The sequence below is a fragment of the Carettochelys insculpta genome, chromosome 7 (assembly GCF_033958435.1).
Source record: "Carettochelys insculpta isolate YL-2023 chromosome 7, ASM3395843v1, whole genome shotgun sequence".
NCBI lineage: Eukaryota > Metazoa > Chordata > Testudines > Carettochelyidae > Carettochelys > Carettochelys insculpta.
In genome coordinates, this window is record NC_134143.1 from 30,365,992 (window position 1) to 30,482,239 (window position 116,248).

Genomic DNA, 116,248 nt, shown 5'->3' on the forward strand with positions numbered 1-116,248 from the left:
CTTGTTCTTAGGCAACTTTAGAACAAAAAAAAAAAGGCAATAGTGTGCAAGCATACAAGAAAAGCTTTGTGACATCAGTGGAAACTTTTATTTTAGCTACATCTCCATATATTATTTTAATCATATTGCTGCACAAATATGTAATATTGTAAAATCAACAGGCCTAACTCAGGGACTGGAATGCTGCTAGCTATGAAGATCCAAGCCTGTGTTTGTTGTCAAGTCCCTGAAGTATTTGGAAGAGACCTGAGATGCAGACATTCCTCTCAAACAATGAACAATCCAGATGAAACACAATATATAGTGGCCATGTGAAAGATGCTGAGGAATCATGGCTTAAAGAAATACTAAGGAGATTAGATATGTTTGTATGCAAAAGTATATAAATGTAAGTACTGTGCTGAAATCTTGAATGTATATATGTGTAATAAGAGCAAGTGGTAAAGTCTGCGTAAGGACCAGTACATGTATTGCCTAATGGCTTTTTCATTAAACATTCGTAAGTATTACAGATGCTGTTTACAATGTTTTGTGTTGATAAACTGTTTATGTGCCAAGAAACCTTATGTGCCTCTTGCAGAAGTTGACTGAGACCTATTAATTAACAACCAAAGTCATGGTTTTACATCCAATAGCCCTCATAAGACATTCAGGAAAGTCTTAGACACACAACTCTGACCTGCACTTTAGCAGAATTAGCTTGAGGTGTAGGAAAAGGGAAATAAAGTTTAACATAATATGGCACCCACCAGGCATAGGTGTGTTTCAGAACTTGCTAAAAGATGTTGAAAGTTAGGGGTGAAATCAGAATGTTGTCATTTTATGGGGTTGAAGTCCCTATTCCCTACTCACAATTTTTGTGTATATGTTCACTTGTTTGTGGAGGAGGCATGAAACCTGTCAGCATGGAGCAGGAAAAAGCTTGGGGTTAGTGAGTTGCATATATCAGCAAGCCTGAGACTTATTTTGCAGATAAAGTTAGTCAAAACCCACCTTCTTCTTCAAGCCTTCTGTACAATATGAGCCCTGTGGACACTAGAGGTGGGTGTATGACCTATTGTGCAAGAGTGAAGCTTTGAATCAGCAAGTGGCATGTCCCAGGTCCTTCAGAATGGTCTGTCGGAGCATTTGGCACAAATGGACAGTCAAATCCCAGCTCCTTATTCAAGTCCTGTGTACAATATGGAAGAAGCATAGAGGTGTAACAGATGGCAGTGAACCGCTCAAGAACAGAGTTTTAAGGGAGCTGCACAGGAGCAAGTTCCAGCTCCTGCAAAACAATCTGTTGTGCAGGAAGATTCCACTTGGGGTGCCACAAAACTTGTTTTTTTCATGCATATTCTCTTAAAAGCAACCTCCTTGTTCAAACTCTGTGCAAAATATGGAAGTGGGTGGGACTATGACGTGGCAACATATTGAACAGGAGTGTAGCAGTGAGTCAGTGATTGCAACCCCCCAGTTCCTTCAGAAGTCTTTGACAGTGATGGGGCTGTGTCACTTGGGGTGATCCAAAATTTCATTTGACATGTACAGTCAGTCAAAACCCAGCTCATTTGGATAAGTAATTAGTAGTTTAATTTTTATTATCAACATATTTGATATTTCTGAAAAGCTAATTTTACATTGATATATTTTTAAATCATTTGGCCCTTTAAATAATGAGCAGATACCACCTATAAGGAACCAGGCTCAGCTTTCACATATGTTACAGATTACCAATCAATGAGAATCAATTTTTTAAGGAAAGTAACTGAAAATATAGGTACAAAATTTGATTAAAATCCAAGTTTTAAGCTAAAGCTGTAAAGATGGCACTTATGGAGCAATAATGATGACCTCCAGTGGTGAACACTTGCTTCTTCTCATGGCTGTTACATCCCAGTGGAGTGATTCTCCCTTATTGTTGTCAGATGGCTTGTGAAAAAGAAATGTGGAGTTAGGAGAGAGAATTAGAAAAGTTTATGCTAAAAACAATTATTAGTATTAAATTCTGTAACTGTATCCTAAGGTATTTAAATTAGAGGTCTGCCGAGTTCACATTACATAGTAAACTCTTGACATACATGGCTTCAAGTTGTGCGTAACTCACTTTAACGTGAGTTAAGCATAACTTGGCACTGTGCTGCAGCCCTGTCTCTCTGCTTTCTCCCAGCTGCATGGCTGTCAACCTGACAGCCGGGCTGCTGGGGGAAGGCAGGGGGAAGGCTTTTAGCTTGCATGGCTGCCTACAACTGTGGGCAGCTAGGTGAGCTAAAAGCCCGTTTCCCCTGCCTTCTCTAAGCTGTGCAGCTGTCAACAGAGGGGTCTCCCTCCAAGGGTGCTATAGGGGCCATTGCTCTGTAGGGCCTGGGTGGGGGGGCACACACTAGTCAGGGTCTCCATCCACAGGGTGCTGGTGCCATGTCTGGCCCCACATGTTCTAGGAGCCCCAGGCTCCATGGCCACTGCACACAAACACTTCTGGGGCAGGGACAGGCTCATGGGCAGAGGGGTGAGGGGAGGGAGCTGCATTGTGTCACCCTCCACCAGCACTGCCTTGGGCTCAGCAGGGGCCCATGAGAACGAGGAGGAGACGGAGGCTGTGCCATGGGGAATAGTGCTGTCCATTGCATGTGGTAGTTAGAAACCCCTAGGTCTGCCTCTGGGCTTCTCTTCTTCCTGCTGCATAGTGTGATCTTTTCTGGTTGGAGAAAGGGGCTGGAGCAGCCACCCAGGCTGAGCAGAGCTCCTCTCCATTCCAGCCTAGCTGAGAGGAGTTGGGGGGGCGCAGGGTGGGTCACCCTGCCCTGCTTTCCAGTCAAGAGTAGCCCAAAGTACAGACAGCAGGAAACTGATGGAGCACCTGAAAATTTGATGTCCCAAAGTTTTGAGTGCTCCATGCAGCTGTCTATTTCACCTAGGGCTAGGAATGACCCTGCTGGGGACTGACTGGCTAAAAAGGAGTTGTTCAGAAAAAGATGTGGGTATTATAGTAGATGAGAAACTGGGTATGAGTTAACAGTGTCAGGAAGGCTAGTAGCATATCGGGCTGCCTAAGGGCAGTGCTAGCAGATTGACACAAGCCATCATTCCCCTCTATTTAGCACCGCTGGGGCTAAATCGGGAACTGCATCCAGTTTGGACCTCCCACTACTGAAAGGATGTGCACAAAGCGGACTGAGTGTTACAGGGGGCAATGGCAATGATGAGATGGGTGAGGCACGTGATTTGTAAGGGCAGCGTGCTTAGCCTGCACAAGACCCGGGGCACTGCCACTCCTGGCAACACCAACACAGCCAGCCCCTCTGGCCTGCCAGGGTGCGCGGGGAAGGTGAGCACGATGACGGCAGCGGAAAGGGCTCTGCCCTGTGGGGAGGCGGCCGAAGGACCCGGACTCCCTCCGGCCTGGAAAAGTAAAGGTGTCGTCACACGCTCAGCGCTGTAGCCGCGGTGCACACCAGCCTCGTCGTCCCCATGGCGCCGTGTTCTCTGTGTGACGCCAGTTGCAGGCGAGAGAAGTGGGCGTGGCGCGAGGCCGCGGGAGGGTCTGTCCGCGTGCCCGCGACCGCAGATCCGTTAAGCCGGCCCCGCCCCTTCCTGTACCTCTGGTGTCGGCCGGCGTGGGGGGTTCCCGGGTGGAGTTCGTTCTCCTCACGCCCACCCCGTCTCCGCGCGGAGCAGCTGGGGAAATGCCCGAAGCCATCCGGCACCGAGCCAGCAGCGGCTCCGAGAGCCCCCCGGAGAACAGCCGCGCCCGGGCGAGCAGCGGGAGGCGACACGAGGTTGTCAGGCTGCGTGCGGCAGGGACGTAGCTGCCCCTCGGGGCGGGTGGCCCCGGCGCCGGCATGTGCCGACAACCGGCTTCCCTGAGACTGCTTCTGTGGCCGGGATCAGGGGTTGTGTGCGTGGGATGTCCAGTCGTGCCCTCGTGGGCGCCTCGCCGCGGGGGCGTCGGTTGGGCGTTGGGCAGCGTTCCCTCTAGAGCCCGCTAGTGCCGGTTAGTCTGTGCGTGCCCCGCTCGCCGGGCCCTGTCCCCTGTAGCTTTCCCCCAAACGGTGCTGGCGTGTCTCCCTTGGGGCTGTCCCGAGTGCTTCTAGCCTTTGTGCCGTACCAGATAACGTTCCTATCTGGGCGTGCGGGGGTGGGGGCGGGACTCGCATTACACAGCGGTCCTCAGAAGCACCAGGAGAGCGGAGCTACAGAAACTGGTGATCTGCCCGTTCGGTGCAGAAACCTGTCGTGTGTTTGCTGTGAATCCTGTAGTGTGCTTTTTATGACAGACTCTCCTGAGGTTTCTTGAGTTTTATTTTGGTATCTTTCACTGCTGGAAATAATACACCAAACTCACGGGTTCTGTGAGCACAGCAAAGTATACATTCACCATTTTTAAAAAGGCTGAAGCTTTTTATAGTATTTGTTATCAGTCATCTGCAAAAAAGAGGGAAGAAACATTTTAGGATTAAAATGATCTTTCTTTAATAGGTTGCAAACTAGTTTTTAAAAAAAGTCATGTGTACTGTGTTTTGAGTGCCACATGAATGGAAAATTGAAATTCTTTGCAAATAAAATCTGAAATATGCATGATAAGATTTTCCCCTACAACCTAAATGAGTCAGTTTCTTACATGTCTTTATGCAAAAGCTGCTTCTGATTTTAAAAAATGCAAAAACAAATGTTCTCAGATGGACAGAACAACTATTTTCTTTCATTTTTGGAACAACTGCTTGTTTATAGACTTTCTGAAAGCCTTGGGAGGATATGAAATTCTGTAGTTTTGTTTTAATTGTGGTTTCTTTGTCTGTTTCTTAATAGAAAGATACAAAAGGGAGGCGGTATAAACACCATGATAAGTGCAAGAAGAGAAAATCCCAAACAGAAGAAAATGGGCTGTCTGAAGATGACCTTGAACTTCCCGAACTCAAAAAGATGAAAGAGTGTGTGTCTGTGAATGGACATACTGAGGAAAGAAGTCCAGAGTCCAAGAAGAAATTCTTCTGCCTAAGTAATGGAAATACCCCCACAAAAATACAGTGTAGTTTCAGTGAAGCATCAAGTGGAGAGTGTGACAGCAAACAAGAGCAGGTGCAATCGATACTGGGTTTTGCTCCAGTTATATTTAGCTCCTCTATTATAAAGTGACTGAGTTTGGAAGAAATTTTCTCTAATCAATGGAGTTATTTGTCAACATTTGTTTTTTTGTAACCAGTGTAAACGATAGTTAGCTTTCATTTGTATTACAGCATGGACAGCTGCAAGACTTGAAGTATGAAAGCTCAAGTTTTGTATTTTATCATTGGTCAGACGATCTATTGGTTTAAAATTACAAAGTAACACTAAATATACAGCATGGAATATGGCAGGACTTAGTTTACTGTTAATGATGTACTAATATAGCTTAATAACTGATGCAGTTGTCTGCTATGGGTAATAACTGCAGTGTGAGAGTGCTTTAATAGTCTGTATTAATCACTATACATGGATGCAGTTGTCAGGAGGTTATTTTAATTGATCTACCTTGAATAGAATTACAAATCATTTCATCTTTCTGTCTTAATTTTCTGAAATGTTCATAATGCTCATGTGAAAAAAGTTTTTTTTTTTTCCCCCTGACAGTTACTGAATGCAGAGCAGAAGGAAGGTGCCTTCTCCAATTTTTGTATTTCCAAAGGGACTACTGAGTTGCTTCAAGGTAACCTTCTCAGCATAATAAGTTAATAGCAAAATTGACAATACAGAAATCTCTTTAATTCTCTTCTTATTGATTGTGAGGGGGGCAGAAAATGATAATAAGTGAGAAATCTGATATTCTTTACTCTCGTGTGTGCAAATAAAGTTGAAGTTTTCTGGTCTGGGACTTTCTGGTCCAGCAGCTGGGAGCTTGCACTGGGCATTGATCTCTGGCAAACTTCTCAATGGGTCCCAAGAGTGTCAGACCAGGGGTGTACAGCACTAGTTGTCACACTTCTGGTAGTCCCCAAATGGTACAGTATCCACATATATTATCCTTATCAGCCCAGGTTTTATGCTATAATTGTAACTCACATAACTTCCGATGGCAAGATATTTTGGCTTAAAAGTGTTTGTTTTTTATTCCATTTACAGAGTAAGAATTACACTGAAATTGAGATAAAAGTTCTTACCACAAGTACTACTGAACAAAATTCTAACATGATATGTGTATGTAATATCATAACAGGAGCTTGGTATTTTACAACAAGTAATTTGTGAACTACTTTTTAAATCTAACAGTACTCAAGAGACTGAAGGAATTGGTCGATGGTACTTGGTAATTTTTCTCCTATTAGCTCATTGGACCTCTTAACAGAGCCTTGTTCAAATGTCTCGTAGCTCGAGGTGTAACATACCTGTTTCCTGTGCAAGTGAAGACCTACAAGCATGTATATGATGGCAAAGATGTTATAGCTCAAGCTCAAACTGGAACTGGAAAAACATTTTCTTTTGCCATTCCCTTGATTGAGAAACTTCAGGGAGACCAGCAGGAGAGGAAAAGAGGTCGCACACCAGAAGTAACTAAATTGTACATTACCTAATGAATTCTGATGATACATTTACTGTATTTTTGTCATGGTGGTTTTGGATTTTCTTACCCTGGGGATCCCTTTTCATAGAGGATGTGGCATGCAGATTTCTGCTGTAGGTGTGCATGTACCTGAGGTCCAGTCTCTTGAATAGCATTTTGTGCTGGGGCCACGTACATGCCACTTTAGCTCCTCACACTGGAGCATAAAGGGTGGAGTGGCTGTGACCAGCCTTTGGTTCTTCATGTGACTGCATGTGGGCATTCTTCTCCTTAGTATTTACTTACCTCGAGTACAGTTGTCACAGTGCTTCCCTTCTGATGCCATATGCCATTATGTGCAAGTGACTCAGAGGCAGCTTTGCTCTTTACACCTGAATTCTCCTTTTAACCACCCGTGGCAGTTGATAAGAGTCCAAACTTCTTGCTTCAGCAAGTTCTTTCAGCATCTAATTGTGTACAAATTTTGTTTTAGTTTTTTGGTTCCCCAGTTTTGGGATTCCATTTGTTGGCATTGAGAAATGCCTTAGTGACTGGGCTTCAATCCCTATTTTTTTTTTCCCTAAACTGATGCATGTGTGACCTGTGTTCTAGTTGTTTAGAGGTGCAAGGGTGAGTCTCACATTTAGTGACCAATATAAGATTTGTAATGACTTCAAGGTGTGGACCAAGAAAGAAAGATCAAGCTGAAGTTTGTTTTGGTAGAGATGACTTTCAGAGCCTTCTTGGAGAGAGTGTTCAGCACGTGAGCTTCTGTGAGAAATACACCTCTGACACTGGCTGATTTCTAGCACTGCTCATTTTCTCTGCTTCACAGAAGGAATCATCAGAGCCAAAAGGAGAGGGACAACAAGCTTTTCTACTTTTTATATTCCCAGATGGTTTCTTAATTTTGCATAAACTAGTCACTGAATGAAACTAGCTGAATGTACTGAAGTGAAGATGATGATGTTCTTTGTCCCTGCAGAAGTCAAAATCTGATTCATTGCCTTAACTGATTGTAATTCCAGGTGTTTAGTAAGTGATTTCTATCAGTTTAGTGGTTTGACTTTAAAAATTCAGCTGCAAATATTTACTGCTTGAATATTTTAAGATCAAATATTTTAATGTATTATGTTTAAGTCTTAACAGTGGTTGTTGTGTTGTAGCTTCCTATATGAAGTGGAGGTCTCTTTTACAAACATATAAAATCACTGAGACATTTCTCAATGCCAGCAAATGGAACCCCAAAATTGGGGAACCAAGAAACTTTGTGATTTGGTGAGGTCATAGGAATCTTGAACTGTGCTTAAATGCCATTACTTTAAACCTGAAATACTTGAACATACAGACCTAAATGGAAAAATTCTGAGGCTTCTTGGCAGACTCAAAGTGAAGGAGAATCTATTTTTAACTCTTTGTTCTTCTGTGTAGGTGTTAGTTCTTACTCCAACTAGAGAGTTGGCAAATCAGGTAGCCAGGGACTTTAAGGATATCACAAAGAAACTTACAGTGGCTTGTTTTTATGGAGGAACTGCATACAATGGGCAAAGTAAGTAAGACTTTTGTCTAATGATTAATGCGGTTCATTGGTAACATTTGAAACACTTATCTCTTTCCAAATAAATAATTTTAATGAGAAACTAAGATACCTACTTTGTGTCCTGTGCTAGCAAAACAAGAGGATCCTTACGGAAGGCAGCTGTGTGCCTTCCTATTTCTGGGGTTGTGGACATCTTCCACGTAGACTTGTGTGCTTGAGAGAAAAGGAGGACATGGCTTGCTATGTGTATATGGAAACATTGTGTTTAGTCCATTTCTTGTAAATAACTTCTGTCTTACAAATATTGGCAAAGGAAATCTAGAAGTGGAATCCTATATTCCTCTAGTACTTGAGGGAAGTTGGTGAAGTGACTTTGACAGCAGCATGAAGAAATTTTCAGAGGAAACACTAACATTTTTAAATCAACTTTTTTGTCCCAGTTTTGAATGAGTGAGCTTTTGAAAACCGATGGCTTGATGGTTTAGCTTTCCCAAGCATAATTTCATTGTCTGTTTAGAATATACATCGTTCGGGAAGAGCCAGCTGTTTCTTAAATGTGTAAAATAGTAATTCACCACTGAACTCTTGCTGCCTTTTTTATTCTTAGAAAAAGTTTGACAATGCTGAATGTTGTTCCTGTCTATGTCAATTTTCTTTCATTCCATTTCTTTTATTTGTGAAATGAACTTAGACGTAAGATTCAGTAATTCTCAGCTGCATATGTTTTTCTGATCTCTGTTCAGCTAGAACACTTATCAGTGAAGTATTGCCAGTATGGTGAAAGCGATACTGTGTTTGTAAACCCCTGCCATTTCTAAAGTCCTGTGCTTTTACATATATCTTTCAGTTGATCTAATCCGAAGTGGCATTGACATTTTGGTTGGGACCCCAGGGCGAATCAGAGACCACCTTCAGAATGGCAAGCTGGATCTGTCCAAACTCAAGCATGTTGTTCTGGATGAAGTTGACCAGATGTTGGACATGGGCTTTGCTGAACAAGTGGAAGACATTTTACGAGTTGCGTACAAGAAGGGTAAATTCAGAATTTGCGTGATAGTAAGGAATATAATTAATCCACTAAAATCTAGGAGATAGCATTTGGTGTTTTAAAACATTTAAGTCATTACCTCATGACAAGATTAGTGGCAGTGAAAGATAAATGAATGCTATGTAGGTGTACTGTGGATTTCTCTAAATGTATAGTGTACATGGGGGAAATCATTCACAGAATCTTCAGAACCTGTAAAGGCTCCATAACCTTTCCAAAGTGGAGTGCTGAAATTTGACCTTTTGGCCTTTACGGTCCAAGTGCCAATAATACTTTTTCATCATTAATAGTCCTACTTACAACAGGTTCATTAATAAATTAAGATGCAGAGCTTTACCGTTTAGGTGATGGTTGGTAGAATTAGCTGGTCTTTTGTGAATCTACAAGTGGCATGGCTTTGAGCAAGTTCCTGGCTGCACAGGGGAGGAAGGGTGCAGCTAAGCTCCCACCTCACATGCCTATGAAAATCAGCTCATGTGCCGCTCCTGGCACGCATGCTGGGGGTTGCTAACACCTGACCTATAAGATGCCACTTTCTAGGCAAGACTCAAATGTATTTGCCAACGGCAGATAGGTAACTTTATCCATAGATTGATGTGAAAGTTGGTACTCCAAAGCAGTGTCAGTGGAACTCCCGACTTCTAATTTTCACAATATTTTAATGGGGTCTGGTCCTCTCATCATACTTATATTTAGTCCTGAAGATAAACTCATCTTTTTCAAAGCAGGTTTTTTTTCCCCTCTGTGTGTGTAATAGAGCTGGAATTAGGATTGCTAGAATGTTTGTTTGAAATGGCTCAAGAGTATGAATGCAAGCATCAAGGGATACTTACAAACTAGAACACAGCTGTTTAAATCTAAACAGATTCCTCTAAACTTAATATCTGTTTTAACAGTGCTAGCATACAGGTGAGGCACACTGATTGCCAGCTGTGTGTTTCTCAGTGTTCAGTGAACCCTTGGCATGAACAGGTACCTGGTCTGCTAACATGACCAAATGTGACTTTTGTGGGGATGTCAGAGCAGCTTTCTGAATGGTGCTAAAGTCAGTTTTGTTTTTAACGTAAGAAAGGGCATAATGTGTCAAATCAAAGACTCTTCTAGCCCAATGTTGTGACTTCGACAGTGGCCAATTCCAGATGCCTTGCATAGAGGGAATGAACAAAACAAATAATTATCATGTGATCCATCCTGTCACATATTCCTGGCTTCTGGCAAACAGAGGCTCAGGACAGCATCTGTGCCCATCCAGGCTAATAGCTGTTGGTGGACATGTGCTCCATTAACTTATTTGATACTTTTTTTGAATGCTGCTATCCTCTTGGCCTTCACATCATCCTCTGACAAAGAGTTCCATGGGTTGACTGTTCATGAAAATACTTCCTTTTGATTGTCTTTAAATTGCTGCCTATTAATTTCATGTAGTGACCCCACCCAATACATTTACTTTCTCCGTACCAGATAAAATTTTACAGACCTTTATTATATCCTCCCGTAGTCATCTTTTCTCCAAGATTAAAAGTACCAGTATTAATCTCTCCTCATATAGAAACCGTTCCATAACCCTAATAGTTTTTGTTGCTGTTGTCTGAACCTTTCAGTTAAAATATTTTGATTTCCATTTAACTTAAAATATCTATAATTAGCACTTGTTTTAAGAGTTGGTCTGGTTGGCTGGTTAATCATGATCCCTATAAATATATAGTGTTTATTTCCCTTCTTGAACAGGGAGGTGGCACACTTAAGAAAATGGAGGCAAAACATATTTTGTTGCTCGAAAGACAGACAGTCATCTACTTTGCTGACATGGATCAGGGTTAATATCTGAGGCTATGCCTAGATTAGAGGGATTTGTTGGCAAAACAGCCATTTTGTTGACAGAACCTGTGGAACGTCCAGATTCCCAAGGGTATTCTGTTGATAGTAAGTTTACAGAATGCAGTGCTTCTGTTGCCAGCTGTATCCTGCTCACTATGAGGAAGAATGCTGCTGTTGACAGAGATCTTTCAATAAAACTCTGGTCTGGATGTTCTGGAGGCCCTTCTGTTGGCAGAAAATTCTTCTGGGACTCTGCACAGCCCTGTCTGCTCTGCTTCTGGGTGGCCATTTTGCCAATAGAATGGTCAGGCAGTCCAGCTGTTCTGTTTGAACAGCAGATCACTCTTTTGATCTGCTTTTGTGGTCTGGCTGTGATCTGTCGACAGGGTTTTGTCACAAGATAGCATCTGATACAAACTTCTGCTGACATTACTGTAATCTAGACAGCCTGAGGGAGGGAGTTTCAACTGCCAGATGACTAGAGTTAACTCAAATGGGAGCACATCTGCAGAATAGTTGGAAAAGAGTATAGCAGCTTAGAGTACCACTCATCATGAAGGCACAACAAATAGAATGTCATCCATATTTTATATATCTGAGGCTATCGCAACAGTACATGGGGTAAACTTGGCCAGAACCACCATGCCATTGGATTTTACATACCAAGATCATGAAACAGTTTGTTGTGTTCTTAAGATTCTGAAGACAATCCCCAGACACTGTTGTTTTCTGCAACTTGTCCACATTGGGTGTATGATGTCGCTAAGAAATACATGAAATCCAGATATGAACAAGTTGACCTTATTGGGAAGAGGACTCAGAAAGCTGCTGTGACAGTAGAAGTAAGTAATTGTCTAATACGTCGCATTTTTATTCTCCCTTGTTCCATATTATGTGTACTGTATGGTATGAATTTTAAAATGTATCACAACTATCTTTCTTACCAGTGTAACTTGGAAAGATAGTTGAAGCATAATTTTTTTGATACCGAACTTGTTACAGCCATACAAATATTTTTGTGGATTTGGAATTTTTCTCCTGAAATTCCTTTAGTCACCAGCTAAGTTAGTTATTGAACACCACTCTCTATATTGTTACCTTGGTTATTTCTGGTCTTAGCACATACCTTTTACTTCTAAAGGCCCCTGCCCGCCTCCTGATGTAATAAGCAAATTTTAAGAACAAAAATATTTAAATTAGGAATTATCTAGTCTGCTGGCTGGATGTATCTACTTCAAACACTGCAGCCTGTTGAAGACACTCTTTGATATACATTCAAATACTGCAGTGATGGACACAGTATAAATACTTAAATAGCTAAGCTGCATATGTAGAATGTTCTTTGCTTGACAAAGTAGACACTTCCATTTAGATGGTTTATCCTAACACATGTTTTTGGCTGTTCAGTAGGGTACTATCTGATTGCTTCAGCAGGACCAAACAATGCCAAAATCAATTCACAAAACTTTGACTAAATACTTAGTTTTAATGTATTATTTTCAGTTAACGTTCCATAAAGCTCTAGTGAATATATTTATGGGGGGAGGAATTCTGTACACCTGAGTTTACTTTGTGTATGGGAAAACTTGTCTGCAGCATATCTAATTTTTTATTCTACAGCTACCTGTTTTTATGCAGTTTTAGTCTAATCATAGTAAGCAAAAAAGATCCATGCACTGGGTTACATTGATGTGTTTTAATAGTGTGTGTATCTAATTCTGTCTGTCCCTAACACATTCAAGGAAGAATCACATCTTTGTAGTTACTTTGGTGTCTACATTTTCAGATATACTAAATCTTTTTTTAAACTTGAATTTAAGGTGTTTTTTATGCTGGCTAACTGGTAGAAAATTTCTTCAACAGCATTTGGCTATAGAGTGTCACTGGTCTCAGAGGGCAGCAGTTATTGGAAATGTCATTCAGGTTTACAGTGGAAGTCATGGACGGACCATAGTCTTTTGCGAGACCAAAAAGGAGGCAAATGAACTCGCTCTGAATGCTTCTATTAAACAGGTATGCCATGATACTTACCTTGCAAGATAGTCTATTTACCAACATGGGGCTGGCATCAGACACTTGCTATCTAAATCTGCAAGAGTTTAACTTTCTTTCTTTGATGACGACAAAGCAAACTTGGGCAGAAAGTAGCTGAATTATTGTGGAATTTTGGAATTTTGATACAACAAAGATCAGCCCAGAACCTGCAACGTTGTAGACTTAAATGTTTGATTCTTTTAGCAGAGCTCTAACTTCTGCATGGAATGAAAAAGGACTTTTTTTTAAGACTTTTTATCATTCTGAAATATTCTTCAGAGTCTTACAGCTGAAGCTCTTACAAATTAAATCACTGTCCTTTAGAGCAGTGGTTTTCAATCTGTACTGTGAATTGTCCAAGTGTGCCATGAAATTTCATCAGTTTCCCCTCACTGTGGTTCTTTGCAGAGCCACCAGAGGGGGCAATTGATAACTCTTGGCTTCTGGGGCTCAAGCAGCAAGGCTGTTTGAGTCCCAGCTGGCACGGGGCTCATTAATTTCACCCCTGCGGTGGCTCTTTGCGGACCACATGTGAGGGGAAATGCCAACCTCACAGAACTCCATTTGTTTCAGAGGCAGCTGAAATGCCGTTTCGTGGACCAGATGAGCTGGTGGGGAGCCTGCCCCCATTCCCTGCTGTGGCAAAGGGGAAGGAGGGAGAGTGGGAGTGTGTTGGAGCTGGGACGTGATTTAAACGCCACATCCTGGCTCCAGTGGGCTGATGGGTAGGGGAGCCTGTTTTCAGTTGTTACTTGTTTTACTCATTATCCCTAGCAAGGTGTTGAGCAAATTTTGAAAATGTGTCTGTGCTCACTGTGTAAGATGGTGTATTGTGTGGTGGATTTGAAACGTTAATGCATTTGATCCTTGTTAGCTTGTTGTGTGCCCTACAATGTTGCAACCCTCTCTCTAGTAAGACCAACTATAGTGAATGTAAGTAAATGCGATGTTTATGAGCAATCAGTTGAGCTGAAAAAAGTGGGCGTGCCCTGGAACTGTTTCTCATTGAAGTGTGCTGTGTTACTGAGAATTTGGGAACCGCTGCCCTGGAGTGTAGTGTCTAATCTTCAGAATTTGCATATGTCTGTTGTGCTGATGCGTGTGCATGTCCTGTGTGCTAGTGCTGAAGTGTCATCTTTAGATGTAACCATGGGAGTGGCATCACCCCCAACTGAACTTCTCATACTCCAAAGTGAATGTATAAAGAGACTTGACTTGCCTTTCTTTCAGTTTCTTCTTAACATTTTGTGGTGAGAGCATTTGTGTCTCTCGTGAACAAAATCTTTTATAGCTTGTGGTTTACCTTTTTTATCAGCTGATAGTTAAAATCTTTATTTGGCTGTATTGGGGGGCGGGAAAAAAAACCATAAACAATTTTATTTACCATCAGCAGGGCATCCTGGCCCTACCTGATGCTGAGGGAGCACGTGCTAAGGTTCCCAAATTTTAAACCTTGTCTAGGCCACAGTCACAAGTAGTTAGGTGAGCCACATTAGAGAGGAAAACACTGTTTTAAAGATCAGGACAAAGACACTAATGCAGGAGCAACTCCATTATAATTTGAAGGGGGCTGCCTTTAGACCAGCATTGGAACCCTATTTATCATCTAGTGAAGTTATTCTGTTCTCCCTTGCAGTGCTTGTGTTTGTCCTGCTGACAAGAGCACTAGTAGGTCATGGGTAGGTCTACATTATGGGAGAAATTCTATTTGCATAACTAACATAAACATAACTTAGATGTGCTTACTGTGAGGTCCATATGGTGCTGGGTGTACACGAGAAACTCTTTGGTCAATTCCTCATATTCATCTTACTCTGGTAGAGTGCTAGAGTCAGCATCCACATGATCAGAGGTTAATTTAGTGTGTCTTCATTAGACCCACTAAACAACCCAAATTGGATTGAACACCTTAGTGTTAGTCCATCCAGTAGTGGAGACAAGCACCCTATCTCTGGTGCTGTCATCTTTTCAGGTCCAAGATTTCTTGGCCTCAGAAACAAAAGAAGATTGCATGGGGCTTTAAAGCCCCATGCATGAGATTCCCCTGCACAAGTATGTTCTGGTACTAATGGTGTAGTATGTTCCCCACTGCCTGATACTGGCTTGTACAAAGACACCTACACTGTCATTTTTGGTGTTCTCTTTGAGACCACTGAGACTGATTACTTCCACTGAAACAAAGTAGTCATTCATGTTTGCAGTAGAACATCAGCTGTGTCTGTACAGACTAAACCAGACATTAATGCTGTAGCCAGAGACTTATGCCTGTCTGCCTTGAAGCAACAGCGAATGCAGGGCCAAGTTCTCTGTTCAGGGCTAATGCGGTCGCCAAGACCCTTTGTACTGGAATACTCTGTGTTGTAGCCACCACCTTCAGACTTGGTATTTGTTTCTTTTCTCTTCCTGGTTTGGTGCCACCTCCTCCCTATAATGTATTTTTTCAGTATCTAGGATCCTGTCTAGGAAAGTTATATGGTGTCCTCGATGCATGTATAAACTGAGGTCACAGAAGAGTCTTTCCTGTGGCATGCACATTGCCTCTTAGAATTCTCACATTCTTAAAGTGTTGGTAGGCTTTCTGACTATCTACGCAGAGTTCAGATCTTTCCTCCTGATCTCATTCCTGCACTCACTGGTGAGGGTTCAAGGAGACTTGAACTACAGATTGGGACATTTGGTCCAGGCATGCTTGTACTGGTGCTGTACTGGTCCCTTCAACAGCCCTCATTGGTTGCCTTAGGGGATGCTTCCAGCATCTAGATCTGCATCACCTATGCCTCATGTGGGCAGATTCTTCTGCTTCCCTCACAAAGGAGGAAATCTTCTCCTACCAGTACTAAGACCCCTTATGTGATTTGATATTGATTAGTCTTTGTATGTTCAAGCTAGGACTTTTCTCACCTTGTTGCAGAGATGCAGTGTGCATCAGAACTATGGGATTAACCTTGGGAGTAATCTCCATTGCCTCTCCTGTAGACATCCTCCACCTCATCTGATGAGGCTCTGACCATCATTCCTGCTGTGAGTAAGACATATATAAGGGGCTTCTCAAGAGAGTGCCAGCTTTGATGGGCATCCAAGTTGAGCTAGTGGAGGAGAATGGAGATCAGCTTGTGGGTATTCTCTATTGCACTGTGGCAGGAAAGGCAACCCTGCCTATCAATGAGGCCATTATATAGGCAGCTGAAACATTCTGGCAAACCTTCCTCCATTCCATATGTGCCCCCAAACAAATGGAATGTAAATGCCAGGTTTCATTCCAGTAGTTTGAATAGTTTTTTTTATTCTGACCATGATGAAGTGAGTCATTAGGGCTAGGCTAAGGCCATTCCCCTGAAGATACAGTTCGGTTAAGTCACTCTTCTAATGAGACGACCAGCTCCATTGCCTGGGATTACACTTGGAAGTCATGAAAGGTACTATGGACATATGCAAGCACTTGAATGATAAGTTACTTTGAGATGTAGCGCACATTCGTGACACAACCCACCCTTCTTCCCTGCATTGGAGGGGAAGACACAGGTGCCAAAAAGCTCAAACTTTTTGGCAGGAAAAACTTATCCTTTGGCAAATGTACAACTCTATTACTGGTTAAACTGTTTCTCTTCCTGTTAATTTTCCTGTGTTAGTATTTGACCAGTGTGCTAGTAGGCTTCTACTATAAGATGTACAATTGTCATCTGGGGACACAGGTGTCTCCCACCTCTTGTTTGAATGATTCCTGTCTTCACTGGGAGACATGCTTTTGATAAAGTCTTACACCCACGATTTCCAGTGTATATGTGCATATTTCTTTATATGTTGTTGGCACAGATTTTTCAAACATCGATGACCAGCATGATACAGGCTTTCAGTACAAATCTTACTTGGCAGTTTTTGGTGCATTAGAATATCAATATCAGACCCAGGCTTCCATATAATCCTTCTGCATCTCTGTACCAGTGGGTGCATCTGGTGGTTATTTCTGTGATCCACCTTCCCATAGGCAGGGTGAGTAAAGCTAGTCTTACTGTCACAGCTAGACTTCTGAAAAGTCCAGATGGGCAGTTCTCAAATTTTAGCAATGCAAGGGCCCCCCTTTTGTTTTAAAAGGTATTTTGATTCAAAACTCCCAGCCAGCTTCTGATTCTCCCCCGCCAAGTTTCTTGACCCCATCCTCACCCCATCACTGTCCCTCCTTTTCGAGGCCTTTTTCTGGCCCTTTCACTGACTGTAACTGATTCCCTGCTTCTGCCCTGCACTCCCAGCTCTTACAGTGTGCCACTGAACAGCTGTGTTATGGCATGCAAAATGCACTGGGAGGGAGGGGAAGGAGTTGATCAGTGGGACCAGCAGCCTCAGACACAACTCATGGGCACCCAGGAGTCCATGAATCCTAGATTGAGAACTGCTTGCCTAGGTTGTTTCCACCTGCGATGGACCCAACTTTGAGATTTCAGCTTAGTGTTTGTTCTGCTCTGTTGGGCGCTCCTTTTGAAATTTTACAATTTGTTTGCTTCTGCACCTGTTAAATAATTTTTTTTAGTAGCCATTGTTTCCACTAGGAGAATGGGACAGTAGTGCATTGGTTGATCTACCACATGCCTCTTCTACAAGCATAACATTCATCTTAGACCACATTTACATTTCTCTTGGAAGTAGTATACCTGAACTGAAGGATGCTCAGTGTCCGTAATCTGGACACACCCCTGGTTAGGACCCTTGCAAGGGGAGAGGGAGTGGCTCTGCATGCTGCTACTTTCTTCTCCTCCCCCAGTTTTTGGAGGCTTTTCCTGACGTCACTCCCACAGCAGCAGGAGGTAATGGGTAGGAATGTGTGTGCGCAGAGTCATGCGTGATCCTGGGAGCAGAGCACCAGATAGATGCACCCTCATTCTCTCCCAGATCCCACCTCAGTGTCCTCCATGGTCTGAAAAATTTCTTAATCCGGTATACCCTATTTCCCATGATTGCTGGATTAGAGAGGTTCAGGTATATCTGACTTGAGTTCAGGTGTATAGCTGTCAGCTTCCCAAAGCCCACATACTCAAGGATGAGTGAAGGTTTCAGGTCCTGGATGTTTGTCAAGATGTGGCTTTTCACTTGGGCAGGACAAAAGTCCTTTCGAGTTTTTTCCCAAATCTTTGGCTGCGTCTACGCTGCAAACTTACTTCGAAGTCCCTATTCCTTTCCTGGGAATGGAGTAGTGACTTACTTCAAAGTTAATTGTGTGTAGATGCTCTACGCTCCTTACTTAGAAGTAAGGAATCTGCCAAGGAGGCAGCTCCCCTGGAGGACAGAGACAGGCTGGCTAGGCCAGGCAGGGCTCTGTAGTCCCTGCCAGCCGCCACCTCACAGGAACCAGCTCCCTGGCAACCCCAGGCAGGTAGCTGAGAGTGTGCCACAAGCAGGGGGACCACTAGCCCCTGACTGCACAGCCCCTTCTTGAAGCCTCAGCTGCCACCCACACCCCCAGGTGGCCATGGCATCCCTCCAAAGCGCCCTGAGCGCGCGGAGCTCACCAGAGAGTCCCCTGAGGGATCTCTGCAGCTGGTGAAGTGACATCCGAAGAGGGGTGCCTTATGGAGTGGTGTGGAAGTGCAAGACCTCCTTGATTCCCCCATAGATGGGGGGGATCACCTCCTGGGGGAACCCTGTGTGGACTGGAGAGGGTGTCTGGGTTAAGGTCAAGGAGATCCAGCAGCTATACTGCCAGGCAAGAGATGCCCTCAGCCGCTCAGGGGCACGGCCCACCCGTTGCCCTCATTATGAGCAGCTCCATTGGTTACTGGGGCCCAAGGAGGTCCAGCCCTGCCCTCCAGTATGTGGTAGACACTGCTGCAGCACCACTGGAGATGGAGAAAGAGCCAGAGGTAGCAACTGCTGAGGAGCCAGCACCCTCGGGAGACACCATTCCCCACCGAAGACACCAGGGGGCTGGGCTGGGGAGTGATGTTGAGGGTTCCAACACTGGGACCCTTGTCATCGCTCTCCCTTCTGAGCCGTCAAGCCAGGACCCGCCAGCTGGGTGTTCCTCGAGGGTTTGGAGGTACCTGCAGGTAGGCACTGAGTGTTCAGAATGCTCTGGGGCCCAGGGAGGGAAAGCCTGCTCCTGGCATGGGTGGCAGGGGGCCACGTGCCTGATGGATGCACATTGCCCATAGCCCTGCCTAGCTCTGTAGGGTGTCCCCCCCTGAAGGGTGTTGAGGGGTGCAGCAAATCCAGCCCCAGCTGTACTGGGTGGGGCCCCTGGACCACCAGGCAATGTTAGGGGAGAGTGGGAGCTCAGAGCCACAGGTCAGGATGCACGACTGAGGAGCTGTTCCCCAGTCCCCTTTTGTCTCCACAGCCCTGCCAGCCAGGAGCCAACTCAGGGCCGACCACGACCAGCCCTCAGGCAGCGAAGTCCAGGAGGCTGGCACCCCACCTTGGGCTGCCTCCCACTGGAGTCACCACCAGCCTGGACACCAGTGTCACAGTGGGGAGGAGAAGGCAGCCGCGCTGATAGCTGTGATGTGGGACTGGCTGGCAAGGGAGCGGGAGGTTTGGTTGTGGGTGGCCGACTGCCTGGAGACCCTTATCTGGGCTGTTGCGCACCCCCCGGCCCCCAGCAACCTCCACTGCAGACACCAACTTCCAGGCCTTGCCACCTACTGCCTGCCTGGCACTAGTGGAGTGGCTGGTGGCCAGTGTGACAGAGGACGAGCTGACCCCTCTCCTCCCCACTGGCTCCGATGTTGTCACACCCCTTCCACACACCTACCCCCCTGTAGTTCCAGCCCTATCCCTGCCCTCCAGGGTTCCTTTGACCTGGGGTGTCTGGGGCTCTTGCACCTGTCATGGCACCTGGCCTGCCTGGCGGATGAGTGAGCCCCTCCGCCGCCATCCCAGCACCCTGTCCCAGTTCAGTCCCCCATCCCAATGCCACCCCAGGATCCCTGTTGTACATAGTTCCCTCATGTAAATTGTTTCCCATGATGACATGTTCATATGTTTTAAAAGTTTACTTTGTACAAAGAGAATCTGTCTGCTTGCACCCTGAACCCCATGTCCCTCTTGTGCGGTCAGGAGAGGGGTTTGCAGTGGGGAGGGTTATTATGGGCCCCAGTCGAAGGTCTCCCTCACACACACCCCATCCCTTTCCACCTTAGAGTCTGGGACACTGGGCAGCTGTTCATACCCAGCTGCAGTCTTAGCAGCCTAGGCCTGGACAAAGGGCTCCTGTTTACTCTCCACGATATTGTGGAGGATGCAGTGGGCCACAGCCACTGCCAGCATGCTCAGGATGCTGACCTGCAGCCTCATGAGGAGGCCTCTAAAATTGCCCCTTCAGCTGCCTGAACACCCACTTCAGGGCACTCCCTGCATGGTTCAGTCATGTGTTGAACCGGTCCTGGGATGAGTTAGTGTGTCTGGTGCAGGGCCTCATGAGCCATGAGTGCAAGGGATACACAATGTCAGCCACGATGCTGGGGGGCATGGTGAGGCCTCGCACCATGAGCTGCGTGGGGGGAGGTAGGTCCCCTCATGCTTTCTGTGGCTGAGACATGAGTTCCTGAGCACCTGGGCATCATGGGCCTTGCCAGACCATCCTATGTAGATAACCGTGAACAGACAGTTAGCATCCACGAGGGACTGGATGACCACATAATGCTAATCCTTTCTTTCTAGGATGGCCCCAGTGCTATGTTCCAGGGCACGTATTAAAATGTGTGAGCCGTCCAGCACTCAGTAGTAGGTGGGAACTCCAAGTCTGGGAAGCTGGCTGGGGTGATGTCCAGGTCTCCAATCGTGACCACCCACTGAAGGACAGGGGTGTTGACTGACTGCCTTGATGACCAGAATGGAGTGCAAGAGGGATGTGTCCATGAGAGTGTGGCCCAATGGTCCTTGGCCTTGTGCAGGGCTCCCCCCACCATGGTGAAGGGTCACCCCTTGCTGGGTGCCCCTCCATGGGGGAATACGTGTCCCTGTCCTGGCTTACCTCTGTTAGGAGTGCCCCTCTGGTGGCCTTGCCCACCCTGAACTGATGTCTGTTGGAGCGAGAGCTGTCCAGGGTGGCAGGTTTGCAGAAGGCAATGGCTACCCTCTTACACAGGGGTACTGTGGGCTGTGTCCTGGTGTCACAGTGCTGGAGGGCTGGGGCAAGCCAGTGGCACAGTTCCTTCAATGTCTGCTGGGTTGTCCGGAGGGCTATGCAGCTAGCCCTGCAGAGCTGCCAGTGAGCCAGCCACAATCTGCAAGAGATCCCCCTCAGGGAGCTGCTGGGATCCCATGCTGGACCCCACAGTGGCTCAGCTGTGTGCAAAAGGCGTGCTATGCTGTGCAGCCTGGCAGCACTGAGCAAGGGAGGGAGCCCTTTAAGAGGTTGGCTGGCTGGTAGCCCGGAAGGGCTTGTTGGCCATGTGACCCCTGCCTGCATCATACCATCCTGGCCCTATACTTCGAAGTAGGGGCTATTGTGTGTAGATGTTTTACTTCAGAGTTTGGGGGGACCCTACTTTGAAATAAGGGAGGGTGCTTTTTGTGTGTAAACGCTCTACTTTGAAGATGCTTACTTCAAAGTTATTTTGTAGTGTAGATACAGCCTTTATTTCTTTTGCAATGTATGAAAGTCAACCAGCTGCATTTTGGTGTTATGATGTTAGAGGGAGCCTTCTGATAAATGCATGGCATGCTCAACCAGAGCACATTTTGGCCTTGGCAGAATTTGTGCCACACATCTTGATTATGGACATGGGATGGCAAAGATGATGCAACAGTAGGTAAAGTGGTCATTCGGTTGGGACTCTTCTAATGAGATTCAAGCTCCATTGCCTGGGATAACACTTGGAAGTCACAAAAAGATGTAGTGGATATATGCAAGCACTGGAATTAAAAGTTACTTTGTTTTGAAATGTCACATATATTCATTATACGACCAACCCTTCTTCCCTGCAGTAGATTCCACCAGTGGCTTTCAATGCGAAGAAACTAAAGTAGTAGGGTAGTTCTGCAGGTTTCATTCTGAAGCTTCTTCCGGATTTGAGAAGCCTGGCTGTGGGCAGGGCTGCCTTTGTGCAGATGAGTGAGGAAAACTCTGAAACTAGAGCATGGGCCATTCACATACATGTCTCCAACACATTTTGAAGAACGGTTACAAGAAGATGAGTAACCTCTAATCATAACTACTGTTTTAAAAAAAAAAAAACAGAAGTAACCCCTAGCGCCTGACATGTCTTACAAGAGGTGCATTCTAGCCAGTCACTGAAACCAGTATTTTGTGCTAGCGTAATAGTGCAGTAATGGCACTATGACCTGGCCATCAAAATAACTCCCGTGACTACAAATCACCTTCCAAAGATACATCAGCACCTCATTTTTTGTCACAAAATAAGTTAATGTGGGTTTTTATGTTGTTTACTAACTTTTATGAGGAATTTGAAATGATGTTAAGGTTTTATGTGTGTGGGGTGGAAAGGGGGTGTTCTGTGACTTTCTAGTGTGGCAGGGTAGTGGTCTTCAGCTCTTATTTCTGAGACTTATGCCACGGTGCTTGCTAAACCTATAGATAAATGAAGATTTTAGTATCGATACTAGCATTCGAGATGTGGGAGATAATGTCAGAGTGATTTGCTGATGCACTAGTGATCAGTGAGTGCTGGTGTTGCAGTAAATCCTTTGCACATCTCCACTCTGCATGGTGTTGATTTAATATCTGATTTGAGCAGCTGCATTACAACAGGAACAGAAAGCATTATACTTAGAGGGGAGCTGAGAAGCTTTTGCTTGCTACAGCTGTGTTCAGGATTGTTTTTTCTCCTGCACTCGTAGATGACCTCATTAATACCTAACCTTGACATAGAGCCTTTTCCTGTATTACTGTTGCTGTTAGTGATTATCACCTGTTGCATGTGAAATGCAGAACTCTAATCTTGGCAAGTAAGAGAAATTATTTTTACCTGTTTTTGTTTTAGTATCTTAGTAGATCAGTTTGCTGGCTGAATATATACCCATACCCTCTACAAAGCCTCTACTATATAAAATGTAAGAATTTAAAACAACTTAGGTCCTATAGCTCTCCTGAGTCCTTATCCAATTTGTGGTTTATAATCCTTCTATGTTTGTGTGAAGGACAAAAGGAAAACTGAGCCTATGTCTACACTTAAGAATGCTAAAGTAGCACAGCATTGGAGCTGTCATTGTAGGGCTCTAGTGTGTATACTTAACTATGGTGATGAGTGTTCTTCTGTCATTGTAGTGAATCTTTCGTCCCAAGAGGTGTTAGCTAGTCTGATGGAAGTATTCTTCCATTGACCTACTGCTGTCTACATGGGGACTTAATTAAGTTGACTGTTACTGAGCTGTGTGTAACTGGATCACTGTTTTCTGGTGTAAACCAGTCCTGACTAAACAAAATGCCATCAAGTGCACAAAATAAAGAAAACACTTTTTCTAGTTATTCAGTTATTGTAATATTGGGCGTTTTGAAATAAAAGATAAACCTGCAAGCAGATGTGTGGGTGTCTAAAAGTTAACTATTTTTAAACTTTTAATATTAAAAGAACCCTTTTTTTCTTTAGGAGTTATTTTTGCATTTTCAAAGAGAGCATAGGGTATGCATCTTTCTAGAATGAGAAAGTGGCACAATAGAATTAATAGCGTAACATCAGAGGTGGTTTTCATGTTTTATTTTGGGAATTCTACAGTCTGGTAGGGCACTGGACTGGAAGTTGGGATGCAGTTCTATATTTAATCTGTCACCAACTCTGGCAAGATACCCATTGCTTCCATTTTTTTCAGTGTGTAAAATGGGAATAATGCTTTCCTGCCTTTTTGTAAAGCATTTTGAGCTATAAGGGTTAAAAATTAAATATTGGCATAATTTTTTGTCATGAAAATTAAATAATTTCAATTCTCTTATATCCTTTTATAGCATGGTGCCTTTTTATGCAGTGTTATAATCTTGTTTTTCAGGATTGCCAGTCACTGCATGGTGACATTCCTCAGAAACAAAGGGAGATAACATTGAAAGGTTTTAGAAATGGTGTGTTTAAAGTTCTGGTTGCAACTAATGTAGCTGCCCGTGGTCTAGATATCCCAGAAGTTGATCTGGTTGTACAAAGTTCACCACCAAAGGTAGGAGATAGGTACATTGCATCTTTGATAATATTTATAGTTGCCCTGCATTTGTTTTCATGTGATAAAGTAGCATTGAAGTGTGGTATTCCTCATACAGTGAGTTGTTATAGTTATGTTTTAAGAGAGCTTATAATAACCAGGGGTAGTCTTCAACCATATACTAGTTAGGGTGTATTAATTGAAGAGTCCATGGTATCTTTTAGGTGTGTTTCTTTTTAAAATGCCTTCTGATGAACTCTGGCAAAGCTTTAGCTCTGCTTTATGTATTAATTATTGATCAAAGTTGACTAAAATCCTACTCTCCAAAGAAGTGTATAGGGTAACTCTGAAAAATATTTGGGGAGTCAGTAGAATGAAATGGCTGGCAAGAGCAACATAATTGGGTGGGAAGAAGAGTAATGGAGGGAGAAAGGTCTTGATGAAGTTAGAATACACACAAGACCTAGGTTTATTCAACTTAGCTGCGACATGATTTCTCATCCTGTACACTGTAGGAAGTTTGAAATGTATGGCATTTAGCTATATGAGGAGGTGTTCAAGAGCAGATTGAAGCCTTTGCTTGAATTCCTCCTCTTCATAACAGCACAATCAGGGTACATAGTTGACCTAGACTTGTAACTTGAGCTCTAAGCAATATTTAACCAATGTTTTGGGGGATTTTTTGACTTATTTTTTTAAAACAAATTTAGTCTATCAGATACCATTTATTAGAGTACATTAGTATTCAGACATTACAGTGAATAGCTTCTGTGGGTTTTAGGTAGTCACTAAATTGACTACGAAAGTAATAAAGGTATTTATCTTGAAGGATGTGGAGTCATATATTCACCGTTCTGGGCGCACAGGACGAGCTGGACGAACTGGGATGTGTATCTGTTTTTATCAGCAAAAAGAAGAAAGTCACCTAAGACATGTGGAACAAAAAGCAGTAGAGTATCTTTTTAGTCATATACACTTAAAGTATGTATTGTGTAGGATAGCTCAAAATCCTGTGATCCATACAGTCTACTATATATTTGAGAGAGTCTGTCTGTTCAAAAACTCCTCCTAAACAGTAAGAGCTAGGACCATCAAATTTGGTATACAGCTTCCTCTAATAACTTTAAAGCAAAATAAGGCTTTGGTTTTTCCAGGAAAATGGAATGTATCTGGAATGGAATTGCGTCACATAAAACCACAGGGGGAAAAAAAGACAATCACCAAGCCAGTGAAGGGGACCATCTGGGGCATGTTCTCCCATCTCCCAATGCCCTTTAAAGAAGGGTGTGGGTGTGTGTGTGAGCAGGGTGGGTGGGGGTGACTGCAAATCCCCCTACCCTTTGTAGTTTCTATGGGAACATTGCTGGCTGCTCCCCTTCATTACGGAGCGAGGGGAAAGTTCATAGGAAATATAGGAAATGCTGGCTGCATTTCTTATCTGGCTGGGCAGTTGAAACTGGACCTGTCCCAGCTGGGGAACATTCCCCAGTTGTGCATGCTGGGCCTGCAGGGGCTATGGAGGAATGCCTCTCACCTGGCCCCAAGCTGACTCTGGGGGAGAGTATCGGAGGGGTAGCCATGTTAGTCTGGATCTGTAGCAGCAACGAAGGGTCCTGTGGCACCTTATAGACTAACAGAAAATTTCAGAGCATGAGCTTTCGTGAGTTAACTCACTTCTTCAGATGCTGGGGGAGAGGCTCTCACCACAGCAGCTTGGGGCCAGGAGATAAGCGCCTCATTATAGCCCCCGCAGGTAACTTAGTCACCTCCATGTGTAATTGATTTATGCTGTTCCATGCATGGTATCTTTATTGGATAATAAACATTTAAATGTTATGCTTATGTTTCATAAGACTGAGCACTTTATGGCTACATTGCAAAAAAAAAAAAAAAAGTGCGTTTTTTAATTCAGGTTATCTGGCCCGAGTTAGCAAGCTTGAGGTTTAAATAGTAGTGAAAGCTCAACAACTTGTCTTTAAATTCAGGCAGGAGGTTGGGTTCAAGTCTATATAGGAGCCTGGGTTTAAACTCAGACTGCCATCCAAGTTAAATGCCAACTTGTTGTGTCATCTTTGAAATTTAAATCCAAGTTTGACTAGCCTGAGTTTGCCTATCTAAGTCAAGAACCAACTTTTTTTTTTTAAAAGAGCAGACTTGTCTACTGAGTTAAGGATGAAATTCCTTGACTTAAAGGCTGTTTAACGCTTTAATTTACACTTTTGTTTAGAACTTCTGTTTTGATTTATGGGGAAATCACTTCAGGCAGATTTTCAAATAGACAAAGCAAGTATTCCGAGATGGAAATGGAAGATTTTGGATATCAGTTGACTGGTAAAGAAGTTTATTTTTGTGTCAGTGCAAGAGCACTTGGTATTGCTTTTGGTTTTTGCATGCTGACGATGAGGTGCTTACAGGTTCTGTCCGCTGTTTAATGAAGGTGATATATGGTTAAGACTGAAACTTTTTAAAAGAAATCTAGAATATAGTGTTAATAGCTATTCTGTTGACTCTTAAAATGGTGTATAATGTAATTTTTCCTTTAATTTTAAGTAAACAGAGCATGTGATTAAATCATCCTAACAGTGATGGACTTGAGAATTTTTTATATGTCGGTAGCATGGGATAAAATTACGGTATTCCTTTCAAGGGAGGGTGCCTGGTCAGTTTAGAGCCAACAAACACATTTTTAAAAAGCTTCCAGTAGAAATAGTATACTTTTGTTGTATATTTTACTAGTATACTTTGCAAGTAACTCCTTTGTATAGTTACTTCATCCAAACCTTGCAACGTGAATGAAATATCTCAAACTGCTTGTTGGGGGATTGCGGGGGAGTCCAATAGACTAGCCAATTCTTATGGATAAACTAAGTGAAATTGGAAGAAAAAAATTCTGTAACTGGTGGAAAAATAATTAAAATATACATTTGGTTAATCTAAAGTGTTACTAGTTATGATAGGGCATTCTGTCTCTCTAAATGAGTATTAACTGGACAGTGTCCCCTTAATGAGATACTAAGCATGTTTTGTCTAAGGAATTAATATAGGAAAATTAAGATCAGGCTAACCTTTGTCAGAGTGCTTTATAGACAATATGCACAATATGTGGGGGTTTTTCGGCTATAGGCATAGGAAATTTAAGGGTAAATGCTGTTGAACTGACTTTCAGCATTAAGTGGACATTTGGTCTTAATTGCAGGGGATTGCCTTTAAGCGTGTAGGTGTTCCTACTGCCACAGATATAATAAAGGCTTCAAGCAAAGATGCTGTCAGGTATGTTCAGTGACCCTTTATCTTTGTCCTCATCATTCTAATTTGTAATGACTCTTTGCTTTGTCTCTTGCCATGCATTTGTCTGAGATGCCCATGAAATAAACCGTTCACTGATATCAGTTGATCAAGTTTAGGCCTCTTTCAATTTCTCTTCTGTTCCAGATTCCACTGTCTCAATTTGCCTTTTGAAAAGTAATGTTCTTTCTTCTAAATACATAGATGTTTGGATTCTGTTCCACAAACTGCTGTTGACTATTTCAAAGAGTCAGCTCAGCGGCTAATAGAGGAGAAGGGGGCAGTTGAAGCCCTGGCTGCAGCATTAGCCCATATTTCTGGGGCTACTTCCATTGAACAGCGTTCCTTGCTCAACTCGGATGTGGTAAGAATATTTGGCTTTTTTTTTTTTTTTTTTTTTTTTTTTTTTTTTTTTGAAAGCTTGAATTGTAAACATCTGAAAGTGAGCTGCTTTGATCTAATGTCCGTGGGGAAATGAGGCCTTTTAGAAGGGGACATTTAGTGGGGATTGTATTGACTTTCCTAATGGGTGGATCATCTTCTACTACTTCAATTCTGTTAGGGTGTCCTTGAGCCTGAGAGAGATTCATTTAGTTTATTTTTAGTTCAATATACAAACATATTACTGTTGCAGGTCTTTGTAAATAATCTTTTTCAGTTTTCTTGCATTCAGCAGCCTCTCTGCAATTGCATCTGGCAATGGAAACTTTATGGAAGTGACAATGAAGCTGGAAGTGTTGGTGTACTGATGGACCAAAATGTTGTCTATCTGCTAACTAACATCTTCAAATATGCATATTTGCCATCTAATAACCTCTTTAAAATTCTGAATATGCATATTTATCAGATGCACGTTGACCTGCATTCAAGGAATGTACTGAAGTTATTACTTTTCATTGTGAGCATGTGTTGCTTTTTATCCTTTTAGGGATTTGTAACAATGATATTGGAATGCTCAGAAGAGATAAACAACATAAGCTATGCCTGGCGAGGACTAAGAGAACAGCTGGGTGATGAAATTGACAAAGTCAACAGAATGTGTTTTCTCAAGGGAAAAAGAGTAAGAATTATTAATTTTTACAGTTCTGCTTATTGTTTTCTTTAACTTATCACTATCACTTCTCAAAAGACAGAGGAGACTTACTATCTGTACCTGTTGAGGGCTGTGTGATGTCTTCAGTTACAAAGATCTCTTGAAATTGTCACTTGATGTTCTGAGAAATCACTGAGACCAGAGGCCTGGTCTTCAGAGTACTCTACCATCCTGTCCTGTTGAGCCAGGCTGTCTGGCCCCCTCCAGCAGTGACACAGAGATGGGGGAGGTCACAGCATCAGCAGAGTAATACAGACACTGAGAGCAGGTTAGCTCTGGGAAGGCTGAGGTGCACAATCCCACTGGGCCCAGAATCCTGGATGAAATCCATCTTATCTGTATAAAGTTTTATACAGAGCAAGCTTATAAAATGTTCTCCACTTTTATCAGTGAAAGAAATGTGCACAGCTGTTTGCCCCCAGGTAACATTTATTTATCCTGGGTTTATTAATAAGCAACAGTTATTTTATTAAGTATTAGAGGATTTAGCCAGCATAGCTCAGGTCCATCTTGGAGGCATAGGGGTGCAGGAGTTGGGCAGGGGGCTGGGAGGTGTACGTGGTAGGGCAGGTGGATGAGGGACTTGGGAGGAGGTGAGAGGCATGTGTGGGGTTCGGGGTTCAGGTTGGGGAGATCATGCTTGGCAGTTGGGGCTTACTGGGGCCACCCAGGGTGACAATGATGGTGCTGCTCTGGTGGTGGCTCTTTCTGGGGATCTGGGCTGCACTGCCCTTGGTGGATCCTTTTGGGTTGGGAGTTGGGTTTCCTCACCCCACCTGGCAGCTCCTTATGGAGGAGGGGGAGTGGATGGAGTTGGGCCGCCCGGCAGTGCCCCCTCCCTTTACTTGGCCAGTGGCTGAGTGGGAGGGTCTTGGGGGTAGTGGGACCACTTACCTGGGCCAGCAATATAGAGGGCTTCAGCCCCAGCTGGCCACTCTCTTCCTGGTGTGGCTGCCCTCTGTGGTCACTCTGCAGTATAATTTCTCCACGCTTGCAGCACCCAGTGGCCATCCCACAGTATACCTGTCCCTCCTATCAGGCCCCTCCCTTTCCATGTTATGGAAAATAATTGAATGTGAGGCACATCCCATTGCCTGGCACAACCAAATCCTGACCTTGCTTTAAGTTAGAATAAGTAGAAGCTGCATATCAGATTTGGTGGCCTTAACTCTACTGTTTAGGAGGCATTCTTGAATGGACTCTGATGGATGGACTCAGATGGACACATGATCTGTCTATATTAAAAAGTAGGATTTAAGTGGTCATAAGAATAGTAGACAGAAAAAATGTAGGTTACTAAACAAAATAACACACACAAGCTGAGCCTTAATACATGAGGAAGCTTGTAATATGCACTATCTTGCCATCAGTAGTTCTAATAATTGGGTCTTACCTTAGGGTAAAGGGGAGTAAAGCAGTTGCCTTGGGCCAGGTGCTCCCACCTGCCACGCCCCACTGTCAGCATGTCACCTTGGACTCTGCAAACACTTTGGCTGGGCCTGCTAACAATCACTTTCCCAAAGGCTGAAAAGCCTTCCAGCTGGGGCTTGAATTTTCCCTCTGCTCAGTCTTGGATGTTTCCAGAAATCATCTTGGGTGGTAAGTAGGGATTTCTTGACCTCTGGCAGTAGCCCTTATTGTTAGATTAAATTTTATATAGATTCTGCTCAAAGTGGAAGTCCTTTTGTGTTCAGTTTATGAAGGTGAGCGAGTACAAGGATCAGGATGGATTCCAACATCAAGTGACATGGTCATATGTCTCTGTAGTGCCCAGAGTCCAGGAGCCTGTAGCAACATTGCACTTCTGTAGGAAGATTGTCCCCACCAGCAAGTGTGTCCTGCTAATGGGCTGTTAGCTCTGTGTTTGGTTTCTCCACTGTTGTTCCTGATGGGCTGGTAATAGGCTTTACCCAACATGAACAGATTGATAATAAATCTACAGTCAGTATTACTAATTTCAGATACAGAAATGGTACATGCACACAAATAGGATATGCACGTTCAATAGAAAATGAGTTTTCCAATGATGCCTTACAAAAATTACTTTGTCTGAAGCATTTTTCAGTTATGCATACTCAAAAGCATAATTTCATAAAGCATAGGGAAGGCCCCATCACAGCCTGATTGTCAAGTTACCTTTTACTGTGGCTGAGGAGGAGCTGGAAATAGTAAATTAGGTCTAATAAAGCAGCAATTTATGGCCAAAAGGGTCGCTGTGGCGGCACATGATACGGTGATCTGAAAGACTGAGGGCGGGGCTTAATTTGATTTTTAATGAAAATATCCAAACAGGTAAACCATTAAAAGTAGTGGATACTGGCAGTGTGCTTGGTTCTTATAATAAGTGTGGAGCAGATGGTTTATGAATGGACACTATCCATTTTGATAACACACATCTGACAATCTTTTTTTAAAAGTAACACCGAACATTGAAATACAAGAGAAATTTTGAATCTCTTTACATGTACTTGACAATGCTGTAGAGCAAGTAGGTGTTCTTACCATTTCACCTTTGTCATCAATTTTCCCTATTTGTATGGTCACATAGCAATGAGAGGGGGAAACGCTTTTTAAAAAAAAATTCTAATGCCAGAAGCTATCTGACTCAAGTAGGTTAGAAACAACCTTTGTAAACTGATTTCTATTTGAAGATTGACTTCCAGGAAGAATAAAATTATAGACCAAATCCCTATATTCTTTCAGTTTCATAAGCCTTTCTTGGTTTAACTTGATCCTTTCATTCAGACTTCAGAATAAAGTTGTGTGATTATGCATTGGCATTTAGAAACTGTTTTATAAAGAAAATGTTCTCTCTCAACTGACTGTTACGAAGTGGGAAATCAATATTTTTTTCCTTCAAAAATATAACTTTCAGAAGGCAGGGCTTGTACATATTTGCTGAATTTCATACATAGTTCATCAATTATTCTTTCTTGGTAAGCATTTCCAGTTCTAAAAGTCTTTTCAGAATACTGATAGCAATAGACATTTCTACTGTCAGTTCTAAACTGGATCACTCTAGTTCAGTGGTCCACAAACTTCTCAGGGTCATGCCTCTTTCTGTCTGTGCCATCCCCTCAGTCAGGACAAGAGCAGGGCTGCAACTCTGGAGTAAAGGGGGAAAAGAGATGGATGACCATGGACAAGTATAAGGGGGCAGGACTGAGGCTGGAGCCACATGTAGGGATTGGGTTGAGAACCAGGGCCCTGGTTGGTGGAAGTGGGGTTGGGAGCCAGGCTTGGTAGCAATTCCTGCCCTTTGTGAGCTTTAGCGTGTGTCCTCTTGTGCCTCATGAATGGTCCTCTGCAGTTTGGGGACTTCTGTTATTGTATGAATAGTTATGATAGCATTTTTTTCTCATTTTTAAATACTCTTCCTGGTTTGTGGATTGGCTTCAAAGCTTTGTTTAGATTAGAACTGTGTGGGGCCACATTATACACAGGCTTCCTTCTATAGCTGGTGACCTACTGGTTGGGATCCTTTCTTTTTCTGAGTGAACTAACAAGCATTTCATGATGTTGACATTCTGTATTTAATCACCAATTAACTTTTCCATATGCTTAGATCAAATGTTCCTTGTTAGAAAGAATTCATAGTTTGAGCCACATGAGATGGACAATAATTTAGGAAAGGTACAATAATATTACTGGTGAGAAGTAAGAAACAGTGGATGGAAAGAAGTGGTTCTGTAGAAAAGACTGTCATCTTGAGAGGAAGTAATGATATAAAAGCAGGTGTACTGAACTGCTTGATATCTGTGAAAGTTTCAAATCTTGCATGAAAGGCAATATAGGTATGCAAAAGCTTGTTACTCCACATGGCAGTGGTTTTTCCTCCAAAGGTAAAATGGCTTTAGCTCTCAAATATGAAAAGCTGAATTTGACCACAGAAAGCAAAAGTTTCATTAAACTATATGTCTATTTAGGTGATGCATTAACAAATATTTTAGTGTTGTCTGAAACTATGAATTATAAAGCCTAGAATTTCTCGTATTCACTTATACATTTTTTTTAAAGGGTGTGTGTTTTGATATTCCTGCAGTGGACCTCAGACAAATACAGGTATTCTCTTTATTTCAGTAGATCTTAATTTATGGTAGGGGTTTGAAAACACATTTGAAGTGTGAACCATCTTATAAACCATAGGCTCTCAATCTTTTTCTTTCTGAGGCCTCCCTCCAGACATGCTATAAAACCTCCAGAGGTCAGTGTGGGCTTGGGGAAGGGATGGCAAGGAGAGGTCCTAGGGCACAGGTATAGTTTGACTTCTATTGAGGTGGGGGGTGGGGTGGAAATCAGTAGGGTTTCAGCCAGCTCTCAACACAGCAGAGTCCACAGAGGGAGTGCTACCTCAACAGGCCATGTGGGGGAACTCAATAAAAAACCCTCAAAGGTTGGGGGGAGATGTAATTGAAAAACTTTGAAAACCATTTTTGGTGTGAGGAGGGGGATAGCTGAGGGCTTTGTGCAGGCAGTGGGGTAGCAGCTTAGGATGAAGGGAGAAGGATAGCTAGAGGCAGTGCAGTGAGAGGGCTCCCCTGCAGTAACTGCTCCCTGAGGGCTCTGCTACCTGGGCAATTCTAATCAACTGTATGAGAAGTCAGAAGAACAACTGCAATCCTGGACTTTAACAATAAATGGGATGACGACATGGTTGCCCACTCCAGGGCACCACAAGTTACTGCCAGTCATGAACTGCCTGGTACTTGACCTATGACTTGGCCAGAAGGTAGTGCCTGAGGAGAAGCTCACGGGGCTGCTGAAGCCATCCCCGTGGCTGCCCTACACTGGGTAAGGAACTGAAGTTTGGAGGGGTAAGACCCTCAGGCATGTCCCTTCACTCTGCCTATAGGCTCAAGGCTTATGTCTGTGGGGATCACTGGGGATTGGATTCCCAGCTTCAGCTTGGGGCAGCATCAGAGCTTCCCCCCCCCCCCCCGCATTTTCAGTTTTAGATGGGGGCATTAGGGCTTCTGTCCCACACTGGTGCTAGTTTTAAATAATGGGGTGCCAAGCTGCTGATGGTTTCAGGGTTGGGCAGGGGGAGTGCCAGGCTGACAGCACTAGGCTACCCTTCCCCATCACTGCAGGGAAACTTAACTCCCTAGCCAGAACCAGTTCTCACCCCAAATCAGATGGATCTTTCTTCAGTTTTCCTCCATTTTAAAGCGTGTTCTCATCACCTCAACTTATATTAATTTCTTCCCCATTTCTACTTTATTGATCCACAGTGTTTTTCTCAAACAAAAATGGAGTTCTCGCAATCCTTCCAGATCAAATTCTTAGTCAATTTTTCCCTTATTTCAACTCATTTATCTTGCTTTTCTACAAGAACAAATTCCTGATAATCAAATCTACTGTAATTATTGCTCTTATTGCCAGATAGTCCATTTTTAGGGCTCCCCCTCCAGCCGTTTCTTGCCCCATGCAGAGATCACCCAGTCTCCCTACCTTGTTTCAGGGATTGCACTCCAATCCTGTCCTGCTCCCAACCCGAACATTAGCTCAGAGTCCTAAAATGGTGATTGGTCCTGCTCCAGAGGTGGGTCTTGGAATGTTGGTGTCTCTTCCCAATCAGTTTTAGCCTCTTCCCCTCTAACTGAGAAATGAAATGCTGCCCATACTTTTGAGGCTGCTCCCTGACAGTTTAGTGGTAGCTTCTGCTTCATGCTAAGGCATCCATTCCTGACTGGGTCACCACTCATGGCAGTAGTAGTAGCAGCATCACATAGCAGTAGTAGTAGCAGCATCACATAGTTCCTGACATCTAACTAGTAGTGGTCTGAAGTGCTGAAACAGAACCCTCTCTTATGTAGGACACATGTAGCTATCTATAGGTACACTTTCATTTTTAGAATCCTGAGACGTACAAGTTTGCAATTTAACTCTTAACTGTTTCTTTTATAAAATCTGGAATCGGATATTTCCTATGGTCCATATTTTATTTTTAAATACTAGTTAGTAAATACAAAGGAGTTTTTCCTTGCTTGTTCTCATTTTGCAGTTGTGCAATTTTAGAAACATAAAATATATTTGTCTTGCAAGGTTTGTCTCTGTCGAGCTCTGAAATATGTATTAGAATTTTATGCATGTAACTTTGTTTTTACCAGGAAAAATGGCAGGATTCAAAACACTGGCGTCTGACTATGGCAACTCAATTACCTGAGGTAGCAGACACCCCACAAGAAAGAGGCAGAGGCTTCTCTGACTCCAGGAATGGGAGGCGAGCTGGAAACTTTAATAGAAATAGACATAGATTCAGAAATAGAGGCCAGAAACGAAGCTTTGACTGAGCATTTGATTGCTATCTCTGACAATACAATTTGCAGAAATGGAACTAAATTATTTTTATCCACATTAAAAAGGTCATTTTATGTATGTCTGTGCCACTTGCAAAATATCATTCAAATTTTGTTTTTCCAATATTGATAGAGAAAGCTGGTCCTGTATACAGCCAATAGAATAATGGTTTAGTTTATGAAAAATTATGCCTTGTTATCTTTTTTCCACAGCTATGTCTAAAAATATTCATCAGTCTACTCCACAGAGCTTTGTTCCATGATGTGGCTTTTACAATCAGAATTCTGTTCTGGGCTTACTACATGTTCTATATCAAAATCTCTTTGAATTAGTCTTTGGAGGAGACTGCAACCTGTCCATTTTCCAAAATAATTAAAACACTATTTCTACATGTTTATTTGTACATAGTGAACTGATTCTTGGACTAATGGTATATGTTGTTCATTTTGACTGTGAGCAGGATGTAACCTTGATTGTCCCTTGACACATGCATTAGGATAGAATGCAATTATGTAACTATTTCCCTGGGGGGGGAGGGGGGGCCTGCCTGATTCGGTGTACAGGATCATTGTTCTGCTAGACATGAATGTTGCCCTGGTTAACTGGATTTTATTCTCTGCTATAGAATTCTTGTGTGATGGGCTTGGTATTTACCTTTTTGGTTGGTCACGAAGCCTACATCTACACTGCAAAATGATTTCAAAATAACAGCTGTCATCTATACTACACACGTTATTTTGAATTTTGAAATAGCAGGTACATTACTTTGAAATCTGTGAACCTCATTTTAGGAGTAATAACACCTATTTTGAAATAGTTATTTAGAAATAGGCACTGTTAAGAGACAGAGCTATTTTGAAATAAGCCATAATGGCATCCAATGGCACTGTTTTGAAATAGGCTCTATGTGCCCTGACATGCTATTTGAAAATAAATTTAGTGTATATATAGTTTGAGAAAAACGCTGCAGTGTAGACTTAATCAAAATGTGTTCCTCGCGTTCTGGCTTTGATGAAAGGTTTTGGGCTCGATTTGTTGAAGTGCTTAAGAGGTCAACTGTAACTGAACTGCTAAGAACTATTGTGGGTTTTTTTTTTCTCTAAAAAAGGACCTGGAATCTTAAGTTATCCAAATTTAGTGGACCTTGTTCTCTGATTCAGTCTCCTAGATGTAAATTGATGATACCTTCAATCACCTGCTTTCTCAGGTATGTTCTGAAGAGCAAATTAAGTCTGAAGTCCTTAGATACTAAACGAGCACTGGAGAAATGCCTCTGAAGAAACTAACTTGTATTTTAGTTCATGTATATGTCTAGTTCATGGTGTGTGTACATGTGCGCTAGGGCAGGGACAATGGAAAACTTACCCCGAGTTATAGCCCTGGGAGAATCTTCCTGACATCCATCTCATTTCCTTCACATCTGAGTAGAGTTTTGAACAGAATAGTTTCTGCCCTGTCATCCTGACCATATTACCTCCTTCCTTCATCCCTCCCCTCTTCCATTTCTCTCTCATCCAATACCAATTAACCTGGCCCACAACTTTTAAGGCCCATTGTAATGGAGTCCAACCCCTCTTTTTCCATTTGCATCCTGCTTCGTCAGTAATGCTATTATCTAGTGATGACTGATTCACCCAAAATGACTTCTGTGCTTCCTTTTACTTAAAGTACACTTTTCTTCAAGATTCACATCTCATGTGATATAGGAAACTGCCATGTGCACATGGTGAGGTAGAGGAGTTACCTGATATTTACTATCTCATATTTTGTGTAATGTGGTTTCCAATAGTACTGAGCGGAACTGCTGTGCATTCTGACAGGCAGAGTAGGACCTAGCCATGCTCCCTCCCCGCAAGAGCCTACACCTTCCTCACACAGCTCTCAATTGCCCTTTAGTTCAGGATTCTGTGATTCAGAGAGAAGCAGTGCTGGCTGCCAGTTAGGGGGCTTGGCAGATAGGGTGGGTATAATGGTCACAGTATAACTACACTAACGGAGCTAGCCATGTTAATCTGTATCTTAATAAAACAAAAAAGCAGTCATGTAGCATTTCATGATAAAAAAAAAAAAAAAATTAGGTGATCTTTTGAGGAGCAAACCCCCTTCAGAGCTCAAGATAGTACTGTAAATGTTGGTCTGAGCTGAGGCTTAAGTAAACCTCCCTTTGATTACACTGTGACCATGCTGATTTACAAGTGGACTTACAGTCTGGGGCAATTTTTCTTCTAATTTTCAATGTCCATGTGCAGCATAAATTTTATGTGCAGTTCGGTAGGTCTGGATATGCACCATCAGTAGCAAAGCATGCTGCTGGCCTGGTGGTACTCTGCTAATCATCTGTAGCAGATATGAATTGCTCAGTGATTTGAGCACTGGCCTGCTACTGGGAGTTCAATCCTTGAGGAGGTCAAAGGGTTGGGGGTAAATAAATGGGGGAAAAAAATTAGTCAGAGATGGTTCTTGATCCTGCCACAAGGGCAGGGGACTGGACTCAATGACCTCGCGGGGTCCCTTCCTGTTCTATGAGATGTGTATCTCCATAATCTTTCTTGCAAGACCACCTAAATGCTGAACTGAAATGGAATACTGATGCGAGTGGCCTGGAGGGTCTGAGCCTATGTTAGATGGGCCCTAAAATCTAAAGTCCCTTGCTTTCTTGTCTATATGCAGTCCTAGCTTGACTTATATCCAGACAGCTAGAGCTATCTCAGTTCAGGGGGTAACTCCTTTAGTCCTCTGTGCCAAGAATCTGCAATGTGGTCTATTGCAATGGTTATCACACCTCCCTGCAAGGTCTGCATTAACTCACTGTCTTCTGAACTCTGATTCACACACATACAATCAGGGAGAGTGGGGGGGTTGCAGTAAAGTGAGTTGATGCCTTTTACAAAGTGAGCTGCTTCCTGGTCCTGTGATACTGCCAAATTTTAATGACTTCATGATGACCTGGTGAGCCACTATACTGTCATCCTGGCCATGATTCAAATTAAGCTTATTATTACAGTAATGGACTGAATGGCTATTTGCAGAAGCAATGCAAAAATACTACACCTAGGTACCCCTGTGCTCCTTTGCGCAGCAAGGGTGATTGTACTAGTGTTCAGGTGCCCCTTCTTGTATTGCACCAACTGGAGTTCCACAGGTGAACTGAAATTTCAAGCTTCCACATATAGCCAAAAAGGTTATTTTAACTGGTAAATTACAGAGATTTGCTATGGTCATTTGCTGGGCTGCCTGTGGTGGGGTGCAGGGTCTAGGACAACTCCCCAACCCTGGCCCAGACCTTTATCCTGCTCCTATTTCACTCCTTCCCCCAAGCTGTGTATCCCAAGCAATGTGGGTTGACAGATCAGCCTGGGTCCTGGCCCAGCCCTGTGCTCACCAGGGGAGACAGGAAGCAGAGCAAGCCAGCCCATGCTGCTCAGCCAGCTCCAGCTGTTGCCTGAGGGAGGACGTGGGTCCATCTTTTCCCCCAAGTGATGGGGCCTGAGAGGCTAGACGTGGGCCTGAGCCGCGCAGCAGGAGACCCTACTCTTGCCAGGGGTGGCGGGGAGCAGAACAAGGTAGGTCCAGCTTCCTTTTCTCAGCTGACTCCCAGCTATGTCACGCGCAGAGCGGGTGCCGTTGCGCCGTTTCCTGTCCCCTGCTGCGCTGATCGCTTGTGGACAGACCGAAACAGCAGTGCAAGCTCCCGCTGAGGACGGCGGCAGGCCACAGAGGTTTTTTCCAGAACAGTAAGGGCGCGGCGCTCTGGTGTCATATTGGCACCGCCGCAGACGTGCGGGGATGGGGTCACCTTCACTCAGGGCTGTGCGCTGCAGCATGGCTAGAGGCTCAGCTAACCCTTGAGTGCGGGTGCACAGGTAGGCGGCCCGAGCCCCAGTAGTCAGCGGCTTACAGGCTGCGTCCCGGCCTGCCGAGCTAACAGCTTGCGTCCGAGAGGAGCAGGATAGGCTCGGCAGCGCAGGGAGAGACACACGTCCGGATCTGCTGCCGGAGGGGGCGGGCTCTCGGCCAGGGGGCGGGCGCCAAGACCAGAGCAGCGTTAGATGGGAGCCGCGTGTCGCACGCTGCTGTCTGGAGCCGGGTGGCCGGGCGCTGGGGTTGTGGGGCTCCCGGCCCTGCTCCCCCGGCTCGCGCGCCCCACGCCCGCTTCCGGGCTGGGGCTGCGGCTGCGGCTGCTACAGCCCAGGGCTGTGCCCTTCTCCCGCAGCCAGGGCTGGGGCCCGGCTTTCACTGTCTCGCCTCACTTCCTGTGCGCCGGCGCTGGGGCGGGGTTCGCTCCTTTCGCCACAGCCACCGATCAGCCCAGCTGCTCGGCGCCCGAGCTCCGCGGGACACAGCCGGAAGAAATGCCCGCAGCCGACCACCTGCCGGCTGGCAGCGAGCCCGAGACCCCCCTGGAAGGCGAGGCTGCCCGGGCAGGCAGGAGGAGGAAGCACAAGGTACCGCGGGGGGACAAACATGGAGGAAGAGACACCACTGCCCCGGGAAATCTGGGCCTGGCGGGAGCGGCCGGCAGCACGGGCCCGGTCCAGCTCCCCGCCAGCTGCAGGGAGAAGCGGGGCCGAAGGGGGCGTGGGCAGAGCCGTGCTGGGCCGCAGGCTGCTCGTGTTACCCGCTGCTTGGCCCGCGTGGCTGTGCCACGTGGGCGCCTCGCCTGCACTTAAAGGCTGTGGCCTTGGCCGCTCCGGATCGGAGACCCACGACCCGCTCGGTCGCAGCTGGACAGTCAGCGGCGCTCGCTAACTGGCCGCCTTCATGGCCTGCTGCGTTTGGGCTTCGGATGGCCTTGCAGTGACTGGAAGGGAGCGAGCCTGAGCTGTTGAGGCACCGAGCCTGTGTGTTCTGTAGCCGGCCGAGGTCCGGGGTCTGGCCTGGGCGCTGGAGCCCGAGGACATAAGAGTTTCCAGCCATTGATGGAGACTGCTAGGCTGTATGAGCACTGCACTGGAAGGTGGGAGTCCCGGGGTGGCTATATCTGCTTCTGCTGGCTCTGTGCTAAGTAGGATGCTAAGAGAAACAGTGTGGGCCTTGTTGCAATGGCTCCTAGCTAGCCACTTGAACTCAGAGGCAGGTGGCTGTGTGTGCTTGGACTGAGACTGCTGGCATAAGCCTTCACTTGCACCACAATGTGTGCTGCTGTTTTTGAAGCAGTAGTTTGAGCAGTGCCAGTGTGACTTTGTCTACTCATGCCACTACTCACCTCTCAGCTTCAGTGTAGACCTGCCACACCAGCTTTTCAATCATAATGCCTTCTAACCACATTATAGCACATGTGTATCTATCATCCCTTTCATCCCAAATGACTGTGGAATAGAGATCTCTAAATGTCAATGTCTGTAATCTTGGAATTTGGTTGAGTGTCTTGGTCTCATGGGTAGGATAGGATAGGATAGGATAGGATAGGGGATTAGATTGAGACCCGGGACAGAGTTCTATTTCTGAGAGTGTCCCTGGCCTGCTGCATGAAATTGGGTAAATCACTTCACTTCCTCTGTTTTCCCCCTCTTATTGTTGGTTCCTGATCCTCTTCAGAGGAAGCAGAGGATTCTACTCTCATCAAAATCCCTCAGTCACATCCCATTATAATTAAACTATCTCCTTACTGCCAGAGAACATGCAATCACAGATTATTTGAGATTGATACTAACTACTAGGGACTGAATATGCAAGGAACTAGATTGGTTTAAGGCTAGTAGTGGATGAATTATTGTCATATGCACATACCTGTTTATTAGCTAATGACTACCAGATGTTTGTTCAGAGGCAGAACTTCATAGTTTTTATTTTTTGTCCTTTTGGTTCAATGCTGCCTCTCTGAAGGATAAAAAGGAGAAGAAGTCTAAACCCCGTGGTAAATCTAAGCAGCTGAAATCCCAAAAAGAGGAAAATGAGCTATCTGCAGATGATCTTGGTGCTCCTAAGCCCAAAAAGAAGAAAAAGGCTACAGAAAACATGAATGGAGACATCAAAGAAAACAGCTCAGAGAACCAGGTGAAATCCTTCATGAGCAATGGAATTGTCCACTCAAAAGCTCAGTGTAATTCCACTGAAGCATCAAGTGCTGAGTATGACAGTGACCAAGAGCCAGTAAAGGTACACAATGAAACCCTTAATTTTACTTGTCTTAAAAATATAGTCAGTGAGTCTTGCTTGGTGGAAGTGCTCAGCACTGCTGTGAAAAATCTTGTCTCATCCTTGTCCTAACTAAGGATAATATACTCTTCACTCTACCTCTGAAGAGGCACAGCGTGGAATTCACAACCTAGGAGCAAGGGATGCTAAAGTGGCTTTAAGTTTAATCCACCTTTAAGCTTTATTTCTGGTCTGTTCTGGTGGGTGGAGCAGCCCCTGATGTGACTGAGGGTGGGTCTACACTGGCCACAGAAGATTGAACACAGGCGATAGATGTTGACCCTGGAACTCCTTGCGAGCCGCAAGGATTAAAGAATCTCAGTGGGAGGGGTGCTTTCATCACCATTCTGCAGTGAGGACAAGGACCAAAGTTGATGGCTGCAAAATCGATTTTAGGTGCGCAGTTGGCATACCTAAAATTGTGTAGCAGCCATTGACATTCCTGGTAAGTGTAGGTGTAGCCTTGGGCTGACTGACAACCTCTCTCCAGCTGACTGTAGGCAGCAGCTGTGCCAAAAATCTCTAGTGTTGTATGACACGCGTCTCATCCAGAAATCCTCTTTATTGGATAAGAGATGCTAATAGTGAATCTGTGCTTGTTTTTCTTGTATGTGGCAGAACAATTTTGTGGTGTTTTCCAGAGGTGAGTTAAAAATGAACTAGCAAAAGGAGTACAAATAGTCTTAAATGGACTCTCCTGTGAATGTCCAAGTGTGTACATGCAGTGTAACAGAAGCCTTAGGTGCAAGGGCCAATGGTTGTTGCCCTGCATTTATGAAGGTTGTAAGGTGACTTTGGGTACCTCCTTTATAGTCATATTTATAGGGGATCATGGCTGAGACTGTTCTGGAGAAGTTTTCTTTTTTTCCCCTTTTGGGTTAAAATATTGTGGAACTCAGTAGTGTAGTAAAACTGACTTTCTTAATGCCTAATGTTTTGTTTAATTTAAAAGGAGCTGACAGAAGAAGAGAAAGAAGGTGCCTTTTCCAATTTCGCTATCTCCAAAGACACAATTGAGCTTCTTAAAGGTAACTTCTACAACAGAAGAAATTTTCTAACAAACAGATGGTTCAGCACAGATCACAAATAACTGTTTAAATAATTTGTCCAAAGCAACTGTGTATTAGCAGAAGCACAAGCAGACATGGAAACTGAAAGTCCTGACTCATCCCATGGTAGCCACTGGGCACCTTTGTTTCCATTAATATGGGATTCACATTTATACAATTGGAAGTGTCGTTTCATCAAGACAGAATTACTTCCTCTTGGCTTCTAGTTATAAACTGGGAAGACAGTTGCTTTTCTCCCATGCCCTCATCATTGTAATGTGAGGTTGTCAGTTATGTTATTTACTGTATCTTCTGTATCTGTTTTTGCATCGTTTCCTGAATAGTTGGGTCTCATTTTATATCTGTATGTTGTTTCTTCATAGGATTATTACCTTAAATGATCTTTATTAAATCTGTTTTATAACTAGTCATCTATGTCAACTTTTAGATTACTTGGCAGTTTCAATTTTGCTCGTGTTTTGTGTTAGATTAGTATATTCTGGGAAATTAATCACTGTGGAGCTCATGTTACTCTGATCATTGATTATTTGTAGAGTTTAAAATGGATTCCTGTGGTGTTGAACTTTCTGAAGTCACAGCATTAATAATTTGTACATTCTGCTGGACAGCTTTTACCCACCCTTATGTTTTCCTCTTTGCATAGCATCTTTCAAACTTTTAATGTGATTCTGTCTTTAAAAACAAAACAAAAATTCCGTAACTTTGACCAATTTGAGTCAGTTATATTTGCTGTTACTGTTGTGTACCAGACATAGCAAAAAAAAAAAAAAAAGTTGTTTAGTTGGATATTAAATCTTGCCTATCAGAAAAAAATAAAGTATTGTTTTGCCAAGCATAAGTAGAAATGCATATGTACTCTTTGCATCCACTGTCAGGTGCAAGATGTGTCTCATGGATTTGGTTTGCTTTTCATTATCATACAAAATAGCTTTCAGACGTCTATTTCAGCCCATTGTGGATTCACAACGCCTTTTAATAAAACTACATTGAATTGTTTTGCAGCTCGAGGAGTAAATTACTTGTTTCCTGTGCAAGTGAAAACCTTCCAGCCCATATATGATGGCAAAGATGTGATAGCTCAGGCTCGAACTGGAACTGGGAAAACATTTTCTTTTGCTCTTCCTTTGATTGAAAAACTTCAGGTAGACGCTCTAGAGAGGAGGAGAGGCCGCGCGCCAAAGGTAACTTAGCCACTTGAGGGCTCACTGGCTCGAATTATGACGCTGTTTAAAAGTGATTTTATATCATTGTTTTTGTTGGTTCTTCGTATAGGTTGTACCTCGCTTATCTGGCATGCTCAGACCTCCAGACAAGAGAATTTGTGGGTGGAGGGAGGGGTCCAGGGCTTCTGCAAACCAAATAGTTCTGTGCTCAGGGGCTGCTGGAACTCCAGCCTTCAGCCTCCATCCCCTGGGACTTTGGCTTCAACCTAGGCTTCCATGGGCTGCAGTGGGGGTCTGGCTCCCAACCCGGTGCTGCTGCAGGGCTCATACTTCTGCACCATCTCATTACTCTCTTGTCTGGCACCATCTATGGTCCTGAAAACAAGAAAAAATTAGGAGCAGCAGTGTCGTATCAACTTTGCAGGCCAGCTTTTCTGATAGGGCAGAGAATTTGCTAGTAGTCACCAAGTGGCTGCATTTCTGACAGTTTTATCATTCTGTTCAGGTGCTAGTTCTTGCTCCAACGAGAGAGCTGGCAAACCAGGTAGCCAAGGACTTTAAGGATATCACAAAGAAACTGACAGTGGCTTGTTTTTATGGAGGAACTCCGTATAATGGACAGAGTAAGTACAAGTTTAGCAGTCTCTTTGATATCAGTTGATGTTTCATGTAAATCATCTAGGGCTAAAACTGGCTATTTTCCTTAAGGTTTCACTTCAATCAGAAATGGTGAAATTATTTTAAAAAGAAAAGGCAGTTAAAATTGGGTCCATCTCTACCAAAAGAATCCAAGGGGATTTCTGTCCAAATTATATAATTTTTCTTCAAAGATTATAACATTTGTTCTAAAAGTATTTGGCTGCGTCTACACTTGCCCCTTCCTTTCAAAAGGGGCATGTTAATGAGCAGGTTTGAAATATGCTAATGAGGTGCTGCAATGAATATGCAGCCCCTCATTAGCATAATGTCGGCCATAGTGATTTGAAAGTGCGGCTTTTTGAATTGTGCGCTGCCCATGGAGACGGGACCTTCCGAAAGGACCCCCCAGTTTTTGAAAGCCCTTCTTCCTATCTGGTGATCAGAAGAAAGGCTTTCGAAAACTGGGGGGTGGGGGCGTCCTTCGGAAGGTCCCGTCTTCCCGGGTGGTGTGCAGTTTGAAAAACTGCATTTTCGAATCACCGCGGTTGCCATTATGCTAATGAGGCACTGCATATTCATTGCAGTGCCTCATTAGCATCTTTCGAACCTGCTCAAGGGCATCATAGACACAGGGTTTGGGGGGAAAAAAAGAAGCCTTGTTCCTGAATGGATGAACACTGGGGCCAGATGCCTCTCCAAAGAAAGAGAGTGATGGTGTTTAGAGGGCAGTGAAACCGAACAACTTAAGCCATTTCTTGTCTATTAATTTGTGCTCGCCATCTTGTAATGTTGCTTTCAGCTTCAGAAGTTTGTGCCTCAGGCACTTAGTATGATTGGAGGGCATGTTCAGGAGCTCAGTCTTCAACTTGCTACCTAAGAGTGACAGCAGAAAGAGAAAACATGGATTGGATAGAGTTTTTTAATTAAAATGTGACAAAGTGGGAAGTGAGTTGGGAGAAGAGAAGCTGTTGTTACAAAATCCTGAGTGTGTTAAATGAAGGTTTTGGCACAGGACATTCTTGTTATACTATCGCTTTTGATTTTAAGGTAGCAGTTCTTATAGAAAACCATTGAACATCACCAAACTCCTTTTATTTGTTACCTAAAGTGATCTTATCCTATCTTCAAAGGTGAAGGGGCTATGGCCTTACATAAATGGTATTTAAATTAGAAGTGTTGCAGTTAGTTGACAGTAGTTTATCAGCACTAGAAATCTTGTGATCTTTAAGTATTCTTACATATATGCTGTTTTGCTGCCCTTTCTTCCAGTTGAGCATATTAAAAATGGCATTGACATCTTAGCTGGAACTCCAGGGAGAATCAAAGACCACCTTCAAAATGGCAAGCTGGACCTGTCTAGTGTGAAGCATGTTGTTTTGGATGAAGTTGATCAAATGTTGGACATGGGCTTTGCTGAACAAGTGGAGGAAATTCTAGCATTTGCATACAAAAAAGGTAAATCATATATTGTGGATATTGCGTTGTTTATAAAATAAAGTTTTCTGATACCATCTGCCACCCTCCCTCCCTCTAGAAACATATATGGATTATTTTGAAGGACATGGTGGTAGCTTCATCAGTTGAAATATTTGAAATTAACATGTGCAAAGTACTAAGAAATGAACATACTGCATTAAAATAAAGGTCCATCTAGCCTTTCCTGTCTTGCAGCAGTGGTCAGTGCCAGGCCTTCAGAGGGAATGAAGAGAGCAGGCATTTGCTGAGTGATCTAGTTTCTGTGATCCACTTTTTAGCTTCTGACAGTCAGACACTCTGAAAACCCAAAGCACAGGGTTGCGACCCTGATCATTTTGGTAAATAGCTGTTGATGGACTTATTCTCCATGAACTTATTTAATACTTTTTTCAGCCCAGTGTTACTTTTGGCCTTGACAAGTTCCACAAGCTGATTGTTGTATGAAGTAGTACTTCATTTTGTTTGTTTTGAACTTGCTGCTTATTATTTTCCTTGGGTGATCCCTCGTTCATGTGTTTGTGTGAATAGGTAAATAACACTTTCTCATTCACTTTCTCCACAATGTTTATGATTTTATAGGTCTCTGTTGTATAGTCCTTTAGTCTCTTTTTGAAGCTGAATAGTCCTATTCTTTTTCATCTCAACTCATAAGGCAGCTCTTCCATACTCTTACTTCTTTTTGTTGCCCTTTGTGCAACTTTTCCAATTCTTTTTTTTTTTTTTTTCTTTTAAATGGGGTAACCAGAAGTGCCCGTGGTAGCCAAGGTTTAGGCATGCCATAGATTGATACAGAGCATGATGGTATCATCTGGACTAATGGTTCCAAATATGTTTAGCTTTTTTGACTGATGCTGTACAGTGAGTGGATGTTTTCAGAGCACTATCCACAGTGACTCTGAAATCTTTCTTGAGTGGTGGTAATTAATTTAGACCCCTTATCTTGTTTGGATGGTTGAGATTGTTTTCCAGTGTGCACTATTTTATATTTATCAATATTGAATTCGTCTGTCATTTCGTTGCCTGTCATCCAGTTTTGTGAGACCCCCTTTGTAACTCTCACAATAGGTTTTGGACTTAACTGCGTGGAGTAATTTTGTATTGTCGGAACGCTTTTCCACCTTTGCACTTGCCCCTATCTCCAGATCATTTTGAGTACATTGTACAGTCCTAGTACAGATCAGTGTGAGACTTCACTATTTACCTCTCTCTATTCTGAAAACTGCATCTGACAAAGTGGGCTGCAATCCACAAATGCCCATGCCCAAATACTTTTGTTTGTCTTTAAGGTGCCACAGAATTGTTACTGTTTTTGCTGAAACAGAACTGCCCTTTTGTTTCCCGTCTTTTAACTGGTTACTGACCAGTGAGATCCCTTCCATCACACCCACCCACTGACCGCTTATCTTGCATAAGAGCCTTTGGTGAGGGACCTTATCAAAGTCTTTCTGAAAGTCTAAGTGTACTGTATGGATTGGATCACTCTTGTCCTCATGGTCATTGACACCCTCCTCAATTCTAGTAGATTGGGCAGGCTGACTTCCCTTTACAAAAGCCACATTGAGTCTTTTCCAACAACTCATGCCTATTTGTGAGGCTGATAATTCTGTTGTTTACGGTAATGTTACCCAGTTGTTTGGGTGGTACTGAAGTTAGGTTTAATAGCCCATAAATTACATATTGCCTCTGAAACGTTTTTTAAAAAATATTGTTGCATTAGGTTCTCCAGTCATCAGGTACAAAAGCTGATTCATGTGATAGGCTCATGTGATAGATTGTAGGAAACATGTCCTTTGAGAGAGAGTGGACTACCTAGAAGGACCTAAATCTTTTCCATTGCATTTTCCTGTCCAGTTATTCCTGAAGGGTTTGAAGATGTAGGTAGTACATTTTGCTGTGACAGCAACTGAATGTTAATTGTCTTACTTGGGATAGGGCATCAAGCCTTTGTGGCATTACAAGAGAGAACATGCTGAGCATCATACTAATAATAGTAAACTGCTAGTTCAGTTCTCTCTCGCATCTTGCTCTGATTCAGATAACTGGAAATTTTGCTGTTGAATTAAATGAGGAGTATTTTTGGTCCTGTTGATACATGAATCATTTTCCTCAGTTTTTTCGCAGCTGCTGCCGAGATGCCGAATGTGGCAAGCAACCACGAGATGAGGGTGCTGTGTGAGCAGCAAGAGCCGACTAAAAAAGCCGTGCTCTATCAGACCTAGGCTCTAACAATGGGTCTAGGTCTGTGGTGTAATGACCCCTTGCGGGTTTCCCTCTTTTAATAAAAAAAGTTTGCTTAAAAAATGAGACACAATAATGCCTGATTGAATTAAAAAGACCCAAGGGCAATTTAGCACAGTGGTCAGATTAAAAGAAACACAGGTGTCAGCAGTAGCTAATAAAGTTCCTTAGAGGGCATCCCCTGGTGTTAGATCCCTGCAGTTCCCTGTATGGCCCAGAGAAAATGGAGGCTGAGACTAGTTAGCTGTTGCAAAAAAAAAAAAAAAAAGTGGAAGTTTATTATAAGTGATCACTTAAAAAAACCCTTTTGGTTACAGTTAATCCAGTTAATTACGTGTACTTACATAAAAGATTAATCCAATTGCCATTCCCATGCCTTGCCCGCAAAAGTATTAAAGACTGACAGGGTGTTGTTAAACTGGACAACAATCCCTGCTGTCAGTTAAGTCCCCTGGGGGCGCTACTCCCCAGGAACCCAAAAATAAGACAGTATAATACTGTGTTCAGGTATAATACCCTTGCGGGCCCTGCTATCCCCTGCGTTTACCTAAAGTGGGGGCAGAGCTGCTGCTTCCTAGCACCCTGTATTTATAAGTGTTCGGCCCGGGGTTGCTAATGCCTGACATCAATAGTAACTTATAACGAATTTATAAGTATATATGATTGTACTAAGTTAACAGCAATAAAATGTCTTTAAGAGACACCAAACAATAAACTTAATAACAATAATAATAATAATACTATGCCTAATACTTAACAATAACAATATCAGTAACTGTGAATAGAAACAGAGAGAGAGAGAGAGTCAATGTTGGAAGGATCCAGCAGCTGGAGCAGCCTTTCTTTTGTAGCCTGAGCTCACAGCTGCTTAGCTGATGAGTTGTCCAGTCCGGTAAAGAAGTCTCTTTGGAGCGAGGGCCGGCCCCTGCCGGGGAGCGGTGTCAGGTGATGTGGTACACTGCCGTCACTACTGGGCTTCGCCACGATGTTATGGCTGCAAGCGGCAGGCAACGCCTGGTGCGGCAGTCCAGGTCCCCTTAGTGCCGCTTGTCTGTCCAGTGGCACGCTTTCCCTCGGGATGGTGCAAAGTGATTTTTCAGCTGCTTCACCCCGAGGGGCTAGCAAAAGGGACTGGTCCAAGTCATAAGACAAGGCCTTCCTGAAGGGCCTTGTCTGTGGTGATCAGCCATCTTTTATACACCCAGCTCATGAATTATTCATGAGTCTGGGGGCTGGGTGCGGACCTGACGGAGAACTACCCGTGACAGGTCTGGAGACGTCAGATTTTTCCAGAAGTCTTTTCCTGCCAAAGGTGACCCCCTCAGATTAAATGGATGGCTATGTATTGATTTTAAGTTAAAATCACTTTGAAGAAATTTCTGAGGTAAAACTTTGTGTTTTGTTAACGTATCAAGCATGACCCATCACCAAGGAGACCTTGCAATACACCAGAGGCTGGGGGCATCTCAAAAACCTGCCAGGGGGCTTCTCTGACAGGATTTCTTGACAAGTTTTAAATCATTATACTTTGGGTTATTGTAGCTGATTAGTATTAAAATAACATACTTCTGCATATTTTGGAAATTGTGCTTATTGGTTTGTTGGGTGGATGGATAGCTCAGTGGTTAGAGCATTGGCCTTGTAAACTTGGGGTTGTGAGCTCAATCTTTGAGTAGGCCTGGGACAGGTTAGATTTAAAAAAAAAAAAAATCTGTCAGGGATGGTGATGGGTCTTGCTGTGAGTGCAGGGGACTGGGCTCAATGAATTCTCAAGGTTCCTTTCAGTTCTGTGACATATATGTATATAACTAGTTGTTGTTATATGAATTTTGTAATGAAACATCAACTCTTCGGTTGTAAATACTACTTGGATTATTGATTGTGATGTGTTGTTTCAAAGATTCTGAAGACAACCCCCAAACGCTGCTGTTTTCTGCAACTTGTCCACATTGGGTGTATGATGTGGCTAAAAAATATATGAAATCCAGATATGAACAAATTGATCTTATTGGGAAGAAGACCAAAAAGACAGCTATGACTGTAGAGGTAAGTAGTTTTGTTACTGAGTAGTATAGGTGTTAGGGATACATAATAAGGATCATTTGGATTTGTGTTTCTGACCTTCTAGATTTAGGATTTTCTAGTAACTAAAGCTTAGTTTTCTTTTGGCAGTGATTAAAATTAACTTACCCACATAAAGCTTACTATAAATAAACAATTTTATATGGAAAATAGTGTTTTTGTTTCTTGGTTATTTCACATATTTTAAATTAAAATCTAAATATTTTAGAGGATTTGTAAGTCAAAATATTGTATTTGTTTAGAGAAGTTTAGCTGATATCCTACTGAATGACCGTAGATATAACATAGGCATATTTCTTACCCTAACAGCATTTGGCTATAGAGTGTCACTGGTCTCAGAGAGCAGCAGTTATTGGGGATGTTATTCAGGTCTACAGCGGCAGCCATGGACGGACCATCATCTTTTGTGAGACTAAAAAGGATGCAAATGAACTGGCCATGAATGCTTCTATTAAACAGGTAATGGTGACTGAAAAGATAGTGGACGTTTCAGAAGGCTGCAAGTTTCTCCTTGGCCCTAATGATGATTAACCTCTTTTTGGTTGCAAGGACCTTGGAGACAGGAACTTTATTTTTGTGTATTGTACAGTGCTTAATACATGGCTGTCACTTTAAAATGAGGAATAATAATAGAATACCCATAACTGTATGGTTAAAAATGAACAAGCTATATATGCTTATAACTTTAACGAGATTGTGGAGTCACACACAGAACACTTGTGATTTTTATGCTACTTCATCTTTGAGGCTGAATGAATGTGAAGTTTTGTGTTGTATTTAATAAATTCTGCTTTTGCATATTGCATTGAGAATTTCCATGGTGGATCTTGGCCTTTCCCCCATTAGACGCATTTGGACAACACCTTTTCCTGCACAGACCAGAGGCATTAATCAGACTTGTCAGTTGGGCTTGGCAATATCCCCAACAGCTTTGTGCCAAATTATTTCTTGCCTGCGGGGAGCTCTTCAGGGCAGGGAATTCTGTCTTGCTTCTGTTGTCATATTAGCTTTATATTTTACGTTTTTATATCTTCAGTGGAGTTACCCCTGAGTTACACCAAAGACAGTGCAATGATGATGAGGTGTCTTTTCTTCGTATCGGTTTATAAAACACGTGGTGGGGACTATATTTTTTTCTACTGTGACCAGTGTTTGGAGTTATGAGGAATCAGCAAATTGTGCCACAGTTGTCTTTGACATGATGGTGCCTGTATACTTCTATTGGATGAAGTCTTACTCATCTCTTTTTTTGACAGGATGCCCAGTCATTGCATGGTGACATTCCACAGAAACAGAGAGAGATCACATTAAAGGGTTTCAGAAATGGAGTATTTGAAGTTCTGGTTGCAACCAATGTAGCAGCCCGTGGTTTAGATATTCCTGAAGTTGACCTGGTCATACAGAGCTCACCCCCAAAAGTAAGAAAGTAGTATGTTTATTTTAGAAAAAAAATAGTAATTTTTTCCCACAACGGATCAGCGATGGCAGATGATTACCTGGTTCAAATTAATAAATCGCTGATTTAGTGGCTATGAATTTAAGATGTTACTGCTTTAGTAGAGGTTTTTCTTTAATTGCAGTGTGTAAATTTTCCTGTTGAGTATTTATAGTTTGATTAAATTTAAACATAGCTGTTTGCGTTTTTATTACAAGATTCTCTCAAGTCTTTTTTCAGTATTTCTATGTTTATTTTAAATTCCATCTGTTTTTCCAATGAAATTTCAGATTGCATGAAGCCTTTAGTAATCTAAGTGTGTGATACTTCCATCCTTTACCTGACTTTTCTGTTACTCTGGCCCTCCAAAGTTTTATTTCTTCTTTGTGTAGGTTGGGAGGGTTGCTTCATTTCCAAACAGACTTCCATGGTCATGCAACTTAAACTTACCTCTTGGAAACCTTTTATTTCACACAGACTATGTGCATTGAGTGACTCAACTTTGTTTTCCTATGCTGCCAGATTATCTGTGTTGGGTTTTATCATTGCTAGGCACTTCTATTTATTTGAATCTCTCTTCTTTTTTAGTTTACTGTATTTTTGGACAGTTAAACATATTATCATAATCCTCTAAAACAGCAGCAGTAAGGAAGCTGTGGCTCCTCAAAGTCTAGAATGTCTTTAAAATATTTAGATGTGTTATGAAAACTTCTAGGCCTTTTAATTTTAAAAAGTTTACATTTTAAATATGTTCATGTTAATTTTCATTTTTAAAGGATGTGGATTCATATATCCATCGGTCTGGGCGCACAGGAAGAGCTGGACGGACTGGAATTTGTATCTGTTTTTATCAACGAAAGGAAGAAGATCAATTAAGACATGTGGAACAAAAAGCGGTAACAGTTTAGCTTTCTTGGGGTTTGTTTTAGTGGGTTATTTAACATCTAAAAATGTAAAGTGCACATATATTCTTGGACACCTCACACTCATGGACTGTAAGGCCACACACTTCCAACTTGGTAACAGGCAGGGCCTAAAATGGTTTTTGAAGTTTTTACATATTGAGCTGTGTTGTTCCTTGCCAATTTTACTGTTCTTATCGTGTTAGGGAAACGTAACTTTGCCAGGGCTAGTTTATGTGAAACTTAAAACTAACATCAGTTGTTCTACAATCTTTGTGAACTATAAAAATCTGTCTTTAAAGGAAAGCTTGAAGTGGTGTTCTGAAAAACAATGTTAAGGCATTGAAGGGACTGAATCAGTATGTGCAGACCTTTTAAATTTAAAAATTAAAATGAAATACTTAAAAATCCTCTCATTTCACTTCGCCACCAAGGCTTGTGTTTATAGTTTTATAATCCCTGCAAAGATTAGATAGAAATTCTACTTTTTGCATTTCCTGTTGTGATTTAGAACATCATTAGCTGCTGAAAGCTAAACAGAGAATTTTGAACCCTAGCCTTTCTTTGGCATGTATTAAACTTTATCAGAACTTTACTTAGTTCAGAAGTGTTAAACGGAAAGAACTAAAATGCATATAACAGAAGCAAAAACCTTGAACTAAGCATTGTCTTGGTTTCCTGGCCTGATTCTGCCCCTCATGTTTTCAGTTTCCTTTGAGGATTAATACACTTGCACACAGTGTCAAGCCATTGATACTGCACAAACTGTTACAGTGACTTCTGGCTAAGTGACTTGTGTCTAAATTTCATACATCTTGTATTGTGAAGTTGGACTCTGATTAGAACTGGAAACGATTCATTCAAAGTCTTTGAAATTTGTGAACGGGACACAGGTATCCATGCATTAACAATTAAAAGAGCAATTTTAGAAGAGGAAATTTAAAGTTTTTTTTATATTTTTTTTAAATTATCATGGTTAAATAAAGATCGAACAGAGGATTTGCTGCTTAGTAAGGGAAGTAAGGGAATAGTGGCCTTAGAAACAGGACTTGATCAGAGTTTGGCTCTATTGAGTACTTGTAGGGAAAGACTTGAGCTGTAATTCACGTTCTTGTGTTTCTTTCAGGGCATTACATTTAAGCGTGTAGGGGTGCCTACAGCAACAGATATAATTAAAGCTTCCAGTAAAGATGCTATCAGGTATGTTCCATGTCTGTTGAGTTATAAGATGTCTTAAACATGTAGAAGAAAAATATTGGTGCCAGTAGAGATGTGAAGTTCAGTTTCATATTTAGTTACACATCTGTGTCTTTTATAAAAATCAATTGCTTAATGTTGGCATGCTGGCTGATTTTAGTAAGAGATTATCAGCAAGCCCTTAAACAGCAAAATGTCCTGTCTAAAATAATGTGTTAAAATAATTTTCATTTATAACCTTCTAAACCTAACTGTAGCTAAGAAAATTACTTCTGTACAGGGAAAATGGCTTATTTCTAGCAGTTGCCATTGATTTTTTTTTGAAGACTTGTTATCGTTTCTTCTAGTTTTTTCCATTCATGGACAGAATAAATTTTGTTGTTTGCACCAAGGCATGTGTTGATGTGCACCAATAGAAACACATGCTATCCACTGTGGGCGCTCTATTAATGAGATGGGTGGCACCTGAATCTCTCAGTGAATATTAAGTTACTATCATCAGTCTAACCGTAGTACTCTCTGATGGGTAGCTGTGTTAGTCTGTAGCTTAACCAAAAAAAGCAGTCCTGTAGCACCTTAAAGATTAACATTTGCATTTTCCTCACGCTTCCCTGCAGAGGCATGCACAGAAATAAAATTTTTGACCTTTTGGAGGGGGTGACACACTCTCTATGCACCTGCTAAGTCCAGAGGTTCTCACTCTCCCCCTTGAGCGCCACTGGGGATCGTCTTCTCCTCCCTCAACTGCCCGCTTTATTACCTGCCCCACTCCCAGAAACTCTGCTCATTGACCTACTGCTTTGGTTAGGAGGATTGTCACACCATATCATCTCACCCATCTGATTGGTGGAGGCCAAGAACAGGGTGAGGTGGGTGAGCTCTGAAGAACATGAGGTCTTGGAGGAGGCCATCTGGCTGCCCAGTGCTGCAGCTAGGAGTTCTGCCTGATTATGCACTATAAGTGGCTGTCTGGTACAACATAGGGGAGGGGGGAGATGTCCCTGCCCAGGGACTAGAGGAGCTCTCTTCCTTAGGGGCCAGAGGAGTTTTCCCAAGACAGCTCAGCATGGGCACAGACTGCACTAGTTATTAACTTCACATCCATTGTGCATACCCCTGCTTTGCTGTCTTGAAAGCTTTTTTCCCTTGAATCCTTCTGAGTTACGTGTTGATGCTTTCCATACATCACTTTCATACATGAGAAAGTTGTTTTACTTGTCAGTGTCAGATCTGACATTCATGAACACGTACGTATCTGATACTTGTACCTTTGGCCCCAAATCAGCCTTCAGTTGTGCATATACAAGCTGCTGAATTCAGTGACTGCTGCACCTAGGTAGCTGATGGTATCCCATATCCATCAATAACTCTGCATCTGTAGGACTGAAAAGCTAGCCAAACGGAAATGTAACATCTGACTGTTAATTAAACATTATCTTTAAAAAGGCATCTAAAAGAGATCAGTGAGCATTTTAAGAATTTCCTTGAATATAGTCCAATCGTATATATTTACTGTATACTAAGAATAAACTTTGGGCAAATATTTCTAAATATTAGACCAACAATCTGAAACTGGGGAGAGGTTTAATAATATAACTTGAGGCTTGATCTGAAGCGGGTTGTAATGACCCTGCCCTTCCCGTGTTGCAGTATGGGACTGGGTGTTCCAATACTGAAGAGGTTGAGAACTACTTTACCTACTGAGGTATTGGTTTTCACTGACATGTTGGAGGTTCAGGTTTAACCCCTTGCCCTCCCACTCCCAATTTCTCAGTGTGGTCAAGCAGACTGCTTTGAGAGTAGGAAGTGCCCTCATTAGCTCATCTGTGAAATTATGATGTGCTACAAAAGGGCATTGAGAGGTGCTAAACAGAGATCTGTTTGTTGCACTTGAAGGAAGGATGTTCACTACCGAACCTTCTGTGTGAAGCGCAAAAGGAGGGAATGGGCTTCCCTGGGAGTACAGAGCACCTTTGGGGCAAATGGCACTTTTTGCATGTTACAGCCTTCTCTTGGGTAGTAACAGAGAGAAAGCCATGCTAGTCTATATACTATCAAAACAAAAAAGCAGTCCAGTAGCTCTTGGGTAATTAGCTCCTTTTTTTCCCGAGTGATAGGTGGGTGTCAAACTAGAAAGCCCCTTAAGTTGATTGGATTATCAGAAAATGGAGACTTGCCTTGTCCAGAATATTAGGCCTCTCTGAAGGTACCCAAGAGGGGTGCACAAAAATTGAAACACCGACAATAACTAGCCACTTCTGAAATTCTTGGCGTTAACCTTTGAATTAGTCTTAACAGCTTTATGAAATTTCTCAGACACAATTGAGTTGTATAATGTCGTCTTTTGCTATATTGAGCAGTCAAATCTTTGCTTTAAATACAAAGGTTTTTGGATTCTGTTCCCCCTTCTGCCATCGACTATTTCAAACAATCAGCTCAGCAGCTAATAGAGGAAAAGGGGGCAGTGGAAGCCCTGGCTGCAGCATTAGCCCATATTTCTGGGGCTACTTCCATTGAACAACGTTCCTTGCTCAACTCGGATGCGGTAAATAATATTGAATTTCATTAACCAGTTCAAAGCATTGTATGAACTAACCCTCATATAACACCCCTGTGAGAGAAGTAATTAATCTATCCATCTTTGAGAGATTATGTATTAGATGGTAAGCAGAGTGGCAAATTTACTGAGAAAGCGTAACAAGGCCTGATGCCATTCAGTTCTTGGTGCCTGAAACTGGCTTCCAATTGGTTATCATATTCTGGCACTGCTTAGTTATAGAGGTTGCTGCTTCCCATTCTCCTTTACATGAGGTTCTCACATGTTGCAGCTACTGTGGACCTTAAATCAAACTCCGGTTCTTAACTAAAATCAGGGTCAATCTTCCAGGGTTCGATATGTGAAATCGAATTATCGGGGCTTGAGAGTTGACCATGGTACTACTTCTTATTGCGAGGAACAAGGGAGGTCGATGGGAGAAAGTCTCATGTTGACTTCCTATGTGAGGATGACCAGATAAGTCAATAATGTCAATTCCAGATGTGCAGTTGTTTTAGCTGGGATTGCCGATCTAGCATCAGCTTTCAGGTCTAGTGCAGACCTGTTCTTAAATGTTAAAGTAGTCCTAAAGATTTATACAGCAGTTCATATTGGACAGCTAGGACACTATCTGCCAGTCTTGTTCAGTCCTTCGTTGTAAACACATTTCACTGTTTCTTTTTAAAGGGCTATGTGACAATGATATTGCAATGTTCGATAGAGATGCATGGCATTGGCTATGCCTGGCGAGGCCTGAAAGAACAGCTTGGTGAAGAAATAGACAATAAAGTAACCAGAATGCATTTTCTCAAGGGAAAAACGGTGAGATGGTTTATCCTGTTTTTTGTATGTTTGGTTGATTTAGGGGATATCTTCTCATTTAATACACGTGTTTGTTTCTTCATTGGTATCTATGAGGAGAGTTGTTTTTCTACATTTTGCCTCTGTTGTAACCAGTGCTAAAATTCAGGAAATTCACTTCAGACAGGAGTCCATCACGTTAAACTAATGGGTTGAATTTTTTTTCTTTCATCAGTAAAACAGACAAGTAGTTCTTGTTGCCCATGCTGGTCTGTAAATACTTTTCATTCAGCTGTCCAGCATCTTGGCTCAGTTGGGTCTCTTGACAAAAAGAGTTGCATGACACAAAGTTTATGTCCTGTCTTGGAACAGACACATTGCTTCAGAGAAGTGGGGTTGCTTTCAGCATCAAGCATTTGATCCCTCATTTTGTGGCAAATGTAAAATTTTTATTTCCCACAGCATGTAAAAAGGCAGCCTTAAAATAGAGCAGGCACTCTGCTATAGTGTTACCTTCCTTCTTCCATGGAATAATAAACAGCGTTTGTCTGTTATCTGAAGTTAGTGTTCTAAAGTCTCTGGTTTTGGATATCTGGAGAGTAAAACAATGTTATCTCTGTTGTGTTTAGGGTGTGTGCTTCGATGTGCCTGCGGCTGAGCTAAGTAGTATAAAGGTATGTTCTTATTGCAGGAGGTCCTTTAGAATCCGTTTTAGGACATTTAAGCCAAATGCTGTAGCTGCTAGTTATGTGGTTATGCTATGGTCATATATGGCTTGCAATTTAATATAGAGTCCAAAACATTTGTGCATTTTGTGAATGGGCTGCCTGCGCATTATAAAATACTATTATGTGCAACTCTCACTAATTACTCACCCTTGATGCTTCTGACTTTTTATTTATCTGTCCATTGCTTTTGTCCTGTTTAGAAGATCCTGTGTTGTTTTCTACATTGTGTTTTGGCTCTTTGGTTGTTTCCGATCCCCTATCCCCTTCCTATAGAGGGCATCATTAATAGTACCTAATTTCTCTGCACTCTGTGGTTATTTGCTCGTTTATCCCATGACTGTGAATTGTAAGGGGTTTAAAAACAAATGTTGACCCTTATCGTTAAGATGGGTCTGCTGAGCTAGTTTGGTAAGGATGAGATTTGGTTTTAAATGTCTGCCTTAGAGTCTCCCATCTTAAGTTATTGCCCATTGCTTTTTGATATTCTTTAAAATAATTTTGGTTAATCCAGAATTAATGTTCTCACAGTTTTCCATGATTTCTGTGAATGCAGATTCAGCTGATACAGTTTCACAGTTTCTTTAACTGAATATATTATACTTGTTTGATCAGGAGCAATGGCAAGACTCAAGACGCTGGCAGCTGGCTGTAGCAACGGAGTTACCTGAGCTAGAAGAAACTATACGTGAACCAGGTCAACGTTTCTCTAACTTCAGGAATGGGTGGCAACGTGGTGGCTTTAACAAAAGTGAGAGATTCGAAAACAGAGGCCAGAAACGAAGTTTTCACAGAGCATTTTAGTAAATAATTCAGTTGATGTAGCTATGAGTTTACATCATGAATGCTTTATTGAAATTTAAATCTACTGAACTTTCCCTTTTTGTTACTTGGTAAACCAGTCACTCGTCTGTAAGTAACGATGGCAACAAAAGCTACTTGCTGAAGTGACATAAAATTCACTTTAAAAGATCTTTGTTTCTTCCACTGACTTCCCACTGGATGGACCTGTTTGAATGCATACTCACAAATATCAGCCAACCATTCACACTTAAATTAAGTCCTTTCCTGCCTATATGTATCAGGATTGACTGTCACTCTAAAAAACTGCCTTTCTGGGTATGTCTACAATGCAGCTGTGAATGAGTCTCCCTGTCTGTGTAGACTGACTTATATAAAAATAGCAGCATTGATATTCCAGAGCCCAAGCTGCAGCCCAAACCACAAAGTCCATATAAGTGTTCCCTTTAAGAGCATGCTGTAATATAGTGGGTGTACCAATAATGTTGAATCTGCTTTTGTACAGGCTGAACCTTTCTGGTCTGGCACGCTTTTGTCTGGTAACATCCGTAATCTGGCATGATTATAGCTAAATGGATGACCACTTAATCATGGGCATGGCCAAGTTTCACTCAGCCCCATAAAGTTTGTTTACAATCAGTGTCTTAATAATGCTAGAGGTCAGCTTTGCTGTTGCAGTTGCTTTTGAAGAGCAGATGGATTCTTGCTTTAGCATAGGAACAAATCTGGTTATTCTGCTCTGAAAAATTGCAAAGACCAGGTGCTCTTCCTGTTACATATCTAACTGCTTTTAAAGGCAATACTTGATCGACAGTACAGGATGAACCTCTCTAGTCAAGCATTTTTTTTCATCTGGCAACATCTGTGGTCAGATATTATTTTAATTAGCTGAATGGCAGTTTACCACGAGGGTGGACAAATTTCTCGTGGTCCCATAAAGTTTGTTTCCAGCCACCAGTCCTGGCTCTCAGTGTTCTGTGCTGTTGTTTAGCTGCTGTTATATTTAAAATACCCCTCTCCCGATACTTTGCCCACAGCAAGGTGTGGTGAAGTTGGAGACCAAATATAGGCTGTGTGGTTTCAATACTGGGAATTTTGAATTATGACAAAACAATACCCAACAGATATGCAGGAATTCATTACTAAATCATGAATGTCACAGTCCATCTTTCTAATTGAATCACTGCACCTAAGATTACTTTAATAAGCTGCTGAAGAAATGGAACATAAATCTCCCTTATCCAGACTCTGCCCTGTTGGGCATCAGGAATCCAGACAATCATTTTCCAAGAACTACTAGGCTGCTTTATGCATGGAAAGCTGGCCTCTCATTAGGGTAGTGCTTTTGAAATGCTGCTTCTGCTGCTGAAAAGAGCTCAGGAATTTGAGAAGACACAGAGTACTGTGAACAGCAGTGAATCAGGGCTGTCTGCATGTTGGAAATCCTCAGAACAGAAGATCTTTGATTTAAATTATCATCCCATTGCTGGTGGGTATCTGATGCACGGATCGTATATTGTTTGACGATTGTAACGTAACCAAATACATGTCTGGGAGTGTTAGGTGCCTTGCATGCACTTAAGATGGGGATAATAGCAATTAAAAATGGTTTGAAATACCAGGAATAGCAACTCTAGCAGGAGCTCCTATTGTGATCATTTGGTAGAAAAGGTTTCCTGTCCCAGATCCTGCTGAGTCTATTGCATCCTGCACAGCTCAGAGACTGATACAACCATCAGTGAAATGCTTGTTGCATTATGGAATGTAAACATATCTTCCAGACCCTCTGTATTTGGCATGTGTCCCATGTGCAGTTACTTGTAATCATCATCAATAACCGTGGGCTCAGCGCCCATTGGTGTCTGATGCCTCTCTCACTATTTCCTTCCATCTTTCCCTATCCAGTGCAGAGTGGCTTAGTTTCTGTAGACTAGCTCTGCACCAATCTACTACATCATCCATCCATTCTGTGTGGGGTCTGCCTCTCCTGTTTGAGCCATCCATTATGCCGAATACTAGGGTCTTGATTTTTCATTCATTCTGCAAATATGTCCAAATTGTTGTAGCTTCCATTTTATAACCTTCTGCAGCAGGTTCTCTTTCAGCTGTATCTTCCTATATAATTCTTCATTGGTGACCTTCTGCATCCATCCTATTCTCAGCATATATAACAGCTCCTTTTGAACGCCAATATTCTTCTTTTCAAATCTTTCGTTATCTCTCATGTCTCACATCCGTGCAACATGCTGCTGAATACACGTTTTCAAGACACCCAGCTTCGTTCTTAAGCTAATTGCTTTTCCAGATCTTATCCATCCCCTTCAAACTTGCTCTTGCTTTCGCTATTCTAGTCGCTATTTCCTTCTTACAGCCTAGATCATATGTTATGTTGCTTCCCAGAGTTACTTATAATACTCAAAGCCATTAAAAGGGCTTGGGTGGTGGCCAGTGACAAGCTCTTTATGCTGGGCCCAGTTGGAGATTCTCAGAGTATTTTAGCTGTAGAATTGACCCCTGACTTACGCAGAGATTGCATTTTTGCACAACCCAACATAAGTCAAATTTCACATAACTAAGGGGGAGCCAGGAAACTGACCAGTGCAGCAGCACTGGTCAGTTTCCTGTCTCCTCTGAGTGGTGGACTGCTGAGAGCTGCTGCCCTGGTCAGTTTTCCCTCACCTGTCAGAGGTTGCAGCTAGTGGCTGCCGCCCCAGCAGAAGCTGTGAAACCATGCCTGTTGGGGTGGCAGCCTGTCTCTTGCTGCCCCTGACAGGAGCATGGAGCTGGCTCCTCGCTGCTCGCCACAGAAGCTGGGAAACTGATCAGCGCTACTGCACTTGTCAGTTTTCCAGCTCCTCTGAGTGGCCGGCAGCCCAGAGTCAGGTGCCAGCTCCTCTCCCTCACTCATGTTGACCTGAGATTCGCGCAACTTGAATGTGTGTATCTCGGGGTTCTACTGTACAGTAGACCCTGACTTACGGATTCTGCGTAAGTCAAATTTTGCATAACTGGGAGAGCCAGGAAATTGACCAGTACAGCACCACTAGTTAGTTTCCTGTCTCTTGTGAGTGGCGGGCAGCCTCGAACCAGGCACCAGCTCCCTGCCACTCGGAGTCATGTTAATCCAAGATACGTGCAACTCGAGTGTACGTATCTGGGTGTTCTATTGTATTTAGCTTGAACTGTTCTTTGACTGCCTAATAATGGATTACATTGATCCTGTGCGTTTGACAAATTTTTAAATGTTTATATGTTGCCATATTTTTTTCATTTCATAAGAAATTTGTCCTGTATTCTTTCCTGGAATTTAAAGGGACTCAATGCTCCAAAAGGTGTCCTTATTGTAGAGGCAATGCAGAAGCAATGCTTTTCTAAGACACACATCTCATGACGCTGCTAAATTGGAAAATGACTGCATCTCATTCTAATCCCAAGGACTAGCTATGCTCTCCTATAAAGCACTGACAAAGTCTGAGTTAATTTTATATGATCATACAAATTTTTAATTTGTGAAGTCACCATAAATGAATCTGTACTAATTATTGCTAATATGAAGAGGCCTTCTGATGATCCTGAAACATTTCATAGGGTGTTTTTTTTTTTTTTTTTTAACTACATTGATAGACTGGAAACACGCCCCCCTTCCTCCAATCCCTGTTGGGATTGCTTGGGTTTTTAATTAAGGGCTTGATCTTTGTGTGGACAAAGCTTGCTCTATGGATTGTAAACCAACCTGGCTCTGAAATTGCACATTGAATAGCTGGTCTTACGCAGCTCATCCATCCAGGAAGCTGGGGTTGTTCATACTTTTGCCCAGTATGTACATCCTAGTCGTTTCTAGATTAATTTTTTTCCTCTCCAAGGACTTGGCTAATGCTGTAGCTTGATTCCTGCATGGATAAAATTACTCTCTTTGATCAGACCCCTGTAACTCTCTGCATATTAAAAGATCCATGTAAATAACATCCATCAATATGAATATTTAATTCTTTTTTTTAAGATCCCTTCTGTGTTACAACCATACACCTCAAAATACCAGTTTTGGGCTGTGCCTACACTAGCCCCAAACTTCGAAATGGCCATTCAAATGTCCATTTCGAAGTTTACTAATGAAGCGCTGAAATGCATATTCAGCACTTCATTAGCATGCGGGCGGCTGCGGTGCTTCGAAATTGACGTGGCTTGGTGCCGCGCAGCTCGTCCCAACGGGGCTCCTTTTCGAAAGGACCCCGCCTACTTCGAAGTCCCCTTATTCCCATCTGCTCACAGGACCAAGGCGACTTTGAAGTAGGCGGGGTCCTTTCGAAATGGAGCCCTGTTGGGACGGGCCGCATGGGGGCGAGCCGCGTCATTTTCGAAGTGCCATGGCTGCCCGCATGCTAATGAATCGCTGAATATGTATTTCAGCACTTCATTGGTAAACTTCGAAATGGCCATTTACATGGATTTACATGGCCATTTCGAAGTTTGGGGCTAGTATAGACATAGCCTTGATGTGTTAGAGAAGGTAGCAATAGACAATGCTCCTCTACTGCCATAGCTGACAACCTATTTTACCTGTTTGGTTACTGTTTTAGCCACATTCCTCAGCACCTGGGAATGCATCACATCTGACCAATGGATCTTGGAGATCATTTACAGTTGCTATTTCACCCACTTTACCTCCTCTTCCCACACCAGTCCCTGTCCCTCTTTAGAGACCTCATTAAAGTTTACTACAAGAAGTATATAATCTCATGGTATGAGCCACAGAACCAGTAACTCAATATCTACAAGGCACGCTTTTTCCTTGTGCTATTTCCTAATACCAGAGAGGAATGGGGTGGTTAGGGTTTAGAGACCTATTCTAGACCTCAAGTTTTTCAAAGCTCGAAATTTCAGAATGGTCACTGTAGCAATTATTACAGCTTGGAATAGGGAGACTGCTTTTTGGCCCCCAACTTTTAGGAAGCCTATTTTCATAGCTCAATCCTAGTGCCATACAGATGGTTTCTCATATTTACTCTAGGACAAGATCACTAGCCCTATGAAGTGTTTCCTTTCAGGCTATTACCAGCTCAGAGGGTGCTTGCCATGCTTCTGTCGGTACAGTAGTGGCCTCTTATGTGTGCTCCCAAGGCATCATGCTCTACCCTTAACCTGAATGATGACCACCTCAGAGACCACCCTTTCAGCAAGGCTGATGGGGTCACCAAAACTGCAGTAGACTTTTTTTTTTTTTTTACAGAACTGGGCCTACATATTAACTTGTCTGGATTCGTAGGGGCCAAACTCAATTATAGGCCAAAGCACTTCTACTCCCCACAGGTTCCTCTCATTGGTCACGCTCACAGAGTGTGAGCCAATGCCCAGGTGCCAGCTAAAGGTCTGGAGGGGCAAAGGGGTGATGCCACACCAGCAGCTACGCTAAGCAGCCAGGGCAGGCTGGGTTCTTTGGTTTGTGTTTCGTTCGGGTACAGCAGCAAGAGGAAAATTACACTTAGGCTTTAACAGTTACTTTTTATTTATACAAAGATAGAAACAATTTAACTAAGACAAATGATTAAAGTACAAGTTAGTGCTCGTGGTTTTTAAAGGGGAAACAACACAATTTAACTTAAGAAAAGTTTTAGACAAACTAGCTAGCTTAAACTAATACAATTAATGTGTACACAAGAAAGGCACGTTGCAGGTGTGATTTTCACCCCTGCCTCTTAGACCTGGTGGAACCAGAGTCTTTCCCTCAATTCCTATAGGAAAGAAGTGTAATACAGGTGTAATTCTTACCCCTGCCTCCTAGATCCGGTGTGACCCAGAATCTTTCTCTCAGTCCCTCGGGAAGAAGTAGATACGAACCAGGCATCCCCAGTCTCGGGAGTTAATTCCAGACCTGGCCAGCAGGTGTAGGTGATTGAAACTCAAAGGGGGGTGGGCTACCAAACCCCTTTTATACCCCTTTTGTCATGTAGGCTTCTTCCTGGTCTCAAGTGGCCAATCAGGAGGAATGTGTTTTGAACCCCAGGTTTCCCAGGGATGGTGCAAGGCTCAATTTGCACCTGTGAATTGGGGACAATTGGGCACCTTTGAAGGTGATGGGTTGAGATTCCCTGTTCTTCCTGGGGTAGTGATCAGGCGTGTCAATCACCGAGATCAGCCAGAAGGGCGGCCATTAGCTAGCCTGTTCATTGTCTGGTTTTTGTGTATAGTAGAGAGGCTGGGCAAGACAGCACACCTGTGTTCCCAGGACATCAAAGGCTACCTGTCTCCCTTGCTTGTTTCTCTCTCTGTCTCTCCCAGTGGCGGGGGGGAGAAGAAGAAAAGGCCAAATGTGGGGTTCATGTCTAGCTACACAGAGACAGTAAAACAGTCTCCAACTATTAGTCAGACTCTACCTATGAGTCTTGGAGAATATGTCAGCAAGCTCATTCTTCTTGGCAGTCACTCGATAGTGAGTAGAATGTCTTAATGTCACTCTCCTATTTGTGAGTCCATTGATGGCTGGTCAGCCCAATTCTGGAGCCACACATCTTACAAAAGGGGTAGCTGTTGGAGAGGTGCGGGGCAGTTTTTGATGCTCTTTCCTTCATCTCCTTGTTTGCACTGCAGTGGGACTTCTCAAAGTGTGCCTCTCCCTCATGCCATGCTTTGTATGTGGTGAAATGTGGTTTCGTTTGATCTACTGGCCAAAAGGAGACACTAGACAAGCTCCTGTTACTATCCACCATGGTTTAAATCTCCCTGAATTGGAGTCAAAATCCAGCAAATGTTTGCACACTTCTCCATCTTCTCACCACTGACACATCCATCATCTGAGGGACACATATGTAAATGACCTTACAACAAAATGCAAATAGTCACCCACAGAGGCATCCCTCAACATCAGGTTCCTTGCGCTCAGGGATGTCTGGGTCCATTTCCTCTCATTGGGCAAGGAACAGATAGTGAGTCCTACTGACAACATAGCTTGTATGTATCACACAAATCAAAAAGGAGAAGACAGGTGACACTCCTTTGTCACAAAGCATTGAAATTATGGATCTTAACATGCTTTAAAGTGCTACATGACTGCTTTTTTGTTTTGTTAAGATACAGACTAACAGGGGTACCTCTCTGTTACAAGTTGTTTACCTGGTGAATCTCCCACAACATGACACTAGCAGAGGCCTACCTTCTGAACACACACAATTTGATGGCTCTCAAGTCACAAGTTCCCATACAACCACAAGTGGAAGATAAACCTATCGGTGTTTCACAATCTGTTTTAAGGAGTGAGGGGACGCTGACCAAAGACCTGTTCTGCATTTACCTCCATGCAGTGTTGAAAATCCTGACTAAACCTCTCTTCACCACCCGTGCAGGGCTCTGGCTCCTGTTCAACCCCCTGGCCAGCTTACCACCCGAGCACAGCTCTGGCTCAACCCCCTGCTGCATGCACAGCTGAAACCCTCCAGCTCAACCCCCACCCTGGCCCAGTTCAAACAGCTGGTGCATGGTCCTGGCTCAACCCCCCCACTCTGCTTCAACTCCCCCTACACATGGCCCCAGCTCAAACACCCAACTTTGGTTCAACCCTCCCCTCCCCCATTTGGCTCTGGTTCAAATCCCCCATGGCCCAGCTCACCATTCCATGCCTCCCTGCAGCCCTAACCCACCCCAGCCTTAACTCTCCCTGCCCCCTTCCCAGGCCCCAACCCACCACTAGGCTTAACCCTCCCCAATTGCCCCCCTCACCTGAGGACTTACCTTTCTAAAGGAGCTCCAGGTGCTTCTCTGGCTGCAGAGCATGCGTTCCACTGGGGAAAAAAGCCATCCCTGACTTACGCAAAATTCCATGTATGTGAGGGTGTGTGGGAATGGAACCCTCTCATAAATGGGGGGGACTACTGTAATTCAAATCTAGATAGTAAATATAGCTTTAAATATTTCTCTTGCTTTTTAAAAATAGAACATACTTCAGATTTCTTATTTTATGTTGTTCAAGTCTGCTATTTGCAGTTAAAGTTGCTTGAGTCTATTCTGACATTGCTGGTTGTCTCTTGATATCAAAAAATAAAGACAAAAGCTTTAATTAAATAAATGTGCATTGTTGAACTGCAGATGTCACAACTAGGTCTATGAATCCTGGAATAAATTGGATTAAAGGGCCTGGGCTCTTGTGTTTCCTGTAGGGCCCTATGGGGTTTAAGAGAGAAATAAGAAGGCAGTGTTAATGGGTATGTCTTCTAGTCCACTTCCCTGAAACTTCAGCCAGCAAAGTAAAACACTCAATAGGGGGAAAAGGACACGGTCAATTAACAAATCATTCCTGGGACCTGAATGCAGTTAATGGCACCTGACAGTTTGTGCTCCTCCCAGTGCCGCTACCTCTCCCCCCGCCCCGTCCCCTTTTTCTCAAACAGGGGCTACGGAGAGATCCCCCAGGGCTACAGCGACTCATCTGTTTGCCTAGTTTTACAACTGCCTTCTGAGAAAGCCCTGGCAGAGTCGGTACCCACCAACCACTGGGGACACTGGCCGGTGTAGCCTGTGCTCCATGCCACACGCCATAAATATTGAGTCTGTTCTGGTATGGCTGTGGCCTGACGAAGTGGGTCTGTCCCACGAAAGCTCATTGCCTAACAAATTATTTTGTTAGTCTTTCAAGTGCTACTGCGCTGATTTTTTGTTGCCCGCGGACTGTTGACATGGGAGTGAGCGCTCCGCCCCCAGCACTGAGCCGAGGCCCGTTCTCACTCCTGTCTGATTTCGTAAGCAAGCAGCTTGTACGCCCGGCGGCACTGGAGGCTCAGCACAGGTACCTCAGCGGAGTCACTCGCCCGGAGCCCCCACAGTCCCCGGGACACACCGGCGCTGCGCAGACCCGGCGGCGCATTTCAAGGTACCCCTCGGGCGGACAGAGGCGGGGCGCGGGGAAAACCAGGCGAGGGGGCGCGGACAAAGCGCGCAGCCAACCAGGGCTTAAGGTCGGGCGCCAGGATAGAAGAAGGCAAATACTGTCACCGTCCTGATTGCTCAGCGAGTGTCACGTGGCCCCGCTGACGCGCGGAGTCCGAGCGGGCGGCGGAGGGCGGCGGCTGCGGGAGGCCTAGGCAAGATGGCGGCCCCCGCTGGCTGGGCCGCGCTCTGTGAGAAGTTCCGCAGCTCGCTGAGTCTCTCCAACGTGGAGTCCAAGAAGGACCCAGAGAACGAGCCCTACCGCTCCAAGTACAGCGCCCGGGAGCTGCTGGAGGAGATCAGGCAGCAGCTGGGCTCGGAGGAGGCGGGCGAGGGCGCCGCGGCCGGGGAGGAGGCGGCTCTGCGGACCGTGCGCCTGGCGGTGGTGGAGTACGAGCTGGGGGTGAACCACACCGAGACCGAGGAACTCTCCGCCGGCGAGGAGCATCTGCTGAAGTGCACCCGGCTGCTGGAGCGCCAGCGCCTGTCCCGGGATTGCGTCTCCCTCTACATTCAGGCCCAGGTAGAGAGCCGCTCGCCCGCCCAGCTGCTGCTGTGGAGACGCCCTGCGGGTGCGATTGGCCCTCGTAGCAGCCCGCTGCGCTGGGGTCAGCAAGGCTGCGGGGTTTGGGAGGTGATTTCTGGGGGATGTCTCCAGGCGCTTCTGAGCATCTTGATGGATAGCTCAGTGGGCTGAGTGCTGGCCTGCTATACCCAGGGTTGTGAGCTCAGTCCTTGAGGGGGCCATTTAGGGATGTGGTTGAAAAAAAAATGTCAAGGATGGTGATGGGTCCTGCTGTGAGTGCAGGGGACTGGAGTCCATGACCTCTGAAGGTCCTTCCACTTCTATAAGGTAGATAAGATATTTGGAGTCCAGTTGGGCAGATTCCCCATTTGCAGAGCTGCTCCTGCCCTTCACCTTCCTGGCAACACAAGCCTAGCCAGGGCTGGGCCCTTTTCGGTTGCTATGTATTGTTAGTGTGGTGTTAACAGTGTAAGTTGGAGTGAGCTACTTGCATGCTGCACTTTTAAAGCCATGCTAGCATTTAAACGGTGCATTCAAAATGTAAAGTTGCAGAATTGTAGTGAGTATTTCAGTGCAGTTAAAAAAACTACTTGTCCTGCTCTTCAACAGCTGGGTACTGTAATACCATAGGTATATTACCCTTTGCAAGTAGAGGTTTTTTCAGCTACCATGATTTTCTTACAATAACTTCAGTTTTTCTGTGTATAGTCACTTCAGAATAGTTATCAAATACATATCAGAGGAGTTCCAGTATTTACTCGGCTTTACTCTTTAGGATATCTTTGAGAGAGTTTGTGTGTCCACGAACAACTTCTAAACAGTCAGAGCTAGGACCACCAAATTCGGCATGTAGTTCCCTCTGATCATAACATAAAGCAAGGTGATGGTTTGGTTGTGTCAGGAGAATGGAATTGCTTCTCATAAAACCGTGCAGAAAAGAGAGAGAATCAGGGAGGTGAAGGCTAAAGCTTTCCCTCCATTCCTACAGGGACATTGGATGCTTGTAGTTTAGTGCATTGCTTCCCCTGGCTAGAGTGCAGGGGCTAGATGAGCTGCTCCTCCATGACTGCCCAAGCTCTGCGCCTTGTGGGACGGGTTGGGAGGCTGATGCATGCCCTCTCCATTTGTAGGGGAATGTTGCTGGCTGTTCCCCTTCATCAGGGAGTGAGGGGAAATTTGTTGTGTTCCTCACTCTGGCTGGGGAGTGCTGAGGGGAAGAACCTGGAGCTGCCCTTGTATAAGACATGTGCTCTTCCCTGGTTGAGCCCACAGGAGCTTCAGTGGCTGTGGAGAGGTTCTTCTCACCTGGCCCCAAGTTCATGCATTGAGAGAGCTGGGGTAGTCCTCTCTCCCCAGGGCAGCCTGCATACCGAACTCTTCATCCCTAGCAATGATCTAAATGAAGCATGTACATTTTCATTGTATTTGTCAGAAAATGAAAACTGAATTAAGGATATAAGAAATGTTGGGTAAGTCTTCTTATCTAGTATGTCATAAAAGAAACTGTAGCATACTTAGTTGTAAACATGATGATTATTCAGATGTCTTTAGAACAGAATGGTCTAACTGTAACAGGCAACCTGATAACAACTCTCTCCTAGGGAAGGCTTACAAAATTATTTTAATAGGGGATGGTAGACAGATGCTTCTTTCTAGTCAGAAATAAAATTACTTGCCCTATTCAAGCTGATTACCAGAAATTTTCAGGGTTACCTTTGTGTACGGTCATTGTCTTCCAATGTTACAGGTTTATTTCACAAACCGTTCAAAATTGGTCAGTGTCTCACTACTAACTAAAAAGGTTGCAACTGTACGTGATTACACCATGCCACGGTTCTTAAATTTTTATTACCTGTTAGGCCTGGGATTCAGCTCTACTTCATTGCCGATTTATTGTAAAGTGTTGCCTGTTTGTAACAGACAGCTGAGGCTTACCGGTTACAGTTAACTGGTAGAGCTGGAGCAGCATTGGGCAGAGGTTTGTTCAGCCCCTGCTGTGAGTGGGGCAGAGCACTCCAGTGTGGCCAGAGTGCTGGGTTGGGGGATTGGGTCTCTGGCAGGTGGGGCTAGAGCTGTCCCCCTCTGTAGTTGCCCTGGGGTGGGTGAGTGGGTGGGGAATGCCAGGGGAAGGTCCCCTCCATTCCGCAGACAAGGGCTGTTCTGGCTGGGCAAGAGCACCCTTGCCCAGGGTTCTGGAGGCTGAGCTGTTCCAGACCAATTGGATAGTTCCTGTGCCTGGAGTCCCTGCAAATGAAGGCTGCTTTGCCCAGGTTGGAGTGCACCCCACCCATGGAAGTGCTACTCAAGCCTGGCCGATGCAGCCCCAGGCCCTGGTGAGCACGGGAGCTCCAGCTTGGCTGGAGCAGCACGTATTCATGGCATGGGGGCAGCCTCCCTAGCTTGTGCCCCACCCCAGTTTTAATCAGTAAACCCGTTAACTAATTAAACAGGATTTTACATCTCTACTTGCTGCAGAGGCAAGCTGATAAAAATTCCTCTTTTATCCTTCTCCATCTCTTTAGTTACGTTAAGATTTGCCTTTTCAAATGAGCAGCTGCAGAAACTAAATTAGTGTGTGTCAAACTTGGAATGTTTACAAATAATGAAATTTGAATGATACACATGGAGAAGCTCTATGAAAGTGGAGAGCCTCCAGAAGCAATGTAAGAAATGTTACCCCATGTGAATTATCATGATTTAGATCTAAAATACCCAGCCCTTAATTTTCACACTAACTTTTCTTGACACTTTTGCGTATTAATGAAGATACTTATTTAAACATTTTTCTCTTTCCTAGCCCAAATACTCATCCTATTTTATCTGGGGTTGAAGTCATAATACTGAATTTATTTGCATATTGAATCAGAAATAGACTATGAAAGAGAGAACACCTGTTTAAAAACACACACCTGAAATAGTAGGGTATAGAAAATTACGTGTTTATGTATGAGTGAGTCTATATGTTTGCTATTTTGTGATAAGGCAGCTTCAAAGGAGTCAGAGTGAAAATTAGGGATCTTAAAATGGTTAACCATTCAGCATGAGGGTTGCCAGTGTGCTTGATGGTTGACCAGCCTGTGGGAACCCTGGCCACGGTGAGCCAGCTGGCAAGCCCGCAGTTAAAATGGTTAAATGAATAAACATTTCAGCCTCACAAGTGAAAATAGTGGACCAAGTGCTGCCTCTGAGGAAAAAAAATGAATGCAACTCCCATTGACTCAAATAAGCTGTTTGTGTTGGTATGAAATTTGGCTTTGTTTAGATAACTTTGCTGTTAGGATGGGAAATACAGGAAAATAACTATTTTATTCCTCTTTCTTTTTACATTTATAGAACAATCTGGGCATCCTGTGGTCTGAAAGAGGTGAAATTAAAACAGCACAGACTTACTTGGAATCTGCAGAGGCCTTGTATAATCAGTACATGAAAGAGGTACCGTTAATAGAGCTTATGTTACATGCATACTGCACTATTATTTATTTGTGTTATGGCAGCAACTAGAGAGGCCAGCCAGCACTCAGGATTATTCTGAATCCTGTAGACTAAAAGACGGTCCCTGTCCTGAAGACCGCACCAGGCAGAAGGACATCATTTTTGAGCCTTCACATACTGAGGAATTTCTTGTTAAGCACGCATAATTGTTTTCTTGAATAACATCTTGAGGAACCATGAATTTCTGAGCTTTCTGCTGGCAGTTACTGTGCTTCTGAAAAGTGACAATGTTTGTTGCTATCAGTTCGAGGAACTGAGATCTGTGATCTCATGATGCGGTTAATGCTGGTTTAGTAATCATCAAATTGACTTACTAACGTAAGTAAAATATTCGGTGCTGAAAAATTTTTTAGCCAGAATTAAAATCAGATAGAATCTGGTTTCCAATAACTTACACTGACATTACTGTAAAGCTATATGAGACTTAAGCTGTCTCTTTTAGTTAATGAGAAAAAAGGTTAATCTCAAATACTCTTGAATGGTTTGAATTGTGTTTGCTGTTACAGTTTATAAAGCTGCATGCACTTAGCTTCCTTTCAGAATACCTCTTGTGTGTCAGTCGTCTTCATGACTAGACTCCCTTATACGTATCAAACAACATTAAGTTGTTGACTCAATATGATCACAATTAGGCATGTTAATGTTTAACTTGTGAACCTCACCCTAAATGGATGAAGCTTACTGATTATGGTTAACTGGTGGGGGCTGCAGTAGTCCCCTGCCTGTGAGTTCCCACCACAGGTGTGGAATGCTCCAGCCTGGCTTGAGAAGCCCCAATTTGCAGCAGCCTAGAGAGTGCTGCAGGTGGAGACACTCCATCCAGGCCAGAGCAGCCCTGGTCCTGGATGTGCCCAGGGCAGGGACACTCCAGGCCAGATAGAGCTGCCCCTGTCTGTGGCAGCTCCAGGCACTCTGGAGGCAGAGACTCTTCAGCCCGGCCAAAGCAGCCTGGTGCCCAGGCATGTGTGCTGGAGTCCAGGTAGAGCAGTCCCTATCTATGGCCACCCCAGCTGCTGTCCACCCACTCCCTGTTTTATTGTTTAACCAGTTAAACCTAATATTTAACTGGTTAACTAATTAAATGGGATTTTACATCCCCAGTACAGTAAACTCTATTTTAACCAGCATTCTATCGTCCAGAACTTTCAAATAACCAGCATTTTAATCACAAGAAATTTGCTTACATTTTCCATAAGTACAATATAGTCATACCCCAAGATACACCCATTCCGGCTACAAGAATTCAGGTTTACGAGCAGCTTGATTTAAGGACCACTACGTCGCCTTACAAGGCATTTACTTGAGTTTACGAGTGCCTCAGCAGACACCCTGCAGCTGCAGAAAGTCAGCCCACCCTGGCCCCGTCCCAGCTGCTCACTCCTCGGGCAGCTAGGGGGCCGCCGCCACCCACCCTGCACAGCTGTGCCATGGGTGCCACTCACTGCCTGGCAGCGGTTTCCTGGAGCCCCCAGCCCAGCCTTTACCTGGGGCTGGGCTGGTGTCGGCCTCGGCACTGCAGCAGCCGGCGGCTGCTCCCAGGCGCTCCTGGGAGATGTGGCTGCTGGGCACACAGTCCATCCTGGCCCCGCCCCTGCCGCTCACTCCGTGGGCGGCTAGGGGGCCACTGCCACCTGCTCTGTGCAGCTGTGCCCTTTGCCAGGTAAGCCTAAGTGGATGTTAATTTTGGGGGTGAGGAACACACAAAATTTTTTCCCATTGAAATTAATGTTAATTACATTTTCGACTTAAAAGAATTCGCCCTAAGAGGAGTTTTTCAGGAACGAATTATGCTCATAAGGCGGGGGAAGACTGTATACTGAAAGGAAGTACAAATAAATACAGCAAGTACATTGTAAGTTTACAGTGTTCAATACTACTGTTGTTGGTACTACTCTGCATACCTTTTTGTTTCTTAATATCTAACCTTGTTTTTCTTTAGTGTTATGCATTGCTAGGTGTCCAGAATATTTAAATGTCCGGCTGCTTCCTGGGCCAGGGGCAGCCTATGAAAGAGTAGCAATGGGACAACAGACTCTTTGTTACTCTGCAGAGCTGTTTATATATTGTGATTTTGTAACAGACATCTTTCTGCATTGAAATTCCACACACTAGGAGATGGGAAAATTCCATCAGTTACAATTTGATGTTTATAAATTTTTGGCCCATGTCTTTGTGAGGACTGATGTCTTTAAAAAACACCCTCTAGTTAATACCTGGCGCTCATGTCTGGTATCATTGCTGAGGAGTTGACAACATGTATAAAGTGTGATCCTGGGGGGGGGTGTTTACGTTAATTCCATGGATCTCATCCAGTGTTTTCGTGAAAAGACTGAATTGAGATGGAAAGCTGGAATAATGGTTTGAGAATATTGTTTTATGGGTCTAGTTTTAGCATGCATTTAAAATCTGAGAAGGTCTGTACAGTTATATATTTGCAGCCTGATTAGTGGGATCTGAGGTTTGAATATTAAATGTAGCTTACAAAGAACTTTTTACAATAAAGTCTATTTACTTTTTTGCTGCTTTCAAGTTATAAAGAAGGTTTGAAAGCTTTAAAGTTTCTTGTGAAAGAATTTGGTTGATTCCATGTCTGGCTGCAGACAGCTTAAACTATTTTGGGCAAGTAAGACAAAAAGTCCAGGAATTGACAAGGACACCAAAGTCCTGGCAGGATTAAAAGGGACTCCTCAAGAGGACAATTAGTTACTCAGAGGGGTGAGACAGACTAAGGAAGATTGCTGGGATGTCTGAAAAAGCGAGGTGTGCCAAGGTTAATAAAGTGCTACAGGACTTCTTGGTATCACAGGATGGTAGGACTTTTTAAGTAAGGCTGTGTCTGTTTACAGATTTTTTGCACTCTTTCTCTGGTGATGTGAAACTGGTTGAAGAAAAGTGCTGGTTTGTGTTCTCTTGCACTTTCGCAGAGATCACAACACATTCACATTTGCAGCATTTCTGCTCTCAGTGATAGCAGCACACTGAGGGCAGATGTCCTTTTTGAGGGTAGGCCTTATGGGAAGGTGATTGCAGGGCATCCTGGGTCCATGCACAGCCTCCCCTCACCAAATGCTGTGATCTGCTCCAGTAGCTCAGCATCGCTTCAGGCAGAGAATTGTTTGGTCTGTAAAACAGACATTGTCACTTGACAAGAAAATAGAAAAGGGAGTTTCAAAGTTCCCAAGGCTTTACAGGGACAGGGGTGGATTTTGATTTGCCTGACATTAGAACAGCAGAGCTGCTGATCAGAGTGGTCACCTAGAAACTGGGGGATCTTCTGGAGTCTAAAAGCCATGTAAACGGGAAGAACATATCTTCCCTTTCACATCTTCACAAAAGTATCTTTAGTAAGAGTTGCATGCCTCTCATGGAGGTGATTTTCTGTTCACGGTGAAACTTCTGAGTTTAACCACAAAAAGTCATTGGCAAGTGTTAAACAGGCCTGTGGTGTTTTCCCCCTCCCACACCCCACAAAAAGGGAAATTTTGCTATTTAAATGGCAACAATAAACCTGCCTGAGGATAACACATGCTGAACTCATTTGTCTTAAAAATGTGTTGTTCCTACAACAAACTAAACAATGCTTTGGTTACTTATTTACATCCTGATCAGACTCCGAAAGAGAAGAACCACAGGTTGAGCTGCTTGGTTACCAAGGTTGATACTCCGGGTACTGTAGCCCAGGGCCTGGCTTATGAGCAGGTGAATCATTGAACTCCATCCAGGATAGGTGAAGGTGTGAAGCCTGAGATTTGAAGGATGCGTTCAGGGACTGGAAGGGGGAAGGAGACAGTGCAACTAATCCTGTAACTTTTTAAACTTCAGAAATGTTACTTGTGATCTCCTGGAGATTGCTGAAAAATTTGTTGGGAATCTCTGAGGGAATGTATATGAACTCTGTTCCTCAGCTGAATTGGTGGACATTTTTAGTATAAATGCTTTTTTATAAAAAAAAAAAAAAAAAAAAAAAAAAAGTTTTAATAATTTAACAAAAAAAAGCCTTAAACAAATCAACTCTAAAAATCCTTTCTTCCTTGGGTTGTTCAGCTTTTGCACTCTTAAGAAGAAATCACTTCATTAATTCTTCTGTCCCCATCTTTTTCAAGGCTAGACAGAACCCGAATGAAACCATGTAAACAACTTCCAGGGATGATCTAATAAAGAAGCATGTAAAGGCACAAGCCCTTCCCCCTCACATTTGTGGAGGGGGAAAGGTAGCTATATTACTACCGTTCCCAGTCCCTGCCCCACTTCTTAGGGATAAGTATCAGAGAAGTAGCAGAGTTAGTCTGTATCTTCAAAAACAACAAGAAGTCCTGTGGCACCTTGTAGAGTAGCAGGTATTTTGGAACATAAGCTTTCATGGGCAAAGACCCACTTTGTCAGATGCATGACGGATGCTACAAGATTTCTTAGGGATAGTTTCTCCGAACTAATGCTCTTTTCTCTGCAGGGGGAGCACCAGCTGTGGCAGGGAGGGAAGTGACGGGGTCTGCAGGCAGGGCAGTCTGGACCAGCCAGGCCTCCACCAGGTCCAGCAACTGGTTGACTTGGGTCAGCCACTGCTCAGAGGCCCGATCCCGGTGCCGCTGCTCCTCCTGCTGCAGCTTGGCAATGTCATTTTGCTGCTGGGAGTGTGTGGTGTCATGGGGACCAGTCTGACTGTTGCCGCCAAAAGGCCTGTATACCCATAGGATGTCTTTCTCTGGGCGGTGACGTCCCCTTTGGGTGCGGGCACAGCCTGCTGGTGGTGGACTGCCATCTCCCGTGGCGCTGCTCTGGGTTCCACTGGCTTTGGCTCCTCAGTGGGGGGCAGAAGGGGGCTGGCCTAGCCCTCGGACAGTGGTGCTGTTGTGGGAAAGGGAAAGAAGATGAGTCCTTCATGCAGAATGTCCCCTGAGCCCCGTGCCTGAGCTGTGGGACAGAGCTGTCCCAGATGCTTGTGTTCATGCCCCCTGCATGGTGTGCCCTGCCAAACAGGGAGCGGGTAGTGTCATGTGGACTGCCTTGACTGCTGCCCCCTGGAGCCTGACGGGTTGGCCATGGAGGGGTCCCAGCAGGGGTGGCAGGCAATCTGGGTGCACGCATGCCCTCCCCAGAGCCCCCTGCACACTCATGCAGCTCACACCACTGTTGCCTGGGGAGGATGCCGAACATTGCTTGCAGTCTGGCCATCGTCTGTGTGGCTGTCCTGATCCTAGCCTTGGAGGGGGCTGGATACCTTCCCCCAACTCCACCGGGACCCTGTGGGTTTTGCCTGCTGGATGTGGGCGGGATGCATTGCCATGGACGTGGGTGCACATGCCGAGCCCCCAGTGCATGTGCCTGCCCAAGACGTCCTGGCGAGCCCCATAGAACTCCACGCCTGCCTCCCTCACCCCCACTCAAGGGTGTGCTACCTATGGGGTATTCGCCAGATAGTACCGTGAAGAGCTCTGGAGATGTCCATGCTGAGGTGGTGGCGCTGCAGGGGTCTGACTCCAAGGCTATTGTGAGGGTGCCCTGGCTGGACTCAGGATCCTAGGGCGGGTCATGGGCTGGCTCCAGTGGGGTTCTGGGGGACCAGGGACACCATCTCCGTTGGGGGAGCCTGCTCCCTGGTGTTTACTGTGGTGTTGCTGGGGGCCTCGTCATTGCCCCCAAGGAGATGGTCCAGCTCCTGGTGGTAGGGGCAGCTGGCCATGCCTGCCCCTCACCTCCGCTGCATGTCCCAGGCATGCAGGTAGCCCTGGTAGAGCTCTTTCACCTTCACCTACGCATGCTGGGGGGTGTGGGCAGGGTGGCTGCACTCAGCCAGGGCTCCAGTGATGTGAGCATAACCTGGGGTGTTGTGGCTCTCGGATCCAACAGGACCGGCTCGTTGTCCTAGAGCACCAGCAGGTCCTAGCTCTCGGGATCAGACCAGGACAGGGCCTGGTTCTTGGGGCCTCGCAGTGCTTCAGGGAGAGCTCTCTCCTGTGGCCTGGGAGGGGCCAGGAGGGTCACAGGTGGCCTGAGGCATTTTTAAGGGCAGCTGGGAGTGGCTGCCAGCGTGTGCTGGTGGCTGCATGCAGCAGGGCTGGAGCCGTGTTTCCAGCTTCTTGCCCAGGGTTTCTGGGGCTGCCTGACCTTTAAAGTGCGGCTGTAGACTGAGGCCATAGAGCCACGCCTGCAGGGGGAAGGATGCCTCCTGGATCCAGCGGGCCAGTGCTATGGAGAATCCCTCTATTGACAGAGGAGGACCTGGAAGTGTCTACATGGCACTTCTATCAACAGTATACTGTTGACAGAGGCATTATACCTGAACAGGGAGAGGTACGATACGTTTTGGCAGATGTGCTGGGTTTTGTTGACAAGCTGTCAACAAAGTGCAGTTTGATGTAGACACGCCATGTTTTTTCCTGACAAAAGCCCAGTTTTGCTGAAAAAAGCCTTGTGTAGACAGCCATTAAATATGAATCCAGTGGAAATTCGAGTGACAATGTTATATTCTAAAAAACATACACTGTAGAAAAGCTGTTTTATAACATAGTATAAAAACTGAGGCATATTGTTGTTGGTTCCCTTAAAAATATGGACTAGATCACATTAGGTGTAACGTTCAGAAGTGCTACCGAAAATCAACAGTCTGTTGAATCTGGTATTGCAAAGCTTCAAATGCACACAGTTCTTCCAGTCTTGCATTTGTGAGTTTCACACTGCAGCCAGCAGAGGGAGCACAATGTCACCAACTATTGTAAGTTGTAGGCTGTGGATTGTATAATCAGATAATGCTGGTTCTGTTGCAGAATGGGAACCCGCCATTTGATCCCAATGAACATTTCATGGCTGAAGAAGAAAAACTTACAGATCAAGAGAGATCAAAAAGGTGGGTGCCAGCTAGTGAACACATTTGAAATGTAAATGTGTGGTGGCTGATTTTAAAAGTAAGAAATCTAAAGTAAGACCCAAATTGTCTTCCCAGATTTGAAAAAACCTATACCCATACATTATATTATCTGGCCCAAGTCTACCAACACCTGGAAATGATTGAGAAAGCTGCCCAGTATTGCCATACTACCCTTAAACGACAGCTCGAGTACAGTGGCTACTATCCAGTAGAATGGGCTCTAAATGCTGCTACTTTGTCACAATATTATCTCACTAAGGTAACCATTTAAATGTTTTTCTGTTCTGGTTATGACTTATTAACTTGCAGTTATACAAAGTAATTAAGAAGTTGTTCCAGTAGCTCACTGAGATATGGTGTCAACTAGATTTTAAAATGTCCTCCTTTAATCATACAAATAGTCCTCAGATGTCAAACATCTGTCTTAAAGAAGTGCAGTGTTTACATTTCCCAGGGCAGCATGTCACTGAAAGTGAGAAGAAGGGGTAAACTTAAACTGCAGTGGGCACAGTACAAATAATTGGTGTTGGTGTGTGATGTGAGGTTTTTTAACATGAAACGAAGGAAAATTATTATTTTTAAACTACCTACTATTGTTACTTATCTAGTGAAAGCAGGTAAACTCAGAGTTGAGTCTTGTACTACATCCTTTAATTATTCTTGGATATTTTAACATGTTCTTGAAATTTGTTAAAGATCGTGAGCACTAGAACAAATCACATAACGGGTGCTACATTAACTTCCAAAGTTTCTATATTGTCACTAAACAACTCACTGCTCTGTGAAGTACCTTTGACTTTTTTTGAGACCTTTCATACTCATGACTACTCAAATTCTCATGTATTCTGTAAAACTATTCAGAGAATTCTGCTGTACCACTTGGTTTAGACTAAAGAGTCAGTAGTAACTTGTCACCGCTGTACTTTTGGAGGAGATTAATTGGTGAAATTAACCATCAAGTACTATTCAGTGTATGAGTAAAGGAATCAAAATCCAACTCACAATACGTACTCAACTGATGTGCAGCTCAGGGTTGTATTACACCCCAGAATATGGTGTTTACCACAGACCACAGGAAATGACAGTAGCATAGGTCAGAACATCATGGAAAAAATTTATAAAGTTTGTGATTCAGTTCTTCTGTAAAAGACAGTGACTGCTGTTGTGGAGGTTGTTGGCTAAGATGCAGTATGTTGTGGGAGAGTGCTATATTCCATATTAGAAGTAAAAAATCACCTTTCCTTTCCACTTTTACAGTGTTACACATCTGTTTTCTAATGTGCAAAGGAAAATGTGCTTGGACATATGAATTCTTCAATTTCCCCACCTTCACGAGTCCTAACTTTACAACTTAGGAACTTACTTAAGTCAAAAATAGCAGCTCATTAGCTGTTTCTTACTTACAACTCAACTGCTGTTTTTGTCCCCCACAGCAATGTTTTATGGAGTCCCGACACTGTTTAGCAGCTGCCAATGTCATCTTTAGCCAAGCTGGTCAGGTTCCTTCTGCAGAGGACAGTAAGTTTATTTTGTTTTAATGGTAGTTAGCTTCAGTCAGGTAACTTTCAAATAAACACTTTTGGCATATCTGTTAAATATACGTATGTTCATCATTTGGGAGCTCTAATAGTATTTCCACTTCCCTTTATTAATCCTCTCACCTTCTCTATACCAGTAGTACTAATGTCAAACCAAGACTTTAAGTTGCGCGCACACAATTTTTTTTTAAGATTAAGTACATGTAAACACCCTGGAAAAAGCCCAGACGTTTGTTGCTGGTGTTTCAGGAATTTCAGCAGTGTGTCAGATGATACTTTAATGTTTTTATTTGTTTCATTTTGTTTGTAACATTGACAGATGTTAGAAGTTGACAGGAGAATGGAAGAAAAAACATATTGGGGCAATTCTAAATTACCATCTCCACCCAGGTGCTCACAGAAGTTTGGGGGATTTTCTGCCCTTAAAGTCCTGGCTCTCTCTCTCATTTATAATACAGTGTGTAATCTGTTTAGGGCAGTCACTAAATGAGAACTATTAGAACATTTTTTCTTGCATCAGTTTGAGAATAGGCATAAAGTGAAGACTTTAGCAGAAAAGCAGTTACATCATGCAAATTTTACATGTATCACTTGACATGGTGCAGTCTCATTAGATGCTACTTATGCTATTGTAGTCATAATCACTGACTTACTTGGTAGTGGTGTAATGAAGTAACATCTCTCATATCACCAAAATCAAGCGGAATAGAACATACCCTCCTAAAGAAGCAACCATTCTTCTGCAGGGCCTTGATCGTATGACTCTAACTGTGCTCCTTGAAACACCTACTTCTCATTACCTCCTGTAAAATGGTAAGCTTTGGTTTTGCACATCTGTAGCACAACCCTGTGTGATTCACAGTCTTGGACAATTGAAAGCTTTGCCTAAACAAGGTGTCAGACCTCTGTTTCCAGGTGAGTGTTAGCTGATAAGAATCAGGGGTGGCCAAAACTAATTGATCCTCTCAGCCCTCCAGGACGTTTTTCAGAAGTCCAAGAGCTGGGGTGCAGCTGCCAGAGCTCAAGGCTTCAGCCCTGCAGGGTGCCATTCCTGGCTGGGCAGAAACCAAAGGCAATGCAGTAGTCCCATTCAGTCACGTGGTGCCACCAGACCTCCTCCCTGCAGCTCATCTGCTGTAGCTGCTGAGCTGGGAGCTGTGGCCCTGGGGATAGACAGCTGGAACCTGCAGGGACAGCTGCTGCTTTTGCTACTACGTCTCCGGCTGGAGCTCAGGCAGGAGCCCTTCTCTGCAGTTCCCAGCTGTTTGCCGCTGTCTCTCCCTGTGGTACTAGTACCTGGGAGCTGCAGGGAAGGGCTGCTGGGAGGTGTCTGTGAGCAGCGTGGCTCAAGCTGTTGAGGTGGCCAAATCTTTAAATTTTGTCTCACGACACTCAGCAGGCACCAGTCTTCTCTGGCAGAAGCCCCAAACTCTCCTGCCCCTCCCCCATCCTCTTTGGTCTGGTAGAGCATGTGGGGGTTGTGCAAGCCACTCTTTACCTGTAAAAGAACCACTGTTTGGCCACCCTTGCTGTAGACTCATGGGAGATTGAGCTAGCATAATAAAGGGCTGCATTTTTGGATTCCTGCCCTTGCTGCAGTGAATGTTGGCTAGTTTTAAAGGGTACATGCTGTTTGGAACGGAGTCCCTTAAATACAGTTGGTGTTGCTCTTCCAGGAAAAGTTGAAGGAACACAACCAAGTTTCCTTTCACCCGAATTCAGGCAACTCTGTTGCACAGTATATAAGCATGATTTCTTACGACATTTTTTGGAAACTTGAAAATGGACGAAAATGTATGGCGTAACCCTTCATATGTTGTGTAGCTAGTTTAACTACGTTGTTGGGAGCAGAGTTTGATCAGGCTATGCAAGAAGCATTTTCAGTAAGGAAACCCAAAAGTTTACAAAGTACTGGGGTATATTAATCATACAGACCTGTCAAGACATCTTAGAATATAGATTAAATATTTGACAGCTGTGAATTTATGCTTCTAGATAGCACAGTCAAGTGACCGTGGCAATCTAGATCACTATGGTAACATTGGGGTCGGAAATGTGATATGCTTTCACCATGGAAACCACACAGACTTCAGCCAGCAGAAGCAACCAAAGCTGGGACTGCTGCACAGTGGTCGGGTAGGATAAAATGAGATCCAGCCAGAGCCAACTTTTCCTTCCAGAACCTTCCAGTACCCAGAACTGTGCTAGGAAGACCACGTACTTACAGTTTGGGACCTGCATTTTCCTATCATCCTGTAGGCTGCAGAGAGGAGACCCCCAGATTGTAGGAACAAAATTCTTTGGACATTGAGAACTTCTGCATTTGTGACTGGACTTTCTCTGCTCTATGCTGACTTGGCTGTTCCTCCCACTCTGGCTCTTTGCCTGCACTTCATTCCACAGTTACCATCTGACCTCCTTTTCCACTTTCTCTTGCTTACGCCCTCCAGCCTAACCTCCCCTCCTCTCCCCACCCCAAATAATGGGTTAAACTAACATGATGTTTGCTGCCATCATGCTGTTCGATCAGCCTGTGTGTTAGACACTGCCCCGATCCATCCTTAGGCTGTCTTGTCTCTTTGGATTACGTGCTCTTCAGAGGCTGTCTAATGTGTGTACAATATTATGCACAGTGGGAGCCCCTTTGTTGGTTGTCCCTTACATACTATTGTAATAAACATGTTACATAATGAAATGAGCTGTGATGGTCTCTACTTCAACCCAGGATTGAGAGTTGAAAGATGTGGGTCACGTTTCCAACTCTGCCACAATATTCCTGTCTGACTTTGAGCAAGTTACTTAACCTCTCTGTACATCAGTTTCTCATCTGTTGAATAGGAGCAATGATTTGCATGGAGGAGGAGGCCAATGACTTGATATCATTGGGTGGAATGTGCTATATAAGCACAACATGATTTTTGTTACACCATGCGGGTAATTCCTCCAGTTTGTTTCTTCTCCCCCTTATCTTAAGTTTTGTTTTCTTTGCCACTGCATTATGAAAATCATCATATGAAAAGTTCTGGGATCTGAAACCAGGGAATAAGCCCCATTCACTCAGACTTTCAAGTGAGGGACTTTATCAACCTGTGATGTGTCATGCTTCAAGACACAAAATGGCCACAATTGATCAAATCTCTCCTAGTGGAGAAAAAGCTAGATTGGTCAGTAAAGCTCTAGAGCAGTGGTCAGCAACACCTGCCATAGGTGCAAAGAGTGGCATGCAAACCGACTTTCATTAACATGAAAAACAGGAGCTCAGCCCTGTCGCTCCTCCCCAGTTCAGCTGGGAGGTTGCTCAAAGCCATGCCACCCGTGAATTAACAGAACAGCTAATGCTACCAACCACCACCTAAATGGTAAAGCTCTGCATCTTAATTTATTTATTAATGAAGCTGTTGTAAGTAGGACTATTAGTGACATTAAAAAGTATCACTGGCAAGTGATACACAGAGGATGAAAGGTCAAATTTTGGCACTCTGCCTCAGAAAGGTTGCTGACCCCAGCTATGGAGTTACTTCACCTGACTACTTGCTGATAAGCAGGGCCATTCCTAGGGCAGGTGCAGGACAGCCTCCTCTCCCTCCATCCTCAGTGCCTCAGGACAGCTCCAACCTACCTCTTGTCCACTCTCTCCCCAAGCTTCTCTCCTTGCCTGAAGTCTCATACTACAAGCAGTGTGAACTGGGGATTACTGGGTGGCCTGCCACATAATGTGATGGCAGCAGGAGTTGTTCCCCTTGCCTCACTCACTGTGGTGCTGGCAGCCTGCTCTGCTCCACCCTGCTGCCCTTTCCCAGCCCTCTGTGCTCCGCTTCACCATGGCATGGCAGCACCTGTGGCTGGGACGCTCTACTTCCTGCTATGAGGGTGAAGCAGACCACAGCTGTCTTGGAGAGGGCAATGGAGGCTGCTGCTGTTGTGCTGAGTTTGCTGGGGGAGGGGAGTGATGGTGACCCCTGCTGCTGTCCTGCGTGAAGCCCCCTCCACGTAATTCCCTGGACCCTGCCCATAGGGTGGTTGAGATGGCCTGTGGATGGGATGACTCTGCTGATAAGAATACGTACTTAAAGAAGGCACAAGGCATATCAACGGAACAGATCTAAATTCTGTTGTTTTGGCTTTATTTTGCTAGCCATCTGCTATGTACTGTGCCGGAATTTTTAAACTAATGAACAAATGACAGTCAGTTTGAGGCTATTTGATAATTTTCCTTTTCTACCCTACCCAACACCCTGCCCCCAACAAATTTTAATGTAAGTCCTGTGAAAGGTACCAACTTCATAACAGTGGAGACTGAGCATCCTTTGTGTATAGAGAATAAGAATGGTGGTAAAAAAAGTGCAAGCTTCCCCACACTGTCCCACCAAGTTGCCTTCTCTTCCCCTGGAGGTGGTAGGATAGTTCAGTTTTAACGTCCGTTTAACCTTTGGTGCCTCTGAGATGTCAACACTGTTGCCAAGTCTGATTGTGGTGGGAATTTGGGGAGAGAAGGGAGAACATAAGTGTTTGTGGGCTAGCAAGACTTCTTGTTCCTGTACTTTGGATTGACCACAGACTCTGCTTCCTCAATTTTAGTGTCTTTCTCTATAATTCTTCGTGCTGTTGCAAGAGTGGTGTCTTAATCATGCTAGAGACCAGCTTTGCTGTTAGCTGTTTTTGAAGGGCAGATGGGTTCTCGCTTTAGCACAGAAAACAAATCTAGTTACTCTAGTCTGGAAAAACTCCAGGACCAAATAATATTCCCATTACGTATCTGTAAGTGTTTTTAAAGACTATACTTGATCCACAGTACAGGATGAATCTCTCTACTCCAGCGCTCTTTGGTCTGGTAACATCCATGATTTTAATTAGCTGAATGTCAACTTATCGTGGGTGTGGAAAAGTTTCCCATGGTGCTGTGGAGTTTGTTTCCCGCCAACAGTCCTGGCTGTCAGTGTTCTGTGCTGTTATATAGCTGTAATTTACCCTTAAATGTCTTCTAAGAGCCCTCAGTGGAAGTGTTGATAATGCTGCCAGACAGTATTGACCTCCCTAGGTTCGGCAAATTCTCTGGTTCAGTACTAGTCAGGTCCTGAGGGTGCCGGACTAGAGAGGTTTGACCTCTAATTCATCTTCTGTGTCTGCTGGAGTTAGGAACTGTAATCTTTGAACTCCTAGCACTACCAGGGAAAGACAGAAGACTATCCTGATCAATGTAAATGATCAGGTTTCCTTTTAATGTGGCATTTTGAGCAGGAATACTTCTCTCAGCTGTTTGTGATGTATATTTATCAGATGAAGCAGAACAAGACCAACAGGACCTTCGACAGAGAAAAGCTGAAATTGCAAGATGTTGGATTAAGTACTGCTTGACACTTTTGCAGAGTGCTCGGAAATTACTCGAGGTAATCAAAAATTAGTTTCAAACAGTTGTAAACAGAATAAATGAAAACATTTTTAACAGGAAAATCTTCACAGCAAATCATTAAAGACAGACAGTTGCCCAATGACTAATGAAGAAACAACTGTTTGAACTTCAGGCTGTATATGTCCTGAAACTGCTAACCATTTAATAAAGCTGTTAAACTGTAAATAGGTGTGGAGACAGGATCAAAAACAAGCTGTTTGTGCCACCTTGCAGGTTGATTAATGGACCATAGGAGTTGTACAGATCTCACTGATCTTTACCCACAGTGTCCCATTCTTAGGCCGTAATTTAGCAGAACACTGTTGTATGTGTTCACGTGTGAGCATATGGGGTGATGTGGTCCTTATTCAGCATTCAAGCATCCACATAGCTTAGTTGACTTCCAGGGGGACTACACCTTGCCCATAAAGGAAGTGCTGAAGTGACTTGTTGGATTGAGACCCTAAAGGGCCCTCGTTCCATTGTCTGTCTGGATTAAAAATTCCAGTGAGGTGGAGACATACTTCTGAAATCTTTGTGTAAAATAAATCTTATGCACTACAGGGGTAAAATTATGATTTACATGTAGATTAGTGAACATAAATTTTAAATCTTGCTGTCAGTGGTGACTGCTGGGGAAAGACATGAGGGGGACATTGGTCACGTGACCATCCACCATGTGACTCCTCCCCTGCTCCCCATCACTCCATTTCACTTCTTCCCCCAAGCCTTCACCCAGAGTTGAGGAAGCCCAGGGGGCTAGCAGGAGTAACTCCTCTCTCCCCCACCTGCAGTTACCAGCAGTAGCATGAAGAAGTAGAGTGACCTGACCCATCCCCTGGCTCCCAGCAGTGTCACTCCGCTTCCCAACAGCAGTGAGTGTGAGGGCATTGATCCCTACTTCCACTGCAGGGCCCCCAACACGTAGGGCCTAGAATAGGTGGAGGGCTACTTCGCCCTTGCCACTCTCCAGCCACAGCTTTTGAGGGGTGAAACATGATTGTGTACCTCACCCCCACATTTTATCTCTGCTTGCTATTGCAAACGTCTGTTTGTGTTGATGACTGCAATGAAAAGCAGCTTCAGTGCATATTATATTTAGCCATGTGTGTTTTAAACTAACATCCTCTCATTTTAGGACAACATCGGTGAGCTGGATCCAGACAGACAATCAGAACTTAAAGCTCAAAGGAAGAAAGAAGAAGATGAAAAAGAGAAGGGCAGAAAGAAAGCTGTTGTCTTTGGAACCAGTGATCTTTGTGATGCTATATTAGCCACAGAAGAGAAAGTTAGTTGTATATGTCCTTTAGATTTTCAAGAAGCCAGAGAAGTCTTCCTAGTGGGTCAAAATTATGTTCACGAAGCAAAGGAATTCTTTCAGTTTGATGGCTATGTTACCGACCATATTGAAATTGTTCAGGACCACAGTGCTTTATTTAAGGTGCTTGCTTTCTTTGAAGAAGATTATGAGAGGCGCTGCAAGATGCACAAGCGTAGAATAGATATGCTGGAACCCATGTACATGGATTTGAATCCACAGTATTATCTGCTGATCAGTAGGCAGCTTCAGTTTGAATTAGCAGATACCTATTATGAGATGATGGATTTAAAGGTAGCTATCGGTAACAGGCTAGAGGAACTTGATTCTCATACTATAAAAAAAATCAATTCTTTGGCTCAGTCAGCAGTCAAGTACTATGAACTCTTTTTGGATTCTCTGAGGAATCCAGATAAGGTATTTCCTGAAAAATTCGAAGATGATGTTCTTCGCCCTGCAATGGTGGCCAAATTTCACATTGCACGGCTGTATGGCAAGCTTATTACTTCTGATGGCAGGAAACAATTGGAGAATATGCAGACTTCATTGGAATATTACACATTTCTGGTTGACTATTGTGAGAAGCATCCAGAAGCTGTCCAAGCCATAGAAACTGAATTAGAACTCAGTAAAGAAATGGTTGGTCTGCTTCCAACAAGAATGGAGAGGCTAAAAGCCAAGCTGTCTCCTTTCAGTTAAACCGTGTCATCAGAGTGGAAATGTGCAAAATTAAAATGATCTCTGTCAAACATTCTGTGGGACAGCTCCCATTCCTTGTTGTTGACCTTAGCATTCAGATATCTGCAGCTATAAAATCCAGCTGTGGAAGGCACTGTAGAACCTTTTTAAAACAGAGAACTGCCCTGTTTAGTTGTTCACCCTTGCAAATGGTGTAAACGCTAAGTGTAAAGTTTTTGTCCATTTGAAGATTTGTATAGCATGCTCTCTATGTAAATACAAATCCTTCCTGCCTTACTTTCTTCTTCTAATACATAACTCATTTTTTAAATGTAGTGTTGTACTTAATGTGTGTCTTTTTTTAAAGGTTCTTTTTTGGGTAGCTTCAGTGGTCCTAGAAACTTTCTAAGATTCTTGCTTTAGGCATGCTGCTAGAAGGATTTCAGTATTTCTAACCTATGCCCCTAATATTATCCATATGGAGAGGAGACTTACCATAATCGCATACTGTATTTATCTTTTGTGTTGTGAAGTGACTTCTGTTGCAATGAGACAACTATTAGCCCCTCAATAAATGGTCTTGCTTGACTAAACTCTTCTTCACTGATGACTTAATTTTCGTTTTAAGACCTGATTCACAATAGAATCCTGTCCTGCTTTTTGCAGAATTTAAGACATTTTAATTTTTTAACTAGTTTTAAAACTCTCCAGATCTGAAGAAGTGAGCTTGTCCCATGAAAGCTCATCACTTAATAAATCATTTTGTTAGTCATTAAAGTGCCATAAGACAGCTTTTTTATTTTGAGACAGAAAAATAGTCAATGCTACTGAGACACCTGGAAATTACAAAAGGGCAGAACTTAAACTTGATCATAATAAACAAAACAAAAAGCAGTCAAGTGGCACTTTAAAGACTAGCAAAACAGTTTATTAGGTGAGCAGTTTAATAAACAAGTGTGTGGAAGACACTCAGCTATGTGGATGGAATTACTTAGCCTCTACTGTTCTTTCTTGTTTACTCAGACTTGCTTGTGACATGAATATAGACCATCTACTGTTTCTGAAAGATACAGTCCTCACTGAATTCTTCTATTTATATTTCAGTGCTTGCTTAAACTAGTGGGGTTTTTTTTTTTTAATTATTTGGGGAATCGGTAACCTCATGGATTATGTGTGAAATTATGAACTCCATATGTATATTTACTTAGTTGAAATCTCCAGTTTCAAGGCTGGGGGACCTCCCTGCCTTGCTAAACACGGATGGTTCTCCCAAGAGAAGGGTGAGCTTTGAGGAGAGGAGTAATGCAATTAGGGTTGCTTTTTTTTCCCCCAACTGATTTGTACTCTTATGGTGGGATTTTGGGGGAAAGCGTGTTACAGGCTGGCTCTACACTAGGAGATAAAGTTGAATTTAAAGGTCTATGGTCAATTTTAAAAACTATACCCCAGCACTCAGTCAGTTCTAAGCAGCTGTAACACTGACTTCTGTACCACTGACTTCCCGACAAAGTTACTCAAAAGACTGAATTTGCAATGTTGAGCTAAAACAATGTAGATTAACCATGATTTAAAATTGGTTTTCTTCGCCCCGAAAACTGTCCCACAATGCCCTTCAAGGTTTCTTTTCCGGTCATCACCCAGCCCCCATTGCTCTCCAGGTGAGCCAGAAGCAGGTGACAGGAAGCAGAGGTTATCAGCCAGGGAATTTTGATTAGATTTCCTTTCCTCTCTGGCCAACATCATGAGCAGATGTGTGGATCACATCTCTGCAGTACATTGAGCACACCTGGTAGCCATGAGTTCTTAGGATCACAAAAGGGCCCCTACGTGGAGCCATCAGAACATCTTGGATCTCATTTCAGTGTGGTGGGGAAGAAGCTGTTGAGCCAGCTTAAATGCAGCAAAAGGAATGCTGATATTTATGCAAAAATATCTCAAGGCATGATTGAGAGAGGTTACAGTAGGGACATTCAGCAGTACCATGTGAAGGTCAAGGGGCTGTGTGAGAACTACCATAAATACCAGGTAGCCAACGGACAGTCTGGAGTATCACCCCAGAAATGATGACACTGTGATGAGCTGCAGGCTATTCTGGTAACAGATGTAACATCTTCTCCCACAAGTGGCATTGACACCTATGGTCATGGGAAGAATGCTGAAGTACATGCTGCTGAGGAAGTGGTGGCTGACAGTGGGGTGCAGTCCAGCTTAGAATTAGGCCCTGAAAGCCAGGAGCTTTTTGTTGAGATGGAGGCAGTAGATCCTGTGCCCATCTCCTTAACTTGGGGCAGCGTCAGAGTAACCCAGATGCTGGAGAGGGCATTTATAGTAAGTAGGCTTTTCTTCTACTCATAATATGTTGCAAGTGTGTTGTGGAGGGTGTATGCTCATCCCACAGTACACTTGTCTCCTTCCCCTCCCTTTGGAAAGCAACAACAAAAAGTCTTTGCACCCTTTTTTCATATCCACATAGGTGCCATTGCAAGGCTTGCATGGAACCCAGGCAGCTTAAAACTGTTGTGGCAAATGTTGTGAGCACCTCAGGCATTGTGCTGTGGCAAAGCACATAGCCTAAGCTGCTGTGAGAGCAATGAAGTCTCTGAGGATGACATGGACATATATGAATGTGAGACACTGGAGAGGAGGAATGGGGAGTTGCTGGCTGCACTTGATGCTTAGTACAGTGGAGCACCAGTTCTGGTGCCATGAAACAAGCTCAGACTGGTGGGAATGCATGTTCTGTAAGTATGGGAGGATCAGCAGTATCTACAAAATATTGCATGTGTACAGCCACTTCCATGGAACTTTGTGAATTGTTTTCCTCTGCCGTTGAAGCACTATAATACCAAAATGAGAGCTGCTCTGACAGTTCGGAAGTGAGTGGTGGTAGCTCTGTCAAAGCTTGCTCTGCCAGAAGTTACAGGTCACTGGGAAGTCAATTTGGAGTGGGCAGACCTACAGTGGGGACTGCTGTGATCCAGATAGCCAAGGCAATCAATACCCATCTGCTATGAAGGACAGTGAATATGGGAAATGTCCATGACATAGTGGGCAGCTTTTCCATGATAGGGTTCCTTAACTGTGGCAGGGCAACAGAAGGAAGACACATCCCTATCTTGGCACCCGACTACTTTGCCACAGAGTACATACACTGCAAGGGATACTTCTCCGTGGTATTGCAGGCATTGGTGGATCCCAAGGGTTGTTTGACTGACACGTGAGATGGTTGGAAAAGGTGCATTAGATGTATCTTTACTGTTTGGAAAGCTGCAGAATGGAACTTTCTTCCCAGACCAGAAAATCACAATTGAAGATGTGGAGCAGTTCAACTACAGGCTGAGCAAGTGCAGAACGGTGGTAGAATGTGCGTTTGGCCATTTAAAAGCCACGTTCAGGAGCCTCCTGACTTGGTTATACTTCAGCAAAGGCAACATTTCCCTGCTGGTTGCAGCCTGCTGTGTGCTTCATAATTGATGTGAGAATAAGGGAGAAAATTTCATGCCAGGCAAGAGGGCAGAGACAGATCAACTAGACAAAAAATTATGAGCAGCAGACTCCAGGACAACAGTGAGAGCACAACGAGGGACACTGCTAATCAGGGAGGCTTTGAAAAACAGCTTTATGAATGACCAGACAGCAACATAACAGTCATGTCTGTTACTCTGAAGGAGGCCCCTGCTGAATGATGTGTGTTGGCCTGAAAACCCTTTTCCCCCATGCAACACAAGCAACAAAGTCACTGATTTTTGTGAGCTTAATAATTTTCATTGAGGGGACACTAAAGGAGTTCATGGCAGAGGCTTTGGGGATAGGTTAGCAAGGGCATTTTGCCATCACTGGTGGGGGAATTTCAGCCTTCTGCTCTCAAAGCATCCTTGGGAGTGGAATGCAAAGCAGACCTTGGCTTTCCTCCACACATTCTCTGGTGCTAAGGAGGGAAGGTTAGGGAACATGGTGAGGAGGGCATGTGCTTCCTCATGGATTGCAGTGGGGATCTGTGCTCCTGTACCAGGAACCACAGGAGCTCCGTTTGCTGCCTCATCAGCTGCAACATATCTGTGTCACCAATTCACACTCTGTGCTCTCTCCTTACCTCACGATCCACTCCTCTTGTTCTTCGAGCCACGTCCCTGCAGGTGCTCCACTGTAGATGTTGGGCCCCGTCCCGGTGCCGCAGATTGGAGATTTTGATAGTGTAGTCAGGTGAACCGCAGATGCGCAGTTCGCATCTCACTCTGTTCGTGCCCTTTTAGTCACGTGCACGTCAGGCTCCAGCCAATTCCTCTCAGCTACCCTGGCCACAGATGGAGCTAATGGTTCTCCACTCAGAGTTATTTTCCTCTAAAATACTTGTTATATAATTCTACAGTTAGTTATAGGTTGTTAGTTTTCACTTAGTGTTAGGTAATTGCTTGTTTAAGTTTTTACTTTATTGTTACACCTCAGATCCCTGCTGTCCCTTTCAAATAGCAGGGTAGGTGATTCTGGTAAATCTGAGGCTTCTGGCACCGTCCCTTCTTGATCAAAAGTGACAATGGCACCAAAGAGTAAAAAGCTGGTGCCCACAGTGCCAACAGCATGGGGCCAATCAGAATCTAAAGTAACCTTGGCACCGACCACGGTAACCAACTCAACAGTACTTAATACTTCGGTACTAACATTGTTTGCACTGGCACCAATCATCTCAGCACTGCAGCCCTATACAGTACAGTGACCTATACAGCACCTGGGTCTCGGCACCAAGTGTGTCGGTTACCCCTTCAGCACCAAAGAAAGCAGCCTCCAAATCCAAAAGGCACTGCAGCCGTATGCTGGATTAACTGTCCCTTGTTCTGTCCAGCACCATGGTCACCTATTTTGTCCTTCAATGCTGCAGGACAGCCTGTTTCCCCACCCTTGCCTTATTTACAACCACCACCTCCCTTCCTGGAGGAACTGGAATGGGACTGTTGTCATTCCAGGCACATCTCTCTGTCACCTCCACCTTCATCCAGGACCTCACATGCTTCAATGTAAGAAGCAGCGTTTCACTCTCTGGATGGCCATAGAGCACTGGCTTTCTACGTAGACAGAACTAAGCTGTTCTGCAAAATGGACTGCCTGATAGTCTCAATTGTTGATCAGTCCAAAGGTGAAGCGTTATCTTCTCAGCGAATTTCAAAGCTCATTGCCTATTGTATTACATTGTGCTACTTGGAATGGCACATACCACTCCCAGTTCAACAAAAAAAGTGCATCAACAGCTTTCCTCAAAGATGTTTCCTTCAGAGACATTTGCTGAGCAGCCATGTGGACTTCTCATGATACTTTCTCAAAGCAGTACACAATTCAGTGCCGCTTAACCATGGACACATCACTAGCATCGACAGCAGTGTCATCTGCTTCTGAGGTGTAACTCTGGGACCTCCTGCCAATCTCCAAGGTACCGCTGTCCAGCCACTTACAGTGGCACACCCACAGGGACATCACTTGGCGCAGTAATGATTGTCTGAGATGTGTGTCCCTGTGGGTACTCCACCAGCTGCCCTCCTCTGTGCTCTGGAGTTTTTCTTTTATATCTTTCAGATTCCAGGGCGGATTCAAGAAACTGTCCGGAGCAGGACCAAGCACGTGACTGAAGAGTGAAAACAGAGTGAGATGCTAACTGTGCACGTGCAGGTCAGGTGACTACAGGTTTCAAAATCTCTGATCTGTGGCACTGGGACAGGGCCTGACGCCTACAGTGGAGCACCCATGTGAACACACGTCTTGAAGAACAATGGTTACTGCACCAAGGTGAGTAACTTCTCTTTTCTTCCTGATCAACTCACCTCTTCTCCAGTGTGGTTCTCTAACAACCGGGGTGGGGAGTGGGGGTTTGAGATGATGTCAAAGGGCCCACTGTAGAGCATGCTGCAACAAAACATAAGTGAGGTCCAGACATTAAGGGGATACATTTAACAGCACACAAAGGAATTTATAAATGAACTTCTGTGAAAAGACAATAGGGATGTGTTCCATGCAAGGACAAATTTTGCAGCAGGTACTACAGAGAGATCTTAAGGGGCCAGCTTGACTCAGTCCTTCCAGCCACAGACCTCACTGAAGGCAACATTCCCCTCATAGTGGCATCCAGCTGTGTGCTTCATAATTTATGTGTGAGCATGGGGGAAAATTTCATGCTAGGCTGGAGGGCAGAAGCAGGTCATCTGGCCAGAGGTCGAAGCTGGAGGGTTTCCAGTCCCCGAACAGCCCAAGAAGGGGATGTGGGGTGGTCCAGGAATGGTGGAGCAGCTTGTGCTATCATATGCTCTTCATGCTTTGTACACAGTGGAGCGCTGGTTCTCATTCTTTTACCCTTTGCTGACTGTTGACCAAAACCTTGAATCCCTTTAGCTCAAATAGCAAGTAGATACTCATTGTCAAGAAATGTAAAATAACCAAATTTTTTGCTAGGTTCTTAAATCTTGGTGAACATGCTTTGAAGTAGTGTTTGTGTCTGCAGTCAGGTATCTAAATTTGCAAACCTGAGCGTCCTAATCTCCAGAAAATTAGACAAACCAGTGATCCTGGTTCTTCATCTCTTTTGAAGAACATTAAAAATATGGCTAGCAAAGCAATGCATATTCTGCTACACAGCATACTATCATATCAAGTGCCCAACAACACTTAGTGTTGTGGGATTTTTAAAAAAAATCTTATTGGGAGCCGTTCTCATACTTTCCATGTGAACAATCGTTCTTTAGCATGAATTTATATAAATATATTTAATACCAATCTCTAAACTGTTATTAGATTATGTGACTGTTCCTTTTTGGAATGTTGAGTTTGACTGCAAAGACTTTGTGAGGTCAAGAATTTAGGGGCAGGATTTTGAAGGGAGGGGTAAGCTCAGTGGTGTGAGCATTGGCCTGCTAAACCCAGAGTTGTGAGTTCAATCCTTGAGGGGGCCATTTAGGGATCTGGGGTAGAAAAAAAAAAAAATGATGCTTGGTCCTTCCAAGAGCACAGGGGACTGGACTCAATGACCTCCCCAGGTCTCTTCCAGTTCTATGAAGTGTGTATTTCCATATATTATATTAGTTCAAAGATTATTGAAATATTAGGTTTTTGTGAACACAATTAAACGTCCTGAGGTTTTGTTCCTTTTTGTTCCTCAATAATTTTACCAATATTAAACCACCATACTCCTTTCTGCTGGTACTATCATTTTGTTTTTTTACTTTCCAAGGTAAAACAGGTTTAATGAGTATTATTTATTTTGCATGAAGTTCACTGATGAGTGCAGAATTCATGATAGGTGTGTTAACAGAGATAATCTAAACTCATAGGCTCTTCTGTTTTTAAATAGTTCAAAACTTGTAATATTTCATTAATTACATTAAATGTTTCCACAAAGGTCTTTGATATTCTGTATTAAAACCAACATATACAATAGGGACCTTGTATTATCCATATTATCTCTTCAGGTGAAATGTCCAGTCCTCCTAGCAGTCAGTTGTATGTTACGTTTTGTAAAATGGCTTGAATGAAAGCTGTGGGCTGATTAAATTGATGAGAGATCAAAGCAGAGGGTCAAAGTCCCCCTTGCTTTGCAGAATGGCGAGAAATGAAATATTACAAAGGGCAAGAAGGCCTATGAATTTAGGGAAGGGGAGAATGGAGTCCTTTCTCTGTGCTTCATCCATTCCTGAAACTCCTCGTGGTCTGGTATGGGATTGGAGGATAGTGGAGGTGGAGAACTACCCTTCTGCACGGCATTCTCCCCTCTTCTACCAGAAATATTGCCAGGAAAACTGAGAGAATGTGGTACTGCTGGTAGCAGCTTTAACAGCCTCTTTATGTCTGGTACATTAGAGTGCAAGTGCTGAGGTGGGTGCTTGGTGGACTGACTCCTCAGCATGCCAAGAGGTACAGAGGCTGGAAAATATGAGTAAAGGAGCTTGGCTTCCCTAGATACTTCTTGAACTGTGGGGTTGGAGTCTCTTTTCCTTCTTCAGGTTCAGAAGCATTAGTGTGTGCTCTGGGACACATTTTTGTGTCCTTCACATGTCCCCTAACTTATCACAGTATCTGCAAAATGGGGTTAATCATGTTTGCCTCAGAGGATGTGACGATTAATGCGTTATTCAGTGCTTTGTATGTGTGTTAAGTATGATTGCTTTTCTAGTTCAACAAAAGGAAATATTGGAAGAGTCTGGCTAAACCCCACATGTAATGATGAGAAGAGAGACAGCTGAATCATCTTGACAGAGACAGGGAGTTAGGTGGTTTGGTTAGGTTAGTGTTTTCTTTTCATTTAGCACCATAAATAGCTGAACACTTCTTTGCTTTCTGAGAGACTAAAAAGGACCATTTAACGTTTCTGATGCCTGTTATTGTGGACCTAATAATTTTTGCATTGTATATTATTCTGCAAGAAATCTGCAAAGCAAGACTGACTGTGTGTCAGCCCATTAAACTAACCTTGTTATATTCTTGACATTTTAGAGATCAAAACAGTTATGTTAAAATCAAGTGCGTAAACATGTGGTTAGAAGCATTGAGCAACTCCTCTTCCTCTTCATTTGCAACATTACAGTCCACTTTGTGCTTCACGCAAGTATTGCAGATAGTTGGACTTAAACTGAGTGATTAATTTAAACATTTCCTAATATTTTTCAAGTCATATTGTTTTCAAAGACCCTTTGTCTTTCTTTAGTTTGTAACATAATTCAGCTGACACAAACAAAATCTTTATTGCAACAGCCAGTCAATGTAGAAATCGGGGATTTTCTAACTGGAGTGATTTGCCTGGCTCTGTTGCTCCACAAAGCCTATCCAAATGCAGCACCTAAGCCAAACATAGTTTAAAGTATTAGGGAGATGGTTCATATGCTCAGTGAATACGGTCAATACTAAACCACTACATGCTGCAAGCTTGCAATTTCCTCTCAAACTGAAAATTCTCACAGCGCTTTAGAGGCTTGTTTAAGGAAACTAGGTTCTGATCAGCAAAAGTAGTAAATACAGTATCAAGTGGTATAGGTCATAACGTTAGTGATTCTACTATTATATAGGTATTGATTTAAACATGTAATCCTCCTTAATTTTTTAGGGTATGGTATACACAGAACACAAGAAATGATGCCATCTGAGATGTTGGTTTATTCCCTTGAAGAGGCAACCAAGTATGACAGCTACTGTGATATGGTAACTATAGCTAAATGTCAGTGGTAACAGAGAGATAGCTGTGCTAGTCTATATACTAGGAAAACAAAAAAGTAGTCCAGTAGCACTTTAAAGACTAACAAAATAATTTATTAGGTGATGACCTTTCGTGGGACAGACCCACTTCTTCAGATCATAGCCATACCAGAACAGACTATTCTGGAGTCTGTTCTGGTATGGCTATGATCTGAAAAAGTGGGTCTGTCCCACAAAAGCTCATCACCTAATAAATTATTTTGTTAGTCTTCAAAGTGCTACTGAACTGCTTTTTTGTTTTAAATGTCATTGGTAAGTTGTAGAAATACATCACTACTTTTCACACACAGGTTAAAAATTTCCTGTCCTCATTAAGAAATTGTAGAAACTATTGCCTATCCAATGGCTGGTTTGTGACCTGTATGAAAATGAAGTGATTTTAGTGGTCTCAGACAAAATCCTAGAAGATGGGTGGCCATATTAAAAAGACTGCCTTCAAAACTGGCTTGCATGTTGGCATACTCAGTGCAGGGCAGAATAGAGACACAGACTTAACTATCCTGTCCTCCTTTTAGAAGGGGTTGCTCTAGGTTAGGGTTGAGACAATAAGCAGGGGGAAGCACACTGACGCTGTTTGGGCAGACTTGTTTTCCAGATGAAGACCCTGCCACTCCCAGTGTGAGATCTATTACAATCACAACTTCCACTTACAGAAGTCACTCACTCCCAAGTGTCCATACTGGGGGCCAAATTCAGCTTTCAGTTACACTGATGTAAACATGAAGTAAAATTGACCAGGAGCCAAATTCTGCTTTCAAGTTTGATTCCTACTACCTCCGGTATATGGCCCCAGTGAAGACTTTGGTCTTAGTAAACCTCTCTATCAGAATTACTGGTTTGAGAAATATGTTAGATGTATTCTACATTGCTAATCGGTATATCTGTTCCTCCAAACATAAATGAAAATACCAGAAGAACTTTGTTAGGGGAATGAAGAATAAAAATTCTTTCCTTCCCCAGTCCTTCACTATTTGAAAAATTGAACTCTAGCCATATTCAAACCGTTCAGAATGCCCCATATTAAGGAAACAGTAGAAGGGGCCCACAATTCATTGGCCATCATCCTCAGGTCTGGCCAACGTGATCTGAGCCACTGTGGTGCAAGTTACAGCAGCCGTAGGGGGTGCTCTTATTTATGCCATCTGTATGGCATTTAGGGCCTAGTTACTCCAATTCAGAATTTCTGCACCACAGAGGGGTTCTAGCCACTCTGTTCTCCTAGTCTTACCACTTATGTTGGGGAAGCTTCCCTCACTCTGGTGCAATCCTCTGCTACTAAGGTAGGGCAGCTTTATGATCCATTTGCAATTCTGGCATGATATAGAGAGAAGTATCATGAAAAATGCTCCCTCTAATTTTTTCTATCAGTGAGCAGAATAAACTTTGCTGTGTGCAACTAAGGCATGTGCAGATGTGCACCATCAGTAGAAACGCATGGTGCAGATTGTGGGCGCTCTGCTAATGAGCTGGGTGGTACCTGAATCTCTCCTGGGCAGCTGCCCAAGGACTCAACTTACAGGAAACACTGATCGTGAGCTAAGCTCTGTCCCAGTGTTTCAAAAAGTATCTTAACAAGCTGTATGTTTATGTTTGTTAAGAAACATGCTGAATAGCAGTTCAGTGGTTCACACCTCACAAAGGGCAAGGCAGGATATAATTCACGCTTCTTTTGCTTCTGTTTAGCTGTACAGTTTTCTAGAGGATTCAGAAGTGCAATGCGCCAATTTACACAGTGAAAGCTCTTTGCAGTGAGGTATGTCAGTTAAAGCACTCATCCATCTATGACAGAGGTTTTGTTGGCATAGGTGGGGGTAAGATTCATAAATGGGGTCAAACTATCATGGTTTATTTTGTGGATTTTAACAGCTAGAGAAGGGAATCAGCACTTCCCCTCTAGCTGGGGTCGGGGGGCAGAGATTGGTCAACTCTTCCAGCCTGCTCCCACTCCACCCCTTTCCCCAAGCCCCCACACTGCCACTTCCTGCTCTGCCTTTGCCCTCATTCTGCTTCAAGCCCCTGCTTCATCTCCTTCCCCAAGCACCATGCCCTCGCTCTTTTCCCTCCTGCCTGGAGTGCCCTAAACGCCAGGAAACAACTGTTTCATGGTGGTTGGGAGACAAGTTGGTCAGTGGAGCCACCAGCAAGCAAGAGGCATGGAGGGGAAGGGAGCACCTATTAATTTTTCACCATGGGTGCTCCAGGACTGAAGCACCCATGGAGTCAGTGCCTGTGTCTGCGCTCAATTCAAATAGTCTGGCAAGTAATAATAATTTGCAAAATAATACCAAAGTTGGAGATGTTTGGATACTGAACTTGAGGGGGAGAAAAAAGAAATAATAATGGGCTAAACAAGCTAAACAAATGCAAATACTATGGGAAATAGGAACAAATAAATATGCTACTAAGGGTAAGTCCTCACTACAGGGAAGATTGACCCTACTGTGGTTGGTCTTCTGGAGTTCATTTTTGCGTGCTTGGTAGAGATACGCTAAATTTGAACTTGAAGGGTGCCCGGGTCAGTGGTGATATTGCCCATCATTAGGAGTAAGGGAGATCAGTGGGAACAAAGACTCCCGTTGACCTCCCTTAGAGGAGATGGCGTGGAAGCCCGAATTAAGGTACATTGACCACAGTTTTGTTATCAGTGTAGCAGGAATGGTATACCTTAGTTCAGCCTTCTGCTATAGTGTAGGCCTGGCCTCAGTGAAAGACTATGGGATGGCCATATCTGAAATTGGTGAGGAGATATTTATAGACTCATAAAAATGTAGGGCTGAAAGGGACTTGAGAGGTCTATGCTCAGGTAAAACCAGGTAAACAGACCATACTTGTACTGCTGTGTGTCTATCCTGTGCATAATAACCTCCAATGTTGGGAAGTGCATGAGCTCCCTGGGTAGCCCGTTCCAAAACTCGGATAATCTTATAACTATACTTTCCCCTAATATCTAACCTAAATCTCCCTTGCTGCACACTAAGCACCTTACTACTTGTTCCACTTTAGTGGATATGAACGGAGAGAGAGCCGTGCTAGTCAATATATTATCAAAACAAAAGAGCAGTCCAGTAGCACTTTAAAGACTAACAAAATAATTTATTAGGTGATGAGCTTTCGTGGGACAGACCCACTGATCTGAAGAAGTGAGTCTGTGCCACGAAAGCTCATCATCTAATAAATTATTTTGTTAGTCTTTAAAGTGCTACTGGACTGCTTTTTTCTTTAGTGGATATGGAGAACAAGTGGTCACCATCCTCTTTTAAAGGATGTATGTAGTTGAAGATTTTATCAAGTCCCACCTCAATCTAGAGCCTTAAAAACTAAATATGCTCTTTTTTAACCTATCCTTACAGATTGTTTTCTAAAGCTTCGGTCACTTTTGTTGCTCTCTGGATTCTCTCTAATTTATCCATCTAATTCCTAATTATGGGATAAAATGTGCCAGGCAAGAACTGATCAGTGCTCAGAGCAGAACAACTACCTCTCATGTCTTACATAGTATTATAGACTTGTAAGGGACCTCAGTGTGTTCTTTAGTTCAGTCCCCTGCACTCAGGGCAGGACTAGATGATAACTAGATCGTTCCTGACAGGTGTTTCTGACTTCCTCTTAGAAACTCCCACGATGGAGAGTCCATAGCCTCTCTAGGCAATTTGTTCTAGTACTTAGCTATTGTGACAGGAAGCTTTTCCTAATGTCCATCTTAAGCTACCCTTGCTGCAGTGTAAGCCTGTTGCTTCTTATCCTGTACTCAGAGGATGAAGAACAATTTTTCACACTTCTTATCACAACTTATGTCCTTTTCCAGACTAAACAAACTCAGTTTTTTAAATCTTTCCCCATAGGTCATGTTTTCTAACACCTCTAAACATTTCAGTTGCTCTCTTCTGTACTTTCTCCAGTTTGTACACATCTTTCCTGAAGTGTGGCATCCAGAACTGGACACAATACTACTGCTGAGAACTTATCGTGTGGAGTAGAGTGGAAGAATTCTTTCTCATGTCTTGTTTACAACAGTTCTGCTAATACACCCAGAATGATGTTTGCTTATTTTGTTTTTGGCAACAGTATTACACTGTTGACTCATATTTACTTTGTTATCCACTGTAACCCCAGATCTTTTTCTGTAGTAATCCTGTCTTGATAGTCATTTCCCATTTTGTGTTGTGCAACTGATGTTTTCTTTCTAGTTGGAGTACTTTTCATTTGTCCTTATTTCATTTAATCTTATTTACTTCATGCCATTTCCCGTTTCTCAATGTTATCTTGAATTTTAATCATATCCTCCAAAGCACTTGCAATCTCCCCAACCTGATTTGGGAGAGATTATTCATGACCATAAACAGAGATAAAGTATCACTAAAAAATATTTGTAAATGGAGAATTAGAATTAAATCTCAATGTTTATTGACGCATCTGACAAAGCGGGTCTTTGCCCACAAAAGGTTATGCTCCAAAATATGTGTTAGTCTATAAGGTGCCACAGGACTTCTTGTTTTTAATATTTATTTTATTTTTGAGCTCTCGATTTATTTTTAACAAAAAATGGAAAAAATAATAAAACGTGCAAAAACAAACAGACAAGGGTCCATTTTTTAAAATTCACATTTATTCTATCAAGTTAAAAACAAATAAAATCACATATAGTAAAGAGACTCTGAAATGTTTCTAAGGAAAAAATCGAATGTTGTTTGTCTCACAAATAAAAATAAAATAAAATTTAAATAAAAACTTAAAAATAAACATTCTACCCTACATGTACTCCCTTTAATACACCCCAGAATAACAATCTCCTTTTGCAACTGCATCACACTGTAGACTCAGATTCAACATGTGAGGCATTTTCAACCCCCAAGTCCTTTTCCAGCATTAGTATCCTTTTACCAATTATTCTGTTTTGTATTTTTGACTTTTGCTCTCTAAATGAGGTACTTTGCACTTGATTTTGTTGAATTTCATCTTGTTGATTTCAGACCAATTCTAAGTCAAAGTTATTTTAAATTCTAATCCCTTCCCTCCAAAGGGCTTGCAGCCTCTCCTAGCTTGGTGTCACCTACACATGACCGTCCGCCCTTTTACTGGTTACTTTTTGTGGCTACACTACAATATAAATTTGATTTTCTTATATTGGATTTTATAATGCTGGGTTTTATAAATTCGAACTTGAGTATCCCTCACCTCCCCACAAAGTCGAGTTAGTGTTGTCACGCTGACTCACCAAATATTGACTGTTATCATAGTGCATTGTGGGAACCTATCCCACAGTTCCCTCAGTCCCGTCGCAGTCTGGGTTTTTTTGCTGGTGCAAGATGGGAAAATGTGTCCTGAAAGTGGTTGTGAGTATGTGATGTCATCTTCTCCCATTGCGTTGCCCTCATTCCCCTCCCATGGAAACCAAATGGCCATTTTTTCAGAAGGAAAGAAGGAAAAGCAGGGTTAAAGAAAACCAAATAGGCTAGCTTCAGAAGGTGACTGAACCATGTAAACTGCTTGCTCAGCTGCTTTTCCACCGGTTGAAAGAACATGTTTAAGTACGACTTTTGCCTGATCAGCCAACTAGTGTGCCGGGCAGGACTGTCATACTCACATGCCAGAATGACTCTGTGCCCTGGAATCACACAGGTGACTGTGCCATCTCAACTGGTCCCTGAGCTACTTTGTCCCTTTTGAAACCACAGTATGATATGACCTGTCTTAAGGAAGCCATTTGATGAGTAATTTGACAAAAGAAATGAAGTTTGGAAAGAAAACATCAACGAAGATTGCCAAATTAAATAATCTCTTGCTTTTGTAACTGTGCCCTCGGATCACCCAAGTGACTATCCTATCTCAACTGGTCCTTCACCTACTTCTTCACCCTTGAAAGCACAGTATGTATGGTATGACACATCTTGCAAATAATAATGGAAACAATTCAGTTCACTAAAATAAACAAGTGCATATTCATGGCAGTGCCTCCTTAGTATCTTTCAGTTAGGTTCATTATTATGCCCCTTCCAAAGTTCTGGGGCTAGTGTAGACATAGCCAGAATGGAGCTCCTGAGTCACCTGTGTTACTGAAGATAGCTGTCATGGCGGTAGTAACACACACCACGGGTCAACTTAAAAATTGTCCTTAAAATTTGTTTCCTCATCTTCATAGAGCCTTAATGATTCATCATTACCTTGGCTCCATTTGCCTTGACCCTCAGTTATGAGGCTAAAAAAAGTGGACATCCCTTCACCCAGTTAGTTCTTTAAAAGCCTCCTCCAAATCATGTGGGCTTTCTCAATACGATCAGAATTGCCATTGAACGGTAATATTTCATTGGACCATATCATCCACCACCACCACTGCAGTTTCCCCTTGAGTAAAAACATTGGGCTTACGCTAATAGCCCTCTGTCTGTCAGAAGCTAAAATGGTTGTTCCTCAGGCTACTTTCTGAAGTACTGCTAACTGGAATGTCAGCATATGGATAAAAGCTATTAAAAGAGTTCAAAAGGCAAAATAAGGTGGAATGTTGGTGTGATGGGTCAGGACCCATCCCCCTGCAACTGTTACCTGATGTGCTGAGGTACCAGTGAGCCACTTCCCCTGACGACCCAAGCATTGCTTCCACCATGACACAGGGACAGGGCCAAACCTCAAGGATGCAGACAGACTGTAAGCATTACGCGGTGCCTTTCATAATTCCATTTGTATATGTCATTTTACTTATAGCTCTAGAATTTGAGTGGCTACTCGGATACCCATGTCACCTACCAACCAAAAATCTATTTGTAAAATTGATGAAAGGGTTGTTTTTCACACAGATGTGTTTGTAGTTTTAAAGGGCGCTGAGAAAAATGCTGTCTTCCAACATAAACACCTTAGTGAAGGGCCAGGTCCACCAAAATTGTTGCCAAAGGCTGGTCAGCCCAGTTTAAATATGTTGTTTTGCCTATGAGAAGACTAGAATTTAAAAAGTAGCAAGGAACATGCAGCAGGCAAGATCCAGCACATCAGCTAGTTGGCATTCTTCGATTATTACTATGCTCTTGAGCCATCTGTTTAGTTATAATGTGGTCAGCTAGTTTTACCCTGAGGCTTTTTGACTTACAATCCGATTTCAATGTAATGATTTTTTTCTTAGTTTAGAATAGGAAAAGAAACTTGTTTTCCATTTCTCAGACTTTGCTCTCACATTTGTGCAGTATCACAGAATCACAGGGCTGGAAGGGACCTCAGGAGGTCATCTAGTCCAGCCCCCTGCTTCAAGCAGGATCAACCCCCACTAAGTCATCCCAGCCAAGACCTTATCCAGCCGGGACTTAAAAACCTCAAGGGATGGAGAATCCACCACCTCTCTGGGCAACACATTCCAATACTTCACCACCCGCCTGGTGAAGTAGTTTTTCCTAATATCTAACCTACACCTTTCCCTCTTCAACTTCAGACCATTACTCCTTGTTCTGCTATCTGACACCACTGAGAACAGTTTCTCACCCTCCTTTTTAGAGCTCTAATTTGAAAGTATGCTGAAGTCCCTGTTTATAATTACAGGTACTACCCCTTTGACAGTGGCTGTAACTAAGAGTAAATGTAATTTAAAAACCTATTATGGTTAGCAGCTAAAGAGACTTCATTGCATTGATTGAAATATAGTAACTTTCATAGTAGCTGCGTTATCCTTTGAAAAGAACTGTTTAAAAGGATGATGCCCAAATCTTGTATTGGCTAACATTGATGGAGCACACTGCCTTTGCTGTGCCTTGATCGTTGCTTCCAGCAACTGGGTTACCTAAGATCAGCCTTTTATGTTTGTGCATAATGTACATGGTATAATATGTGATTCTATGTGATGATATATGAAAGACCCCATTGCTCTTTTTGTAAGTGAAGAAGGTTAGGAGTTTGTCTTTGTGTCTTTAGCCAGATTTCTTTCCTTGGTGATTTTTGTGTTGCATGCTGTATGCTGGTTGTGCCCTCTACCCAAAAAGTGCCTGCACTTTTTAATGGTTGTTCAAGACATTTACGGTGGGCACATGACAACGTAAGAATGGTCATACTAGGTCAGACCAATGGTCCATATAGCCTAGTATCCTGTCTTCTGACAGTGCCCCATATCAGGTACTTCAGCAGGAAAGAACAGAACAGGCAATCACTGAGTGATCCATCCCCTGTCATCCACTCCAGGCTTCCAGCCATTAGAGGTGAGGGACAGTCAGAGCATGGGATTGTATCCCTTACCATCTTTGCTGATGGCCATCAATAGACCTATTGTCCAGGGACTTAACTAATTCTTTTTTGAGACTACTTACATTTTTGGCTGTCACAACATTCCTAGCAATGAATTCCACAGGTTGGCTGTGAGTTGTGTGAATTACTTCCTTTTGTTTATTTTGAACCTGCTGCCTATTAATTTCATTGGGTTGTCTTGTGTTATGCAGAGGGGTAAATAACTCATCCTGATTCACTTTCTCCACACCGTTCATGATTTTAAAGGCCTCTGTTATATCATCTCCTTATTCAGCTCTTCTCCAAGCAGAAAAGTCCCTGTGTTTTTAATCTGTCCTCAGATAGAAGCTGTTTCATATACTTAAACATTTTTATTGCCCCTTCATGCAGCTTTTCCAATTTCAATGTATCTTTTTTTTTTTTTTGAGATGGGGTAACAAGAACTGCATGCAGTATTCAAAAGGTAGGTGTGCCGTGGATTAACCTACTAGCATTATGAAAGGTACTATCTTCTTGGCTATTCCTTTCCTAATGGTTCCTTACACTGTTAGCTTTTTTTGGATGCTGTTGTATATTGATCAGATGTTTCAGAAAATTATTTACAAGGAGTCCAAGATCTCTTTCTTGAATAGTAATATCTAATTTAGATTTCTTCATCTTCTTTGTGTATTCCTGATTGTTTTCCATTATGAATTACTTTGCATTTATCAACATTGAATTTCATATGCCATTTTGTTTCCTGATCGTGCAGTTTTATGAGATCCCTTTGTAACTCTTCAGATCCTGTTTTAGACTTAACATTCTCTGGTAATTTTATATTGTCTGCAAATGTTGCCATCTTACTCTTTACCCACTTTTCACATCATTTATGAATACAGTAGAACCTCAGAGTTACCAATACCCAGGGCCAACGACAGGGGATGGGTGCAAAATGGGAAGATACCCTGGAGCCCAGTGATTTAAAAAGGACTCTGGGCTCCTGACTGCTGCTGCCACTAATGCAGTAGCAGTGGCAGTCAGGGCCCGGGCCCTTTAAATAACTGCCAGAGCCCAGGGTGGCGCTCGCCAGGGTATCCTGAAGGGCTGGCTGGGATAGGTTAACCCAGGGGCCTGCAACCTGCAGCTCTGGAATCACACGCTGCTTTGTGGCTCCCGACATTATAATTGAAAAGTAAAAACAAAAACAAAACCCTCCTGATTATTTTCGATAAGTGAACATCTAAAACCCCCAAAATGAACAACTTGCATCTAAATAGCAAATTATGTGTGATCTAAAAACCTTGGATAACTCCCCCAGCACCCTCCAGAGAGAGAAGATTTAGGAGTGAACATCAGGAAGACACACACACAATATGAGAAAGTAGAATATGTAAAAAGTTCGTGTATGTCCTGCAGCTAACATCTATTTCATTCCAAATCATTGGCTGTGTCTAGATTAGCCCCCAACTTCAAAGGGGTGTGGTAATTAGGGTATAAGAAGATTACTAATGAAGTGCTGCAGTGCATATGCAGCACTTCATTAGTCTACCACGGCAACTTCGAAGTGTGAAACTTCAAACTGCCAGCTTACGTGTAGCCACAGGTCAGCTGCGAGTGCTTCAAAGTGTTCGTGCTCCTTCGAAGTCCCTTTACTCCTCAAAATTTCGAAGTTGCTGCGGGGAAGATTTAGCCTAATGAAGTGCTGCATACACACCACAGCACTTCATTAGTAATCTCCCAACACCCTAATTACCATGCTCCCTTCAAAGTTGGGGGCTAGTCTTGACACAACCATTGTGTGTGTGCTGTTCTTAAAATAGGGGGTACAAAAATTATGGTTTTATGTTATTTATTAAGGACTGTCTCAAATTCACATGCATTGCAGCTCTTGAATTATTGAGTTTTTCTACCGAATTAGAAAAAGTGGCTTTTCTTGCTATTTTGGTTGCCGCCTCCTGGGCTAGCCCCAGCCCTGCTCCCTCTGCCTGAGGCCCTGACCCTTTTGGGGCATGGATCCACCTCCCACTTCTTGTCCAGAGCCTGGCAAGTCTGCAAACAGCAGTTACGAACAACTGAGGCTGAGCCATCAACCACACACCTGGTATAGAACCAGAGATATGAAGTGAGGCAACAGCAGTAGACAACAACAGCAAAAAAAGGCAAATACAGTAAATGTAAACTACAACTAAAAACTGTAAATTTAAAAAAAAAAAGATTTGACGAGGACACTTTCTGTGCTTGTTTCATTTAAATTAAGGTAGTTAATGAAAGCATTGACTTAATACAGCTTTTGAAACATTACTATAAGATATATTAAGTCAATGTTCCATGTAAACTTTTGAAAGAACAATCATGATGTTTTGTTCAGTGTTATGAATGCTACAGAGATATGAACAACCTCCAATCCCAGGATGTCACTAATTCTTAGATTCTACTGTATGTTGAACAGCACTGGTCTCAGTACAGATTTCTGGGAGATACCACTCTAAAAGCTGAAGCTTTGTTTTCAGTCTTTTAACCAGTTACTGATACACAAAAGTAGCTTCTCGCTTATCCCTTGACTGCTTATTGTGTTTAAGAGCCTTTCATGATGGATCTTGTCAATGCGTTTCTGAAAGTCCAAGTGCACTGTATCCACTGGATTACAGTTGTTTACATGACTGTTAACCGCCCCAAAAATTTCAATAAATCTGTGAAACATGACTTCCATTTACAAAAGCCACTCTGACTCTCCTCCAACAAATTGTGTTCATTGATATTTCTGATAATTCTGTTTTTTTACTGTAGCATCAGCAGTTTGCCCAGTACTAAAGTTAGGCTTATCAACCTGTAATTGCGAGGATCACGTCTTATGCCTTTTTTAAAACTTTGCACCACCTTAGCTATCCTTGAGTCATGTGGTGCAAAAGCTGACTCAAATGGTTTATTACATCCCACACTTAGTACTACTGCAATTTCATATTTGAATTCCTTCAGAACTCTTGGGTGAATATTATCTGGTTTAGTGGCTTATTACTATTTAATTGATTAAGTTCCAAAACAACTTCTATTGATACCTCAATCTGGGCATTTTATCAGATTTGTCACGTAAAAAAAAATGGTTCTGATGCTAAAGGCTCCCCCATATCCTCTACAGTGAAAACTGGTTCAAAAAGTTTATTTAGGTCCTACAAAGTAGTCTGGTCTTGCTTGAACTCTGGATCATGCATGGCCCCACTGATTGTTTGGCAGGCTTCCTGCCTCTGATGTACTTAATTATTTTTTTTTTGCTGTTGTGTTTTGAGTCTTTGACTAGTTGCTCTTCACATCCTTTTTTGACTTTCATAATTATACTTGTACACATGACTTGTCAGAGTTTATACTGTACTCTTCAATCCAGGACAGTTTGACATGGGAAGTTAGTTGGAATGCTTTGGAGTTAAAGGTTTTAAAAGATTGTACTTAAAGACACAAAAAGAAAATGACTTCTGTCTGATAGTCTCATCTCCTGGCTAATATTTTTGAGAGCGATTTGATCCCCATTTTTGAAAAGCTGTTTGACATTAATCTTATGAGCTTCCTGTCATTCACCCTCAGTTGGTTTAAAATGTGTTTGTGGTTTTGAAGTTCGTGTCTCTCTAGATGTGCTCACTGCTCATTATTGTTTAGGTTTGTTTTATGTGATGGAGGTGAGATTGGGTTTAAAATGGTCTGTTTAATTTTATTTTTTTCTTATGTGACTGAAAATACCCTTACTTGCACTGAAGAATCTGTATATCACAAGTTGCTGGACAGAAATCACTGAGATTGTACATGCTATTCACAGTGAACATTAATTGAAACCAGGATACCAAAGGTCAAGCCAAGTTTGGTCAGTAATGTTGTTGGAAGCATATGCTGAGAAACTTTGCTTTAAAGCTAATATAGTTTGTTAAAAATGCTTTCTAATGCCTAGTTTGTCTTTATCTTATTTTAAGCATTTTTGCCTTATGCTTTGTTTGCTATACCTACTTAAAATCTCTCTCTTTGTACTTAATAAACGTATATTTATTGTAGGTAATCTGTTATTTAAGTTTGAGTCTGGATAACTCCATTTAGAATGTCAAGTTTGTGTGTATTATCCCATTAAAGTAATAACAGACAATGTATTTGGACTGTTGAGGAGAGGGCTGAGTAGTACAAGACATACTTTTCCAAAGGAAAATCTGAGATTGACAGTACGGGGGGTCTCCCTGTAATATAAGCAAGGCTGGTAAGATCCATAAGAATGACCATACTTAATCAGACAAAAAATCCATTTAGCCCAGTATCCTGTCTTCTGACAGAGCCAGGTGCTTCGGGGGGATTGAACAGAACAGGTAATCATCAAGAGTTCTATTCCCTGTTGCCCGTTCCCAGCTTCTGGTAAACAGAGGCTAGGGAGAACATCCCTGCTCATCGTGGTTAATAGCCGTCAACAGAGCTATTCACCATGAACTTACCTAGTTCTTTTTTTGAACTCTGTTAGTCTTTTCCTTCAGAACATCCTCTGGCAAAGCGTTCCACAAGTTGAGCATGCAATGTGTGAAAAAATATTTCCTTTTGTTTGTCTTAAACCTGCTGCGTATTCATTTCCTTTGGTGACCCTAGTTCTTGTGTTAAATTTATGAGCAGGAGGAAATAACACTTCCTTTTTTATTTTCACCATGCGTGTCATGATTTTATAGACTTCTATCATATTCTCTCTTAATTGTCTCTTTTCAAAGGTTTACTTTAAGAGCTTTTGGTGAAGGACCTTGTCAAAGGCTTTCTGAAAGTTTAAGTACAATATAGCTACTGGATCACTCTTGTCTACATGCTTGTTGACCCTCAAAGAATTCTAATAGATCAATGAGCCAGGATTTCCCTTTACAAAAGCCATGTTGACTATTCCCAAACAAATTGCATTAATTTATTTAACTGATAATTCTGTTATTTACTATAGTTTCACCCAGTTTGCCCAGCAATGGAGTTAGGGTTGCCAGCTTGTAACTGACAGCATTGTCTATAGAGCCCTTAAAAAAATTGATGTCACATTAGCTAGTCTCCAGTCCTCTGGCACAGAAGCTAATTTAAATTGTATGTTATATACCACAGTTAGTAGTTCTGCAATTTCACATTCCAGTTCCTTCAGAACTCTTGGTTTCAGGGTCATCCCTAGGCAGATGTGGGGCCTGGGACAACTGCTTCCCCCTGTCCTGGTCTTTTCCCCCCACCCACTTACTGCACCCTAATCTGCCACTGCTCTGCACCTTCTCTGCCCCATTTCCCCTCTTACTCCAATCCCTTTCTCTGGGCGATGCTGAGAGCCCGTGAAGCAGGTTGGAGCTGTGTCATTCTGCTTTACACCACCCCTGGTGAGTGCAGATGGGGACCTGATCCCTGATGCTGACAACAGGCCCCCTTACCTGGGTCATCGTTGAAACTGTGTTTCCATCTCCTTCTGAAGTGCAGCACCCCCCCTCCCCAAAAGCATGGGTCCCAAGGCAGTTGTCCCAAGCCATCCAATGGATGGAATGGCTCTGCATGGGTAAATACCATCTGGTCTTAATGACACATTACCGTTTAATTTATTAGTTTGTTCCAAAACCTTCTCTCATGACACCTTAATCTGGGACAGGTCCTCAGGTTTTGTTACTTAAAAATAATGGCTCAGGTATGGGAATCTCCCTTACATCATGTGTGAAACCCAAAGCAAAGAATTAATTAAGTTTCTCCACAGTGGTCTTATTGTTCTTAAGTGTTTCTTTAGCATCTTGATCATCTAGTGGCTCCACTGGTTGTTAAGCAGTCTTCCTACTTCTGATTTAGGCTTTTTGTTTTCCTTTTTCTGATACTGTTGGAATCTTTAACTAGGTGTTTTTCACATTCTTCTTTAACTTCCCTAATTATGTTTTTGCACGTATGCACCTTTCTGTTTCCATCAATAGAATTTCATTTTCACTTTTGCTTCTATCTTCTTTTTGTTCATTCATGGTGGCAGGTTTTTGGACCTCTTACTATGTTTTTAAATGTGAGGTATATGTTGAAACAAAGTCTTCAAGGTGCTACTGGTTTGCTTATTGTTTGTAAAGCTACAGACTAAAAGGCTGCCCCTCTGCCATGAATGGTGTCTTTAAAAAGTTCTCATCCAGAATGGAGGGACTTCACTTCTGTCATTGTACCTCTTACTTTCCATTTAGCTTCCTCCATTTGGTGTAGTTTCCCTTTCTTCAATTAAATGCTACCATGGTAGGCTGCTTTGGGGTGTGCTCCCCACCCTGGGATGGTAAAGCCAGGGTAAGATGACAAGTTGCAGTTAGAAAAACATATGTGGGTGTGACCTGCAAGCTATGAGTGGTCTGTGTTGGGAGCAGTAACAATAAGGCATTGCAAGACACCGCAGGTTTCAGGGCAAGGGTGACACAGTCCCCTCACCGGTCTGTATCATACCCTGGTATGTCACAAGGTGTTCTATTAATCCTTCATGGAAGTGGGACCTTATGGCCCAGCTGCTGAAGGGTCCCAGAATCAATGCTCACCCCCTGAGCTGTCCAATAGCTTATGCACATGCACCCTTTTCCAGAGTGCTAGCTTATGGGCCTCTGGGTTTATAGTTTAGCTCTTCAAGGGCATGTGCTAATTAAAGCACTCTGACACAGCCAGGCTTTGCACAGGCATTCATAACAAATTATGCTTTTCTGTAGCACAGATCCAGACAAAATAAATCTGTTTACAGTTCCTTGCTAGCTCATCCTTTATCTGGGAGTCCTTTGTTGGGGTGGGGTGGGGGGCAGAAGAAGGTGTTACCTTGTTGAGGTAGAGCAGTTCTACCTTGTCTACCTGATCAGGCTCTTTTACTGCCTTGCTTTCTGCCCCAAACATGGAGTCTCTCCTTCCCTCCCTCCCTCCAGCAAACTTTCTTTGGCTTGGATTTATTCAATCATCATCCAACATTAAACAAGGCTTGGGGCTTGGCATCAGCCTCCATAGTACCATGGCAAATGCCCCAGTAAAATCACTTGAACATTTTATTAAAAATACGGAGAAGAAGAAAGAACAGTTAAAACCTTTGACATGTGAAGTATTCAGTAAAGGTTTTATTTAGTTACATTTTTACCCCTTTCTCTTTAACTGGTGAGAGTTTTTAGAAGGAAAAAAACCTCTTGTTTGACAGTCTCTTAGATGGTATGAAAGACCATGATAACGAGTTAGTTAAAATGAACTGAAGCTGCTGTGGTTACAGCTGCTGTTATTTTGATTCCATTTCACCTCAGGTGGCCTTTGGGATTCAGCTGGGGTGGCAAAGTCATCTGGGTCCCTCTCTCTGGCTCAGTCTGGTCAGGGCAGGCTCAGGACAGCAAAGGCCCGGGGTCCCAGCAGGCAGTGGGAGCAGCAGCTATAAAGGTGAAGCTTGCCCTAGCCTCCCTTTATCCTTCCCTACTTGCCCTGCAAAGTTTCTTTCTTTAAGGACTCCACAAGGGAATGATAGGTGGTATAGTCCAGTCCCCCATTATTTTGTCCTTCAGTTAAGCCTATTATCCAACATACCAATTTGGGTGTATTAATTTTGGTTCCTCATTTTCTGTTTTTGCCAGTCGTAATTTTAACATAGTCCTTGAATTATATGAGGTGGGACTGTTTGTTTAGGCTACTTTAGTCTCTGTCTGATTCACTTGCACCTGCTTATCAGATTCATTGTGGAAAATAACTTGACCCATTTTTATGGTTAATTTCCACACAGACCATAATTATATAAATCAATTATCACGATATCTTTATCAGTCTTATGGGCCCTAGCTGGCCAATGTCTTTCTACCCATCCATCCAAGGATAGGGCCCTGGGACAGAAGGTCCTGTCCATTTCTTGGATGAGAAAAAGGGCCCTGTGATGGATCAAGCTCATCCTTTTATACCATGACCCCCTTATTATGTCTCCTAATCTCTGGAAAACCCCTATAGGCAACCCATTCACGAGGACAGTATCTCTCTGAAGTTGTTAAAGTTCTTTGAAGTTGTTGTTTGGTGGTGAGTTGCCTTAATCACCATCAACTGTGAGTTCCTGGAGGGGCTCTGGCAAACTCTTTCCCAGCTCCTTTGCTGAGTTGAACACAAACACAATAAAACATAAAACATTCATAAATGTAGTAGCTTGTTGGTTTTGTAGGAATAACCTATTTTATTTTCTGCATAACCTATTTTGTTTTCATACTTCCTCTCCTGTGCTTGGGTCATGTAAGCCACGTAAAATGTCATCCGTTTTGATGGTGGTGTGCTCCAAGGGAGTTTGTTCCACTTGTCTCTCTTAAAGGTGTGATATTATTAGCAGGGTCAAATTGAAAAAATGTTTGACTCACAGCACTTGTCTAAGGTGTCTAATATTAAATTCACAACAAGCCTTGGCACGGTCATCACCGCAGCACACCTTTGGCTATCTGTAAAGATCTAAGAACTAGTGCAAAGTGAATGTGGGAATGAGGTATCTGAGAAAAAACTCTACCACATCTTCCCAAAGCAACATGTGATGAGAAAATTAAGGACATCTTAATATTTTGTGGTGGGCTTGTGAAACCATCGCTGGACTTCTTGCTTCCACAAAAATGAAAATTCACACATCTACTGTTATCTCTCCACTGTACAAAGGGCCAGTGAGGGGTGTAGCAATAGGTGGGCCTGAATGGGTCTGCAACTGCAATTACAACTGCAGCAGCCACTTAACATTCAGGCCCACCCAAATCTGGGATGGAGCACCCCAAATCCACAGGTTTGGGACATGCAACCCCAGTTCAATAAATCAGTGTCCCTCAGCCTGGCCATGTCTCTCTCCCTCCTAGCACTTTATGGCACAATTCCTGAAGGGGGCGTGCCTCATGGGGGCAGATCTGAGCAGGACTAGCACTGAGGTTGGAGATGGGGCCAGCAGTGCACAGTGCTGGCAGGTGGGGGCTGCAGTGAGGCTGAGGGGGTGGGCAGAGCTCGAACCCCTGCAGAGCCCCCTGCTGACCAAAGGGCACATGTCCACAGTCTGGGTGCTAGTTATCTGCTGAGTCGCAGGACCAGAGAGCGCCTGGGAGAGAGAGAGCTGCAGCTGTAGGGCTGCAGAGGAGCCCTGCTCGTGTCATGGATCCCTGCTGGCACCCCACCCTGGAGAACCCCCAGGGCAGGGAACTAGGTCAAGAAGTCACCATATGGGAAGCCTGGCTGCGATTGGGGAGCCCCAGCGTGGGGAGCTCAGCCCAGATCAGGGAGCCCTGTCAGGAGCCCCACAATGGGGAGCTTGGCTGGGGCATGGAGCCCCACTGGCAGCTTCACAGCAGAGGGGACCCCGTCAAGGAAGCACAGCAACCCTGCAGGGCAGCCAAGAGCTATGACCTCCTCTCGTCCAGCAAATCTCCTCATTTGGGACTACTCAGGTCCCAAGGGTGCCAGAAGAGGCAGATACAACCTGTAGTCATTTTTTTGAAAAGTTTAAATAAGGCTTCTTCAGATATCTTTTACTCACAAACTCAATTACATTTTCCACTGGAGACAAAATACAAAGTTTATTTTAAAAAAAAAATTAAGAAGCTGTTTTGCAGTTCTCAGAATTTTGACCTGAAGTTTGTTGTGTATCTATACAATAAATTGTAATTATTTAAGTTCTGTGTAAAATCTGGTGATATTACTTAGGGTTTCCCAGATTTCACTGTCCAACATTATAAATTTCAATGAAACTAGCAGCAGTGCATATGTTAACAGTTTAATAACCACTTTACTTAAACTACAAACACAGATTACATCTTCAGCAAGCTATCAGTTCAGTAGTGTTACTATGAACATTTTCCTAGATGAAAGCAACATTTTGCTGATAATCAAATAGAGAAGAAACAACCATGTCACATGGGCCTTTGTAGCTACATTAACTGCCATCACTTCATGAAAGGGAAATAGTGACTTCTGATAACAGACCTGTACTGAAGTAATAGTAAAGTGCTTATCTAATTTCTTAACGGTTACTAATGAGAAGATTCTCTTTTATCAGAACCGTCTAGAACAGGGGTCAGCAACCTTTCTGAAGCAAAGTGCTGACATTTGACCTCTCTACATAAGGTCTCAGTGCCGGTGGTACTTTTTAAAGTCCAGCTGGAGTCCTGCGCTCCCAGGAGTATTGCCCCATGCTTCAGTGGAGGCCCTATGCTCCAGCAGGGGCCCTGGCCCTGCACCATGGATTCCAGCACCAATCCCATCGTGTGGCCAGGTGAGCCCACTGTGGCAGGGCGGGGACCACAGCTAACTCCGGATGACAGCCATTTGAGATGTAAGTGCGCAATGGCAAAAAAAGTTCTAGTCTTTGCCTATTTAGCCAGGTAAAAATGGAAGAGAAGGAAAGAGAATAAAAATTCTAATTCTGTTGTGTGCCAAAAGGAAACACCAAAGTCAACAGGAATATAATTTAACTCCATGAAGGGTTTGGTTCAACCAGTGGCATGGACAGAATGACTTGAGAAGCAACTTTTGAAGATGTTTAAACATCTCAGTAAATATTGGAAAAAGACCAATAATTGCCAATATCATTTACATCCCAGTTCAAACCACATGTTAATGCGTTGAATTTGAATATAAAAGAGAGCTCAGGAGCCTCTCTTTCCAAAGTAGTGTGAAAATTCCTCTTCAGTAACACACACACACACTCTTAAGTCATGAACAGAATCGCCTACTCCATTAAAATGTCGGCTGACCAGTTTGTGGATCCAGGAGTGTGTTTATGCTGGTTTGTGCCCGTTAACTCTTTGTCTAAGAGAGTTTGAAGTGTGTCCAATATACAAACCATCTGGGCATTGTTGGCACATGATGGCATGTATGATGTTAGCTGAGGAACATGAGAATGTGCCCATGATTCTGTGACTAACCTGGTTAGGTCCAGTGATGGTATCCCCAAAATAGATATGTGGACAAAGCTGGCAGCAGGCTTTGTTTCAAGGAAAAGTCCCAGGACTGGTGTTCCTGCAGTATAGACTGTGGCTGTTCGGTGAGAATCCTCATAAGGTTGGGAGGTTGTCTGTAGGCGAGAACAGGCATGTCACCTTGTCTCTTTAGGTTTATATTTGGCAGTTTTACAATCTGATCCCAAGTAGTAATACTAAATTATTTATATGGTCCCATAAAGAACTGGGAGATAAATAGACCTGAGAATTCAGACTAGGGAGGTGTTTCATAGTTAATCATTTTAGTTCTAAAAATGTTTATTCAGTACAGGTTAGAATCATAGACTCCTAGGGCTGGAAGGGACCTCAAGGGGTCATTGTGTCCAGCCCCCTGTCTGAAGAAGGATCAACCCTAACGAAATCATTCCAGCCAAAACCCTGTCAAGCTGGGACATAAATCTCTAGGCATGGAGATTCCACCACCTCTGTAGGTAACTCAGTCTGTCACCACCCTCCTGGTTAGCTCTTCATTCTAGTAAGAAGCAGTAGTGAGGGAGTGTGATGAATTAGTGGGAAACACACAATTTCTGCAAAAAAAAATCAAGCACATTTATGAAGAATATTTTTTTGTGTTTTGTTAAAATATTTGAAATTCCCTCTCTGAATTTCTCATTAAAAGTATCCATTAAGTGTTATATTCTCAAATAACTGACTCCTGAGCCACATTCCACCCCCACACCCCCTCAGATTTTTAGGCCTCAAGATTTCATGTTTCCAACATATTAAAAAAAAACAAACACATGAAAAGGTCATCTGAAATACTGGTATGCTGTACTGTTCTACCCAAGTTAGTCGCACGACCTTAAGAAGAGCTCTGTGTAGCATGAAAACTTGTCTCATCTATCAGAAGCTGGTCCAATAAGTGATATGACTTCACCCACCTTGTCTCTAATATTCTTTTGAGCAACAACTTTCCATTCAGCTTTTAAGATTTCCTCTCTCCTGTGCTCAGGTAAGGTGTTAAATAAAGAAGACTGAAAATATTATTCTCAAGGTAAAGGGCCTCTGTGAATTTTCAAAGTTAACTGTGCTTGCTTAATATTCTTCAGTGATTTTGAGACCTTTTGTGGATAAATATTTTTATTGATTACTAATTAGAAGAGGCTCCTTTCCCCTCCATGCATTTTTCTATCTTAGGGGAATCGCAAAGCTAGCAAACCCTTGTGTCATGAATTGCTGATGTCACTGCTGCCTCTGAAGACTAAAGTAAGTAGTAATATTTTGTTATAATAAAATCCTTTAGTTTCTTCTAAGCAATGGTTTCCACCTGTTGTGTAATTCCTATGCCTG

At 43.2% G+C, this 116,248-nt stretch overlaps 3 protein-coding genes across 6 annotated transcripts; all 3 read left to right on the forward strand.

The window, feature by feature from the left end:
• Positions 1 to 3,653: 3,653 nt before the first annotated feature.
• On the forward strand, positions 3,654 to 35,055 carry LOC142015703 (nucleolar RNA helicase 2-like). Of its 2 annotated transcripts, XM_074999476.1 has the most exons (15): positions 3,654 to 3,761; positions 4,792 to 5,061; positions 5,593 to 5,668; positions 6,328 to 6,506; positions 7,931 to 8,048; positions 8,887 to 9,072; positions 11,602 to 11,747; positions 12,769 to 12,918; positions 23,875 to 24,036; positions 24,848 to 24,967; positions 27,215 to 27,288; positions 27,508 to 27,667; positions 28,232 to 28,363; positions 32,414 to 32,458; positions 34,507 to 35,055. In XM_074999476.1, exons 1-15 carry the CDS (start codon positions 3,669 to 3,671, stop codon positions 34,687 to 34,689), a joined length of 2,094 nt encoding a protein of 697 aa, XP_074855577.1. In that variant the 5' UTR covers positions 3,654 to 3,668; the 3' UTR covers positions 34,690 to 35,055. The 2 variants fall into 2 exon arrangements, with proteins under 2 accessions (XP_074855577.1, XP_074855578.1); XM_074999477.1 differs by lacking the exons at positions 6,328 to 6,506; positions 7,931 to 8,048.
• Positions 35,056 to 38,281: 3,226 nt separating this feature from the next.
• Positions 38,282 to 58,070, forward strand: LOC142016084 (nucleolar RNA helicase 2-like). 3 transcript variants are annotated; one of them, XM_075000236.1, is made up of 16 exons: positions 38,282 to 38,430; positions 38,910 to 39,141; positions 40,523 to 40,795; positions 41,787 to 41,862; positions 42,907 to 43,085; positions 43,573 to 43,690; positions 44,976 to 45,161; positions 49,321 to 49,466; positions 49,812 to 49,961; positions 50,759 to 50,920; positions 51,714 to 51,833; positions 52,966 to 53,039; positions 55,422 to 55,581; positions 56,260 to 56,394; positions 57,003 to 57,047; positions 57,714 to 58,070. In XM_075000236.1, the coding sequence occupies exons 1-16, from the start codon at positions 38,297 to 38,299 to the stop codon at positions 57,900 to 57,902; spliced, it is 2,379 nt and encodes a 792-aa protein (XP_074856337.1). In that variant the 5' UTR covers positions 38,282 to 38,296; the 3' UTR covers positions 57,903 to 58,070. The 3 variants fall into 3 exon arrangements, with proteins under 3 accessions (XP_074856337.1, XP_074856336.1, XP_074856338.1); XM_075000235.1 differs by lacking the exon at positions 38,282 to 38,430 and having other exon boundaries at positions 38,731 to 39,141; XM_075000237.1 differs by lacking the exon at positions 38,282 to 38,430 and having other exon boundaries at positions 38,731 to 39,141; positions 40,523 to 40,693.
• Positions 58,071 to 66,914: 8,844 nt separating this feature from the next.
• KIFBP (kinesin family binding protein) lies at positions 66,915 to 87,205 on the forward strand. The gene is made up of 7 exons (XM_075000238.1): positions 66,915 to 67,335; positions 70,672 to 70,770; positions 77,595 to 77,674; positions 77,771 to 77,954; positions 79,129 to 79,213; positions 84,511 to 84,620; positions 85,761 to 87,205. Exons 1-7 carry the CDS (start codon positions 66,973 to 66,975, stop codon positions 86,637 to 86,639), a joined length of 1,800 nt encoding a protein of 599 aa, XP_074856339.1. The 5' UTR covers positions 66,915 to 66,972; the 3' UTR covers positions 86,640 to 87,205.
• Positions 87,206 to 116,248: the final 29,043 nt, after the last annotated feature.

What these genes read in the sequence shown, in the direction of transcription:
- LOC142015703 (XM_074999476.1), top strand. Translation starts at nt 3,669, where the DNA reads ATGCCCGAAGCCATCCGGCACCGAGCCAGCAGCGGCTCCGAGAGCCCC. An exon ending in CCTTGCTCAACTCGGATGTG is followed by an intron (nt 27,668 to 28,231) that starts GTAAGAATATTT and finishes TTATCCTTTTAG; the next exon opens with GGATTTGTAACAATGATATT. An exon ending in GTTTTCTCAAGGGAAAAAGA is followed by an intron (nt 28,364 to 32,413) that starts GTAAGAATTATT and finishes TTTTTTTTAAAG; the next exon opens with GGTGTGTGTTTTGATATTCC.
- LOC142016084 (XM_075000235.1), top strand. Translation starts at nt 38,746, where the DNA reads ATGGGAGCCGCGTGTCGCACGCTGCTGTCTGGAGCCGGGTGGCCGGGC. An exon ending in AGCATTTGCATACAAAAAAG is followed by an intron (nt 45,162 to 49,320) that starts GTAAATCATATA and finishes GTTGTTTCAAAG; the next exon opens with ATTCTGAAGACAACCCCCAA. An exon ending in CCTTGCTCAACTCGGATGCG is followed by an intron (nt 55,582 to 56,259) that starts GTAAATAATATT and finishes TTCTTTTTAAAG; the next exon opens with GGCTATGTGACAATGATATT.
- KIFBP (XM_075000238.1), top strand. Translation starts at nt 66,973, where the DNA reads ATGGCGGCCCCCGCTGGCTGGGCCGCGCTCTGTGAGAAGTTCCGCAGC. An exon ending in CACAATATTATCTCACTAAG is followed by an intron (nt 77,955 to 79,128) that starts GTAACCATTTAA and finishes TGTCCCCCACAG; the next exon opens with CAATGTTTTATGGAGTCCCG. An exon ending in GGTTCCTTCTGCAGAGGACA is followed by an intron (nt 79,214 to 84,510) that starts GTAAGTTTATTT and finishes TATATTTATCAG; the next exon opens with ATGAAGCAGAACAAGACCAA.